Genomic DNA, 144,179 nt, shown 5'->3' on the forward strand with positions numbered 1-144,179 from the left:
TGAAAGCAGTGGGATATGGTATCACAGGCACTTGGGGCAATTCTAAGACTCAGGGGCCAGCAAGGCTTCCTGGCTTGGGCAGTGCAGCCGGCGATGCAGGTAACCGACGGAAGACAGTACGCCTGTGGGAAGGAGGAAAGACGTGAATCTGGTTTAAGACTTCTTGAGTTGGAAGAGCCTACCAAAGCTCCGGTTTAGAGGTCTGGAAAGAGAGGAGGAAATGTGGACCTGGAGCTCCCTCCTCTGTCCTCTTCCCGTACTTTGTACCGTCAGCTTCTAGAATGACTACATCCTGGTTCAGCTCGCTGCCACGCTTATCTCTAAGGGCAGATATCAGAGCTTACTTAGATTTGGAGGCTCTGCTCCCTTCCCCTCTGACCCCAGGACTCAAAAGGGGCCTTGTACAGGGTGGGCAGGTGTGCACTATGGGGGAACAGAGCAGTTTCAGAGGCCAAGCTCCCCCCAGGGGAGGCGTCCCGGGTGTGGAGGTGTAACAATGGTGGCTCCTGCCCACAAGGAGGTCCCAAGCGAACTTGGGACGTGAGACCCACAGACACGGAAGACGACAGCATCGAATAACCTACTGAGGCAGCACGGAGTCCACAGGTGCCACAGGAGGGGTACGGACTGCTGCAGAGACCACACCGGGTTAAGGCCGGCTGCGTGGAACAAGTGGCACTTGGCTTTGTCAACCGGGTAGGAGTCTGACTACTTGGAGACAAAGCCGTCTTCTCGGTCATCCCCTAGGAAGAGGGTGGGAATTCCCTGGGCCCTCCTTCCCTGTCCTTTGAAAACAGGACACGCTGAACCCAAGCCATAGAAAAGGCAACTGGTGGGCAGCTGATACTTTCAAAGGCTCCCCCACGTGACTCAAGGGTACTGCCAAGGCTGAGAATCTCTGGTTTACATGCACTGGATTTTTTCAAACCAGCAGCCCTAGCAGGACAGAGCTAACACTCAAAAGAGATGCGAACCCCTCAGATGCCTGGGGAGAGAGTCATCCAGTGAAGGATTTTAATTCACGATTTAACTCGATGCTGGAGGTGCTCGCTTCAGCAGCACATAGACTGAAACTCAATGCTGGAGAAGAGCATGAGGAAGTCCGGAAGCAGGGGGTCTCCACACAGCTCCCTCCACCCCCCACCAACCTGGGGGAGCGCAAGCGATCTTGGGGAGTTGGGGAAGCAAACCGAGTTGGCTCTGAATCCCTTTTAAACCATAAGCTGGCAACATGGCACTTTCGGATGGAGAAAAGGGACGGGCATCAAAGCAGCAGGAGCCTCCAGCTGCTGACCACTGCTTCGCCTAGCATGGCCTCGAAGGACACGGCCTTGTGAGAGGCTGCTCTGGAACCGCTGTGGTTTCTACTCTTTCCAATCCAATCTGGTTGAAGACTGGGTTTGAAGAGACCAGCTGTTGCTTCTTTTTTCCAAGTCAGAAGACACAACCTCACGTGACCCTGGCAGGATCCCTAGGAAGCACTCCCCTGTGGGCAGTGGATGCTCCAAGCTCAGTGGGATAATCTGCAACCTGTCTCTTGGCACTTTCCCTCCCCCCCAACCATTCCAAGTCCCGAACTCCACAACTGCCAGTGAGGGCAACTTGAAAAAAAATCCTAAATCATAAAACATCATAATATTCCGTGGCTCTCTGGATGTCAGATTGGAGGGTCTAAGAACAGGCAGAATGTTCTCCTTCCAAATGGTCAAGAATAGGGTATCCCACAGTGACCCCTTGTCAATGCAGCTGCTGAGAGATGAACAGAGCGACTTGCAGTGTCTCTTCCTCAGAGACAAGAAGTGAGGAGGCGGGGCTCTGAAACCATACAGCATAGCAAGCTGGAAACGGAGAGAGAGGTGAGCTCTATAAAAGCCAGGTGTTGGGTCCACTATGATTTCCGATCAACCAGGAGGCAGTCTGCTGAAGGAACAGTAAGGGAGAGAGGACATGGAAGAGGGTGCATCATGTGCTCGGTGACACGTCCCGACTGACCCTGAACCCTCTGCAGCTGGGCACTGTGGGACTCAGCAGGAGGCCCGCAGGGGTGTGCCTGACCCCAGGCCCCCTGGGGCAATGCCAGCCCAAGAGCAGCACCCTAGGCTCCTCAGATGCCCAACTCCCGTCCAGCTGCCTTTGGCCTGAACATTTGCTTTTGCATCTGTAGGATGTGGACGATGTCTAAGCTCTCTCTCAACCATCCTACTGAAACTGTAATTATCTGTCCATGTGTCTGTCTTCCACACTGGACTGTGTGCTGCTTTTATTTATTCTGGTGCCTTCAGAGAGACCCAAACGCTGAGCTTTAGCATCAGCAGCCCGAACGGCAGACCGGCCCCGCGAATGCAGACACTAACTCTGAGACACAACACTAAGAAAATCACCTCAAGAAACAAATGACCACCTGGAAATATAACATTCTGTACGAGCCCATCCATATAGCAGGCCACCTCTCCTAATGCTGAGCAGCTCTAGAATACAAGAGGGGATCATGAGAAAATAGCTGTGACGTGTCTCGAAACAAGGAGTGGAAACGATGACGTCTCAGGAGAGGTGAAACGCCGCCCCAACCAAACCAAAAAGTCACCATCTTGAAACAATCAGAGGCTGATAACAAAATCCTGAGTGCTTCTAGAAATACTATTGGCTTTCCTTATTTTTCCCCTGGAAACACAATTTTTAAAAAACCTCTGAGACCACTAAGAAATAACCCTTCTTTAGTTTTCTCCTTAGCTTTTAAAAGCAGAATATCATCTAAGAAAACAAATGTAACAGGTTACTGTAGCATAGGCACATTTCAAGAGTAAGAGTCTGCAGTGAAAAAATTTTAAAAACCATGTTTTTCCTTTATTTTTCCCAGAATGTCAGGGCTGCACAACAGAGTCGTCTTGAGAAAGAGGCAGAGAAGTGGTCTGCAGTGTGCTGAACCAGACGTGGCACCGGGGAAACAACCACTCAAGCACACAAGTGGCATTTTGTGATCAAATTTATTTTTTGTTTCAATTTCATTTACTTTGTTTTACTGTAATTTACACAAGAGACTGCCAAGTAAACTAGATATTTTACATTCACCACGCATTCCCTCAAATCTCCACAGTTGTTAGGAAAACATTAGAATCCGTGCACTAGGCATGGATTTCCATGTGCGCCCAAGCTCCCAACAATGCTACAGACGCCAGTGAGAGTTTAGTCCATTAAAAGGAGAGGGCGAGATTCTTTATTTCACAAAATTAGCAATAATCTTCCTTGCACCAAACACTTTGCAGACAATGATTATGCTTTGACAACACCTATCTTACAACAGTGCCCAGAGAGTAAACATCAGTCTTGATCCTGAGTACACCAGGGACATATGCGATGTGGGGCTCGGAGCCAAGGCTAACAGGGCATCACGGTGCGGGAGTGATCCTCAACACCCTCATCTGACTCGCGGCCACCACCACGGTGGGGACACAGGGCGTGTAGGAAAACGGGTAGCAGGGTGGGCAGCACTGTCAGCAAATCAGATTACAAATGTGATAGGACTACAGGGACCGGCATGTGGCAGGAGGGACGAGAGGTTGAAGAAGACAGTTTGTGACCAGAAGGCTTCAACAATATCATTCTAGTCAAGCTTCCACGACTGACAGGAGAAAAACTGGATCTGGACAGAGAAAGCTGATAAAAATCTTACCTAGCTATGGTTCCTTTCTTAAAGAAGGAAGAAGGACAAGGTGGCAGCAGCTGCTAACCTGCAAGTTCATGAAGCTTACTCTTGACAGGTTCCAATGGCATCCTAGTAGAGAGCACCTCCCCGTGGGCGGCAGAGCACGGCCCCCTCAGGGGGACCTCCCAGGCCAGGAGACCAGCCTGCGGCTGCCTCTGATCCTGCCTCTGATCCGCTTTCTCAAAGGCGAAATTCCACTACCCGCCATCTCAAAGGCAGTGCCTCCCCTCAGGGTGTATTTTCAATATGAAAAGAGCAAAAAAAAAACAAAAAACAAAAAACCCGTCATCATTATCTGTATTCTAGTGTGTCAGCTGTGAGGAATCTAGATCATTTGCATAGTTTCCAAGCTCTAATTTCAGAAAACAGTCATTTCAGAAATAAGACTCCATGGAAGTGCTCTACTTCCAAGTTTTCCTACAGCCTACGATGCTACTCATTTCTTCATCAATTTCTTTGTTTGCCTAACAGGAGCCTGAAAATTGTATAGTGTTTATTATAAATCACAAACTGTCAACTCCATTTTTGTTACATCTGATGTAGAAAAATACTTGAAATTTAAAATACAAAAATCCAATAAAAACCAGAATTTTTTTTTAAGGATTTTTTTCCCCTCAGGGCAAACAAGTAAAAATTGGCCGGTAACTATACTCCTTACTAATAGACACTGTCCAATTTGAATTTAAGATAATAACCATCCCGAAATAAATCGTTATAAATACATTCAAAGTTTACATTCCAGACTCATTGGAATACCAAAAGATTTTGAATACATTTTTCTGTGGGAGTCTGTTGCTCATGGAACTAAAATAAAAATTTGTAAGAGACTAATTTAAAAGAACAGAAAAGTAATAAAAGGCTGTATATATTGGTCCACAATTTGACATTTATGAAACATACCAGCTAGTATTACATTGCAGTCAATTTGTCCATTAATGGTATTACTCTGATAATTATTAAAATCTGTTCCAGGTATATATATTGAAAATATTTTCTTTTGCATTCTTGCTGAAGATAGGTACAGTACTTTGGAGAAATTGTACTAATCCTTTCAGTATGTTTGTATGTACATATATACACAAGTGTGTGTATCTTGATCTGTAGCTCTACATGCGTTTTATATACAGCTACAGATTTATACACACACAAACATATATACACACGTGGTTGGGAACCGGTGCAAGTGAGTCCATCATCACAAGCACACGGCTGGGAAACGTCAACACTGCAAGATACTGGTCAGATTCTTCTTCACTCATCACTGGCTGCACTTGTTCCCCTCACTTGACCTTGATTACGTAACTGTAAAAAAAAGCGAAAGACAGGGCAATATGTTAAAACACAGAGACACGCAAAAAATGTTACTGTGTCACATACATCTCCAGAAAAATAAAAAAAAAAAATCCTCAACGGGGCAAAACTTTTGGCAGAAAATGTACCTCAACTACTACTTTAAAAAATTGAATCTCTTGAAAATTTTGGTCTCACTGTGACATAACATTTTGTTTCATCAGGGAGAAAATACATTGGAAGTAGAAATAAGTCACAGAACTTAGAAGAACTTAACAAAAGTAACAATTTATTTTTTTTCTAAATGAACACTGTATTTAAAGACAGGGCTCTGGAGGAATCCTGGCAGAGTTCCTTTATTCTCATTTGTACAACTACTTGTGTTCACAACTGAACACTTCATTTCTCCCCTGTTCGATAATTCGATAACTAAAGAGCAGGTAGCACACGTAAGGAGCACCAAAGAACCACAGTGAGGGAGGAGAGTGTTTTTCTGTCTTGTGCTTTTCCTCAATAAACACTGCAGCTCAACAGTAACAACTGGTGGCAGTGGACTGTCCCTTTGTGTTTACTCGTGCTGCTTTCCTGTGTTTCCCCTCAAGGACTATCTCTTATCTGAGCATATAAATTTATGTTAGGGAAATGAAGCCAGAGAAATGTTTTATATTATTGTGAAAACCAAGGCATATTTATACATATTAAAGCTAACTGTAAAGGTAACTGAAGATTCAACATGAAGGAAGACGTTGAGATGTTCAGAAAAAATTTCAACTACAATGAATCACTAAGGTGATTCTGGTATGGGATCCCTTCTGGTATGGGATGAAGGAGTTCTGTTTGGTTTAGAATGCTTTTATGTATTTCCTTACTAACCATATATGGTCCTATTGAGAAATAGGTCAATTAACTGGCCATCAATGAAGAATCAGCTGGCTTCCAGGACAACACTACATGATGAACGAGTATGCCTGACAGTTGGTTTCTGGCCCTAACACTAAGCACTAACTGGAGATTACTATATTCAACCCGTTCCACAGAATAAAACTCTAACTTCAGTGTTCCATATCAATCTCTAAAATATGTTATCTCTTTAAATTCTAAAAATTAAACCACATTTAATACTTAGTCTCTGCTCAGCAAGTTAACTACCCATTACCAACAAGGTACTGGTTTTTAAACATTCTTTTTACCGGGTCTTCACTTACACAGTTTGATATTGTCTCTGACCCTACAGGGAACTCATCTAGACATCAGCAGCCGACGTGCCTCGGACGGAACCCTTCTTACGCATCTAAACGTAAAATAAAATCATGAGCTGCTGAAATCACAGACTCTAAATTGGGTTAGTAAGCGAAGGCAGAAGAAAGGATCTAGGAAAGATTGTGAATGACTGCTGCCTGTTCATAACACCACATCCACACTGAGAATGAAGTTCTGAGGCCCCTCTCGTAATGTTGGTTATCTAAATAACTGCAAAAGGCTTTTCTTAGAACAACACAAAAAAATGTGTATCTATTCTTGAATCCAGGAAACAAAAGCCTGCAGATGGTATGAAATTATCAAAGACAGCCAAGGGTAAATGAACTGTTGTTCACTAATACAATGTGAGAAAATGCCCTGACAGTCTGATTCAGATTCTCATAGTCCCTGGACCAGACAGGAAGACACGAGGTACAGCCACCTCTGCTGCTTCCGAGACTAGAGTCCCTGAGAGGAGTTCTTCATGGGAAGTTTATTTAAAAGATGGAGGACAAAAGGAAGAACAAGTGAGCACGGGAACAATGTACGAAAAAAACAAAGGATATAAGGATGCATCAGAAAGGACAGGCATTCGTATAGTAGACCACAGACAATTCCAAAAAACTCAATGAGAAAATCAGAAAAGAATGGACAGAAAAAGGATCAGATGTAATTAACACACTTCTAAACCTCAACACTTCTCCCCGCCCCGCAGAAGTGCCAGTTGTGAACAAACAGGCAGTAAGTTTACCCTCGGTACTTCTTTAGCAGCTGAGCCTTAAACCCATATTTCTCTTTAGGATTCCAGGCAGGGACATTCCTGTCATGCCTAAGGTCTCAAGATGCTGTTCCTTTTCTCCAGAGCCAAAACCCATATGAACGAAATCCAAGTCTTAAAATATTTGTGAATTAAGAAGAGAATACAATGTATCAAATCTCTCATCAGGTCTCAGAGAAACAGGACCTCAAGAAAAGGGGAAACCTCTGGTGGCGAAAACTTGGAAATGTTAAGACCCCATCATGAGGCAGGTGCTTTCTGGGTAGGGCGCTGTGGCCTGCAGGCGTGCTACTGGCCAGAGTCTGAAGACGCTCACAAACCAACTGTCAAGGCTCAAAGCAGCAGCAACGTGATGTGGAATAAAGCCTCCCCAATGACCCAGAGCAAAGTAACTTAAGTGGGATTTTACGTTACGATGATCAGCAAAGAATGCTGAAATTGCCTTAAAATGTTTTGGAAATACTTAACAAAGAAACTGACACGTACCCCCAAACCCTGAACCAACAAAAGATTTCTACGATTTTCATGTGGGAATCGGTCAGGCTGAGCCATGTAGGCACAACAACGGTATCTTCTAATAAACCGGGCTTCTGTGTAACTACTCGTCTACCTTACGGACCTGCATGACGAAGCAGGATGGAGCCTGCAGGCCCGCGGCAAGAGACGGACGCGAGCGTCCCCACCTCATCAGGGCACTTACTGTGTTCATACTGGGAATGCTCTGTGTCCTGAGACTGGGAACTCGGGAGGCAAGTAAGGACGCCCTTCTGAAGGAAGAGGTCTGTCTGAGAGGTCCAGAGGTAGGGAGGGCTCAGAGCTCTAACCGGGGAGGGTTTCATCCCTCACCCTCCAAACCATGACCTCTTTTCCTCATTTTATGGACAGTCCTCTCAGAGTAAAACTCAAAACCAGGGGCGCCTACATGGCTCAATCCATTGAGCGTCTGCCTCTGGCTCAGGTCATGAGTCCAGAGTCCTGGGATCAAGCTCCACGTTGGGCTCCCTTCTCAGCAGGAGTCTGCTTCTCCCTCTCCCTCTGAGCTCATGCTCACTCTCTCTCTCAAAATAAATAAAATATTAAAAAAAAAAAACCAAAACCAAAACCAAAACTCTTCTTTGAGAGTTCAAACCAAGAAAAATAAGTATGTTTTGTTTTATCTCAACACTGGCAAATCCTTTTTGAAGATACCAAGGCTATGCCGTGAATTTAGTAGGAATGAGCATGGTCACCATGTCCCTAGCTGCTCAGGGGGGCTGGGGACAGCTGACAGGTGTCTCTGGAGCCTGGAGCACCTAGAGGGAGCAGAATCAGGCAAGACAAGGGAAAAGGGACTAAAACTGGGTGGGAGAAGGGGTGCTTCTTAGGTAAGGGCACTGGACTCTTGAAAAAGGAGAGACAGAAGTGGGAGATGGACAAGGGGAAAAAGGAAGTATCCATGACTTACTCTTGCTGGCTTAAATATTAGGGGCCAGCCTAAAACTAAGGGGATGAGGGAGAGCCCTCCATGCTTGCCATTCTATCACTCTATTCCTGAGATCCAGAACTCAGAGTCATACTATTAGTATGAGAAATGGAGGTCAAAGAGGCTTCTATTGTCTGGCCTAGAAACTGAACTCCAATTTATAATGTTGTCTCCATGGTAAAACATATCCCAAATTCCAAAAAGTCAACTTAAAACTTTGGAACAAAATCCATTCATAAGTTGGAGACTGCTGAAAGTTTACTTTCTGTATAAGATAAGGTTAAAACATTTTATTGCCTTATAAAGAAAATATGTCCTAGTCCTCTCAGAAGGTTTGTATAAAGCTAATTAGAAGCAGATCTGCTGTAATCACCAAAAGTAAGCAATTTTAAACACAGATTCTTTATAATGCTGTGTGCCAGACAAATAGATTTCCTTTTGTGCCAAAGAACCTGATTTGCTGCCATTCTCCTGTGATTAAGTGGGGGTCCTGCCTCACACACAGGCGTTTGTCAAACACTCCCGTCTGCAGGGCTTCCAAAACTGGGACTGCTGGCGGGACTCTGGATGACTGCATGGAAACCACTAGCCTATCCCGGACATTCCTTGGGTTCACTTCCCCCCAGGAGGGCCTTACTTTCAACTGAAAAGCAGTGCAGCTCAGAGCAAAAACAAAACCAGACTCTTCTAAGATGAAGTGGGAAGAATCCAACCCTGGCAGAAAGGGGGCGCTCACAGGACGCAGGGCCTGCCCTGCTCACTGGTGGTGGGCCGGAGCTAGGGCAGGTTTTAACTATGAAACATGGCATGCTGACCTCCAGCCCAAGCATCACCTCAATTTCTGCCTAAAGCTTGTGAAGAGCTAAGGATTCAGTGCTAGCTGCAGGGAAGGAGACATTTCTGGCATCTGTGACAATATGGCCCCGCTTATCTTTTCTATAGAAGAGGGAAGTATGACTTACCTATAGAAGAGGGAAGTACGACTTACTGTGCTAACATCAGTAACTTTCAGTGATAAGAGCCAAAGGCAACTTGGTCTGATAAAGTGAGTGCCTAAAAGGACTATGAACCATAAGAGAGAGCTAATGCATGACAAAGAACACAGAACCACTGGGCACTTTACAGGTAACCAACTCTAGATCAATAAAGCTCTAGTCTACTTTCACGGAAGATGCTCAAGAAAAGAGAAATCAGAACATGCAAGGGATGTTAGTGTCTAAGAAAACAGACTTTGATGAGGGTAAATATTAAAAAACAGCTTTTAACGACATTCTTCTTAATCCTAAGTCTACACTTACTCAGCACGCACACAGTTTTAGAAAGGGGAAATGAGAGAATTTCCACAAACAGGGGAAGTCTTACTGTTTCTAGTTCTTTCTGAGTTTCATCCTCCATTCTCCTAATGTCTTCCATTGTCAGATCAATCCACTTGTCAATCCAACAAAAAAGCTGGCGATGAAAGTTTGTAAATATTCTTTTCTCTTGCTTTAAAAAAAAAGAAAAGTAGTGTAAGACAGCAAAAATCTAAGATCAATAACATACTTTCTACGTCCCAGTTAACCCATGCAACCTCCATACACCTGGTTTGAAAAGACCACTTTGTCGACTAGTAGAAATCTTAGTTCCATCCCATTACCATTTTGTAAAACAAATTAAAAAGAAAAATCTCCCTGTGAAATGTGAAACAATCCTTCCTTGCAAAGGCAGCACAATTTATCAAGAACTAAAAAAACCATGGTGCGCACATTCTGATCCCACATCAACTCCTGCTAAACCTGATCTATTTTTACCTTTATCTATATCTCAGTGACCAAAGGTCAACTCGACTCCTTCTACTGTAAGACTATACACGGTCATTCTTCTCTGCAATGCAAAAAAATACTATGAGGTAGACTATAATGTGTACTGAAACTAAAGAATCCTGGTTCTTTGGAATAGACATTTACCTAAATCAAGAATTATTACACACACAGGCACCTGGGTGGCTCAGTTGGTTCAGTGACTGCCCTCAGCTCAGGTCATGATCCTGGAGTTCCTGATCGAGCCCTGCATCAGGCTCCTTGCTCAGCAGGGGGTCTGCTTCGTCCTCTGCACCCTTCCACCTCTCATGCTTTCTCTCTCCCTCTCTCATTCTCTCTCAAATAAGTAAAATCTTAAAAAAAAGAATTATTACACACTCTCCATCAATTTTTATACTCCCATGTTACTGAACTATACACACACACACAACCATGTATATAATGAGTGGTTTTAATTGCTGCATTATTTAAATTTTACAAAATTTTCCCAAGAAGAGAAAAAAAATGCACTGAACAGGGAGTACTTTAATACTTTTGGACAATCTTCAACTCTATAATTTTTTTCCACGAACAGAAGGGACTTCATCAATTACACGTGTGATGAACTAGATTGTTAATCTATTACTGTGATCCAAGAGGAAGGACGGAAGCCAACATTTACAGAGTGCCTATCGTGGGCCAGCTGTAAGCAGGCCCAAGAGTAATCACAGTTTCCAGCACATTAGGACCCTTCTAAAAAAAAAATGTCAGAGCAGTTCCAGCTTAACAGTAGAAAAGTTATGGTGGAACAGGCATGAGCAGTTGTGGGTTCAGAGGTATACCAGGGGTTTCTTAATAATGATAACAGAAAAAATACACTACACTGCAGGAAAAGTAGACACCGAAGAAACTTTTCATATTCCCTATGTGTTTTCAACATGTGTACGTATTTACAGAGCTCCAATTCTCCCCGCTTTCTAGATCAAATTGTCCGTGTTACTCTCACTTTAATAAAGACGACACAAAAAAGAGGTAATCAGAATTTGGACCCTCAGATTCTGTCACCCTAGATTCAAAGGGGAACTATTCCCAGTAAGGACCTCTAAAGAAAACATCCCATGAGAAAGTGCCAAGTATGTAAAAAAGTGTGTCAAGAGAGAGATTCGGGTTGGGGTGTGAGTGGGGGGCCAGCTGAGCTAGGACAGAGGAGCCCCTCACCAGGGAAGGCCTGGCCTCTCCCTCCAGCCAATGCAAGGACAGTAGGTCCCTTTGGGGACATACTGTACGCAGAAAGCACTGTCTGCAGAACAGCTGGGCAAACCACTGGGAAAGCACTTGGAACAAAAAACTCCTATGCTCTTCCCCAAAGAAAGCCCCTTAAAACCTGCTGGCATCTGTCTTTGCTGTTTCTAGGGAGAATAAAAGAAACACGAGAGGAATTATACAGAGGCAATAATTTTTACCTCATAAGTGAGAAAAAGAGTGCTAACAGAAAATACCCCATTAAGAGCTACCTAATTTAAGTCACTGCATTTTGAACAACCCTTTACCTTCTGAATGAAGTTTTCTACTTTGCTTTGGAGTCCCCACCACTTGAATTTGATGGTCACCAGCTTATAAGCACACATCTGAGGACAGTCAGGGTTGTTTGCCAGCTCCTTCTAGATGAAGAAAATTGAAAAGGAGAAATCATGACTTAAATATTTATGTTTTGATGAAAATTGCTGCGTAACAACATCACAGACATACATGAAGAAAAGTACAATCTCTTACGTGTTTAATTCAGGTATTTGGAAATTCAAAATCATTTTAGCAAAAGCAGTGGTATTCCCCTGCTGCAAAACCCTCCTTCCACAGACGAAGTTACTTCCTGGCTCTGCAGTTTAATAGGTGCATTGTTCTGCCTCAAATTACCCTGTTCAGATTTCATATTAAATACCAAATCTATCCATATTGTGTCAACAGTGAACTCGGATATGGCAGGGTTCTCCTAACACCATTATCGCACTCCCGCCGTGGATGTGCTGAGGCACCATGAACAACGATCGCGAAGTGTAGCTGTCTTGTCTTCTAACACAGGCACAGGGAGTGGCACTGTTTGTTAACTGAGGTATCTTCCCTGCAAGGGCAATCTGAAAAGGGACACGGCAAGCAGCAGGAATGATCTCCAATGACCAAGTGTTTGAAGATAGTCCCATACAGCACGACTTGAATTTCTACAAATGATCACACCTTGTAGTTTAAATGGCAAATGGCAAAGTCAGGGAATAAAACCAAGAGTTGTTATGGTTAAAAAAAAGAAAGAAAGAAAGGAAAAAAAAGGGGGGGCTATTAAAAAAAAAAGGAACAAGGTAGAGAGGTGGGGGGTTATCTGGATTAAAAGAGACTAAAGAAGTAAAATATAATGTCTATACTGTACTTTCAGAAAAATATTAAAAAGCAATTAGAATTTGGAACTTCAGATTATGTCAACCTCGGTTCAGCCAAAAATCTTGGAAATATGCAATACATTTGTGTAGAGAGAGGAGGAGAGGGAAGGAGGAAAGAGAAGTAGAGAGGGGACGGTGAAGTGCTAACAACTGGTGAATCTAGGTGCAGGTGCTCATTGTTCTTTCCGGGTTTTTGGGCAAATTGTGACATTTCTATTGTAAAAACTCGGCAGGGGATTGCAATCTGTATTACCGCCCATTTCTGTGAAACTGAGTAAGGCTTCTGCTGTGGGAAGTTCAATGCACCAGCAAGTTTGAGGAAAGGGTTAAGGAGGGAGCTTCATGGGGGTCTTGCAAGGTGTGTGCAGGAGACCAAAAGCCTCCCGGGCTGAGCCAGAAGAGCACCTGGGACGGGCTCATGCCAGTGAGCAAAAGCAGACACGGTCCTGACGGTGTGCATGGAAAGGAGGTGCGTGTCAAAGGATCACAGAATGCAGGAGAGGACTGCAGGTATGGTCTGAGGAAAGAACTATTTGGTAAACTGGTAAAGCCCCAGGGCCGGTGTACTTACAGGACGAAAGCTATGTCTCAGGACCCTCTTGTGAAGACTAAGTAAAACAGTGTGAGCTCCAGGCTTAGCTGGGAGAACTCCAGAGCTTAATACATATTACTTCTCACTCTCTTTTATTCTTTCATAGAGTAGGAATAACCAGTTTGAGTTTGCAAAACAATTTTAAGTAAAACTTCTCAAAAGAGTACAAAGTCATGTGCAATACTATGGGGGCACTTTTTATAAACACTGAATTATTGAGTGAAAAGAGAAAGCAGTCTTTTTTATAAGGAAGGGCTTTTCCCCCTTCTTCACCACTGTTCTCAGCTTCACCCCACACTCAAGACACTGCAGTGCCAGCATTGGTCACACTGTGTGCCGCTGTCCCTTTTTGTTAGCTGCAACCCCTCTGCACATCCCACTTTCAGGCGGTTCATTGCTGTGGCAAATATTTGCTCCATTCAACTATACATACATACATACTCTCAAAAAAAAAATCATGAATTTCTAGGTCATGTCTAAACCTCAAAGTTATTCTTCATTTATGCAATCATAGCACCAGACCACATTTCCCCCCAAATCCTCAATAATGTCCCAGTTCCAAGTGAATTCTAAAGACCGGATAGATGTTCTTTCCTGGTATTATTATTAATATGACTCCATGTTCTATAGAGTCCTGCATGATTGATCAACTTTTTTCAGAGAATCTCTTCTGTCAAAACATTTCATCCTATTAATGAGCTGGTACATGGGTTAAATCAGTGAGGTAGCACCATTAGCATTTAAATGAAACCATGATATATACAGCAAACTGTCCTTGTACAGGTGAGTTCTATGTCAACAGAAGAATTTGGTTAGCTGAGCTCTATTTCCCCTGCCATAAAAGAGTACTAATGTTAAAATTCAGCACAGATGTGTATATATACACCCACACATATACAATCCCATACACTTTATGAACAAGTTTAATTCAGCAAGTATGAAGAGGGTGGCATTTACAACCCTATCCATGCTAGGTGTTGTAAGAGGTCACAAAAGTGGCCAGTAGAGTCGAGAATCATTACATGTGCATAAATAACAACAAAACCACTATCCTTGGTGCTAATGAGCTCTACCAGAAGAGATACCCTTCTGTTGCTGTTGCTGCGGCCCTGGCCTGAAACATATTTGCAATTCCCCCTCCCCGTCCCTGGCCTGCTGGTCCCATGCACTTCAGCTGGGCTTCTGTGTGTGGAAGTATCCAGCCAGCCTTCCACACAACTAGCTTCTGAATGCCCAGCCTCACTGAAATTATCACAAGACTGGTCTTTCACAGGTCATTTTTTCAATAAGCCATTAGCCAATGTTGAGGTACTCTCTAATCCAAAGAGTGTCACTGAAAACCTTCATATAGAACACAATTTTGGATATGAAGAATATAGTACTTAAATACCTATTAAATAGTAGCTAGGACTAGGGGGACATGGGTTGCAGTTCCCATTAAGCAAGGTAACTTCCAATGCAAGGCAGATAGGATCCTTAACCTCTCTGGGCCTTATTTCTCGGTCAGTAAAAGGAAAGGTTCAATTTTTCATCCTCCACTGATGGAATACTAAAAGGAAGGATGAGTGAACTTAGTTAGTCCAGGGTCAGGGGTAGCCCACTACTACAGGCAGTTAAGCACATGTCCTTGACATCTGATGGCCTGTCTTAAAATTTTCTTTAATTTTGCACTTTATTCTATAATGGGCTTAGTGCAATATCCTCCTGCCCATGCACTTGAGCTAAATTCCCTCTACGGCTGAGAACCTCTGATACACCACTCATTAGCCCTAAGATAACTTCCATATGGAACATTCCAAGGTCCTATTAATTACGGGCGGCTGACGGCTTCGTTCCGAAACTCCCAATCATTGTACACCTTGTGCTAACCAAAAGCCTTGGGTGTTTTCAGCAGAACACCAACTCCTCAGAATTCTCCTACCATTTTACAAAAGCAGTGGAATGAAGCATGGTTCTAATTAAAGAGTAAACTAAATTTAATACAAATATGTCCATACCACACTTGGGATCCAAGAGCAGGACACACAGGACTTCAACAATTACCTAAGTCTGTTTCTCACATTCTATCTAGTGACACTGGCAGTCTGTTCAAATCAATTAAGGTAATACTGGTAATTTACAAACTAACACTCATCTATAAAGTTTAGTTTAAGTGGTGGGACAAAAGGAACCTGTTCTCTGAACTATCTTCCCTAGATCTAAAATGTGTCTTCCAGTCTCACTGGCTTTTTGTTTTCCATGAAAGTTGTAAGTAGTTATTAAAGAGAAGAAAAATTGGAGGAATATGTACCAATTAAAGAACATACAAGCAAATGAAGAGCCTGCTGCCTTTATTTCTTGGCCTAATTCTCTGTAGTACCAACACCTTACAGCATGAGGCACAGAAACATAATCTCAAATAACCAGAAAAAAGAGCTGAGAACACAGAAGTTGTGTTTTTCTCATTATTAATATATATGACAGTCAAGGTCTCACTCAGCTCCTAAAATGACTCACGCAATTCTCCTCTTAATTTGAGCTATGTATGGCCTTAAGACTGATGGTTAAATTTAAAAATGACTTAAAAAGTCTCCGCACTTAGGGGCGCCTGGTGGGCTCTGTTGGAAGAGCACGTGACTCTTGGTCTTGGGGTCCTGAGTTCGAAACTCATGTTGGGTGTAGGGATCACTTAAATTAAAAAAAAAAAAAAAGTATCCATACTTAATGGTGAAACCAAAAATAGAGAAATTGCCTAGATGTAGTTAAGTAAAAGCTGAAATGATACTTTTGGCACCATCTTCTTGGGGTAAGATCTGACCCCACATCATTACAGAGCCTTAAAGCTGTTCATTTCCTATGTATACCACTTACCTTTTAACTCGGCAATTCCACTTTCAGAAATGTATCCCCGTTCATCAGGTAAGGAAAAACACTACAGATTTATTTATAATCACAAAAACCTGGACTTAACGATGGGTTACTGTGCAGCCAGCCACTAAAAACCATCTTTTTTATCCCCAGGGGTACAGGTCTGTGAATCGCCAGGTTTACACACTTCACAGCACTCACCACAGCACATACCCTCCCCAGTGTCCATAATCCCACCCCCCTCTCCTAACCCCCCTCCCCCCCAGCTATCCTCAGTTTGTTTTGTGAGATAAAAACCATCTTTTTAAAGAATGTTCATTTTTTTAAAAAGGCATAATCTGAACAGAAACAGGTTTATCTGTGCATGGCATAAACACTTATTAACAAAACTACATAAATCAGGAAATAAATAGCAATACTTAAATGGTGAAACACTAAGTGATTTTTACTTTCTTCTGTGTATAATTCTTTATTTTCAAAACTTAATATATATTATTTTGTAGTAAGAAAAAAAATTATGCTTCAAAAATACACTACAGAAGTTTTTGCCCTAAGCTGAGCATTTTAGGACAAAGAATTATTTTGCCCTAAATTGCCTTGGGTACTATTTCAAATCTTCATTCTTCTTTGACTATAAACAATCTAAATGTTTTCCTGCTTCTTTTCATTTTGATGTTTAATAAATAAAAGCTACACAAAATCAAGCTAAAAGCTAAATTAAGATTTAAATATCTAACTTTAGTCCAGTCCATACTACGTTTTTCCTAATCTTAAACTTCTAAAGTAAAAATGAGGTACACATGCAGCATAAAATATACTCTTCAAAGTTATTAGGAATATTCTTGTGAAAAAATGTGTTATTTTTAAAATGTAAACAATCTCAACAGGGCAAATATTTGGGCCTCCACATTCAGAGGAATGTTCTAGGATCCAGAGAACCCAAAGGAGTTCCAGTCTGTCTGCTCAGCTCTCAGGAGGCTCACTGGGGCCGAGCAGAGCTTCCTCTCTAGCCTTAAACAATACAAATGTTTTCTAACTCTTTCCTCTTCCATCAGGTTAAAAAAAAAACCAAAAACAAAAAAAACAAAACAAAACAAAAACCCAAGGCAAATAAAGCCAAATTCAAATTCAGATCATTCACAACATTCCAACATAACCCAAACTTAACATTTCCTAACTTAAAGCAAGACAGGATTCACTCTTTCCTAAATCTAGAAGTAAATACAATTATTTCACTGATAAATATGAGTTGTATATAGATTAAAGCATGAAAATTTAAAAGAGCAATTGAAAATAAAATGTATAGACTGGTTGGTCACCAAAAGACAAGAACAGTCACAAGTTTTAAATGAAAATCCTGAGCTAACTGAAGAACCCCAAATTATGACTCATCTTGACATAATTTAAATTTCATCTGTAAAACAGCAAGCACAAGCTAGCTGCGAAAATGTTTCCAAAATTGTATTTAGTTTGTGTATTCACTGAATTCCTTACATTTCATGTTTCTAACCATAAATGAAACCCCCAAACTCAAATTGTGTTTTTAATTTAACGACGTGTATTAGGTTACTCTGAGGTATGCGGACTGGGCCTGAGGGAGAGGAATGTATACTGGAGCCACGCAACAGAACTAAACAAAAACGCAGCGTGTGTGACTGGAATGGTGAGCAATCAGGCCACGTTATTCACAAGAACTAGTTTCTTATATCTGTGACAAACAAATATAAACAAATGTAAAAGACAATTAGAAAAAAACAAAACAAACCCAAAGGCATTCTGGGAACTCATTTTCTGAAAATGTGGTCCTCTTATAGTTCCATGCTACATGGCAACTCCACACACTTTTTCCAACCTAAAATGCGTTGGGATGAAGATGGAATTGGTATGTGCTACAGTTAATCAGAGTCAATACTTCGGAAGGACACAGGCGTTTCTGGTAGGCTCGCATTGCCTTCATATTTTAATTTTTCAATTTTAGACAATCTGAATGCTCAATTTCAATTGTTGATTTCATAATGTTAAGTTTCCAACCCAGATTTCACTTAGAAAGTTAAAAATAAATGCACTGCTGGGGCTGTTGCCAGTGCATGCATCAGTAAACACCAACAGAAGATTACAGAATATATGTGAAGTATGTGCAGCAAAATTTCAAGCAAAACCCAATTCCTCACTCAGCCATACCATTCCCTCAGTTTTGTTTAGATTTTGGTAGCCACTGGGACATACCTACAATGGGCATTATATTCTTTGTAAGTATACAGCAAGTCCAACATTTGATTGTGTTTTATTTGGTTTAAGGCAGTTAACTTGAATCCAGCAAATACTTACTAAGCCTCTCCCAGGAGCAAACCTCTGTGCTAGGCAGTGCACCATATTAAGTAGGTCAGAAGACACAGAGCCTATGGCTGAAAACTCAGTGTATACAAGGGGACAAAGGAGGTGGGGAAGGAAGACAGGGTGAGCACATAAACAGTACCCCATCATGAGACACAAAAAGTACCATGAGAAAGGTCACCAACAAAGGACTTCAGTAGGGTTCAGAAGTGGAAGATTCCTGTCTGACTGGGCAAATAGGAAATGTTAAATGGAGTAAGCAAATGAAAAGATGAAACTAATCACAGGTTAAACTAGTTTCATGAAAATAGGCAAAATGAAAATAAAAAGGAAAGCCTCCTTCCTGGGGCAGGACAATCAGTCACATTTTCCATGCCTCCAAACTTCGTATTTTTGTAGTCACTCACACCCATTTTACTAATCAGAACTCTGACATGTCCTTCATGCTTGTGGCCAATTACTCTAGGAGTGACACAATATACAAGCGAAACCACAAGTTCACCCTTCAGATAATACCCATGAAGAAAACATCGTCCCTGACAGCATCAGTAAGAACTCTGCAAGGGGCCCATCCTGTCAAGTCACCTCTCGAACTCAAGTAAGCCACTCCATCTGTCCAAGCCTGAATCCTTTGGTGCTACCTGAGAACAAAGGCATTCAGTGTCCAAGATAAGGTGAGAACTAATCATGTATCACTCCTGGGGCACTTAGCTTCTTGAAGACCTGGAACAGCATTTTTTGTGTCCTCTGTAGGTGTTAGATAATTCATACATACCAAGTGTTACTTATATTTTACGATGTATTAAAAACCTAGTTTCCGGGGTGCCTGGTTGGCTCAGTTGTTAAGCACCTGCCTTTGGCTCAGGTTGTGATCCCGAGGACCTGGGATCAAGCCTCGCATAGGCTCCCTGCTCAGCGGGAAGCCGGCGTCTCCCTCTCCCACTCCCCCTATTTGTGTTCCTCTCTCCCTGTGTCTCTGTCAAATAAATAAAATCTTAAAAAACAAAACAAAATAAAAATATCTATTTTCCAAACCAGATGCTCAACAAACAAAACAGCCATGTTTTAAGGTCTGCTTTATTATACATAATCCACATGTGGTCTAACCAGAAACTAATTATTAAGCATCTTTATGTCACCCACTATAGATTTTTGAAAGTGAGACTCTAGGGAGGGAACACGTTTTAAATGTCTTCACATCCTTCCTGGAACTCACAGTGATGTCTAGAAGAAGACCTCAGAAGAGCACCCTCAGTCTCTCTCCTTGGGGGGCTATCAGTGCTATCAGCCTCCTGAGGACTCTCTGGGCTATGTTCTCACCAACCTCTATCTCAAAGAGATTTCCACAACTGAACTGTAACTTCTCCCTTACCCCACTTCCATTCTTCCCATCCCTGGCCAACAGGACCTTGAGGTATCTTTACTTCAAACTACTGACAAGCAAGGTTCCCACTTCTTTCCACAGATGTGAGGCGGGAGGAGAAAGGAGTCTTGGTAGCAGGGCAGGGAACAAAGTAGCGTCCCTATAACCCACAAAGATGGCTACCCTCCAACTAGCTTGAAGGATCCAGAACAGGCTCTCTGGTAATTCTAAAATGAGTCTGAAGCAGGACTGAGCAGGTAAACAGCATGACATAATGCTGTGAAAGCTCCAACTGCCAGAGCTTCTGCTCCAGAGTGGAATTAGAACATTAACACGACATGTCTTTATGGTTAGATAGAGCACGTAATATACATATAAAGATAACATAAAAATCCCAATTTCTAGATCAATACCTTCATTTGACCTGATCCCCTGTACCTCAACGTTCAGACTCAAGATGACTCTTTTGAGACATGTCAAGTACTCTAAGGGCCAGATACCTTGGCAAAGCCTCCTATAGAGGCCTAATTATTAACTATCTTATATATGTAGACACAGAAACTTAAGTGTTCATGAGGAGTCTGGATTAAATGAAGAAAGAAATGAGGCCTTGCCATAGAATTAAAATGACACTATAATCTTCAAAGATGGTATTTCAATTTGCTAAAATGACAACTCTTCAGTTTGGAGGAGGTAAACTGGAAGGCTAAAGGAATCCACATGTATGTTGTTTTTGATAAGCCATTAGAATAGGCAGTCATACCCATGATTTAATACACACAAAGCCCTCAAAACCAAAAAGAAACCAAAGCATGTACACACACACACACGCATATGCATGCAGTGCTATAACAAAATAAACATTTAAATCCATAAGAAATGCACAAATCTACCTTGAAGTAAAAATCTTTATCAGGTTATAAATCATTCTATTACTAGGCACAGAATCACTTAAATGTTGAACACTACTTAACAAAACAGAATTCATGTACTCAGATTTTTAAAAAATTACCTTTTCAGAGGGAAAATGAATATATAACTAAGGCTGACATCTCTGGGTCTGAAGTTTTCAAAAAAATAAAAGGTATGTATCATACCACGGGGGGGGGAACCCTGGAAATTGGAAAATATGAATATCTATTGCCCAATTGGAAAATATGAAAATCTATTCCCTGGCATCCCCATGATCCCCTGCTAGCAAAGACTCCCTCGACTTTATGCAGCCTCTGCTTTATGGCTGACCCAAGCCAAGCACTCACTGAATACGCATAACCATAAAGGGTAAGGAAAGGTGAGTCAAGAAGAGCTTGACAACTCCCAGATACTAGAATGAGGGAAGCCCTAGAGACTAGACAGAGACAAGGAATAACTGTGTCATAAACAGGGTAGCTTATGCATAGATGTAATCAACCCCTGGGTATGATGAGGCTTTTCATTCCCAAAGACCAAAGCTTCCTCTCCACTGGGAATGTGACATTCCTTACTTCGTTCAGTACTGGCAACAACCTTCTGAGGCAGTTATAACATCCCTCCCATTTCAGAGATGTGGAAACCCAGACCCAGAGCTAGGACTGAGTTATTGAACTCACAACTTGTAACATATGGGATAAGGGAATGGATTTCACCACAGACTCCCTGACCACTGGAAACATGCAACTGATACCTGGCAAATGCCATGAATGCAGAGAGCCATACAAGTGCCTTGAGGCAACAGCGCATAAAAGATGCACTGGTGATTGGGGAGTCATGGGCTTCTCAGTCAGAAACTGCTATGTCTCTACACATTACACATCTCTGTGCCAAGCCCTGAATCAAATGCTATGGAAATGGGAGACATCCTGCTGTTTCTCCTACAGCTATTAACTGTGTTTCTCTGACCAAGTTTCTCATCTATATAATGAAGCAGTTGTACTTACCCCACAGGAAGGTCGTGAAGATTAAACACGACCTTGCATAGTGCCTGGCACCAAAGGAGAAGTTTCTTTTCCACTCTCCAGTCTGGTACAGACAAGCAGTAAATACTGCAGTAGGTCAGAAGAACACCCCAGCGTGGGATAAGTAAGGAAAAGTTTCAGAGAGATCACAGAGTTTGCACTTAGTGCTGAAGAGACTTATGAATATGTTCTTATAAGGGGAGTTTCTCCCGAGGGGCCGCAGGAAGGGAGACTGAAGAGTGAGGGTGGGATGGCACCTGGAAGGCCTCTCGAGCAGCTGCAGAGCTACTAAGCAGCTCTGCCACAGGAACATTCCGACACACACACACTGGGGTAAGTGGGTCCAGAACGGGATTTCTTCATCCTTTTTGCCCTAATTACCATGTATTCCTTGCCTTCTCTCCTATTTCAGAAGCACAGAAATCTGCAACTATCACCCAGTGCTGCCCTCAGTGCCATAAGGAGTATAGTTACTGACAAACTGGGCCTGCTGGAGACAGGAGCCGCTGAGAAGATCAAGATCAAGATCAAGTCAGTCCACAGTTTTCTACATGCTGAATTACCAGTTACCGTCATCCTTTCTACTCTTTATTTTCCTTGAGAGGAGTAAAGAGATGCTGTAATTTAGCAGGTCCCCCTTATCCGTGGGCGGTATGCTGCAAAATCCCCCAGGGGAGGCCTGAAACCACGGCTATTTCTAAACCCTATATATACTATGTTTTTTCCTACATGTACATACCTATGATCATGTTTGATTTACAAATCAGGCACAGTGAGACATCAACAACTAATCACAAAACAGAACAATTACAACAAAATACTGTAGTAAAAGTTACACGATGTGGTCTTTCTCTCTCTCAAAGTATCTTCTTGTACTGAGCTCACCCATCTCGTGATGGTGTGAGATGACAGAATGCCTACATAGTAAGACGAAGTGAGGTGAACAACGCAGGCACTGTGACACAGCGTCAGACTACCAATGACCTTCTGACCTCAGAAGGAACAACTAATTCCAGAATGCAGCTGGCCACGGATAAATGAAACCTCAAAAAGAGAAACTGCAGAGACGGGGGCGGGGAGCAGGGGGTGAGGTGAGGGCAGACAATAACAGACTACTGGTTATTTCTGGGATTGTGAAAATTCAGTGTAATTCAGTTAAGCAGTAACTCCACTTTTAAGAATAGCTACACAAACCATCATTTGGCTGAAGTTAATAACCTAGAGATAAATGGGTAGAAAGGGATCACTCAACCAGCATCCTCTCAGAGAAATAATAAGCAACTGTCTCATGTGCATACATACACACACACACACACACACAAAATGGGGAAGAATGCTATAATGTGACATAAAAAAATGTAAATTTCACATTTCTAAAAACTAAACCTATTCTAGAATTTTAATTAATCACTGATGATAAAAGACAAAGCAATGTTGGTTAAAAGAGTAAAAATCATAAATAAAAAAGGAATAAAAATCATATTCCAAGTTCTAAAAGGTTGGAAATTAGTCTCAACTTTGCTCTCTCTCTCTAGTCCCTGTAAAAGCATTGTTAGCTAGCATTAGGACTTAATGGAGCAAGACAGCCTTCTAGAAGATAGGGCTGCCTTTGAAGTGGCCACCCATCAACTGCTCCAACACGACCTGCTTTTTTGGAAGGCTAGGTTAAATCTCAAAGGGGAAAGACTTCTCCTCTGACTCAGTGTGAGTTCTAAAGTCCACAATTAGAAATCTGCAAAAGGGTGGGGAAATTCTTTAAATCCAGTCACTAAAATTTAGATCACACATACCAAATCTGTTCCTTAATTTGTCAGTAACATAGATCACTTCCTGAGACTTAAAGTTAAAAGTCTCTGGCCATGACCATTCAATTGGGACAATCTTGAACTAAACTCTACCCAGAGAACAAATGCAAAATTAAGGTAATTATGAATCATTTCTTATAGAACAAAGTCAGACCCACTCTTCATTTTAGCTGATGTGCAAGACAGTCTGCAAAACAGTCCAACACCCACGGAGAACCACTCAATGGGTTATTTGTGGGGCAATTATAGTAATCCTCTTTCTGCAAACAACAACTAGCACCCAGACATATTTTATCAATGACCAGTGACTGGCATCAACATGAAGAGATTAGTACCAAGTTAAAACATGTTGGTGGAAATCTGCTTTGGGCATGTTTAGGTTTTAATGTTCCTCTGCTCTTGTCAAATTAACTGTAATAACTTGCCATCACCACATTAAGGCTGTCTTTAAGGGTCTGTCATTTAGTTTAGTGGATATCTTTAAAATATATTATATTTCTATAGCAATTTAAATGAATATCTTGACATTGCTTTTCCTACTCCCATGAATAAAGTAAGGATGTGTTCTTTATTAGAAAATGACTACTTGCCATCAAAATTGTTCTCTGGTGTCCTGGTTTCCAGAATGTAACTATTAAAAGGCCAGGAACATGAGCTCAGGTGAAGGCAACTTGTTCAGTTTTTACTAAGACTAAATTTAAACTATAAACCTTCATTTAACATGGATTTTTGTACTGCTTCAAGTCTCAAAAGAGAACATTACAATCCCCAAAGACTAAATCACTTGTCTCTTTTAAGAATTATCAGAATAACATTATGCTGAAAGTGACAGTCTGGCTGTGTTCTGTTTGTTAATACAGCACAGACTTGCTGGCCAACTGCAACTGGCTGTAAGTCCTTATCACAAATAAAACTATTTTTGTGCCATTTCTATTTTTCACTTAAACATCACCAGCTCTTCCAGACTCAGGACCTGTCAAGTGGTCTGTTGCCAAGACTCTGCCTGTCAGAAAGGTCAGCAGCCAGTACCTTCCAGTTGGGTCCCAAAGGGCCTCTCTTGGTCTTGACTGACTGGAATAATGCTGGGTCTTCATCAGCTTTGTAGTCCTGCAAAGCAAAACAAAGTCAGAGGCAGAGAAGAAACCCAGAGAAAATTCTTTAACCTTGCCAGAACAGCTCTTTGCCGATACTAAAACATGGGACAGAAACTGATTACACCTGCTGTGCTTTTGTGTAAACGTAGCAAAATAGTTCATTACAACATTAAGTGATGGTTTGGTTCTCTTTGCTTTATACTTTCATGTTAAGGCCAGACAACTACATAATATTTAGTCAAAAAAGTCTTGATGAGCAAACCACTGGTTACTGAACAGCTATCTCCATGAACAAAGCTTCCCACATTTAACAGTTTCAACATTTTGATACATATATAGTCATATTTGAGAAATAAAAGGTACCCATCCCAGTCTTGACAATACCCAGAGGTGATGACCAAGAGCGACTACTGTGGCTGGGAACGCAGACTGAAAACTCCTGATCCTGCAACACCCCCATCTCTTTCATGGCTGGGTCTGTGCCTGATGCCTCACGACAAAGCCAGCCTCTCCAAACCCTTGTCCAGAGACCCATAAAGTGCAAATCCCTGGGCCTGCTCATGGAAGAGGGACTGCTCTCATGGCAACTCCTCACTGTCATAGAAGGTCAGAGAAAGGCTTATGACTCTGTAATGGGACTACCTCAGTTATATCATGTCACAGGGGAATGGCCCTAAGACTTAGGTTTTAAGCAAAGTTCTATAGCGTGTGTCAATTCTATTTCCCTAACATCCTCTTCCATATAGAATGGAGGAAATGAAAGAAGTAAATCTTTTTAAGCCTGTCTGCTTTACAAAAGTTCTTTTGTCATTGCACACATATACACACACAATCCAGCAATGGGAAAAAACTCCCTTTGAAGAGCGAAAGTCCAGATTCAGAAAAATAAATGAGTTTTAATGGTACAGTGAGCAGAGGTCAGTTGGTGAGTTGAAAATCCTACAAAAGGAGAGCCCCTGCCTTCTTGAGTAGAATTTCTCAGCCAGGGGTCCTTCATGGCATTCATGAAAGGACCACATATTTTGGGGGAAATGCCCATACAAGTCAAATATGAAAAGTCATTGTTCTAGAGAAAACAGCAAGCACTGAACAGACTCTAAAGTATATGACAAACTTTCACAAATCAAAGAAAACATGTTAAGAAGCAGCCGCTCAAGATTCAACACTTACTCAGGAAATGCACATGACATGCAAATAATTACTGACAAAGTTATAGGTAAATAGTGTGAAGAAGGAAAAATGTGAAGTTTGAGTAGAAAACAAACTTCAGAAAGGCCCCCAACAGCGTACCCTAATTATTAAACAAGCACACTTAGCTGGCTACACTGGGTCTTAGTGCTTTACAAGACGCAGTGTGGTGCAGCCACAGGCATTAGGTCAGTCAGCATTATCCAGGAACAGTGACCCAGGACAAGCTGTCTGCAAGGAGTTGGAGAATTGGAGTTACTCATGTGTCTGGGCACATCAGCAGGAAGTTCAATTACTGTCAAGTAACACAAGTTCTTAAATTCCAATTTAGAGCCGCACCCTCAAAATTAACAACTTCTCTGCTGAGAAAAGAACCAAGTGGACAGGTGGTCTCAAGACCTGGGTTCACAGTGCAGACTCCGCCATCCTGCAAACTAACGTAAATAATCACGTGGTGCCAGAAAACATTTTCTCTAGCTCTGACACCTAGAACTGAAACCTAGACACAAGCTCACTTTTCTCCAAAATTGAAAATATTTAACATTCTATCAAATAATCACTTTTGACACCATCTCCCTCCATCGAGGTCTATTTATTCCCGTAGCCACCACATGTGGAAGGCAGCAAGCAAGATACTATGAGGTAGTCCGAGGAGTCTGAGGATGTAAGGAGAACCAACACTTACTCGGGGCTAGCTCCTAGAAAGTCACAGTTGGGCTGAGGGAAAGAAAGAGAGGCAAACAAAGAAAAGATAACAGAAACCCCAGAGAGCACAGATTAACTCCCAACAGAGAATGGAGTGAATTATACTCAGAACTGAAATCAAGCGAAACGAGCCAAAGAAATGTATTCTTAAAATGAGTTTTAACATCATGTTTAAAGGTAGAAAAACCTTAACTACTAAAGTGTATGTTAAAAATTTTTATGATTAAGTTATAATTATCTCTATAATGCCCAGAGGCCTGACGAGTGTTTTATATTTCATCCCGTTTAAAGGGAAAATACTTTTTTTTTTTAAACTGTCTCAGGTGTGACCTCACTGTGGGTATGCCATTCAAAATATTCTTTTTAATGCAAAATCTGAGAGATCACGGAGCCTGGCACATGCTGAAGAGTAAATATCACATTTCTCAAATCTGAGAGGCTGGCAGTGAGAGGATGCTCCATCATTTTCTATGTGCCATTAAGAAGGAACACACTCAGCCAATAAAATATGCCACAACTGGAAGACAAACCCTAATTTCAAATGTATTAAAATGTGAGGAAAAGAGGGCAGGGGAACCTTAGAACTGATAAAATGGAGCCTGCAGAACTACCACACGATTATGGCCCTAGTGAGGGTGAAAACGAACGGGTGCATCAGGCAGACTTCACTGACAACACTCCTTAAGGCCCTTCCCAACCCCAGCTCCACACCAGGGTGACAACCTCAGGGCTTCTCAATGCCTATCTGACAGATTAATTAAATGAAGAACATGGAATAATGCTTCCAAAACTTCTCCACTCTGTGCCCAACACACCGCTGTACTCCACTTCCCAGCCCCCATCACTGGTACCAGTTATTCACAGCGATACTTTTCTGAACTAAGAACTCAGAGAATTATAAAGGAAAACCCAACCTTGGAGACCATCCCAGAAGCCTCTTTCTGTAGATGAGGAGGCCACAGTCCCAGCAAGGAAGTGGTATGGCTCTCTTAGCCTCCGTCCCCGGCTCACTCTAGTACACCACACAGGAGGTGGCAAAAGAGCCAGATAAGCAAAGCACATTCCAGCAACACCAAGCAGCAGCAGGGGTATCAAAGTAGATCTGCCTGGAAGGCGGGAGTATGTGCATATAAAATACCATACACACATACACAGATCTCCAAAGGTAAGTCTTCCTGGCTTTTTTCTCTTGACTAAAAGGCAGCAAATATTAAAGGTATTATACTGAAACTGTAACAGAACCCAATTATTAACAATAGCACCTTAACCCTGACAGATGAGGATAATGCATCTTGTCAAAACCTAGGAATTTTTGTGCCTTTTTTTTTAATGTTAGTTTGAATACGTAAATGTTTAATCAGTTGAATTAAGTAGCAAGGTATTAAAAAGCAGGAAGCAGGTGTCGCTTTAACAACCTCAGTTTTGTACCTTTATAACAAACATTTAATTTTTTTGAACAGAATTGTCTTTGCTACAATTTTATTGTTGGGTATCCAGTCTGGTCTTTCTGCATTTGAGAACTGGCCGACTTATATCCGTATCACAATGAACAAATATATTCCTTCATGTATGACAGTTTCAGCATACAGAATGCAACCTCAGCTACCAATTATAGCTGCAAATGAGCAATAGTGTGGAATGAGACAGCCTGCTGGCTTTGTTAGTATTCTGTCTCCTTTGGGATCCCATGGGGAAAGGGGAGGCTCTGATGAAGAGAAGCCCTTGGCTCATGGTTTATTGTGCTTGCCACCAGCTGCAGACTTCTCATCTCATTAGTTCTTTTAGAATACTGTGGGTGAAGACAGCTGTAGCCTACTTGAGTCTTCAGCTCCTGGGTATTCTGAAGGCTGAATTTGCTATGCACTTTCTGTAATCCTTGGGAAAAAAAGAAAGCAAATTCACTAGGCCAAGGAAATGTATTTTTAAAATGAGTTTTAAAATCATGTTTAAAAGTAGAAAAATCTTATTACTAAGGTGCACTGTGTTTAAAATTTTTTATGATCAAATTTTAATTATCTGTATTGCCCAGAGGCCTGGCCAGGATAAGGGCTTAGTAAAACCATCATTATCAAGTTAGGTGTAATGTCCCTAGACACTGCTCGCTCCACCAATACTAGTGCCCGAACAACAGGGAAACACAATGGTATCAGCACAAGGTAGATTCGGATTAGTTTTAATACAACTCTATTTAATTGAAAACTCTTATTTAAGTAAAAAAAAAGGAGGCAAGTGAAAGTCAAGACACCCTTTGGAGAACAAATAAAATATAATATGGTAAATAAATGGCTTACTGAATCTCCACGCTGAAGCCACAGAATACATTCATTAAATTCTTATAAATAGCCGTTTTCTGTCACTGGAATACAAAAGTTGTGCTACCTCTTGGGTGTACATCTGTTACTCACTACAGCTCTCAACAGAAACTCTCAACAGAAACCAGATTCATTTTGAAGACAAAGAATATTAGTTTTATGAATCTTTTAGCATAGTGGCTGTGCCCCAAAATGCAAGTACAAAATCTGTGCTGAGCCAACCTAAATGTCCTTGAGCCCAGATTTAACTCATGATTATGAATGGGGAAGTGAGTAGGAGGTGGGGGACTGGTAGGAGTTTCTTGACAGCTTGTGGAAAAATCGAGATGAGCTCCAGATACAAGAAACTGCTTAAAGAACCATGCATGGGTTACCACAGGTGAGGCTAAATGTAAGCTGAGGAAAACAGGGCCCAAACCACAAGCATTAGCAACTCCTCCACACCTGCTTATAAAAGGGCATTTCCCCTGCCTCTCACTCCCACAAAAAAACAATTCTACAGGGTAAAAATAAAAACTTGAGAGAGATATTAGGATCCTGCAGCCTGCTGTAAAATGCTTTCCTTTAGCACAAGATGATTAATTAGGTGTCTATTCAAATAGCTCAAAGGTAATCACGAAGTTTAGAATGCATGGGTATTGCTGCTCAACCTAGCAAAGCTTATTTCCTCTAATCACATCCTAAAAGTAAAGACCAGGATGAGTGGGAACAGACCAAATTAAATACGAAGATCAGTAACAAACCTCATCTATTATCAATGTCCTTCATTTTTCAGTACACACTGTGGCACGTGGAACACAAGGAGTTCCTGGATCCGATCACTGCTGACCCTAGTGCATAACTAATTGGACCTGACAAAATTCAAGCCAAACTCCAGAGGGGAAGCCCATTAAAAAAAAAATGTTTGCATTAAATTTTGCAAAAGCAAGTAACAGAGGTGTAAAGACAAATAACATTTACGAACTTGTTTAAGAAACTCATTTCAACAGTTATTTGCAATAAGCAGCTTTCTTTCTTATTTTTAATTACATCTCCCCAAGGACTCCTCACCCTTTCAGGTTCCCACAGAGCACCATTAATATAGTATAAGTAAATCTCATTAATTCAGGTCCTACCACCTTGGAATTCATAATAATTCGGACAGGGGCTGGACTGAAGTTTATCTTTGCGTGATCTATGAAAAAAAGATTTGCTACACAAATTAATAGAGTAACAAGATCTCAGGAGGGCTGTTTAAACAGTTCAGAAGTGTTTTAGAGCAATTCAGAAGCATTCATTTGCATATAATTATTATGCTAATTACAAATCATTCTTATCTATTCATTAAAGCAGATTCCCAAAGGACCACTAATTGTCAATAACTTGTTGGCCTAGTTTCTGTTACTGAATGTACCTCAGAGGAACAAAACTGCATTAAAAAATATTCTCTAATTCAGCCCTCTCATTAATCCTTACCGGCTTCCCACCAATGAATCCTAAAAGGAGAATTTTTAAACAACTGCACTGAGAAAAGAAATGCAGTCAAACCTACAGGGCCGAAGAGAACACTTGTTTTGTGATCATTTTAATCTCATAGAGACCCTGCACAGAGATCTGGGGTAGGGGTGAGGATGGCATTGAGCTTAGGAAGCAGGCAGAGGCTGTCAACAGAGCTCTATGTTAAAAGGTGGCCGCAGCCCAGAACACAGTCTGGCTACAGACAGCGAGGTTAGAGAACAGTCAGGCTGGGGCACAGCCAGGCTGGAACAGAGTCTGGCTAGAGCACAGTCAGGGTAGGGCACAGCCAAGCTGGGGTACAGTCAGTCTAAGCACCTCTTCCATTCTTTCTCATCTTATCAGTATCTTAGAGACAGTCGACACTGTCATGCTTATGAAGGCAGATCCCCAAAGCCTCTGGAAGGTTACCATAAACAGAAAGAAATCAGAATTCCAGCCCTGAAAATAAGTTACAACCAAAAGCCTAATATGACAGGGCACCTGGCTGGCTCAGATCCTAGAGCATGTGACTCTTAACCTACGGGTCATGGGTTCGAGCCCCATGCTGGGGCTCCAAATGAATTTTTTTTTTTTTTTAAAGCCTGATGTGACAAATCCATCTACAACCCAACAGGGAAACCAAATAGTTGTGCTCTGAGATGTGGGCAGGTGGGAAAGGGGGTTCCTGGATAGCCCAAGGCAGGGGGGGCTACTCCTTAGCCCTGCCTTCAGAGTAGGTGGGCTACTACTGGTTTGGGTAAGCTTGCATTTCATACACAAATAGACAGTATATTTGTTACTACAACATATTCATTATTATGTTTATATATTTATTAAAGCATTTTAAAATGAAGATATTTTAAACTCTTGACACCAATAAGTTTTAACACATTAACAAGTCAATTTGGTTAAAGGTGCTTGTTAAATGTTACATATTTTAAGATTAAATTGCAAATGCCTGAAATGCAGTATGTTTAAGAAAGTCTTAACACAAAATGTATTTACTTCCTTAAATGACAATGGATAAATATAAACAATATAAACCTACCATATCTAATTCCTTCAACTAAAACAAGGGAGAAAGTTGTAATGAATATTCAGGTGAGCCCTTTCCAGCAAAATGTTCATGTTGGTTTATGAGGTGACCTTCAGACACAGCTGTTCCTAAGACCCATGACCCCAGTTAACCCATCAGAACTAATTTAACAAATACTAAATAGGAAATAATTACAGAAAAAAAAATATACTTTTTTTTTTTTTTAACAGCAAGAGCAAAACCCAATAAATAGCATCATTCTTGCTACTATATCTGAACTTACTTATGTGCCAGGCACACACATTCTCTCAGTAACCCTCACAATCTTGGAACAAAGGTAATACCACCACTTCTGGGCGTGGGGAAATGAAATCCTTTGCCCTTATGGAGCAAAAGAACCAAGACTCAGATGCTGTTCTGTCAATACCCAGGCCAAACACCATACTTTAACTGCTAATATGATGTGATTTACATTTTATCATTTGAGAAGACTCAAGTACCTAAAGGGATCTTGGCTCCCACTCTGCCTGGAGAACTTTCCCTAAGAAAGAGTAACAATGATTTATTAAAAAAAAAAAAAAAAGCATGGGGTAAGGGGCTTTTGTAAGGAATGCACACTTTAAAAACTCGATTTTGGAGCCACTTAACGCTAATTTCTTTCAGCTGCTCAAAAATGCATTTTTCCCCCCACCCAGAAACTGGAGCAATTCTACTTCACACCTCACCACCTCCACCACCCTCCCTACTTTTTTATTTTTAAAATATGGAAGAGATCAAAAATAAACATTAAGTTAATAGGTTCTAGTTGAAAAAATATTTTGTGCAAAATATACTGGTTCATGCAGATTTTTTAAGATTTATTTATTTGCGAGAAAGAAGGCACATAAGCACTCTTAAGATTTAAGCAAGCATGAAATAAGGTCATCTCAGGGAGGTTAGGGGCACAGGGAGAGAGACAATCTCAAGCCAACTCCAAGTGCTGAGCAGAGCCCAACGCAGGGCTCGATTCCCCCTACCCTGAGATCATGACCTGAACCAAAACCAAGAGTCAGATGCTTAACCAACTGAGCCACCCAGGCATTCTTCGTACGTGCAGATTTTTAAGAGAAATCTAAAAATCTCTAAAAACTAACCAAGCATGCAATAAGCAATATGTTATTCTCCCACAAGAGGGCACTGCCATCCAACTATGCCTTCAAATACACTAGAGCACATTCTCTAAATACATGACAGGATGTGAATCTTCCAAGAGTTCCAAAAGGTGACCGTGTAAGGCAACAGAATAAAGTGAGAAACATTTTTACATTTCTTTTTAATAGAAACTACGCTTATGTTTATTCATATGTCCTTTAAGGAGGGGGGAACCCCTATAACTTATTATAGAAAGGATTTCAACAGCAGTATGCTTCATGGCACAGAAAAGGCAAGACGAGACGAGCATCTGACCAGGGGAAATTTCGTAAGCAAATGCAAAATCACTGCTATCTGAAAACCCATGTTTTGTTTTGCTTTGCTTTTTTCTGCATTCAAGGGGGCTACTATTACAATTAGGAGCTGGGTCAGACGTCTCACCTCTTCATTATGCACACACTTTAACAAAGAGCTTTTGGAGCTCTCGCACATATATTAGAGATATGTTACAAACTTTTAAGATAGAAATTGAGTGTCTAGGTTCATTTATGGTAAAAGGAAGAGGTACTTTACTAGATCAAGTGTCTGCTCATGCCAAAGAGAACAACGGAAGCAGCGCTGGCAAACACAGGCTCTCCTCGGACTTGCTGGATCTCAGCCATGGACTTCTAATGAACAAAAGCTCTCTTCAGGGCTAAAGAATTGGGTTGCCACTGCACAGCTCTGAGAAGCAGGAAGGCCTTCTTAGGAAGTAAGCAGCAAGAGTTGGAATGAAAGCAACATCTACAACTGTGAAGCTTTTTGAAAGCTGTGAGAGATAATGAACCAGTGTTGACTGGTAGCGTTATCATCCATCAAAGATTAATTTGGAAGGTCTACTAGGTTGATCCCCAAAAATGTCATTTATGTGCTCAAAAGCTGACAAATACTAACAATTTCACAAAGTCTGATCTAATATTTAGCTTTTTCCAGCCAGATTTCATGTTTTTAATTTTAAAGAAAAAAATTAATCTTAAAAAGATTTAGAAAGTGCATTTTATGATTCTTGCATTTCTTTAAAATTATGACGTTTTTTCTAAAGGCAATACAGTAAAGCATATGTTGCCAAGAATATACTCAAATGTGTAACATCTGGGCACTGTCTCACGGAATGTCTGATCAAAGGAAAAGATATGCCTGAATCCTTCCTTGAGCACCAGAAACAAGCATTGCTGAAGGTGTGACCAAACGTACATGCCTAAATAAATTAAACCAAGTTTCATCAGCATTCCAAGGCTGACATTCAAGAAGTCTCTTTTAAAAAAAGCAATAACTAAAACCAATATACCCTCACAGTTTAAAACAATTAAAAAGTGTCAGACTATACAACAGTCAAACAAGTGAATGGTGTGTTCAAAGTAAAAATGGCTAAATGCAAGGAAAAGCAGGCCTTTATATATTCATTTACAAAGGTAAATGGGATTTCAGAAAATGAGGTGTTGCTTAGCATTATTTCTGCTCTCAACTAAAATGGGGCATTGTTCCGCCTACCAAAACATACCAACAAATCGTTCATAAACAAAGAACAAATGGGCGATTCTAGAAAGAACAAAGAAAAAGCACAAATTTTAAGAACAAACTCAAAACATGACAATCCTTAAACAGATTACCAAGGGAGCGCCTGAGTGGCTCAGTTGGTTGAGCAACTGCCTTCGGCTAAGGTCATGATACTAGAGTCCCAGGACGGGGTCCCGAATCAGGCTCCCTGCTCAGAATGGAGTCTGCTTCCCCCTCTGACCCTCCTCCCTCTCATGCTCTCTCAAATAAATAAATAAATAAATAAAATCTTTCTAAAAATTTTAAAAGATTATCAAGGGATTTCTACAAATGGCTTAAGTGAGCAGTTTAGAAGAGCCCAACAATTCCATTATTATCTTTCAATGTACAATGAAAATGGGCCACAGTCTTCTTTTAGTATAAAGTACAAAAACTCCAAGCTTCCAGGTTCTAGTCAGCCCTCGAACTCTCACTCTGGCTGCAGCCTGGAGCCCAGCACTGGTTTGTATCAGTTGTGAGGGAAAAGGGAAAAAATCCCAAGGTACAGGGGAACTTAGCACCACCACGCTAAACAAGCAACCAACTACAAGTCACTTAGAAATACTTTAAAGTGTTCCCTGATTAAGAATCTTGCACTCCCTTAGACGGATACAATTATTCTTCTATCTGGAAAAATATTTACCATACACACACAGATCAAACAGCAAGTTCCAATAGATTATTTGCCAAGTGAACATATGAGAAAACACATGAGCGGTGTTCTCTATTAAGCACCCAAACCAAAAGACATCTTAGGGGCTCTAATCCTTTTACTATTCTATTGCACATCTGCAAATTTCAAACTATCCCAGAGTCTATAGTGGTCATGGGAGGAGGTGACCAAGGCCACTGATGAAACTGCTTTTTCCAGGAACCAGGGGAGATGGAGAGAGTCCCCAACTTCCCTTTCTAGCACTTACGTGGTTTAGAGAAGTTATAGCACCTCCCCTGGGCTCAAACTCCTTAACAGTAAAAATAAAGGCTGGGGTGAATATTTTGGATCCTGGCCTCCAAGTGAGATTCCTTCCGTTTTTAAAATCTTTGAAGAGTGCACACTGTACAATCTTCACCAGGTATATAGTGTACTGGAGGCATGTCCCAAGTGAGCATGCGCAGAAATTGCCCAGAGAGCTGGATGGAGCCCAGAGGCCACCCAGAGACTGACCAGGGAGGGAGCTAAAAATCTGCATTTCCAACAAGCTGTCTCTGGGCAGCTGGAAAGAAAAGGGCCTCAAGCATTTTGGCCAGAGTCCTAGTTTTAAGGCTCTGAGAGGCAAGCTTGGGAATTAGTCACAATGCTCCACAGAGGGCCTCAGGAACCCTAAAAAGAACCTCTTCACTTCCAAACAAATTCAGAGAACTGGACCTGTGGGCAGATTCAGCCACAACTGGGATTCCCACATGTACAGACCTGACTTCTAGCCACCGTGGGGAGTGTTCTCCAAAAGAAAATAAACAAGAGGAGTGAGGCCAAGTGGGCTGGACTGAGGGAGGCAATTCCAGGTACAGGAAGGAAAGGCAAACTTTATCAGCAGCAACACCCCCTCAGCTGGGAATGCCTGTGTTCTGTGAGGTATCAAGGAAAGAACTGTGACTAGGGAGTGGAGCCACACAGTGGTCCAGAAGCTCATGCTGAAAAACTGCTTGGGAGAAGGGTTGTACTGCCAAGAGGTGGCACAGAGGGTGGTCCAGAGTTTAGCAGTGTGAGGACCCAAGGACCACAGCTCAGGAAGTCTGGTTCTGCAGAGCAGGCATCAGGGCTGCAGGGTGGCTGTAACACTCGGGACCACACTGCAGGACACACCTGTCCCAACTCTCCCCGGGGAGGGGGGGTATCTGCAAAGGAGAGGGACTGAGAGAAAGAATGGAGACTTGGGTTAAATATGACTGAGAAACAACAAGAGGGTAACAAGAGGGGCTAAAAAGAACAAAAGAAGGAAGAGGTAGGAATGAAATCTGAGCTTTATCTTAAAAACATAAGCTTACTGGGTCAGTCACAGTCAAAGAGACCCTTCAAGCTCTTCGGGGAAGTCCCTAAGAAGGACCCTATCAGTCACAGCACACCCTACACATCCTTTCTGTAACCCAGAAACGACTGGCAGGAATATCATCTTCAGTGAAACATCACCACAGTTTAATATCATTAGTATTTCCTTCTTACTGATGTTTAAAAAACAGCTGGATATGAAACTATATCACTTTTGGACTTATGAGCCTTAAAAGCATCAATTAAACATTATTTCTATGAAAATAAATTCTTGGAAATGATGAAGTCGCACAGCATACACTGCAGAGGAAATATACACTATAGAGGAAGACTGATACAGTCCTTTCTGGTTACACATAACTTAAAAATGTGGTTCCAATTTCTTTCTTTTTTCAAACCATGCTCATTTTCTTTCAAATTACTTCCAAAAACGAAGGTCTCTCTCATGTTAATCGTGTGTATATTTCAGCTTACACTTTAAAGAGTCTTCCTCTCCTGGGAAGTGACTTTTGTATACAAATCATGAAAGGCTACTTAGACAAAGTGCTGGAGATGATTAAAAGGAGTCAGATTCACATTTATACCTTAAAAAAAAAAAAAGCAGAAGCAGATGTCAACTGACTCATTTGTGTAAGTTTTGGAAATGAGTTGAAGATATACATGCGCATTTCATCAGGACATTTAAAGAATTCTCAACTTTTTTATTGCGGTTCTGTATCAAAAACTTTAGAAATTAAAAAAAAATATATTCTGGTATCTTTTGTATGCTAGATAAAACCTTGACTCATTACAGTTTGGTCTAATGAAAACACTTTTTAATATGACAGAAAGATACTTGCTCATTTAGAAATGAATTTTTAGAATTAAAGGCATATCACATGTGCTTCATCACTCAGGATTAGTAAAGAAGGAAATAGAGTAGCATTTTGTCCATTTAATATCTGAATGATAAAAACCTCAATTCCTCCAAATGGTCTTTTCCCCACTCCGCCTTTTTAAAAACACAACAAAGGAAAAATCTGCAAATTCTTTTTGATTCACCAAATCTTTATTGAAAAGTTCACTTGATGTCTTGTATTGAGCATCTTGCTAGATCCTGGAAACACAGAGATGATGAGGTACCGTATAGTCTGGACCCCCAAAGGGTACCCAATTTACCCTTTGGTAAGGGTAGCAGGAAAAAAGGAAGGCTTTTCAGGAGCATTTCCTGGGTTAGATTTGAAATGCAGGAGGGGCCAGGAGGGTGTGGGGGCTTAAGGGACGTGTTCTTCTAGAACAGCATACCAAGTAGAAGTAGGCTTCCTTCTTAAGGGATATAATACCTTAACCCTTGACTACAATGCTTGCTGCTTTCCCCCAAAATAGGAAATCTGTTTTGTATAGTGGCCAAAGGAAAATGAGTGGGGACATTTGGGCAGAAATCTTAGACTCCTCAGCTTGTTTCACTAGGCAATCACTCATCTTCTAGAAAATTACAGAGAATGGTGGCTATAGTAACAGCTCTATACAGACTTTCCAAAGTTAACCAACAACAAAAAAATGAATAACCCACACATTTAAACATACGTATGATTTCTGAAGCAAATTACTGTGACCCTGGGGCACACTGACAAACTTTTACTACAAATCCTTGAGTTCTAGAGTTAATGTGACAATGTCACCCTTCGATTACATAAATATGTCAAAGCATCCACTGAAATATTTAGTTACTCTGTAGGTTCAATCACATCCATTCTATGCATGGTTAAGTACAGTTCATAAGCATGATCAAAAAAACAGCAAGTCTACAACGAGAGTGACATACAATCTGTCTGAAACCAGCAACCCAGCAAAGAGAGTAAATCCTAAAAGTAATCAACAGTCACTCTGAATTAAAACGTTTAGGGCTGTATTTGAATTAAATCCGCCTGCAGTGACAGAAAACCCCCACCAGGTGGAGGTAAAAGATGCAAGCTTCACTTCCAAATTCTTGGGTTTAATGAACTCCCACTATTTCATATTTCTCCTGATTGAGAAGGAGATTTGGCTATTTATCCTCTCAAAATTACTAATTAACTGCTTTTACTTTTTTTAAAGTAATAGGCAGGACAGAAATTCAATCATTTAAGAAGTTCTGGAAAAATTAGCTCATTCAGGATAAACCAGAGTTTATTAACAACCAAATGAAAATCAATGGATTCAGACAGACTGACTGAGACAGACAGACCAAAACCTCTGGGGGTTAAGGTACCACAGTCTGAACTTTGAGAGATCACCACACCTTCACAAGGTCTTCCTACCAAAAATCCACCTTGTTGGTCTTGTCAGAATTACCAAGCTGTCAATTCTAATGTCCCTTTAATCCCTGGAAAGCAAGTTTTAGTTCCTAAAAATTGATCAATGGCATGGAGGACATCCCCTAAGATGACTCCCACAATGAATCATTTTCCTGTATAAGCTTCCTCCTGGAGCACAGGTGGAACCTGTGACTTGCTTCTCACCAAGAGACTATATATGTAGAAGGGCTGTCACTCCTTTGATTAAGTTGCATTACATGGCCATTAAATTTGTGATTTGTCAGGTAGCAACAGGAAACCAATACACTAAGCGAGAAGAGGACACTCCCAATTCATTGCACACATTTCTGAAAGACCTCAACTCTTCTATCCTGTTCCCCAGACATCTAGCTCCCTCACCACCGTTCATGAAGGAATCACGCTTCCTACCATCTTACATTGTTCTCAACCATCTATACATGAGCAATCAAATAAATGCATAGATATATTTTACCCCTTTTACAATATTACAAACGGAAGTATCCTATAATATTCTTTTTTATCTTTCTCCAGCCACATTACCTTGTGAAGGATTCCCAAACAGTACAAGTAGCGCTCACTCCCTTAATTCTTCTGGAGGGAGACATTTAGACTCCAGAATGTTTCCAGTCTTATTTTATACATGTCACTTAACAAATAGATCAATTCTTTTTTTTTTAAAGGTTTTATTTATTTATTTGACAGAGAGAGAGAGAGACAGAGAGAGGGAACACAGCAAGGGGACTGTGAAAGGGAAAAGCTGGCTTCCCGCTGAGCAGGGAGCCTGATGCGGGGCTCAATCCCAGGACCCCGGGATCATGCTCTGAGCCGAAGGCAGACACTTAACTGACTGAGCCACCCAGGCACCCCTGAGTAGATCAATTCTTAGAAACAGGATTCTGCTGGGTCAAAAAGCATGTACATTTCTAATTCTGCAGAACAGGTTATGCTGATTTACACTACCAGGGACAATGTATATGAGTGTCTGTTTCCACACCCCTTACCAACCCAGGTGTTACAAACTGACATCAAATTGATTTTATACAAATTCTTGATTCAAAAAAGTTAGTTTCATCATGATCCTCAAGCTCATTAGGTTCACTCTACAAATACTCATGAAGTACTCACTCCGAAAAGGGGATGGGTTTCTGACCATGGAGAACAAAATACATCAATGAAATGAGCAAAAGCAGAGCGGTAGATGATTCTAACATGGGCAAAATCTCCCTGGAGAAAATGAAATCTGTCTTACAGGACACATGGGCCTCAGATAGAGAGAAAGTCCCAGAAGGCATGCCAGAACAAACAGCGAGGAGAGGAAGACAGCAGCTTGAAGAGCAACAAAGCAGGGCCTTGGCGCCAAAGGAACCAAGAGTGAGAAGAACGAACACTGGATTGAAGAATTAGAATTTCTACTTCTGGCACTGGTTAAACAACCTTGAGAGAAACTAGTTTATCTGGGCTTCAGTTTCCTCACTTGTAAAACAGGGTGGTTAGCCCTGAAATCAAACTTTCTGTATCTGCAGAACTGTGTGTTCAAAGTAAATTGCATAGTGAAGACTAATGTCAGATAGACAGAACTGTGCTGGGAGAGGGGGACAGAGGGAACTCCTCAGCCCCAGTTCTAGTTGCTCCATCCTGACAGCCTGAGAAACTGGTGGGCTCCAAGAAATTCTTAGGATTATGCAAAGCACTGTTCAAAAGCAATGTGGCCTGAGTAGCTCAGGTCCCCTTCAACTCTAAAAACTATTCCAACTTTCCCTTCAGTGTCAGATAACACAGCCGCACCCCTGCTTCCCTACACCACATTCGTTCACTGAGAATCTACTATGTATAGCTCAGGCACTCTTCTAGGAGCTGGGGAGACAAGTTAAAAATACAAAGATTCTTCCCTCTGAGTTTCAATCTCTACTCAGGGAGAAGAGAAAAATAAGTAAACAAATTTATAGTATGTCAGAGTAATGAGGGTAAGAGAGAAAAGTGTAATGAGGGTGGGGGTGGACTGTTAAATCCACCTGCAGTGACAGAAAAAATTTGTCACCCATCAAATCCTACTCTCCCTCCTGGTACGACTCTTCGATTCAGTCTGTCCAGATTTTTGTCCTCACATCTGTGATTTACTCTTTCCTCCAAAATCCTTTAGCACTTTGGACCATGAATAAGCCTCTGCCATTTGTTCACTGTTTCACTGTGGTGGGCTTGTCTCCCCCAGACTGCAAGCCTCTCAAAGGTTCTATCCCAATCTTGGACAGCTACTACAGAATACCCCAGGAGCACAGACTGAACAGGCACTCAATGCCTGTTAACTGCTATGGAAAGACTGTCATTTGAGAATTGCAAATAGGTGCTTAACTTCCCTTTCCCAACACCACAGCCCAAAATTTTCAAGGAACATGAAAGTGCAGAATCAAGGGTTGCCTGGGTGGCTTGGTCAGTTAAGTGTCAGTTAAGTGTCTGACTCTTGATTTCAGCTCAGGTCATGCTCTCAGGGTCATGAAACCAAGCCCCACGTTTGGGCTCTGAGCTCAGAGAGAAGTCTGCTTGAGATTCTTTCTCTCTCTCCCTCTCAGTCTGCCCCTGCTCCTGAGCTTCCTCTCTCAGTCTTGCAAATAAATAAAAACCTAAAAAAAAAGGGGGGGGCAGAATCAAAAGAACAAATAAATGCAACAGAAAACAAACTGGATCCAGTAAGCAGTAAGGATGGCCAGGTGGCCCAACTGTTCACATTAGAAGCTAATTCCTAGGATAAACATTATACTCGGGGTGTCTGGGTGGCTCAGTGGGTTGAGCCTCTGCCTTCAGCTCAGGTCATGGTCTTCAGGGTCCTGGCATAGAGCCCCGCATTGGGCTCCCTGCTCAGCAGGGAGCCTGCTTCCCCCTGTCTCTCTCTGCCTGCTTCTCTGCCTGCTTGTGATCTCTGTCAAATAAATAAATACAATCTTAAAAAAAAAATTAAAAAAAAAAACAACAAAACCATTATACTCAAGGCCAAAAATAGATGGGGTAGAACCAAAAGGGCGAGTGTCAGGGTGAATGTCCCAAACTTCCCAAAGTATGGGAAGAAGAGGAGGAGCAGAAGAAAAGGGCAGACCCAAGGTCCCTGCCCCCCTCCTTCCCCACCTCCTTGCCAGAATGGGCACTGGCCCCACAACCCATCCCCACCCCACACCCCCTCAGCCTTCACATATCCTCAGGCAGCTCAATGCTCTTGTTCCTCATCCCCAGGCTTCACACTGCCCAGGGTACCCTTGCACACAGAGTTCCCTTCTGCACCAAATATGCATGTCAGGGTTCCTTTTTTACATCCAAAGGTCTAAGAATCCCTACATGGTATCAGTTTTACTTCCAGGATTCACAATTGAGAAAATAGATGATCACTGTGACACAGTTTTTCACAGCAGCACTAGTTACAATAGCCAAAAAGTAGAAACAACCCAAACCTTCCTCCCCAGATGAATACATACACAAAGGGTGGTGTATTCATACACTGGACTGTTATCAGCCATAAAGAGAAATGAAGTAATGACACACACCACAGTGGGGATAAAAACAGCCTAAAGTACAAGAAGCCAACAATGAAAGTCACATATTGCTATGATTCCACTTCTATGAATTATCCAGCATAGCTTAAGTCCACAAAAACAGCTTAGTGGTAGCCAAAGGCTGGGGGGAGGGAGGAGGAGAGAGTGACTGTTAATAGGTACATGGTGTCCTTTTGGAGTGATGAAATGTTCTGGAACTGGACAGTGATGGAATGAAGGTACTTACACTAAATGCCATTGAACTGTACATTTTAAAATGGTTAAAATGGTAAATGCTATGTGTAGTTCATCAATAAAATAAAGTACTGAGAATTCAGTCAACTTTAAAATAAGTTTGTATCTTACTAATCTCTACAATGTAATTGGCAAACAGGAGATGCGAACACTGAAAAACAAAACCACACATACCTATTGATTTACTCCCCAAATAATGCTTGGTGTGAGGAGAGTTCTTAGAACCCCTGCACAACCGTGGCCAATCACAATGCCAACGATGGTGAACACTGGGTAAACTAGGCACTGCTCCAGTGCACACACTTAATGCTGTGAGATAATTAGCCCCATTTTACACAAGATAAAACAGGCACAGAGAGAGGAAGCAACCCATCCAAGACTGAACAGCAAGCAGGTAGAAGAACCTCAGAATCTGAACCCAAAGCCAATCTAGTTTCAGAACATATGCTTTTAGTCACAGCTCTATGGACTCAGAATACAGACCCTTCTCATTCGGGCCCAATCACTTCTCTTTCCCCATGTATCCATCCAAGACAACATCCCACACAGGGAAGCACCCGCTTTGGCCTCTGCTCATGTACAGTGCTTTCCACCTGGAGCACCAATCTCAAGTGCCCTTGTCATACCCCTCAAGGCCAGCAGCACCTTCTCTCTTCACTGGTCTAGGCTGGGGTGGAAGGAATGACACCTGGAAGGAATGAGACCAGGGGCCTTCAGGGCTCTTACACAATCAGCCTTAACTGTTCTATCTACTTGCATTCATGCCTGCAAACACTGACTGAGCATCCATTTTAGCCTGAGAACAAGAACAAAGAACTCTTATGACCCCAGCAAAACCAAAGGTGCCTTGTATTCTGCTGGAGAACAACCTAGAATGCAAACCCATGAACCACAAGATCAGGTCGTTTTGTCTGGCTGACATGACTTTTTCAAACACCAACAATATAACCTGAATGCCTTCCCCGGGGCACCCATACTGCCACTCGCCATTATCCTGTGACCTGCTCCAAGCACGCAGGCTACCCTGACCTAGCCCATTAACCAACTCACTCATTGCTCACTACCAAGGATTTTTCCTCCTACCATCATTCTTTCACATGCAGTAAACATGGCTGGAAAAGACAAGAGAAATAAAAGGACAAAACAGACATCTGAATACTGTTTCTAAAACAGAACATACGTTCACTTCTGAGGATTAAAAAAAAAAGTCCTATATAATTTCAAAGTCCTATATAATTTCAATATATAATTATCCTTAAAATTGAAATCATGTCAAATCATAGCACAACTAAAATTTAAGAAGTTCTACAAACAAGGATCCCTCATTAGTGCTCACATTTCTAATCAGGGGAGTCCTACCAGAATAGAACCCAGCCTAGCAGAGGGTCAAAGCTGGAATTCTCAAACCCAGCAATTTCAGAGAAAAGGTGGGAGACCTTGGTTTTAGAAGGGTAATCTTCATTTATTTTTTTAAAGATTTTTTTTTATTTATTTGACAGAGAGAGCACAAGTAGGCAGAGCAGCAGGCAGAGGGACAGGGAGAAGTAGGCTCTTCACTGAGCAGGGAGCCCAATGCAGGGCTCAATCCCCAGACCCCAGGATCATGACCTGAGATGAAGGCAGACATTAACCCAGTGAGCCAGCCAGGTGCCCCTAGAAGATTTACCTTTAAATTTCAACAGCAAAAACAGACATGTTGTGTTTGGGTTATTTCTATTTCTGTACAGCCTACAACACTGCTCGTGTTCAGACAATGAGCACTAAAAATGAAATGGAAAAGTCATGAAATAAAAATGCTAACTCAACATGCTGGGCTTTACCATGAGAGAAGAAATCTTGTCTCAAAGCTTCTGCTCTCTACACTAGCATAAAGAGGGTCAATGGTTGTCTTAACATAGGAAAAGTCCACAACTGTGCCCTGCAAAAGCAAGCAGCACCAGCATACTCTAAGAACTGAGTTAGTATTTTCAAACTGTGGCAAAGTAATAAAAGGGTCTTACTTTGGGAGAATGCAGGTCTTCACTTCTAGGGGGTGGGTATTAAGTCAAAAGCCTAGACTATGAATATTTACATCTAGTAAAAATCAGGATTAGAAAGCTACACAACTGTTCAGGTTTCTCAATCACACTTTAAAAGTATAAGGGACCCACATTATTTATAGAAGCCCAAAGGAGAATTCATTTATAAAAAAATGTTAGTCTCCACCCCACCCCCGCCAATGAAAAGAAACCTCTATATATCTCAGATATACCGGGATTTCTCAAAGGGATCATTTGTGCAAAGGTGAAATCCACACAAGCAAACAAATAACCCTCTCTCCTACTCTCTGTTCTTTTTGCTGCACAGACCCATACCCAAACTCCAGGCTCCCTGCAATGTAGAAACGCAGGCCATACAAGAAAGTAAGATGATCATTTTTAAATGTAAGAGGAAACAGGTTAAAATGTCATTGGGGAGTATGCAGTACTTACTGCTGGTTCAACTTGACTTCGATCTGCAATATCTATGTGGACAATTTCAACAGTTTTCCACGTGTTTGGATCTAAACCGTGTACCTATAAATGACAAAGAGAAATGAAACACAACAAACCATAGACTATTCTTACTAGACAAATGACTACACTTACATATGTAATCTTTATCTGAGTCTTTTAGACCACAATACAAAGAATTTTAAAAAGCCAGATTGCTATTTCATTAAATTAGCAATCTGAAGGCTTAAGGGATCTAGAAATCTTGTGTTACCCTTGTATACCTAAAAAATAAGCATGTGGAGGGGGTGGTGTGAGAGGATGCAGCCCAATTAACAGAAATCTGTCATCATTATTCTCTGGTAGTCCTTAGAGAAGAATTATATAACAAAATGTACCTAACCTATGTTTAACCCAGTAATACACGACCAAGTCCTTGTAACCTTTAAGTCCTAGAGAAACATAAGGTGACATTATAATTAGATTTCAAGAAGCTGCACTGGGAGGTTTAAAACCTATTCTGAATTTGATTATCCCAAAGCTTTTCAGTTTTGATAGGAAAGCAATTCCTCCATTCCTCATGTTAATTAATCATTTATTTCTAAAACTCCCTCTTTGAACCAATTAAGAACTGTTTACACACTGCCAAAGTTTGTCCATGTGGAAGTTGGAGAACACAGATCAACTCATACACAGACTAAAGCACATCCAATCATCTCATTTAGATTTGAAATTTTAGAATTACTGTGAAAAAAAGACATGAAATGTCAAATGATCACCCAGAAGAAAAACTCAAGTCAAATACTACCAATTATAAATAAAAAGTCTATTAACTGGCACCAATCACATAAAAGCATCATCTACCACAACATGAACTTACTCTCCCTTAACAGCGTAGGGTGAGATTGGAACAGTAGTTCTCAAACTGGAGTGTTCACCACAACGCACAGCATACTGGGCCCCACCACCAGGGATTTTAATTCAGTAAGTATGGGGTGAGGGCTGAGAATGCGCGTATCTAACAAGTTCCCAGATGTTGCTGCAGAGATCACACTTTGGACAGCCACTGGGCCAAAGGCACCGATCAATACCAGATGCCTTCCCCTAAGTCTCTGATACATCTTATCAAAAGTTAATGATTACAATGAGTCTTAAGTGATTTTCTTGACATTTGAGGAATAAATGTGCTCCAACTTGTAAAAATAAGAAGCTTGTCAATATTTTTATAAAATATTCAAAGTTGCTCCTCCCATTCACCTTTTGGCCATTTTTCTGACATCAACCCTGCAAAGCAGAGTGGAGGTGAAAATTAAGGCATCAATTTTGCTTTGTAGAGTAGCTCTGACAAACATACAGAGATGAAAAGATGAAAGATATCTAAAGTTAACGGCTAAAATAGGCTTGTGAATTTTATCTCTGCTCTCCCTGTCCCAGGTAAAGAGTGCTGATAAAAAACACGAACTCTCCCCACCGTCCACTCTCGCATGAAGGCAAGGAGACTGAGAGGGAAAGCCCCATTTGTTGCTGGTTGCTGGCCTGCCTCACTGCAATCGGACATGCCCTGGTGTGTCCAGGTACTGGTCTCCTACAGGTGGCATCACTCTGGTGATGACAGAAAGGACTACAATATTCCCATTTCCAGGGTCTTCTGCACTGAAAGCCCAGAGTTGAAACTTACATTTTCTAATGTTCCCAAGTCTGGTTTGTGCCATGTTTCAATTTTAATGAAGAAATCATCTTTCATATATTCATTCTGCAGAAAACACAACAGCAAAATGACAGTGATCCTTTACCGGTTCTTTGGGGCTTTTGTCTGCAGGAGCCTTCCCCAGCATAAGCATCCGTGCTTTGACTCTATAAGACTAATCCTCAAGTGACAAAGAATCATTAGCTACCTGTTTTTATGGACTTGTCAGGCAAACCAAATGCTGCATGCTTTTAAATAATTTAAACAACCCCACTTGTCATGCAGCATACAGGGCTAATATTAAAGAAGCTGGGAGGTTTGGTGAGCAAATACAGCATTCAAAGGAAGTAGCAGAAGCAAAACAAAGTCAATAGGGAGATTTTGAGACAAGGCTGGAAAAAACCCATTAACACTGGGAACATGTGGTGGAGTGTAGGCTGGTGGAAAGAGCACAGAGGAGGGCCATGCAGCAGTGGGCAGTCTGAATTTAAAAAGCAAGACTGAAAATAATTACTATGTAAAACAAAATTTAAAGACAAAGAGTAAGTGACACAAAAATAGTTTTACTCACCGTTACAACTGAGGCATAATGGACAGGTGGGCAATAAAAGGGGAAAAATTTCAGAATATTAATCCAAGTCAAAACAATGTCATATTATTTAATGTCACAATGATTAAACTACCTGAAAACACAGAGCATTTAATAGTTTATGTTTGCAAAAGTTTCTACACAAGGGACACTACAGTCTGCCTTAGAGTGAATAATCTAATTTTAAAACAATAGTAGAATAATGTCGCAAAAGCATTATATCACTTTAAGGCCAATTTAGCAAACAACAGGGAACTGTTCCAGAAGTCTGACATATTCCTACTCTACTATATGTGGCAATATGAGAAAAAAACTATTAAAACTAAACCAAAGGACACTTCTGAGTGTGGATGACTTTCGGGTCTCACCCCTGGAGCCAGTACAGTCAGCAAAGACCTCTGGGAATGAACCAATGCCCTCACAAAGGTCTGGAGGAGGAACACAGAAATCTCTCCTCTGCCACAGCTGGGCGCCACTCTTCTGAAAGGCATCGGCACCAAGAGTCCCTCTCCTCATCAGCAGTGGGACAGCGGGGTGGAATGACTGCCAGCACCCAGGCTTACTTGTTCTACAGTAGGGATATGCGTTCCAGGCTTTCTCATGAAACACCAAGGAGCCCTCTGGAGCAATCATCCTGACGAATCCAGGAACTTTGCTGTGAAGAAAGGAACAGTGAATATATTTTCAACAGTACTATCACTTCTTTGTTGGCATCTATTGGGCTACCTCAAAGAGTGCTGTCATCAAAGGTGATTATGTTCTAAGTTCCATGAACCCATGTTCAAGATTGTTATCAGTAGGTTTCATTGTCAATCCCAAAGTAATCAAGTGGAAAATTAATGTAAAAACAACATGACTAAAAACATTTAGCTGTATACAAGATGTAACGAGGAAAAAAAAAAACAATTTTGTGTTTGGCTTCTGCTCTATTCCCCGAAAGTGAAATCTGAGAGTTAACTGAGGCTATTCAGAGGCTATGCATGTGGTTAGATCACACTCATTGTTTAACATGAAAGAGTCGCTAGAATATGGGAGTATCTCTGAATAAAAGTCTTCAAATACATTTTGCAGAATAAACTTAAAAGTGACAATCTGAGGAACCCAGATGGAAAGGAGATCTTAAAATATATCCAAGTATAAAATTCGGTATGTTTGGAAAGTGAATGCCTCCTCTATAGTGGGAGAAGGGTTAAGTATATAATACATGAGGAGTTTATGCCAATTCCTCAGGTAATCAGCAAAGATCCCAACAGGTAAGTGGGCAAAAGACATCCACAGACACGCTACAAATAGAAAACAAAACTGGTTAACAAATGGAAAAATCAGTCTTTTCAGTCTTCAGAGAAATGCAAATGGAATGACCATATCTAATGATTTTAAAGAAAGCAGTTTGACATGCACAGGCTTTTCATACTGATCAGATTCAAATCCCAACATCAGCATTTAGAAGCTGTGTGATCTTGGACACATCACTTGGCTCTCTCAACTTCCCCATGAGTTGAACACTGTTCCTATTACCTCCTCTGCAAGGTTATTGGGAGGATTCAATCAAATAATACCTATAATGTGTTTATTAGCACATTATGTAATAGAGGAAGAGCTCAATAAACAGTAGGTACCGCTCTTTAATTATAAGTTGACATAAAGCTGAGTACTTTCACATGCCCTTCTTCACTTAAATCTTCCAACAGCACTGCAAGGTACACATTCATTTATTATTCCATATAACCAGCATTTAAGTGGCTAAATAACCACATATCAAAACTACCTCCTCCAACCTGAAGCCCTATATACTTTTTCTGTATCAGAACTGCTTCTCTGAGAACCGTCACACACAACTTCATTTCCTAAGTTAGGAAAAAGAACAAACTAAGGAGACTTGGGGCCTAGGAAGGACTTCTGCCTCTGTACTAAGATGGAGCAGGTAGCCAGAAGCATCCCTATGAATTCTGGAAGCTAAGTGAGGTGAATGTAAGGAACCTCCACCAGCCAGAGGGCTGTGCAACTATAGAAAAGGTAGTCTGGGGGCACCTGCGTGGCTCAGTGGGTTAAAGCCTCTGCCTTCGGCTCAGGTCATGATCTCAGGGTCCTGGGATCGAGCCCCGCATCGGAGACTCTGCTCCGCGGGGAGCCTGCTTCCTCCTCTCTCTCTGCCTGCCTCTCTGCCTACTTGTGATCTCTGTCTGTCAAATAAATAAATAAAATCTTTAAAAAAAAAGAAAAGAAAAGAAAAGAAAAGGTAGTCTGGACAGCCCTTTCGTTGCCTCCTCAGTACACAAAATCATGTGCCTGTCTTGGAGCTTCCACTACTGTGGCAAATTAAACCACTGGCAAAGAAAAGCTGAAGCACTGTTACATGACATTATAAATAAGAGTCCAATGGCATAAAGAGATTTACCTATGCCTTTACACCCTAAAAAGATAACAATAAAGGAGAACTAATTCTTCGAGCACCTATTCTTTTCAAATCTAGGGAAGATTTATGCAAAGGGGCACAACCTCCCAAAAATAAAGCCAAGCTACCTGAAAATACTTCCACATTCAAAGTCAATGAATACCTGAAATCCTAATTGTTTCTTCCATCCCTCAAGTACTGAAACCAAAATCCCTTTAACTGGGAGAGGTCTCATCTGGGTATAATGTAACACGTTTGGGTGATTTTTAAAATATACCTACAAGATTACCAATCAATCTCAAAGTATGACCAAGAGCTCTATCAGTGGTTCATGTGGTTAATGTAGAAAAAGGCAGGAAAGGGGTGCCTGTGTGGCTCAGTTGGTTAAACATTCTACTCTTGGTTTCAGCTTAGATCAGGCTCTGACGGTCCTGGGATTCCCGCTCTGCGCTCAGTGGGGAGTCTGCTAAAGATTCTTCCCCCTTCTCTCTTCCTCCCCCTAACAGGCAAATGCATGCTCTAAAACAAATAAGTAAATTCTTTCAAAAAAAAAAAAAAAAGGGGGATGCTTGGGTGGCTCAGTCAGTTAAGCTTTTGCCTTAGACTCAGGTCATGATCCCAGGGTCCTCAGCAGGAAGACTGCTTCTCCCTCTGCCTGCTGCACCCCCTGCTTGTGTGTCCATCTGCTCTCTCTCTCTCTGACAAATAAAACTTCTAAAAAACATTTTTTAAAAAGAAAAAAAAAGGCAGGTAAAAAAAGTTACATACCAGCTCAGAAACCTATTTTAATTATCCTATTTATTCCCATAGTACTCAATAGTCTAAAAACCTTAAACATTCATCAAAAGCTCTAAAATTTACTGACCCAAACAGAAAACTGGCAGTCACTAAAGGCCAGAAAGAACCAAATCTAAAAGAAAGTTTTAACATGTCTTCATTTTGCTCCCAGATGCCTATTGTCTTACTTCCACCAGGATACTTTTCCACTATGTGAACTCCAAGAGTCAACTTTTTGACTTAATTGAGAATGACCAAACCTCTGAAACAGTTATTTCAAATTGACTCGCTTTCTACATTTAACATGAAAACACTAACAAACCTCTCCCCTCAGTGAATCCCATTATGGGCTAAACATAGGGAAAATGCATACATGGAGTAAATAAAACTAAATTTCAATTCTGCTTTAAAGGAGATAAATTTTCATTAGTGGCAAGTTTAAAATATTCCTAACAAGGCGCTGCAAATGTGCCATTTATATAATTGACAGCACACACATTGGTTTTCTATCACCTACTTACCAAGGAAATTCTGTTTTGGAAGCTTAGAGTCTCAGAAAAAGAACAAATATTAAGTGGATTAATAAAAGGGAGACAGGCCTTCAAAAACAGATGAAAAAGGACACTCCTCTTCTTGTTCTCCCAACAATCATGAAATAGTCTCTCATGACAAACCAAACTCATGACAGAACTTAACTCAAGCTAAACACTTCTAGATTTGTCTAAGAGTCAGGCATAAAATAATGTCCAAGAGCACAAAACGTTCTTTGCCATACATAGTCCTTTTCCCATCCCAACTCTAAATGTATATAAAGAACATTTAACTTCAGGGTAAAATTCAACCAAAATGTTCCATCAACTGTGTTGACAGGAGATAACATGAAGATCTAACTTCTACAACAATGGCTGTGAACCTGTTAAGTGTAAGACAACTCTGTCATGGTGGCAGAGTAAAACAAAGAGCTTATATGGTTTCAAAGATACATAATAAATGACCACAATGTACACTGAACCTCTGACCTAATAGCATTCTTTTTTTTTTAAATCTGTTCCTGAGACATAACATCTTGGCAAATCATTTCAAACTGCATTTTTCCTGTGAAAATTTTACATCCACTTATAAACAAAATGAGCAAAGTGTACAGTTCTATTTTTTCATCCTACAACCTACTGTAAACATCAAAATGTAGAAAAACATGTGAAAGAATATGAAGATGAGATTAATTTGCCATAAATAATCTTTCATTTTATAATCAAATGAAATATACCTTAAATACATGGCCACCTCACTCATTCATTCACTTAAGTATTTATTTACTGAGTGTCCAGTGTGCCAGGGGCTACATAAATAACAGTGTGCAAATGGACAACTCCTACTCTGAGCTCACCTTTCAGGGAAAGAAGCAGGAAACAGAGCAGGAAATAACAAAAGGAGTGAATTACCTCTCCTGAAGTGCAGTAAAGTCAAGGAAGAGAGCACAGGACATTGTGAATACCGTGTTTAAGAGTGCCCAAGAAGGCCTCCCTGAGGAAGTGATAATACAGTGATGATCTGAGGGTGCAAAGGGCCAGCCACATGAAGACACAGGCCCCAAAGTCCTAAAATAGCTAAACGCTTGGTCTGCCTGGGTCACTCTGAGGCCTCCAGCATGGCTAGACTGTAGTGAAGGCGGAACAGAGGGATGGACATAAGATGAGGATGGTGAGGAGACAGATCACAATGAGGCCCATTTTATAAGCCAAAGGGTTTGGGTTTTAGTCTTTGTATGACAAGAAGCTACTAAAGGCTTTAAGGAGAAGAATGACACAACTAGATTTAAGTTTTAAGAACATTCTTTGTCAATTTAGTAGAGTTGTGTTAGTAAATGAAAATTAACTGGAGAGGGCGAGAGTGGATGGAGGCAAAAATTAACTCAAAATGGACTGAAGATCTACATTTAAGAGCTAAAACTGTAAAATTCTTTGTTGTTGTTGTTGTTTGAGAGAGATCCAGCTCGAGTGGGAAGAAGGGCAGAGGGAGGAGGAGAGAGAGAATCTCAAGCAGAATCCCTGCTGAGCATGAAGCCCAGTGTGGGGCCGATCTCATGACCCTGAGATCATGACCTGAGCTGAAATCAAGAACTGGATGCTTAACTGACTGAGCCACCCAGGCACCCCTAAAACTATAAAATTCTTATAAGTAAATGTGGATATAAATCTTTGGGACCATGGACTGAACAATGGTTTCTCAGATAGGACACCAGAAGCATAAATGATGAATGAAAAAGAAGTAAATTGGGCTTAATCAAAATTATAAACTTTTTAATGCCTCAAAGGGCACTGTCAAGAAAGTGAGGAGAAAACTCAGAACGGGAAAAACTGCAAATCATGTACCTGATAAGGGGTTATTATCTAGAATATGTAAAGATCTCTTAAAATAGACAACCCAATTAAAAAAACAGAAGATTTGACCGGATAGTTCTCTGAAGATCTACAAATTACCAGTAAACACGTGAAAATATGCTCAACATCATGCATCGACAAAGAAATGCAAATCCAAACCTTGACATACCACCTCTCACCCATTAAAATGGCTATTACAAAAACAAAACAAATCCTGATAATAACGAGTGTTGGCAACGATACGGAGACACTGGAGCCTTCCCATGTGGTTGGGGGGAATGTAAAATGGTTCGGTCACTTTGGAAACAGTCTGGGAGTTCAAAAAGTGAGGAGTTACCATTTGACCCAATAATTCCAACTAGGAGAGAGATTGAGTGAGTGTGTGTGTGCGTATGCACATGTGCACACACCCAAGAAAAATAAAAACTTGTCTACACAGAAACTTGTACACAAGTTTTCACAGCAGCATTATTTATAAGAGTCAAAAGAATGGGTGGCAAGAGATCAGTCTGGAAACAAGTGGAAAAGCTCAAAAGAAAGAGATAATGGTAACCTGCATTAACGTGGTGGGTATGGAGATGGAAAAAAATGGGTAGAACAACAGGAAAAAATTACAAAATGACTTCAAATCCTGATTTGTAGGAAAGGAGTAAAATAACCAGACACAAATTGGCTAACTTTCAGGATAAAACAAGGCTTTAAAGTTTTGGAGAAATAACAAAAAGAGGGAGGGAAAGAAGTATTCTCCACATAACGAAACAGAATACCAATGAGAAACATACCATAAAAAGGAAACAATGCATTACAGAAGTATTTCTGATATTCCCCTGGAATAGGGTCACTATTTAGAAAACTCTGAACTGTGTAAAACTGAAGACTTAGAACTATACACAAAGAAAAACCTTTCCGTTGGTGACTAATTCTCGACTTAAGAATGAATTACTATATTGGGCTGGTATTTATAAATTTCTTATGTATACTTATGCAAAGATGCTCTGTTGTGAATCATCAGATATAATTGATCTTTGCATTCTCAGGTGATTTAAACTTCTCATTTTTAAACATGAATGTAACTTTAGTTCCTGGCAAATAACTCTTTTGCTTACAAAAATGAGCTCTTAATTGGAACTACATGAAATTTTTAAATGAGTTTCAATTAAACCTCTGCTGTTTCAGTCTTTGGGGAACAAGACCATTCAGGGGCATGGTTTTATGACTTCTCTGTCATTCAGGACTGACTGGAGATGGTGAAGATATAATGCTTATAAAGAATAAAACAATAAAGCTGATTTTCCCCAAGAAGGGAGAAAAAACAACAAAAGGACTGGTCAGTGTATTCCTTCCTACAAAGTCTCAGGAGAGCTACAAGTTTTTCTCCGAAATAACCATCTCAAAGGTTGCAACACATTTCCTTGCCTTGCTTCAAATTTTTTTGCCCGACAGTCTGTCCTCTCTCCCCACCATCCATTAAGTGAATACTGAACACCATAAAGAAACATACTCAAACTTTTATGCTAAATAGGGTATAAGACAAATACATAGACATGAAGTACACATGATCAGGTGTTAAAATGAGTAGATGTGACAAAAAGTGACAAAGTTTAGGGAAGAATAAAAGTAGTCTAGGAATGCTTCTACACAGGACAGAGCTGAGCTATGCTCAGGAAAACAGGTTACGGGCAACCCCACATCACAAGAAGAAAAGAACCTTAGGGGCTGAACAGGGCACTTCTAGAAGACAATGAAGAGTCAGGCTTGCTAAGAGCTAATAGTTTTTATTCTGGACAGTTATAACAACTGGAGCGACATGGATAATCTCGAGTAGCTTATTAAACTTAACTTTATTCTGGAAGATGACTTGAGACTTTAAAGACTATGGGAACATGGGAATCAGTGAAAACTATCGCCTTGGAAGAATTTCTCTGCAAACCTCTTTGGCATTTACTTCAGAAAATGGAAAATATTCTAACCCTCCCACAGGGCTCAGCAGTAGAGCAAAAACGATTAAGAGGGCAAGTTCTAGAGTCACAATGCCTGCCTGGGTTCATTGCCCATGTTTGCTACCAACAGCTGTGACAGAGGGGCCAGTTACTTACACCTTTCTGGACCTTCATTTCCTCACTAGAAACAGCTGCTATGGGGAATCACTGAGCTCTGACCTAGAGCACATTGTACAGTAACCAGCACATAGTAAGAACACAATAAGGACTAGATCCTCTGCTTAGAATTACCATGGGCAACTACTTATTGTAAATTATCAAAGGATATGGAGAGAATCTCATTATCCTCTAAGATTATTATTTGAGATTCAAGGGGGGCGGGGAAGTCAATGGTCACTAAACTATGGTCTTTTTTTTAATACCTTCCCAAGATGTTTCTCAATCTTCTGGTTAAGATGAAGTGTGTGTATCTTACTCCAAGAAGTGTTTTGCCAAAATGGTAAAGCATACTGGCCAGAGAATCCAGAGATGTTGATTCCACTGGGTAGAGTGGATCTCAGAATTTCAAGTATTTCAAACATACAATAAAGTGTGGGTAGCTTCAGGCAACAGATTTAGCCAGTCAAGTCTGCAATTCTATTGCTGCTATACAGTGATAGTGCACACAGCACTAGAAGTTACCCAAGGAGCACATGCTGAAAAAGGAAATATATATTACAGGACACAAACTTAACTTCCTCAGGAAGAGAGCTCTAAAACTCTCTAGGAACTGTGGGGAGGTCTACCGCATGCTGAACTTGTAGGATGCGCTTGCAGGACACTGAGGTCTGACAGGCTATGCAGCCAGCCCTATGTCATGATTGCTATCTTCCCTATGGCACAGTGAAGGCCTCAGCACTCACTGCTAAATGATTCTTTGCCCTTCCATAATCTAGTTATCCCATAGCTACTGGGCCTTCAGCACAACACGGATGCCTTTGAGCATGTGGACATGTGACTGCCTTCCACTCCCTCCCCCAGACCACAGCAACAGTTGGTCCTGGTTTTGTTTGCACTACCGGACAGGTTTTTGGTTGTTCTTCACCGCTGTCAGAGAGGCTACTACCCACCACACTGACTGAGATCCATTAATGCCATCCTCTTTCCTTTATTCCTTTCCTGTCTCAGGCCTCTCCACGCTCGGTCCCCAGCTGCCATCTTTCTTTGTGTGACAAAGCCAGCCTTCTATGGGCATCAAACAGCCCTTCCCATCCAATTAGACCCCCTCCCCTCCTTCTCATGGGACACCTATGTTCATCAGGTCCTGAGTGCTTATTGTCAGGGAGTTAGGACTGCCTAACTGTGACCACAAGAGCATGGGATTAGAACCCAGAGAATCCAGATCACAGTTATCATTCTGCCACTTACTAGCTGTGTGACTTTGAGCAAACATGCATTTTGGTATCCTCTTAGGTACAACAGGCATATCCCCTATTTTTCAATAGGAGTAATGAGGAGTAAATGAGGGCATGACAGGGTAAAACCAAAGGATACTGGGAATAACTTCAGCTCCTTCTAGGAATGAAGAAGTCAAGAGAGTACTGGGAGGATGGCCTCCAGAGAGCCATGGCTTTCCTTTATTTAATCTATTAAAAGCCTGAGAGGAATTCTGAACCTTGTCCCCAAATTACACTCTTCAGAACAATAACATCTCTTGAACTAACTGTATTTATACAGCCCTCTTCAAATTAAGAGATTTATTATTTATGGCTGGAATGTCATCTGAATCAGATGCCTCAAAATATTTATCGTTTTTCTAATTAAAAATACAGAAAAGTAAAGAAAAGATTTAAACCACCCATAATCCCACCACCAAGAGAAAAACATTAACATTTTAATGAATCTCTTTCTAGGCCTTTCTCCGATTAGTTTTTTAAAAATACATGTAATGCAGTGCATATTTATATTTATGCACATATTTAGCAATTAATCTTTTCCATTTAATGATACATCAAACATTTCTTCAATTTCCAACTCTCAGTTTTCAAATGAAGGGTATTTTGAATCTATTTCACGATTATTCACATATGGACATCATACACCAACAGAAAGTTTTATATATTGAACTTTCTGGTTAATTTTAGAATCCCCCAAAAAAGTTAAATGCTTACAATAAAAAAGTTTTATGTGTTGGTAAAATCCAATTAATGAGTAAATGTAAAATACTAAAAAATAAAACTAAGTATACACAAACAAATTCAATACTATAAATACTCTGCAGATCATACTATCTAGAATGCCACACTTTTCTCCAAATAACACATTTTTATTTTTAGATATACTTAGGGAACTAACAAATTAACAGGAATAAATAAGAGTCTCTATGGATAATTGATTGATCAGAATTACTGCCTTCATTCAAACCTGCATCAGAAACAAAGAAACACTGCATTCTAGGAGAATAAATAAATAAATAAATAAAATTTAAGAGTCTATAAAGTGATAACCTACTTTATATTCATGTGTCAGTATAAACCAAGCGATGGTTTTAAACTGAGAAAACAGAAAAGACTGATTATCACACAGCTCACCTACAACTTTAAGGAGCACTACAAAAAAAAAAAAATCTACAAAAATGGGTGTTACTCATTTCATTATGAAGAAGTAAAGCCAAGAAAAGACCAAAGATTTCTCCTACTTTTTAAAAAATTTTATTTGTCAGAGAGAAGGAGAGCGAGCACAGGAGCATGAGCAGAGGTGGGTGGGCAAAGGGAGAGGGAGAAGCAGACTCCCCTCTGAGCAGGGAATCCAAAGCAGGTCTCAATCCCAGGACTCTGGGATCATGACCTGAACCAAAGGCACAAACTTAACTGACTGAGCCACCTAGATGTCCCGATCCCTCCTACTTTTAGTAAATTAGGGAGACCACTGACAAAATAGACTCTTAAAAACCATTACTGATCTTTTGCCCATGGACAAATACTGGCATGCATATTCTATTCTAAAATATTTATGCTAGCTAGGGGTATCTGGGTGGCTCAGGTCAAGATGTCAGTGTTGTAGGATCAAGCTCCATGTCAGGCTCCAAGTTCAGTGCAGAATCTGCTTGAATATGCTTGAGTCTTTCTCTTTCTCTCCCCCTACCCCATCCCTCCTCCCACTCACTCACTTTCTCTGAGATAAAAAAAATATTTTTCAAAAAATATTTGTGCCAAACTCAGGAGAACTTCTATAAACCAAAGAGATAAAAACAATGAATGGAAGATTTCAACAGTCAAGTTGCACAAGAAATTCAAATGGTCTACTAATAGGAAAATACATTCAACTTCACTAATAAAGCATGCAAATTTGAACCAGAGACTACTCTGTGTATCAGATTGGCAAATAAATAAGTGGAGAAAAATACGGAAAATGAACACTACCAAACTCTTGGAAGGCAATCTGGCAGTAATATCAAAATTTTAAATAAGCATATCCTTGCAGCAAAATTCACTTTTATACATTTCTCCTGGAGAAACAGTAACCGTAACCTAAGGCATGAAGACATGTGCAACCATGTTCGCAGAAATATTATTTGTAACATGCAAAAAGGAAAATACCTAAAACACCTAAATTGACTTATCATTTAGAGAATGGTTAAATCACCTATGCTTTGTTCACAGCAAGAAAGGTCACTCAGCCTTCAAAACAAGGACATGGACATTAAATAACACCACAGGGTGTTCACAATGTGTCACTCCATGAAAAACAAAGCCAACTGCAAAAGCATATGTATGACAGGATCCCGTTTGCCATAGAAAACAAAAAATAACGCAAGTAATAGAGCTCTCTGTATGTCTATTTTTAAAAACTTATTTGAATATCTATAGAAAATGATCCAGAAGGAGGAACTGTTACTAGTGGTTCTCCCTGGGGTTATGCATATGTGATGGCAAGAGGCGGGACTAAGTTTTTATTTTATAACCTTCCCTGTTGTTTGAATTTTTTTTATAATCAATTATATCACTTTTATAATTTAAAAACAATCAATGGGGGGTCTCTCAAAAAATTAAAATGCAACATATTGTCAGAGTAAAATTTAAAAAGTATCTCAGCATACAGCCCAGGAAGTTAGGGAATAACCCGCTCAATAAATAAGCTAGAGAATTAAAGCATCCTCTTCAACAGAATGACTAAGCATCTGATGTGAACAATCAGCTTACCTCTTTAGGTGATAGATTTTGTGTGTATACTGTCCCTTTTCTCCATCCTTCTCATAAGGTTCATTTTTTAAGACTTCAATTCCTTCTCCACCACCAGTTTCATTCTTACTAGCTTCTGCAACAGAGTAAAGCTGCCCAACCTGATACTGGAATTTCAGAGCACAGAATTTCATTAAGCCAATAGTACCTGCAGAAATTTCCTATACTAAAATCTTACCACATATGATATAGAAAAGCTTATCCAAACCATTCAGCACATCTGTTCCATATGAAAAGGATTCAAATTAAAAATTAATATGCTTAGGAAGATTAAACACTAGATGATCATACAACCTCAAGAAACTATTTTACGAGATTTCCATGATTTGGGAAAACTGCTAGTTACAAATACTCTGGGGTGCCCTTATATGTCCTATCCACTTATCAAGAAAACATCTTGATGCTTGGCCCAACTTTTTGTATAACGTACATTTGTATTTTCCAAAGCACTTTCAGCTCTATTCCATCTCATTTAATTTCACAGAATTCTGGGGGGAAAAAAAGCATGAAGGAATATAATTGTTACTCTGCTAATTAAGAAAGCTGAGCGACCAGAATACCATCATCAATGATAAAGAGAAAGTATATGAAGTATAATAAAAAAAGCCTGGAAATATAAAGAACTATTACAGTCCAAATTTCAGTAGAGCTCTGGGGTCTTTTTTCCCATGACTTATGCCTGACATGCCCAATTTCACCGTTCTCCACCTCAATAGAAGCAGTACTGGGTATCCAGGATCCAAACTGTTAATTGTAAAGTTCTCCAGTAAACAGAAACTGTTTTTAAAGTATTACAAATACACAAGAATTACTATAAAAGGCAAGAAATTGCTGACAGTGGTTTCTATTTCATTTTAAATTGAACCAGAGTTCTCAACGGCCTGAACCAATACCTGTGAGTGGGCAGTATTGTTCTGTGCCAATCTGGAGCTGCTAACAGTTACAACAAATAATAAAAAGCAAAGTTCTCATGTTCTAATTTGTTCTAGTGACTCAACCATGGCACTGTCTCCAATCTCTTCAAATTTGGCTAAGTTTCTTCCTCCCGGCAAGGACAGCCTGAAGAAATACTTTTGTTTTAAAGCACATTTTCAAAGAAAAGCTCTCTCTAAAAACTAATCATTCGATTAGTCATTCAATGAACATTTTATGTGAGACAAAAAATAGGAGTAGCTGTAAGCTCAGTAAATATTTATATCTAAAAAGTCCATGAGAATATGACACTATCTTGAAGGTTAATTTAAATACACACTAACTCAATCACTCAGTTTGGGTTTAGGAGGGTAGAACCAAGCACATTTCTTAAAAGCAACAGAAATAATTTCTGTAGGGATTTTAGACAGCAGGGAGGGTGTATTTCTTTGGTTTTTGTGATATAATACCAGGTTAATCCAATAATGCTACAATCCTTAAGTCCTTTAAAATGTACTTTGCAACACTGTCATATTTTTAAAGTATAATTAAAATGTCTCAATCAAAAGGTATATTTAATCTTGGTCAGAAACAGAGTAACAGAACTTTACAAAGAAACAACTAAACAACAGTATCCAAAAAAGTTATTAATGAACTGCTATTTTGTGACATGCCAGTAGCCTGTCATTCTCATTTTTAAAGACTAATTCAAATAGAGACAGAAGGCATGGTTAGTAAGCCTGAAAAGAAGAAAAAACTGAGCTTATTTTCAGTGACAACACCAAGACTCAGAAAGATTTCGACAAGTTGATCCAACTAACTGAAACAAAAGAAAAAAATTAACAAAAACGAATGTCAATTTCTACATTCAAGTTCAAACAATCAATTGCCCAAGCAAAGCACAGGGGTGCCTGGTTTGCCTTGAGTGTTTAAATATGGGGAAACCTTGGGCACTATTGAGATATGTATAGCTATGTTCAAGTCTACTTTAAGCTGTGCCAGAGAGCTACTCATTTTTAGTTCCTGCATTTTACTTTGTTTTCGTTTTTTTCTGTCTTCTGTCAGCTGTCACTTCTTAGGTTATCAGTTTGTTTTGTTCCACTTCCAATTCACTGCTTCTAATCTACTGTCAGCTCCAGGAAAACGAGATAACTGAGCAAGTGCAAACTGCGTGCAAGTTATCCAACAACCCAGCGGGCTTTGTGGGGTTTGCTACATATATCTCAGTTTCTCTGCTTTTATCCTCTTCCTGGCTCTACCACAAATAGCTACAACTGAAGGATATGCAAGTTCTGAACAGGTAGCATATTTCTCTATTATGTGCAGATCAAGGAGAACAATAATCTCTCACAGTTACATGGTGGTCAGACCACATCTGGAATACTGTTTGCAGTTAAGAGCAACAACTACAATGCAAGAAGTAGTGACACCAGCTGGTGAGGAAATCTAGAGGTCATGTTATACTAGGCCAAATGACCGTGCTGAGAATGTTTAACCTGTGACCTCATGCAGAGAAGATGGAACAAAAGAACTTGAGGGGAGCAGAGAGAATGGCCAGGAGAAAACCTGATGGGCTACCATATGCCAGACAGAACAGGCTTATTTCCCACTGCACAAGTGGAAGGAATTGTAAAGAACAAACATTACAGGAAAGCAAATTTTGGCTTAAAGACAAATGTTTAAAATATCCAACAGTAAAAAATTTCTCTAAGCTGCAAGTTACTTAGCCTTAAAGTGCTTATGCTGAGGCTGGAACCTCCTTTCTCTGGGATACTGTAGCCAGAATTTCTGAACTGGCAGAAGATTAAACCACAGTCTTTAGAGCTTTCCGAAACAAGGCAGTGTATCAGAATTCGTTTACAATGAATTACCTGTAATATACTACAATTCATTTTGTCACACAAACTGGAATGTAAAGGTAAGGAAATACAACAAAAATATTACTTTAGATTAACATATTGAAATAAGCTATATCAGCAAAATAATACAGAAAAAAAGGAAGACTTACCTCCTGAACAGAACATGGCAAAACCACACGGCTAAAACAACAAAAGAAAAAAAAAATATGTCACATATGAAATATTTGGCTTTAAAACACAGATCTCTACACTTAGAAGAACTTTTGCTTAAATCCAATGATAGCATAATACAAGGATGTTATTGTCTTTGCAATGCCTCGGGCTCTAAATAAGAATTTTTAAATTGGGGAAGTAAAACTACCACTTGTGGCTCTCAATGATCACTCCCATTTAGTGACCTCTTTGTATCAGGACCCCAAAAACACAGCTGTAGAGATTCTTGTGAGGAGAAAAGAAACAAGAGTAAACTCATCACTGAAAATTACAGGGTACTGAATATTATTTTTAGAATGTCTGGTCAGGTTGCCCTCATGAAATTTTTAGTATGGTTTCATTCTCTATGTACTACATATTTTGTTTTTATGTTATTTCTCATAGAATGTATATCTTGAATCTCATGAATGAATGCTTCCTAAAATTTTTCCCCAGTACCTGATTACTCCTCAGTTCTATTAAGAGAAAAACAAGTAAAAATTCCTTTAGATGTAACAAGAAAAGACTTTACCAAGGGAAATACTCTGAACCTTAGAAACAGAACCCCTTCCAGGGCAAGCACAATGTAAGGTTGACTGGTGTGTGATTCTGTCCAAGAGTTTGTTACTAGACCAACAAAAGGACTGAAATGAAGGCATAATGCCCCTAAAGATATAATCCAAAAAAAAGAATATTATGGTAAATTATATCAGAATATTGCATTTATCACCAGATTTTTATAGGGAAGTACCTTCACTTATCTCCAGCATAAACTGTGAAAATCCCTAGCAATTATCTCATGATAATAGCTGGTGTCCAAGACATCAACTTCTTTTTTTGGCCTGGTCTTTCTCAGACTTTTCCCTACTAACTATTAGGGTACCATAGCAGTGTTACGTAAAATTTTCATTTTAACTTTCTATTATAAGAAAACGGAAAAAAATCCCACAATGGTCACCTTGATTTTCATTTTATAGAAAACTCCCAGTAGTTTTTCCTCATTCCAACTTCTCTTCGGCTGCATGTCCACCCATACCTCTCTCCCTATTCTCCTCAAATATCTATGCCTGAGTCTTCACATCACCTTGACCTCCAGCATGTATAAAACATGCCTCCTGTTATTCTCCTCTGTCACTATCTGGGGTCACTCATCACTCTCTGTCTCTCTGATAACTGTCACCTAAAGACAATGAACATTCTCAAACACCATGATTACTAACTCCTATTCTCATCAAAAATAAACTTGTTATACAAAAAATCCTTGCATACCTAATCCTCTTAACTGTCTCCTCAGAATACACACAGATTTGCTCACTGCTTCAGTAACAGAAAATAAACTGGGGCCAAGAGGGTGTGGTGGGGCGGGGAGAGGCAGACTAAGATATAGGTTGAGAGCATAGTCTTTTTTTTTTTAATCTTTACTTTTTTATTTTTTTTTTAAGATTTTATTTATTTATTCCACAGATAGAGATCACAAGTAGGCAAAGAGGCAGGCAGAGAGAGGGGGGGAAGCAGGCTCCCTGCCAAGGAGAGAGCCTGTACCCAGGACCCTGGGATCATGACCTGAGCCAAAGGCAGAGGCTTTAACCCACTGAGCCACCCAGGTGCCCCTTGAGAGCATATTCTGAAAGATAAAGAAAGATCTAGACAGAGATACATGTTGGGAGCATATTTTTAGGACCTGGAATACAATGAAAAGAAATCTATTACATTTTTAGGCAACAAGGGATCCAGGAAGGTTGTTCCAAAAGGGAAGTGACATGACTATAGCTAATCTAAAGAAGTCATCTGTAGCTGTTTAAAAAACATTGAGAGGCAGGAGTGTGGGGAAAAAACCATCTTTGGGGAGGCTGGGCAAAGATTCACAAAGGCCTGAACCAAGAAGACAGACTGCAGAAGAAATGGAAGGAATAGAGAGGGAAGAGCTAAAGACTTCCTGGAACTTTCACAAAACCAAAGAATCACTGTTGAGTAATTTTAACAACTACTCACTAGTGGGAAGATCCCTATTTTAATATAACAACACTTAGAGTAAAACCCATTTCACAAAATCAAAGTGACTGATTAAGACATTCTGGATAAATGATGAGTCAAATTCTTCACTATCTGCTTACGAAAAGTAAAAGGAATAGACAGGGTTTGATTTTCTCTTTTTCTCAAAGCCTCATTCATCTTTTACAACAATTTGAAAATTTTCAAAATTCTCTGAAAATCCTCAGGAAAATAATTTTCCAAATGGAACTAGCAACTAGTTCTTTAAAACTAGGACTCTACACTAATGGCAACTTCATCTATTGCTTAAGTAACAACTTAAGGGAACTCCCCACCCTGAAAAGTCATTTCTAACCTTTTTATTTATGTCAAAAATAGATAACGTTTTTTAAGACAACAAACATTTGCCAAAGTATTTTACAGTTTACCAACATCTTCACATAGGAATGACCTATTCAGTGCTCCTGACCAAAAATGATTTTAGAAAGTTGACTCACAAATAGGAAGAATTCTGTTTTTCATTCAACAACACTGAGCACTTAACAGTATGCTGGCCTAGATGCTACGCCGGGTACTAGAAACAAAATAAAAACAGACTCTGCTTTTAAAAAGTCTAAAAGGAGAAAGAAAAAAAAAAAAAACAAGTCTAGGGAGACACACATGAAGCGTGAACATCAAGAAATGTAATTTATAACTGTTTAGGAAAAAAATTACGTTTGGGCACATTTCAGCATTTGTTACCTTGGCACATTTAAATTTTTATAATGAAAGTAATGGTTTCACAAAAAGCATATTGTGCAAATTCCCAATGGGAACTGCTTTCCATGAGTTAGCTTGATACTCCTCACTAACTGTCAAAGGGATCTACTGAACACTTAATTCACATTTTAGAAGGGAGGAAATAACTCTAATAAAAATGAACGAGATCTATGAGGTAAGATCAGTTCTGCAACTCACTTGCTATGTGACTTGGGCCAAGTCAATTTCCTTCTGTCTTGTTTCCTCCATCTGTCTTAGTATCTGCCACCTACCTACATTACAAAGATGTCAGAGTATTAAATAAAACTTTCACGATACATTGCATAAAAGACTTGGAAGAAAAGCTTTATCCAGAGTTCAATACTATAAATAAACTTTATCCAAAAACGTGTCTTTTCTCAGGATCCCTGTGACTGACTAAAGTTGTGATTTTTCATTAACTTAACAAGTACTTACTGAGCCCTTACTATGCTCCAAGAACTATTCTAAGAGTTGGGAATATGGAAGTGAGCAAAAGAGACAAATTCGTGGAGCTTGCATGTAGCAAGAGAATACATGTGGTAAAACAGAAAAAAAAAAGTGACTGTATTGCATGTTAGACAGTAATAATTGCTACTGACAACAATGCAGGAAAGGCAAATACCAAACGGTGGGGGTTGCAATTAGGTCTTCAAAGAGGGACTCCCTAAGGTGATACTTAAGTAAAGACCTGCAGGAGGCAGCATAGCGACAGCACTTCAGGCAGAGGGAACAGCAAGCAGAAAGGTCTTGAACTGAGCTTTTTTCCTGAAGTAATGAAAGAACTATTAGGAAGCTTGAGCTTGAAATGGACCCGGGAACGTGCAGGGTAGTAAATGCGATCAGACCAGAACAGAAAATAATGTTAAGACCTCGTGGGCTACTGTAAGGACTTTTTTATTCACAGTGAGATTGTGTGTGGGAGGGGGGGTGTCTTTGGAGAGTTTTAAGCAGAGAAGTGACAGAAGTGACTTTCTAAAGGAAATCTGAGAACACTAAAGATAAGTCATCTTAAGATAACTAAATTAAACCAAAATGTACGTTTAAGAATTTAAAGTGAGAGGAGCTTTTGAAAAAACCTACCAGGCCATACGAGAAATCCCTAGTTGCCCACAGGATGCTGAGGATACGAATCAGCTGTGACAGCTCAACAATCATGGCTAACAGATTTCCTGTGATAGCTACAATGCTTGCCGGTGGGAAATGCCTTAACCTTTCAGTAAAAGCACTCCGCCGGTCTAACGCACCTGAAAGCCCTTCCATCTGACAGGCCACGTGTTAACAATTCCTGACCTCAACCTCGTGAAGGAGGTGGAACCCAGCGACACCCCATCTTAAAGACGTGAAAACTGAGACTCAAAGCAGAGAGACGGCTCTCCCGATTAAGACAACTGCGCTGCCTCGGGGAGCGCAGTTCTCCGAACTCCCAGCTCCTGCTTGAACTTCAGGGCGCCTACGTCCCACCTCGAGTCGCGACACGGGGACTGTCTTCACCTGGCAAGCCCATCTTCCGCGGGCTACAGGTAGGCTCCACCCCACACGACAAATCACTGTCAGACCCACCGCGCCTCCCCACCCTCGGGCTCCGACTCGGTCCCGGGCTCGGTTCCCCAGCGACCGGCCTGCGAGTGGGCCCAGGCTGGGACTGGAGCGGGGGGTGGGGGGTATACGGGGAGAAGGCGGGTCCCAGCGGAAACTCCCGGCCTCGCCTTCCCGAGCCACGCGCTCCGGCCGGGACCCAGGCGCCTCAGTCCCAGGGGAGTGGGCGGTGGTGTTACCACGGCAACGCCAGGGGAGAGGGTCTGAGAACGCGCCGTGGTGAGGCCTTCGGTGGGCCGGGGGCACGGGCCGGGGGGAGGGGGCGCGCGCAGGGAGCGGCCAGACAGAGGATCGCTCCTTTCTAGAAATATTCCGCTTCCACCACTTCTCAATCAGTGAGTCTCCCACCACCGCCGTCGCGTAGCCTCGCTCGCGCCCACCGACCCACTCACAATTCCTTAATCAGCACCATCTTCCCGGAACCCCCTCACAGCTGCCGCCGCTACCACCACCGCCGCCGCCGCCGCTACCGCCCCTCACGGCGCCTGCGCGGCCCCGCCTCCTCACTCCCCCCGAACCACCGCGGCGCCTGCGCGTCCACACCCTTCCGCCGCGACTCGTCGCGTCAGCGCGCGCGAGTAGCTAGCTCCGCCCTAGTCCGCGCCCCACCCTGGGCTCGCGGAGCTTCCATTGCGGCTGCGCAGCTGGTTGAGAGGAGGCTGTGCGGCTTTTACTGCCGCTGCGCACTTGAGGCGCGCGCTCTCTGGTCCCCTTCTTGCGGCTCCTCTTTCCGATCGAGTTTGGCCGGGGCGTGTGGGGAGCCTACGCTCTTTGGTGAGTTTTTCCAGTCAGTTCTTTGGAAGTCGTTTCCTAGTGGCCAGCGTTAAACTTTCTCCCACCGCTTTTGAAAGGAGGTCCTCTCCCTGAGCTTTCACTCCGGGTTGGGGAGGCCGACGCCACCGCGTTCGCCCGTGGCGTTCTCCGTCGGATTCCGCGGGACCGAAAAAGGTTACCTGGCTCGTGGCTCACGTGCATATTCCGGCAGCCTCGTGAGTGCAGCCGTGTGACCGTTGCTCACTGGCTAGGGCCAGCAGCTGTGGCCACACGACCTCCCCAGCGCCGGAATCCACCCCAGAATCCAGTGGCTCGACGGGAGGAGCACCGGCCACTGGCGACGACGTCCCCTGTGAGGGCGAGGGGTGCTCGCCTAGAAGACCCAGGAAGGGGAGCTGGGTGGGAGGGCGGTCGCTCGGTCACAGTCTCCTACCCACACCCAGGCTCCAACCTGCCTGAAAGCCAAAAAGGACCTTTGGATGAATGGTGACCCGGGGGTCACTCGCTTACTCTGTGCCACGCACAGTTCCAGACACTGGGGATACATCTGAAAACAAAATCCGCACGGTCTCTGACCTCCCTTGGGAACAAATCAGTAAGAGAGGATTCGGTTTAGCGGGAAGCGCTCTTCCGTAAATGAATGAAGCAGGGTAACTGCCCAGGACGCAGAATCATCAAGACAAGGACTCTCAAGAAGCGAAGGTTGGAATAGCCCAGCCTGTGAAGATGGTGGGGGAGGCACTCCAGTTAGAGGGAGATGGCCCCTGAGCCTGGAAAAAGTTCGGAGTATTTGAGGGGCCGGTAGAGGGTAGGTGTGGCATTTTAAATGAGGGGGGAAGATAAGCTGCCACTACATAGGTCACTAGGCCATAGTAAAGAACTTGAATTGTATTCTGAGAACCATGGGAAGCTGTTAGAAAGTTATTAGAAGAATGAAAGGAACATTAAAAATGTTGGCTATAAACCTGTGTGGTGTATCTGGTACTAGAAGACATCCAGTGGAATTAGGGCTGCCTCAAAAGTAATAGAAGTGAAATATTTACTAAAAAGCTGGAGATTTCCTCCCAAGGCACTATCTGGGGGATCATCTCTGTGATGTGTGAAGCACTTTGCTAGGTATGATGGCCACGAGTCAAGGAAACATTTTCTTTCAAGAGGTTAGAAGCTGGGAGTAGCTTTCATTGACTGAGCACCTATCTCTATGTTAGGTACTGTGCTAGGTAATGGAGATGCTTTATCTCATTTCTTCCTGAGAAGAAGGCAATGATATAAGTATTTTAGCATGCTTTAGAAAGGAAAGAAAACGAAGTTCAGGGAAGCCAAATTAAGTGACCTGTGCAGACGTCATTCAGCCAGCTTGTTCACAGAACCAGGTTTCATATCTGGGTTTTGAAAACTCAAAGTCTGGTTTTTCCACTACACTGAGTTTTGTTTAGAAAAAAAATGAGTAAGAAGTTGGGGCATGCAGACAACTTTTGACAAATAATTGTTCTCAGTTATAGGAAGAAAAAGGTTATGGTTAAAAATCTAGAAGTTACTTAGCAGTAAGAGAAAGTACAAATTGGAATAGTATGCCTATGTGTGCGGGTGTAATATTTTCTAAGATCCAAGGAGGTAATATTGTCAAACTTGTAAATAGCCATTTTATGTCACAGTTTGTCCCTAAATGTTAAGCAGGGTGAAAATACAGCTTTAAAAACTTCATGGATGAATTTGTGGTTGACATCCTTTATCATTAAGAAAAATTAGGATGTTGTATAACTTAATTGAAGTTTTCCCACAAGTGTTTGTTGATTCCATTGTCTGCATAGCACAGTTGCTGCTCATAGTTAACACTCAAATGTTTGTAAAATAAAGAGACCGTGTGCTAGATGGAGCATAACTCTGAACCATTATACGGTATGGATGTTTCTCTTTGCCATCCAAAGATTCAGATTAAATAAAACATTCAGGGGCGCCTGGGTGGCTCAGCCGGTTAAGTGTCAGACTCTAGATTTCACTCAGGTCATGATGTTGGGGTCGGGAGCTGAGTGTGACGTCTGCTTGGGATTCTCCCTCCCTCTCTTCTCCCCTTTTATGCTCTCTACTAAAAAAAAAAAAAAGTATAAAACATTCAATACAAACTACAAAGATAAATTAAGAAAGTAACCAGTTTAGATGTATTTATTGAGGGGAAAAAATACTAATTCAAAATTAACTAGGTTGGTAGAAAACATGAAATCTAGATACTGTGCTTTCTGTCTGACTGGGAAATAGAAATGGCAGAATGAGGGAATATTGAAGAGGACTAGGAGCAGCAAAGACATGCACCATTACCCCAAAATGAGAAAGGAGGACTTATAAAGAAAAAGATCATTACACATAAAAAATAAAGATTGTGTGGCATATTCTTATTTTAAAACTGAAGATGTTAGATCTTGTGCATTTTGTAAATATGGACATAATATGGGATATAACTTACTTGTTTTTGGATATAGAAAAAATCCAACATCTTTTAAGCCTGGTGTCCCTTGTTCTTTGTTCTAACTTTCAGCCCTCAACAAAGGTAACTTTACACACAAGATGTACAATTGAATTTAACTAATTCTACATGCCTCGTATAATCACCAATCTCCTTTGTATCATTCTGGAGCAAAGAGCTCACTATAGTAAGAATAGTCATAGATTTATTGAGGCAGATCAAAAGATTTCTGACAATGAGCTATATTTGGAACATATATATACTAGTTGTAAAGTACGACTCTCAAACAGTCAAATATTATAATTCAATTTTTCCCCTTTTTCTTTTTTTCCCAAAGGAGATGTTTTTAACCAGGACTTTTTGGTGTATATTAGGGAATTTGTGAGCCACTGAAATTATATAATTTTATGTCCGTTTTTCCTGGGGAGAAGTCTTTAGCTTACATTGCCTTGCTTAGTCTGCATTTTGCCATCCTATTTTTACCTTCTTCCCATTCGAGGATTATCTTAGTTGAGACTATTTCTATGAAAACTAGAAATATTTCCAAGAACGCTCTAATTTTATCAAACCTTAAGGCATCGGTCATGGTATTGTGCCACTTTGGGGACGTAGGATGGGGTTTTGAAGTAGAAAACCCTTGGCCTGAATCCAGGCTCTGCCACTTGCTGCCTATGTACCTTGAGTAAATTATTTAATCTCTCAGAGACACTGTCTCTATAAAGAATACCTATAACATAGAATTATTGTGAGGAATAAGTTATGAAGTGTGTAAAGAACCTGTTACTACCGGATACATAATAGATGTTCGATGAATGGGAATCATTTAAAGCATATAGCTTTCAGAAAGCAGAACAGTAAATATATAATTAAGTTCCTCCCATCCATCTCCCTTCATTCCTAGAGGTAGCTACTATCATTAATCACTGTTCATCCTAATCAATGAATAAGAATGCACGTATGTATGCATATATTCATATACGTACCTTACCCCTTCACCTACAGAGCATGATACAGATTTCTGTTCTGTATCATCACCAACATTGGGTATTGTCAGAATTTTTCATTTTTGCGGCTTTTATTGGTTTTAGAATGCTATCTCATGTATTCAGTTGACATTTCCCTGCTGTGTCATGATCTCCATGTTTACTGTTTGCGTCCTTATATGCTTGTTTCCCTATTGGTTTTGTTTTCCTCTTTTTGATTTATAGAATATATACATAGCCATTTTGGATTCTATCTGTGGGTGGTTTTATCACTGAGTTTGTAGCAGGGTGTCTTGATCTCTATAGTATTGACATTTTGGGTCTGATGATGCTTTGTTGTGGAGACTATTCTGTGCCTCGTAGGATGTTTAGCAGCATCCCTGGCCTCTATCCACTAGATGCCAGTAGCACCTGTCCAGTCATGACAGTCAAAAATTTCTGCAGACATGGGCACCTGGGTGGCTCAGTTGGTTAAGCAACTGCCTTCAGCTCAGGTCTTGATCCTGGAGTCCCATATCAAGACCTGCATCAGGCTCCTAGCTCTGCCGGGAGTCTGCTTCTCCCTCTGACCTTCTCCCCTCCCATGTTCTCTCTCACTCTTTCTCTGTTTCTCAAATAAATAAATAAAATCTTAAAAAAAAAAAAAAAATTCTCCAGGCAGTGCTCACTGTCCCCTGGGGGGCAAAATTACCCCTGTTTGAAAGTCACTGGTTTATAGTCTCTGTTATGCAGTTATTTATCTTTAAGAAAATCTTATCCCACTAGCATTTTTTTGAGTACATATTATATTCCAATCCCTAAGTGTTTCACATAACCTAACCCTAACCTATTTACTCATCACAGCACATATAAAATAGGTACTATTGTTATCCCTATTTTATAAAGAGAAGTCAGGTTTATGTCTTATAATGTGCAGAAAATGTTAACCAACTATATACAAGCTATAATTTGCATACAATAAAATGCACTATTTTAAATATACCGTTTTAAGAGTTATGTCAAATAGATACTCTGATAATACAGCAATCAAGGTGCAAGACCTCTCCATCTCTATAAAAGTTTTCCTTGTGCCCCTGTCCTGTCAGTGACCCTGCACTCCCAGCCCCAGGTATGCATGGAACTGCTTTCAGTAACTATAAATTAGACTTTTTTTTTTTTTTTAACAGTATATCATCAAATCGTATAGTGTGCACTTTTTTGTATCGGGCTTATTTCATTCAGCATAACATTTTTGAGATTCATCAGTGTTGTGTGTAGTTAACTCCTTTGCACAGCTGAGTGATACTCCTCTGTATAGGTCTATCAGATTTTTTTAACATTTTCCTTAAGATTTTATTTATTTATTTGATCACAAGTAGGCAGAGAAGCAGGCAGAGTGTGGGGGAAGCCGGCTCCCTGCCGAGTAGAGAGCCCAATGCGGGGCTTAGTCCCGGGACCCTGGAATCATGACCTGAGCCCAAGGCAGAGGCTTTAACCCAGTGAGCCACGCAGGCACCCTGATCTATCAGATTTATCAAAAAATATTTATGAGAGAGAGAGCGCGAGAGACTGCATAAGCAGCAGGGAGGGGCACAGAGAAAGGGAAAAGCTGACTCCCCACTGAGCAGGGAGCCTGACACTGGGCGTAATCCCAGGACCCTGAGATCATGACCCTGAGATCATAACCTGAGCCGAAGGCAGACATGACTGAGCAAGCCACCCAGGTGCCCTGATATATCAGATTTTGTTTGTCCATTAATTCGTTGATAGGCTTTTGAGTTCTTCCTTGTAGCTGGCCATTATAAATAAAGTTGCTGTATTTGTGCAGAAGTCTTTCTGTAGGGGTGCCTGGGTGGCTCAGTTGGTTAAGTATCTGCCTTCAGCTCAAGTCATGATCCCAGAATCATGGGATCAAGTCCCACATCAGGCTCCCTGCTCAGGGAGTCTGCTTCTCCCTCTGCCCTTCACCGCACTTGTATTCTCTCTTGCTCATTCTCAAATAAATAAAATCTTAAAAAAAAAAAACTTTCTGTAAGTATGTTTTCATTTCTTGGGGGAAAATTTACTTAGATGATAAGGGAAGTATATGTTTAACTCTAGGAGAAACTGCCAAATTGATTTGCCAAGTGGTTGTGCTATTTTACATTCCCACCAGCAATATATCAGTCTAGTTCCTCTACATCCCCGCTAACACATTTTAGCCATTCTAGTGGATGGATATGTTGTGATATCTCATTGTTTAATTTGCATTCCCTTAAAGACTAATGTGAGTGAGCACTTTTCATGTGCTTATTGATCATTCATATATCTTTTGTGAAGTATCTGTTCAAATCTTTTGCCTATTTTTAAGGGAGCTTGGGTGGTTCAGTTGGTTAAGCATCTGCCTTCAGCTCAGGTGATCCTAGGGGCTTGATCCAGGACCCCAGGTTGGGCTTCCTGCTCAATGGGGAGTCTCCCTCACCCTCCTCCCCTGACTTGTGCATGCTTTCTCTCCCTCTCTCTCTCTCAAAGAAATAAAAACTTTTGCCTATTTTTAAATTGGTTTATCTTTTCAGTATCGAGTCATGATAGTTCTTTATACATTCTAGGTGTGAGTCCTTTCTCAGACGTAGATGTTACAAATATTTTGACCCGGCCAGCTGCTTGCCTTTTCATTTTCTTGTTGCTGTATTTTAAACAACAGATTTTAAATTCTGATGAAGTCTAGGTTATCAAGTTTTTATTTTATGATTCATACTTTCTGTGTCCTGCTGAAGAAATCTTTACCTACCCTATCCCAAAGTCCCAAAGACTTTGTTAATTATGTTTTCTTCTAGAAGTTTAAAAGTTTGACCTTTTACATTTAGGTCTACACTCCATGTCAAGTAAGTTTTTATTTTTTATTGTAAAATACACATAACAAAATTTATTATGTTAACCACTTTTAAGTGAACGGTTCAGTAATGATAAATACGTTCATAATGTCATACATTCATTTCCTTAGCTCTTTTCATCCTGTAAACCTGAACTTACATTCCCATTAAACAGTAAATTCATCCTCCCTGCTAGCCCCTGGCAACTATCATTCTACTTGTGTCTCTATGATTTTGACTATTATAAATATATAAACAGAATCATTCAGTATTTGTCCTTTTGTGACTCATTTGTTTCACTTAGCATAATGTCCTCCAGGTTCATAGTATAGCATGCATCAGAATTTCCTTTCAAGGGCTGAATAATATTCCTTGTATATGTGTATAGACCATGTTTTGCTTATTTATCTTCCTGTTGATGGATACTTGGGTTGCTTACAACTTTTGGCTGAATAATGTGAGAACGCTGCTGTGAACATGAGTGTACAAACATCTCTTCGATACCCTGTTTCCAGTTCTTTTGGGTTATATATCCAGAAGTGAAACTGCTGAACCATATGGTAATTCTATTTTTAATTTTTTGAAGAACCACTGTACTGTTTTTCACAACTGCTGTACTATTCTATGTTCCCACCAATAGTGCATAAGGATTCCAGTTTCTTCACATCCTCTCTAGCTCTTGTTATTTTCATATTTTTTGATAGTAGCCATCATAATGGGTATGAGGTGCTATCTAATTGTAATTTTGATTGACATTTCTCTAATGATCAGTGATGTTGAGCATCTTTCCATGTGCATATTGGCCATTGGAATATCTTGAGAAATTCTACTCAAGTCCTTTATTTTCAAATTGTTCTTTTGTTGTTACTGTTGAGTTTTAGGAGTCCTCTGTATATTCTGTATATTAATTTCTTATCAGAAGATTTGCAGATATTTTTCCCAGTCCATGGGCTGTTTTTTTACTTTATTGATACTGTCTTGTTTTGCACAAAATTTTTTAATTTTCATGATGTCGAATTAATTTTTTTTCTTTTATTCCCTGTGCCTTTGGTGTCATATCTAAGAAATCATTACTAAATCCAAGATCACGAGGCTTTTGCCCTGTTTTCTTCTAAGAGTTTCTAAGTTTTAACTCTTACATTTAGGTATTTGGTCCACTTTGGGTTAATTATTGTATGTGATGTTAGGTAGGGTCCAACTTCATTCCTTTGCACGTAGACATCCAGTTTTCCCAGCAACATTTGTTGTAAAGACTTCCTTTTCCCATTGAATGGCTGTGTAACCTTGTCAAAAATCATTTCGCTATATATGCAAGGGTTTATTTCTGGGCTGTCTATTCCTCTATTTATCTGCCTTCATACTAGTACTACACCGTTTTGATTACTGTAGCTTTGTGGTAAGTTTTGGAATTAGGAAGTGTGAGTATTCCAGCTTTGTTCTTTTTCAAGATAGTTTCAGCTATTTGGGATCCCTCTTTATGGATTTTAGGATAGGTTTTTCTATTTCTGCATTGGTATCTTGTAGAGATTGTATCAAATGTGTAGATCACCTTGGGCTGCTTCATTTTTTTTTTTTATAGGTACATGATGATTCCACTGTATAGTGCACTATAATTTCCTACTGGTCTCTTACCAGTAGCCACTTAGGTTGTACCCAGTAGTTTGCTATTATAGGAGTCTTGCAGTAAATAGCCTTTTACGTTTCATATGTGTGGAATGGTAATCGTAAGGTAAATTCTTCAAACTGGAATTATTAAGTCAACGGTATGTGCATTTGTAATTCTTACAGGGTTTGCCTTAGGGTCCTCCATAAAGACTATCAGTTTATGCTCCCATCAGCAATGTATAGGAGAGTACCCATTATCCCAAACTATTTGAACGTATTTTCAAACATTTTTTTAAAACTTTTAATTGTAAAATATAGATACAAAATCTTACATAAACATTGCCAATTAATTATAAACAACACTTGTTATCTCTGCCAGATCAAGAAAGAGAACATTGCCAGTCTCTTTGTAAGTTTTCCATGTACCTATTCTAGCTACAACTCCCTCTTCCCTTCTTGACTTTTACATGAATCACATCTTTGCCTTTGTTTATAGTTTTGATCACAGTTTATCTTTTTGTAGTGATGGTAGCCATTACCATTATTGCTAAATGCTTAGATCCATTAATTTATTAGGGATTGCAAAGTCATGATATTTTTTTTTTATTCAATCATTTCTTGATGTGTTGGCTAGAATGCTTTTATAAAGAGAAACTGGCCATCTAGTGGCACAATTTATATAGGAAAGGAAGAATAAACCTTTGATTTTTATCCATTTTTTTAAAACCAGTTTTCAAAATGAGAATTTGTTTTCTGTCATCCTCTAAAAGTAATCAATTACGATTTTTTTAGTGTAGCTTTAAACAAATTTGAAGTGCTGTTTTCTATACTATTTGTATTGTTGTCCACACTCTCCTATCTGTGGCCAGTCGAGCCTCTTCAAGTTGTCTCTGAGTACTTTTGAGTGTTCCTGATAGTCTTTGATAACTTCCTTTGTATCTGGTATGATAGTATCTAGCATGCAAAGACTGATCTTGGGGTGCCTGGGTAGCTCAGATGGTTAAGTATCTGCCTTCAGCTCAGTTTGTGGTCTCCGGATCCTGGGATCAAGCCTCAGAACTATGCTAGGTTGAATAACCTCCAAAGTCTTTTGAATATTTGATTGAGGCTGGTTGTGTAACAAGATCCCAGTGAGGCAACTAACACTACTGTGCTCAAAGACCTATAATTCTTATTGTATGCAAATATCTTTAAAAAAAGATACGTGTGTGTGTATATCATTTATTTATTTATTTATTTATTTATTTATTTATTTATTTATTTATTTTGAAAGAGAACATGAACATAGGGAAGGGGGAGAGGGAGAGAATCCCAAGCAGGCTCCAAGCTCAGCAGCATGGAGCCTGAGGCAGGCTCCATCTCACCACCCTGAGATCATGACCTGAGTTGAACCAAGAGTTGGACGCTTAGCCAGCTGAGCCACCCAGAAGCCCCTGCAAACATCTTTTTAAGACTAGTTGGTAATCATTCATGTATGTGCATTTGTGCTAGCTTTCCCTCTGGGCCATTTCTCTTTATGAAAGCATGTTGTAATGGAAGAAAGTACTGGCTTTGGGGGAGCCGAGAAAACTCTGGCTGTACCATTTATAATATCTGAGTCCTATTTGTAATATAGTAACGTAGTAATATATAATTTGTTACATCAGATTAACACTACTCAGAGACTTGGTTTCCACTCATTTTCTTAATCTCCATATCTGAAGATATGTTCCTTTTTTTTTTTTTAATTTTTAATTTTTTTTAAAGATTTTATTTTAGAGCATGTTTGATCATGGGGTGGGGAAGTGCAGGGAGGAGCAGAGGGAGAGAGAATCTTAAGCAGGCTCCACACTCAGGACAGAGCCCCACACAGGGCTTAGTCTTTCAACCCTGAGATCATGACCTGAGCCAAAAATCAAGAGTCAGATGCTTAACTGACTGAGCAACCCAGGCACCCCTGAAAAGATGTTCTCAACTACTCCCACTTCTTATATCTTCTCTCTCTCTCTTTTTTAAGATTTTATTTATTTTTTTGAGAGAGAGAGCGAGTGAGAGAGAATATGAGAGGGGAAAAGGTCAGAGGGAGAAGTGGACTCCCCACGGAGCTGGGAGCCCACTACGGGACTCAATCTGGGGACTCCGGGATCATGACCTGAGCTGAGGCAGTGATTTAACTAACTGAGTCACCCAGGTGCCCTGCCACTTCTTCCATCTTCTAACTATGATTTCCTTTGGTAAGTTTTTTTTCCACGTTGTTTTCTTTTCCATTTACATAGGTACTATCTAATCCATTTCACCTTAACCTCATGATTGAACTGTTGTTATAGTGTGTATTGCATAGTGTAGACAAGTGTTTGTTTTCTCTTAAGAATTCCTTATAAAACACTTCTGATGTGAAGAATAATATAGAATAATATACTGAATATCTTTGTGCCTACCAGCTAATGAAGAAATCATTGCCAGTAAAGTTGAAGCCCTCATGTATACCTGTATGATTGCATCTCCCTCCTACCTCTTGCCTTCTATTCAAAGAATCACCATCTTGAATTATTGTAGATTAAGCTAATAGTACATTATTTCAAAAATAATAAGCTTCTCTATCCAGAGATGATAAAGATATTCTAAAATTTAAAGTTTCACGTTTTATATTTAGGTTGTTAATCTACCTGGAATTACTTTTTGTGTATGGTGTGAGCTATAGGGATCCAATGTTTTTTGCCCTCACATGGATAAGTCTTGCCATAGTTTATTTGAACAGTCTTTCCTCTGATATATATGCTGATATGTCAGAATTTTTCCAAGATCTCTCTACATGTGACAGTTTTGTAAAATGTGTGACTATTCTTGAAAACTCCATTTTCTCCTGTATTTGGACTATTAGGTCAAATTTATTCTTTGTGTGGTTCAAATTTCCTGAGTGGCGTGTGTGTGTGTGTGTGTGTGTGTGTGTGTGTGTTTATACAATTACTGGAAGAGACATGTTAAAATTTCCCAATGTAGTGATTGATATTTTTTTTTCTCTTCATTTTTAGTTCTTTCCATTTTTTTCCATACTATTTTTGAGGATATACATTTAGGTACATAAAAAGTAGAACTTTTACATCCTTCACAGGAATTGATGCTCTTATTCTGTATAATATCCTTCTAGCAATGCTTTCACCTTTCTTCTGATACTCCTATAGCTATAGGAAGTTGCTTTGGGTTAGTATTGTCCTGGGATGTCTTTTTCTGTGTCTTTTTAAACCTGTTTATTATTAGAAAAGCAATTTTGTAATATCTAAGTTGGAAGAGTATAATGAATTCTCATATGTCCATCACCCACCTTCAACAGTGATCAATTTGGCATTTTTGTTTCATCCACTCTCCCTTCCTAGGTTACTTATTTTGGGGTATATTCTAAAGCAAATTCAAGATACCATATAATTTTTCCTACAAGTGTTATTGTTGTTTTCCATTCCCTGACTTTCAACCTTCTGTTTTAAGTGTGGCTCTTGTTAATAGATTAAGGCCAGATTGTTTGTTTAGCCTTCATTTTCTGATTTTTAAAATACATTTTGAAACTCTTACATGGTGACATTTCATTTTCATTTCATTTTCAGAATGCAGGTCTTTCACCTCCTTGGTTAAATTTATTACTGGGTATTTCAATCTTCTTGATAAATTGTCTATTTTTCTTAGTTGCTCTTTCTGATAGTTCATTATTAGTGTATAGAAACACAACAGCTTTTTTGCATATTGATTTTATATCCTGCAGCTTTACTGAATTTATTTGTCCTAACAGTTTTTTGATGGAGTCTTTTGGGTTTTCTATATATGTCATGTCCTCTGTAAATAGTGACAGTTTTACTTCTTTTTTACCAATTTGGATGCTTTTTATTTCTTGTCTGATTGCTGTGGGCCAGGACTACCAGTACTATGTTGAATTAAAGTGGTGATTAACTGTTGAATGAAAAGCGGTCATCCTTGTTCCTCATCTTAGAAGAAAAGCTTTCAGCTTTTTACTGTCAAGTTTGATGTTAGCTTTGGGCTTGTCATGTATGGCTTTTACTACCTTGAGATATATTTCCTCTATACACACCTTGTTGAGAGTTTTTGTCATAAGCGAATGTTAAATTTTGTCATATACCTTTTTTTTTTTTTGGCATCTGTTGATGTGATCATATAATTTTTATTCTTCATTTTGTTTTTGTTTTTTTTAAGATTTTATTTGACTGAGAGCAAGACAGCAAGAGAGGGAATACAAGCAGGGGGCAGTGGGAGAGGGAGAAGCAGGCTTCCTGCCGAGCAGGGAGCCCAATTTGGGCCTCAATCCCAGGACGCTGGGATCGTGACCTGAGCCCAAGGCAAACACTTAATGACCGAGCCCCCCAGGCACCCCATTCCTCATTTTACTGTGGTGTGTCATGTTGATAGATTTATGAATATTGAACCATTCTTGCATCCCTGGAATAAACGCCACTTGGATCATGGTATATGATCCTTTAAGTATATTGTTGGATTCCTTTAGTATTTTCTTGAGGATTTTGTATCTATCTATACTAATCAAGGATATTGGCCTGTAATTTCTTTTTTTGTATTTTCTTTGTCTGATTTTGGTGTCAGAGTAATGCCGGCCTTGTAGAATAAATTTGGAAATGTCCTTCCTCTTCAGCTATTTGGAGTAGTTTGAGAAGAATAGGTATAAAGTTTTTAAATGCTACACAGAATTCACCTGAAGCTCTATAATCCTGGACTTTTTTTTTTTGTTGGGAGTTTTTTGATTATCAGTTCAATTTCATTGCTAGTAATCAATCTGTTCAGATTTTCTATTTATTCCTGATTCAGTTGTAGAAGATTACTTGTTTCTAGGAATTAAGCCATTTCTTCTAGGCTATCCAATTTGTTGGCATATAATTATTCATAGTAAACTCCTAATCCTTTGTGTTTTTGTAGTGTCATTTGTAACTTTTCTTTCATTTTTTTTAATTTTATTTGGGTTCTTTGTGAGGGAGGGAAGTGGGGGAAGGAGCAGATTCTGGCCAGAGATTTATCAAATTTGTTTATCTTTTCAAAGAAGCAGTCCTTAGTTTGACTGATTTTTTTTTTTTTCTTTTAAGTTTTTGGTTTTTTTTTCAGTCTCTATTTCATTTATTTCCACTCTGATCTTTATTATTTTCTTCCTTCTAGTAACTTTGGGCTTTGTTTCTTTTTCTCATCCCTTTGCTTTAAAATTAGATTATTTGATATTTTTCTTTTTTCTTGAGTTAGATCTTTATAGCTTTAAAATTCCCTCTTAAAACTACTTCTGCCACATCTCCTAGATTTTGGAAGTTATGTCCATTTTTATTTGTTTCAGGGTTTGTTTTTTCATTTTTTTTTTCTTGTAATTGATTTCTAAGCTTCACACTGTTGTGGTTAAAAGAGATGATTAATACTAAGTCAATCTTCTTAAACTTATTGAGACTTTTTTCTGTGGTATAACCTGATCTGTCCTGGAGAATGTTCCATATACAATTGAAAAGAATGTGTGTTCTGCTGTTGGGAGTGGATTATTCTGTGTATATCAATAAAATTTGGTCTAATGTATTGTTTAAGGCCATTGTTTCCCTACTGACTTTCTGTTTGGATGATCTATCCATTGATGTAAGTGGGATGTTAAAGTCCCATGCTGTTGTATTACTGTCAGGTTGTTTTTTTATAAGTGTTAATACTTTATGTATTCAGGTGCTCCTGTTTTGGTGCATAGATACAGTTATTATATCGGCTTATTGAATTTATCTTTTTATCATAATGCACTTCTTTTTCTTTTGTTACAGTCTTTGTGTTAAAGTCTATTTAGTATAATACAAGTATTGCTACTGCAGCTTTTTTTTTTTTTTTTTTCATTTCCGTTTGCATAGAATATCTCTTTCAATCTCTTCACTTTCAGTTTGTATGTATCTTTAGGTCTGAAGTGAAGCTCTGCAGGGAGCATATGGATGAATCTTGGTTTTTAATCCGTTTGATTACCATGTCTTTTGATTGAAGCGTTTAGTCCTTTTACATTTAAAGTAATTTTTAAAAATATTTATTTATTTGACAGAGATCACAAGTAAGCAGAGAGGCAGGCAGAGAGAGGTGGAAGCAGGCTCCCTGCTGAGCAGAGATCCCAATGCGGGGCTCAATCCCAGGACCCTGGGATCATGCCTCGAGCCAAAGGCAGAGGCTTAACCCACTGAGCCACCCAGGAGCCCCTACATTTAAAGTAATTTTTGATAGGTATGTACTTATTGACATTTTGTTGCTTTCTGGCTGTGTTTGTAGCTTTTCTTTGGTCCTTTCTTCTCTTGCTCTTTCCTTGTGATTTGGTGACTTTAGTGTTATGTTTGGATTCTTTTCTGTGTGTGTGTGTGTGTGTGTGTGTGTGTGTGTGTTGTGTGTAAGTATTCTAGGTTTTTGGTTTGTGGTTACCATAAGGTTCATCTCTAACACCCTCTGTATATAGCAGTCTATTCTTTGATGGTTGCTTAAGTTCAACTACATTCTAAAAGTGCTACATTTTTAACCAACCATTTTATGCTTTTGATATCCTATTTTACATCTTTTTATTTGTATATATGTTAACTAATTATTATAGTTGTTTTTATTACTTTGGTTTTTAAGTACTGTTATTATGTTTGCTTTTACCAGCGAGATTTTTTTCTTCCACAGTTTTCTTACTTCAAGTTATGACCTTTTCGGCTTAAAGAAGTCCCTGTAACATTTCATATAAGGCCGTTTAAAGTTCATAACTCCTTTAACTTTTTTCCCATCTAGGAAACTCTATCTCTCCTTCAATTCTGAAAGATAATCTTGCTGGGTAGATTATTCTTGGTTTTAGATTTTTTCCTTTCAGTACATTGAGTGTATCCTGCCACTCCCTTCTGGCTTTCAGAGTTTCTGCTGAAAAGTCATCTGATAGCCTTCTGGGTGTGCCCTTGTGTGTAACTAATTGCTTTTCTCTTGCTGCTTTTAAGATTCTCTCCCTTTAATTTTTGACACTTAATTTCTGTGTGTCTCAGTGTGGGCCTCTTTACATTTATCTTGTTTGGGGCTCTCTTTGTTATCTTGTTTGGACCAGGTACCTGTTTCCTTCCTGAGTTTAGGGAAGTTTTCAGCTTTTTCTTCAAATAAGTTTTCTGTCTTTATCTCTCACTTCTTCTGTGAGAAATTAATAATGTGAATTTTAGTACACTTGATCTAGTAGTCCCAGAAGTCCCTTAAACTATCCTTAGTTTTTGAAATTCTTTCTTTTTGCTGCTCAGCTTGATTTTTACTACCCTGTGTTCCAGACTGCTGATCAGTTCTTCTCTATCATCTAATCTGCATTTGAGTCTCTATGTGTTTTTTATTTCAGTTATTGTATTATTTAGTTCTGATTGGTTCATTTCCATGTTTTCTTTTTCTGGAAATTCTCACTGTATTCATCCAGTCTTCTCCTGAGTTTGGTAACCATCTTTACAACTGATACTTTGAACTCCTTATCAGGTAGACAGCTTATCTCTGTTCTTGTAGTTTCCTGTTTTTTGTTTTGTTTTAATCTTTTTTTGTTTGTTTGGAACATCTTCCTTTGTCTCCTCATCTGTCTGACTCTGTGTGTGTGTTTGTCTGTTAGGTAGATCAGTTTCATCTCCAGGTTTTGAAGGAGTGACCCTATAGAGAAGGTGTCCTTTGGGGCCCAAAAGGATAATTCCCTCTGGTCACCAGAACCAGGTGCTCCAGGGGTAGCCCTTGTGTGGGCTGTGTGCACCATCCTGTTGGCTGGTCTGTGACTGTCACAGGCATGCTGGTGGGCAAGACGGTGCCCCGGCCTGCTGGCTGCAATGCCCAGCAGCAACTGCTGCACACACACACGCACACACACAGGTGCGTGGGGCTGGCTCCTGGCACAGCTGGCTGAGAGGCCCAGACTCAGCTGCTGCAGGTGTGCTGGTGTGCTGGTATGCAGGGCTAGCCCCTGGTGGGCTGGTGTGCTGCTGGGCGGAAGCCACTTTGGGGGTGAGGAGTTCCAGCCAAGGCTCCCTGCTGTGTCCAGTAGGGTGGGAACCACATTGGAGGGTTACCTGCTAGGGCGAGTGGGTTATAGGGATGGATCCAAGGTGAACACCAGGGCGGGAAAGCAGTTCTAGTAAGGTAGATGGAAAATGTCAGAAATGGCACCCACCAGTGCTAGAACAGCTAGGTAGAAGGAGGGTAAAAAATCACTCAGTTGGTTGAGCATCTGCCTACAGCTCAGGTCATAATCTCTGGGTCCTGGAATCAGGCCCCATGCTCCACTCTGCTTTTCCCTCTCCCTCTGGCCCACTACCCCCCACTCATTCTCTCTCTCTCAAATAAATTAAAAAAAAATTTTTTTTTAAATGGCTTTAACCAGCACTTCTGTTTCCAGAGAAGGTTCCTACAGATCTCTGTACTATTTGCACATTTCCTAAGTCACATATGACTTAAGTGCTTTACAGTCTGTTGGCTCTGTGCTAAGTCTAGAAGCTAGTGAATTTGCGCAGGACACTTTGAGAGCAGAGTTTTAGTTTCCTGTAGCCATCTAGCACCCCCACAGTTAAGACCCACAGATTTTCAAAGCGGAAGTTATGAGGCTTGTCTTCCCGGTACCAGGGTCCCCAATGTGGGGCTTGAACCCTTCACTCTTCGGGGAAGACTTTTGTATCTGTGGTATCCCTCCCACTATGGGTTGTTGCACCCGGGGTGTCCGTTCTGAGCAGACCATGTTCTGCCCTCCTACCTGTTTCAATGTGTCATTCACTTTATATCTCTGGCTATGGGAGAGCCACCTCAGAGTTGCTCTGTAAAGAGTTGTAGTCATAGTGTCTAGGGGAGGAGGGGAGCTCAAGATTCTCCTACTCTTCCATCTTGATCCTCTCCCTACCTTTATTTTTTCTGATTAAAAAATCACTCATTTAGAATCCTGAATTCTTCCTTTATGTGTGGTGTGGTGTTTTCCTCTGGAAAGTATTCAAGATTTTCCTGTTTAATTTTGGTTTGGGTTTTTTATTTGGTTATTTGTTTTTTTTATTTTGATTATGGCTGTGCCTATGCATATTCTTTGTATTTATCTTTCTTAGGGTTTTCTGAATTTCTTAAAAGTTAATGTCTTTTACCCTATAGAGTGAGTTTTTGACCATTATTCATTCATTCAGATTTTTTCCTCTCTTTTAGGAATCCAGTTTTACCTTTTCATTTTGTCCCAAGTCCCCAAAACTCCATTAATTTTTTAAAATATTTTTTCTCTATTTATTTTCTAGTTTCTGTTGATGTCTCTTCAAGTTCATATATCCTTCTGTTATATTCAAATTGATATTAACCCATCCAGGGAATTTTTTCTATGTTATATACTATAATTTCAAATCTAAAATGTCCCTTTAGTCCTTTTATATAGTGTCCACTTCTCTTGCTGATTTTTTTATTCATTTCTTACAAGTGTTTTCTCCTTGTGTCCTTGAACGTGATTGTAATAGCTACTTTAAATTCCTTGTTTGTTAATTTCAACATGTGGCTTCCTGTCAGGGTCAGACTCCATTGAATGTTTCCAAGTATGGCTTGTATTTTCCTGTCTCTAGTTATGTGAAGTACATTTGGATTTTATCCTAGACATTGTGAATGGTGCAGTATAAAGACTTTGGATTCTGTTATATTCCTCAAAGTATTGGGATTTTATCTTATTTATTTATTTATTTATTGTAATCAGTCCATTTGGTTGGCTGAACTGGAACTGGAAATTCATCTTCTCCATAGTGGGAAGCAGCTCAAAATTTTGTTCGGTTCTTTTAACCTTATTTGGGCTACTTGGAATTCATGTGTGTGCTTCAGGGGTTAGCCAGAGATTTGGACAGTGTTTATGACACGATTTGGGGGTACTCCTCTCTTGTTCTCTCCTTTGTAGCATTTTCTTCCTCACCAGCTGCTGCATTTGCCCTGAAATCTTTCCTCTTGGACAAGGAACACTATAGATTTTTAAAAACTGCATTTTTGGCTCTTGACATGGTGTGGATTAGGGCCTGCCCATAGTAGAAAATGCAAAACCCACCACAGTGCTCAACACTCCACTATAGAATTTTCCTTCTTTTGATTCCTCTCCAGTGCTTTTAGGTAATTTGTAAAAATTTTGTCCAGAGTTTTTAATTGTTATATGTGGAACTGTTATTCCTGTAGGTGTTACTTGGCCATGATTAGAAGCGAAATCTCTGGGCTCTTTTTAATGCCTTAGTTTTGTAGACATTTGAGGAGAGCAGTTCCACATGGACTCTCATGAGTCCCTATCTTAAGACCTGAATTACATGATAGGCAACAGTATTAGACATCACTTTACCATAAACTTTGGCTGTGAGATTTGGCAGTAGTAATTGGACCAGGAACCCTTTATTAGCCATTAGATCAAGTTAAGTTATTTCTCTGAACTGTATGTCACGAGGACGCTGCAACACTATAGGGCCAGGAGTTTCAACAGGTCTTGAGTTTTGTATTCATGTAGAGTCCAGGGAGAGAAAAGTCCATTCCCTGTGGTCAGTAAATGTTAAATCATTATGAGAAACCGCTTCAGTCTTATAAATGATTCAAAATACTACATAATTTAGAGCAGTGATGGATTTGGGTGTACCCAAGGAAAAGAAAATTGCCTGGTATATGAGGAAGTTTCAGATACAAAACCATCTGTGACTTGATGGAGGGGGGTGTAACATAAAGACGTATGATGCCATTTGTAAAACTAATTTCTCTTTCCATTTAATCTCTTGTTGCCTAAGAAAATGCAGCTAGTAATTAAGATACCATTTTGGTCTTGCTTGTAAGTGCAGTTGCCTTCATTAAATTTCACACTTGTGAAAAGGAGCTATTAAGAGACAGCCTAAGGTAACACTTTTGAATAGCTAACTTTGTTAAAAATACGTTTTCCAAATTTCTTGCAATAAAATGTAATTGCATTTTCTGTTTTCACTCATGTAGAATCTTCTCACATATTATCTATTAGAGATAAGACTTGGTGCTGGAGGGAATATTCTGCTAAACTGGAGGAGTACAGTGACTTCTGAGTTCTCCTTTCCTTGCCATTTATAATAAGTAAAGTTTTCTGGTTTCTCTAATTTTTCCTACAGTTCACTTCTCATAAGGTTAAGTGGTGGCAAGAGAGAGATTCCAGAAAACATAGTTTTTTAAGTGTCAAGTTTTTTAAATATTTGTTATTAAACTGGTTAGGAAGCAATCAATAAATAATCACTGAGCCAGCATTGCAGCACTGGAGTACCTTGATGGCAAACCTATAAAGTGAAAAACAAACAGGGTGCCGGAAGAAAAAAATGAAAAACCATGCAATTTTTACCCTTCATAATAATACCAAATCCTAGCCAATGAAAACATGTTCTACTTTATAAAAATGGATACATAGTAAATTATTGCTATTGTGTACATCAACAGTGAACAACTTCTATGACATGCCTTTACCATTTAACGTGTTGATTTTTCCATGGAATTAAGTCCTCGTTTCTGTGGCTGGTTGATAGTTTAATATAATGCATGAAAATGTTTTTGCATTAAATGTTAGTATAAAGTCTATATGCTCTGTGTCAGCTTAAGACAGATATTAATTCAAATATTTTTATTAGTATCTCTGTCATACAGGAGAAACACCAACTGCTTCTTTCTCTCTACTAATTGAAGTCCATCGCATGTTTTTAAAAGTGACAATATTGGGGCGCCTGGGTGGCTCAGTGGGTTAAAGCCTCTGCCTTTGGCTCGAGTCATGATCCCAGGGTCCTGGGATCGATCCCCGCATCGGGCTCTCTGCTTAGCAGGGAGCCTGCTCCCTCCTCTCTCTCTGCCTGCCTCTCCACCTACTTGTGATCTCTGCCTTTCAAATAAATAAATAAAATCTTTTAAAAAAAAAAAAAAAGTGACAATATTAACATGATTACTTCTAAAGTTCCTAACCCACACAGGTGATAATATAAGCATTCTTCTCTATTTGTATTAATTTGAATCTCAAAAGGCCATCTTAAAGAAAAGATGTCTAGTTTTCTTTCAGGTTTATTTTGTCCTTAGCTGCTTCTTAGGATTATTAATAGAATGTGTAGTTGTTATGGATGCTTTTTCTGATGTAAATGCTTTTCTACAGAGAACAAGATGAAAACTCTAAATTTGCTGACTTCAAGTGTAAAATGCTTTTGATTCAACAATTTTTAATTTGAAATCAAATTGCTGTAAGTTATATAGCTCAGAGTATGTTTTCTTCAAATTAATGCACAAAAATCTGTAACCTTCTCATATATATAAGGACCACCTAGACCAGTGAAAGAGAAATTCTCATTTTCAGAGACTACTTAGGAATGAAGTTAATGAAATGTTTAAAAGTTACATGAAGACAACTTTATGACATTCTTGAAATACACAAATGTAGACTTGAACAAATGGAAAGATAGTATGTGTTCTTTAGAAGGATGTTTCAGTATCACAAAGATGTCAGTTTCTCTCCATGTTAAAAAAAAAAAAAACCACAATCCTAAAAAATAACAAGTTTTTTTTTTCAAGGAAACAAAAATTATTTATAAAATACATATAAGCAATAATAAGCAAAAATAATGAGGAAATCCCTGAAAAAGGTAGTGATTGGATTGTGGATTAGCCCTACCAAAAAGCCTTACCATAAAGCCTTTACAATTCAAAAAGAGATGGTAACGGTATAGATGTATTGGTGGGACAAAAGAGAAACTCCAAAAATAGACCCATAAACTTGGAGACTTGGTATATGGATTTGCCATCTCAAATCAAAGATGGTGTTTTTAGTAAGTGATGTTGAGATCACTGGATCACAATTTGAGAAAAAGGTATTGGATCTAAACCTCACACTGCACACCAAAATAAGTTCAAATAGGTCGGAGATAAATGTAAAAAATGAAACCATACAAGAGCTGGAAGAAGGAAAAACAGGTGACTTTCCTTTATAACCTGGTGATGTCAAAAAAACTTTCTAACTCTGGCTCAATCTAGCTATAAAAGAAAAGATTGATAACTGTGACTCTATAAAAATTAAAGAGCATTTGCATACCAAAAATACTGTAAGTAAAGTCAATAGTAAATTGGGAAATGGTATTTGTAACCTATGTTACAGGGGCTGATCTCACTAAACTACAAGAGCTCTCAAAAAATGAGATCAGAAACCCACTAAAAGACTGGGCAGAAGCTTGAACATCCAGCTCACAGGAAAGAGAGTCAAAATGGCTTTTGATAGTATTTAAAGATGTTCAGCCCCACTCAGAGTAACTGGAGTTCAAATGGACACCACAATCTGAGATACCACTTGGCATTGAAAAGGAACAAGCTATTGATACCGATATTATGCTAAGTGAGAGAGGCCTGCCACAAAGGCTACCTGCTGTGATTCCGTTTCTGTGACATTCTGGAAAAGCAAAAATTTAGAAAATCAGATCTGTGGTTGTCAGGGGCTGGGGGTGGTGGAATGGGACAGGAGGGAAATGTTTGGGGTGATGAAAATATTCTGCAGTTTGGTTATGTTGGTAGTCATGTGAACATGTTTAACAAAACCGATCCAACTACACCAAAGAAGGTGAATGTTATGGTTTGTAAATTCTACCTCAAAAAAACCTTGAATTTTAAAACCATCAAAACCACACTATAATGTCACTTCTTTCTTATTAGCTTAGCAAAAAATTAGACTGTTGGAGATGCTGTGGAGAAACAGGCACCTCACCCATAACTGGTGGTAGTACATAATGGCACAACCCTTATGTAGGGGAATTTGGTACTCTCTAAAAAAATTACACATGCATTTATTTTATCCACTGGCCTAGAAGTTCTATTAACAGCTTCAGAGTATATTCCACTGAGTACATAAGTTATTATGTAACTGGTCCCCTTCTGGTGGACATTAAGATTTTTAACTTTGTTACTCTTACAATGCTGCAAGGCAAAACCACTTCATGTGTGTGGAGGGTATCTAGGGAAAATTCCAAGAAATAGAATTGTAGGGTAAAATGAAAGGTACATGTTTAGTTTTGAAGAGTAGTGTTAGCAAATTGCCACAGTACAGATTGTACCAATTTACACTCTTAACCACTGTTGAGTGAGTAGGACTATTTCCCCTCACCCTTGCCAACAAAATGTGTTATCAAGTTTCTGGATTTTTACCAAAATTATCTTATTTTAGTTTTATCCTTTGGTTAGTTTTCTCTTAAGTTGCCGGTCTCCTGTATTAGCCTTTTGCAATGTGAATTATAACTATTTTTCCCACTTTGTCTATTGTATTTTGAGTTTGCTTTTGTGACTTTTTTTTCTGTATAGTTTTTTTGTTTTGTTTTTATAAGGTTAAATATCTTCCACAGTTTATGGATTTTGAATCTAGTTAAAAGATTCACCCAAGATCATCTGGGTGGCTCACTTGGTTGGGCATCTGCCTTCTTCTCTGGTCATGATCTCCGGGTCCTGGGATCCAGACCCCCACTGGGCTCCCTGTTCAGGAGGGAGTCTGCTTCTCTCTCTCTCTCTCCCTCCCCACTACTCATTCTCTCTCTCTCTCTCTCTCAAATAAATAAAATCTTTTTTTTAAAAAATGGCCCTTCCCAGTCTAAAGTTATTACAGAACTTTGCCATATTTTTTCTAGTGTCTTTAGTAAAGCATTTTTCCATTTTTTACATTTAACTCTGATTCCATATGGAATCCTGGTGTATAGTTTTTTAAGTATGCATTATCCTAATATGGTTTACTGAATTGCCTATTTCTGCCCTAGTGACTTGCAATGCTACCTCCACTATGTATTAACTTTCCATGTAGTAGAGTCCAATTCCATTCTTTCAGCTTTGTTTCATTTGTCTGCCTATTAGGTGCTGGAACCACACTTTCTTAATTAAGGCTTTTACTGTTTGGTATAGCCAGTGCCCTGTTCCTTCATTCTTTCTTTCCTTCCTCAGCAGAGTTTTTCTAGATATTTCTACCTTTTTTATTTCCAAATGAACATTTGAGTTGTCCCATCTAGTTGAACAATGACAAAGCCCTCCAAAATAGTGCCCAGTACTAATCAGAAACTTTTTAAATTAAATTTGTCCTTTTTTTTTTTTAAGATTTTATTTATTTATTTGACAGAGAGATCACAAGCAGGCAGAGAGGCAGGCAGAGAGAGCGGAGGAAGCAGGCTCCCCGCTGAGCAGAGAGCCCAATGCGGGGCTCGATCCCAGGATTCTGAGATCATGACCTGAGCTGAAGGCAGCAGCTTAACCCACTGAGCCACCCAGGCACCCCAAATTTGTCCTTTTTTAAAGGTTTTTATTGAGAGAGAGAGAAAGCATGAGCCAGGGGGAGGAGCAGAGGGAGACGGAGAAGCAGATTCCCCGCCAAGTAGGGAGTCCAGTGCAGGACTCAATCCCAGGACCCTGGGATCATGACCTGAGCCTAAGCAGACATTTAACTGACTGAGCCACCCAGGCATCCTAAGTTAAAATTGTCTTAAATGTATAAATTAGCGACAGGAGAACATCTGTTTTCTTCCTAAGTAAACACAAAGCATACTTTACACTTCGAATACTAGAATTTTTGGCTTTAGATTTGAAGGATTAAAATACTGAAAATAACATTGTGTAGTAAAACAGCAATAGCTATAATACAGTTATTACTAATGTAATAGCATCTCACAGTGTCTATAAAAGCATTCGCAATTATTCATTAAAGTGCTTTTAGCGATGTGTCCCTTTCTGTGTATAACTATTTACTTCTCTGACTAGTCTTCCATATGTTCTAATGAAGCAAAGCTTCTGGTCCTAAACATTAAGTATTAGCTTGATACTATGATATAACTCTTAACTTCCTCCTCCTGTTGTCTGTCTCTATTGCCTGTCACTTGTTTAGATCCAATTGCATCATTAAAACACAAATATTTTATGGGTACTTTGAAAATCCGAAAGAATCAACTCGAAGAGCACTAACACAGCCAAATATAAGCAGATTAAAAAAAAAAAAAGTAGCGGTTATTCTACACACCAGAACTAACAGTGTAAGAAATATAATACAAGGAAAGACCCCACTTTCTATAGCAACAGAACTATAATAACCTAGGAAAAATAAATTTAATAAAGGTACAAATATTAGAAGAAAATTATGGAATTTTAATAAAAGAAATGAGAAGATTTTTAATAGCACAACAGTATTATAACACTTTCCTAAAATATTTGTACATAATCCCATTTTGATTTGTTTGGAATTGCATTATGTGGAAGTTTCAGTTTATTTTAAGAAAAAACAAGGTATTTTAGTTTAATAAGTTTATTTTAAAGTTCATCCAGAAGAGGGGCACCTTGGTGGCTCAGTGGGTTAAGCATCCAACTCTTGATCTCAGGGTCATGAGTTCGAGCCCCATGTTGGCTCTGCACTGGGTATGGAGCCTGCATGAGAGTCTCTTTCCCTCTCTCCTCTGCTCCACCACCCCCCGCCCCCGCCACACGTCTGTCTCTCTCTCTCCCATTCTCTCTTGAAAAAAGTTCATCAAGAAGAGAAGAGCCTAGAAATTTTTGAAGATGAGGCAGGCAAAAGACTTTCTCTGTAAGATACTAGAGTGTACTGCAGTACATAAAACTGTGGATCTCTGGCAGGAGCATCGAATTAAAAAGCCACTAAAATGCCAGAAGCATATGTAGGTTTTTCCCCACCATTTTCTTTTTAAGGTTTTGTTTGTTTATTCATCAGAGACCAAGAAAGGGGCAGAGGGAGAAGCAGGCTCTCCGTGGAGTGGGGAGCCCAAGGCAGGACTTGATCCCAGGATCCAAGGATCACAATCTGAGCCAAAGGCAGATCCTTAACCAACTGAGCCACCCATGTGCCCCCCGACCATTTTATTATGAAAGATTTTTTTTTTTAAGATTTTATTTATTTATTTGACAGAGATCACAAGTAGGCAGAGAGGCAGGCAGAGAGAGAGAGGAAGGGAAACAGGCTCCCTGCTGAGCAGAGAGCCCGATGCGGGGCTCGATCGCAGGACCCTGAGATCATGACCTGAGCTGAAGGCAGAGGCTTAACCCACTGAGCCACCCAGGTGCCCCATTTTGAAAGATTCTTAAGCATGCAGAAAAGTTGGAGAAATTTTAGAGTAAACATTCATATGCCTAGACCTAGACTCTACCAGTAACCTTCAGTGTTCTTGCTGTATCACATGTAGTCCTCCTTCAATCTAGGTTTTTTAATTCAAAGTAAACTTCAGATATCCGTGTTCTTTCCCCTTTAAACACCTCAGCATGTGTATTATTAACTGGGGTGTTTTGTTTTGTTTTGTTTTGTTTAATGAGGCTTTTATGTTTACAATTTTGGAATAGATTAGACCCTTAGAAGCATACTGGAAATTTTTAAAGAGAAAAATCAGGTACATTAATAAAGAGGTAGAAATTAATAAAATATTATCAGATTGCCAAGATAAAGATTTAAAACCTAGACGGGGTGCCTGGGTGGGTCAGTTGGTTAAGCATCCACCTTGTGATTTTGGCTCAGGTCATGATCTCATGGGTCGTGAAATTGACCCTCACGATGGGCTCTGCACTCAGTGGGGAGTCTGCTTGAGATTCCCTCCCTCTGCCCCTCCCCCCACCAGAGCTCGTGTGCTTGCTCAGTTGCTCTCTCAAATCTTAAGGGGGGAAAAAAAAACTTTAAAAAGAAAGAACGCAGACAATCCAATTTGGGCAAAAGATTGATGAACTAAGCTCCCTCAATAGTTATTTGTAGCAGTATTAGTGAATCGGCTTCTTTGGAAAGCAGTTTACTAAAATATTTCCATATGTAATATGTACGAAACCTTTAACCTAGGAATTCCATTTAAATTTGTTTCAAGGAAATATATATTAGGTTATTTAATATCTCAACATTTATAAGAGTGAAAAACTGAAAACCCAAATTAAAATAGGGAATTTAATTAAGTAAATCATGGTTATTTATACTGTTGGGTCTGTGTATCTATTAATAATCATAATGTTGAGTCATAGAAAACAAATAACAAATTGGTACATGTAAACCTAGCCATATCAGTAATTACATTCAGTATGAATGGAGTAAGTATTCCAACCAAAAGCAAAGTGTGTCAAACTACAAGATCCAAAATATATACTATATAGAAAAGGCTTTAAATTCAAAAATACAAATAGCTCGAATATACGAGGATAGAAAAATATGTACCATGAGGACAGTAACCACAAAGGAGCTGGAAGAACTACATTAATATCAGACAAGTAGACTTTTTAAAAAGCTGCTAGAAACAATGGAGAGATGTTTCATAATGATGGACAAAACTTCAGATTTAAAAACCATAAATGCATCCAATAACAGCACTAAAATATATGGAGCAAAAATAATTCAAAGGAAGAAGAGACAAATTCAGCCATTACAGATGGAGATTTCAATACTCTAATACTCTAATAAAAAAAGGTAGACAGAAAGTAAGGATATAGAAAACTTGAGTAATGTCCCAACTCTGTTTAACTGAAAAATATAGAACTCTCCACCTAGCAACAGCAGAATATACGTGCTTTGAAGGTACATATAGAGCTTTGTCAACAAGCTTAAAGGTTTGAGATTATTTAAATCCTATATTAGGTGCAAGAGAATCAGAAAACAAAGTTACATTCTTCAATCACATGTAAAGATTAACAATAGATACTTGGGCAATCCTTGAACACTTGGATTTTTTTTTAAGATTTTATTTATTCATTTGAGAGAGAAAGAGCATAAGCAGGGGGAGGAGCAGAGAGAGAGGGAGAAGCAGACTCCCCACTGAGCAGGGAACCCAATACAGGGCTCAATATCAGGACCCTGGGATCAGGACCCCAGCTGAATGCAGACGCCCAACCAACTGAGCCACCCAGGAACCGAACTTGGATTTTAAACTTTACACTTAAATCCATGAGTTGAAGAAATCACAAGGGCTATAAAACATCTTGAACTGAATTGAAAATGAATGCACAACATGAAAATAGTTTATGAGATGCAGCAGAAGCAGTGCTTGGAAGGTCATAGCTTCATATGCTATGAAATTCATATGCTCAACTTCCACTTGAAGCTAGACACAGAAGACCAAATCAATCTCCTGTAACTGAAAGGAAGGAAATAATAAAATTCAGAACAGAAGTAGATAAAATAGAAAACATAACAAAAGACTATCAATGGAACCAAAAATTAGTTCTCTGAAAAGATTTTTAAATATATTCTTTAACTAGACTAAGCAAGAAAAAAGACCCAAATTGCCAAAGTGAAAACTGAAAGAGGAGACATGATTATGAACCCTAAAAGGAACTGAAAAAGAATATTATGAATTTCTTTAAGTTCATAATGGACATTGGACAACTTAAACATCAGAAATTAGATAATTTCAATGGAATAAATAAATCCTTAAATAAACAAAACTTGACTAAAGAAGAAATAGGAACTCTGCATATATGTATATCAAGTTAAGAAATCGAATTAGTATTTAAATGTCATCCAACAAAGAAAAGCCTCAGCCCAGATGGTTTTGCTGATGAATTCTGCCACTTAAAAAAAGGATTAAGGGGCTCCCGGGTAGCTCAATCATTAAGTGTCTGCCTTCATCTCAGGTCATGATCCCAGGGTCCTCGGATCAAGCCCCGCATCAGGCTCTCTGCTCGTCGGGAAGCCTGCTTCTCCCTCTCCCACTCCCTCTGCTAGTGTTCCCTCTCCTGCTGTCATTCTCTGTCAAATAAAGACATAAAATCTTATAAAAAAAAAAGAAGAAAAAAGTCTATTTCCCTTCACTCAAAGTTCCATCTTTAGTGGAAAATGAAACCTGGTTTCATGACTTCCAGTTTGATAAGATAGAAGCTTAGTGAAATTTTTCCTACCTGAAGATGTTTTTGTTTTTCTTCTTTAATGGGTCTGGATGTTTATAACTCAAAACTTGGAAGGTTTGAAGATAATATCTTCTTCAGAATGAGAAACAATTTTTGTTAGGTGTTGGTAGAGGGTACCAATTCTATGGGTCAGTTTACTGTGTTAAAAACAACCTAGAAATAATTCGAAATTTAGTTTCTCATTCTTTACCCTTAGGGAATATTGAGGGAAATGCCAAATTTATTTCATCTCATTATGATAAATCCAACCTCTGGAACCACAACTTTGTGCTTGGTTGTGCAGAAAAATACTTCCCTGTTGTCAATTTTTAGACATTATTACAGATACAGAATTAGTTGACAAAAATAAGACTTGAGATAACCTCTTGATTTGGTTATATTTTATCTTTCTACATATGCATTTATCAATGTAATTTGACAAAAAATCACTTATTATTTCAAAGAGCAGTGTTATTTCTCTTTCATGATCAACTGAGGAAAAATTTCTCAATTATACTTAAATGTATAAGTAGCATTTCTGCTTTATGTCACCTGTGGACCAGCAAATCCAAGGTGATTCTCACATTAAGAAATTTAGAATATATTGATGTTTCTGTAAGTCATGATAAATATTGTTGGCAAATTATTCTGATATGCTGTGTTGAAAGGGGAATTCTAAGTGAATCTGGAAAATAATAGTAAGAAAATGTTTATGTGTTAACCATACTCTAATCTGATGAGTTAAACATTTTACTTTTGTGATATCATTTTAAGGTTCAGCTTAATTTTCAGAAAATGGAAAGTAGAGATACTTTTCATTGGCATTTTGCCCTTTAAAAAAACTTAATACAAGATTAGCAAGATATTAGAGCCGTGGTAATTGGATGTCTTTCAGGATAATAAACCATTAAAGTTTATGAGTCACGTTAACAAAGTCCTCCCAGTTCCACCATTTCCCTTTATCGGTTCATTCTACAATAAACATAAAATCCTCTGCCTGGAGTTCAGAGCACAGCAAGGGAGAGAGGAAAAAGTCAGAACAGAAACTCCAGAAAGTAATAAGCGGGAAATGTTCAGTAACCTTTTGATCCTCAAGCTCATGACAAATGTCCAGTGCTTAGTGCCCTGCCGGGACCAGCAAAGCTTGGCTATGGCAAGACTTCCTCTCAATGACTTAGCAACTTGTCTGTGGTCTCAAGGATGTAGGGACTCCCCAGACACATTTTCTAGAAGTCCTCCCAAGGCCAACTTAGTCATGGAGGGAAATTGAAGAAAAGGTAACAGAGAGCAACGTTAAGAGCTCTGGCCTTTTGGGTAGAGGAGTCACCTGATCATCCCTTGTTGGGGCTGCTGGTGGAAGCCTTGAGAAGCAGCAGGGTGTGGGCCACAAGCCAAGTCTCTGAGCATGGAGAGTATTGCCAGTTTCTTCCAGTGTTGACTCAGTGTCTCAGTGAGAAGAGCGCCATGCTGTGTCTGCTGCTCTATACCATCCCAACTTAGGGGAGCCCTTGGGAGCTTCGTGTGTCTGATCACAGACCACCACCTGATAAAACCCTCTAGTGTAACTCGTTTTCTTCCTTCACCTTCCTCATTACTTGACTCTTACTTTTGTGTGGATGGATTTGATTCTGTGCTTTTATTTACAGCTTCACAAAATTCTTCTCGGAAGTAGAAGAGTATGTGTATGTATATGTGTTTGTGCACATGTGATTTAACAAGAACATCCAAATTAACATACACATAAAAACAGATCTTTCAAGATTTATGGACGGCATTATGCAAATCTTATTGCATGTGGGTTTTCTTTCAAAAGAATTCTTTGATGGCAAATTTTCAAAGAAAAAAGCCATTGTTTGCAACTTATTTTTCAAACAGAATATGGTAAATGCCAGGTGCTGTTTTGTGGCCAGGATGATGTATCCAAAACCTATCCTTCTATAGAAATGGCAACATCCTTCTGTGAATTCTGAAAGTTTGAAAAACTTTCTGAGAGATTGAAATTCTGAAAGTTTGGAAAGCTACAGAGGAGTTCTCTGTGTGTTAGGATCTGGGTAAGAATGGCGTACGGAGGGTTGGGGATTGAGATGACCTTAGAAAGCAATCTGCTGTCTATTCAGTTGTGAAGTCATTGGCATTTTCAGAACTTGTACATATAACCACTTTTACTGGGTCTTTTTTCTTTTTTTAAAGATTACAGTGAAAATAACCATTCTGAAGCCTATATGGCCAGCCCAGAGGAATTTTTCACTTCTCACTCAGTTGTTTTTGCCCAAAGAGTAGGAAAAAAACAACCCTACCATGTTACCTCTGACAGGAAACTTTAAACTCCAGAATGTTCTCTTATCCTGTATACTCATCTGCTGTGTGTTCATGACTCCTGATTAAAAATAAAGCTTTTGGTTGGTAAGTTAATGTTTTTTGATGAAGTAGCCACATGGCAATGTCCTATATTCTATTACTCTTCAGTGTCATTTGATAACGGCCATCCCACTCAGCCTTTTAAGTTATAATAAAGCTTTGTCATATATTAAAATCTGGACAGTTATCAACTTGGGCGGGTTCCAAATTAAACTGATAACCTTGCTGTCAAAATTAGCCAGGTGTTTGGAAATTATTTTTAATCCGATGAAAGTTATCTGAGAACACCTGCATTGAACTTCCTTGTGTGAGTACATTTTCCAGAAAACCCATGATAAATGGAACCATTTTAGCAATGTTTTATTTTAACTTCTTTGGATGGAAATGTTTCCAACTTAGATTAGCAACAATTTTCCATAAAAAAGTTTCAGTCTTAAAGAGAATAACCTAATGAAAATCCATGTGTACCCTCTATCCTAGGAAATGAAATATTATAAATACAATCGAAACTGCTGGCATGTTCCAGATCATATTTCCTCCTCCGTACCCACCCTATAAATCTGTCATAATTCCCACGCATTGTCTGTAATAGATTATTTTTACTCATCATTGTTGGTGGGGGTTTACCCATGTTGGTATGTGTGGCTCTAGTTTATTCTTTTCCAGTGCTATGCATTTCATCATTCTCTTGGTACTTAAGTTGATTTTCACGTTCTGCTGTAATAATACCAAATGCATGTTCTGGTAGGTCTCTTTTGTGCACATGTATCAGTTTCTATAGAATATATACTTAGGGATCAAATTGTGGAGTCATAGGCTATAAACATCTTTCATAGTTGTTACCAGTTAATTCCTAAAATGTTTACACAGTTCACAGGTCAGTTGTGTTGTAGAATGTCTTTCAGTTTGGGTTTGGCTGATGTTGCCTTGTGATTAGATTTGAGTTTGGAAAGAATATCACAGAAGTAAAGATGCGATCTTCTCAGCACATCCAGTTAAGGACCATTGTTATAAAATGATTCCATTTTCTCCCATTTTTGATGATGTTTGTTTTGGTCACTTCATTACAATGATGTCTGCCAGGCTTCTCTATGTAAAGTTACTCTTTTTCTCTTTGTAATTGGGAAATATTTTGTGGAGAGTTCCTTTGAAACAAAGTAAATACCCCATTCTCCACATCCACTTCCTAGCCGTGACCGAATAACAGGGTCCAAACTTACCCGGAAGTCTTAAAAAATAACAGAAATCTAACAGACTATGTGGGACAGTTGGATATTGACCCCTCAGATCAGGGGAGCCCCATGATTGCCCTAAGTGCTTGCCTAGAGAGAGTTTCCAGACCTCATCACAGGGAAGGGGACTCATACAAGCTTCGTGGTCTCTGTGAGTTGAGGTTGAAAATGTGGGGAGGTCAGTGTGGCTAGAATTCCCAGAACAGAGTAGCAGAGAGGAGAGAGCAAAACAGTTCTGGAGAAAGGCAAAGAGTTCTCCTCAAGACTCTGACAAGTCTGTGAGAAACTACAAGAGGCTGGGGAGAGCCCCACCATAATGAACAGGCAGTACAATTTGTAGAGCTCACAAGGATGGGAATAGGAATAGTTCACATTCCCAACAGCCAGAGTGGAGACACCTCATGATACACACATTGGATAGAGTTCCCAAGATGGTTACCTCAGTGGTGTTGCTGAATTAGCCTTGGACTACAGGCTGCCCTGGTCCTAACTTAATGGAGATTAAAAGCAAGCCCTGATAAGATAAAACTGTTTCCAAGTAATGTAATGATGTCCCAGGACAAAGTGCAAGAATATTTACAGGGAAAATCCTCCCCCCAAAACCCCAGCAACTACAGTGTAGAAATTACAATGTCCAGCATCTAACTGATAATCACCAAGGATGCAAAGGAGGAAAATACAACCCTTAATGAGGAGAAGGCTCGTTCAAAACTGACAAGAAATGGCACAGATGATAGAATTAAACAAGGACATTGAAACAGCAATTATATTTCTTATGTTCCAAGGTAGAGGAGAGCACAAACATGGTAAGGAGTAATAACGAAAATCTTACGAAAAAAAAAACAAGAAAGCCCCAAAACTCCCAAATATTTCTACAGATAGAAACTATCTTATTCTTCATTAACTTTCAGTTTATTCATTTTTTGTGCTTTTTGTATGGAGTCAGTTTTCCATTTTATTTAATGGATTATGACTTACTATTATTATTTATTTTGATACCCAAATTGTACTTGATCTGGCCAGTGGAAGCCCCTAAAGTTGTCATCTGTGTCATCTGAAAATCAACCTGAAATCAACCGTTTTCCAAGGAGCTCTGGTTTCTTTGAGAGAAGAATAGTATTAAGGAAGCCAGGATATGAATGTTAGGTGTTTTCATTCCTATGAGGGTATTGCTGCTGCCAGTCAGAGCTAGGGAATATATATGTCTTTCAATTGATTGATTCATCAGTTGATAGATACATCACTAAGTAGATGTAAACCATGAGTTTACATCAGTGGTTTCAGTTTCCATCCAGCACCATAGAGGGTTTATTCTAGTTTCTGATATTTGTAACTCCAACAGTGAGATACCAGACAATGATCTAATTATCATTTGTTATCTAATATATTAACTAATTATCATTTAATATATTACCTTGTAGTAGGAAGAACGATGATGAAAACTAAAGCTGCAGTAAAGGGGATTGAACACGATGGCAAGGGAGGTTTAAAACATTGCCAGGGAATCGTAAATGATGCTGCTGTAAACGTGGGGGTGCATGTACCCCTTCAAATTAGTGTTGTTGTATTTTTTGGGTGAATACCCAGTAGTGTGATTGCTGGATCGTAAGGTAGCTCTATTTTTTTTTTAAAGATTTTATTTATTTATTTGACACAGATCACAAGCAGGCAGAGAGGCAGGCAGAGAGAGAGAGGAGGAAGCAGGTTCCCTGCTGAGCAGAGCGCCGATGCAGGGCTCGATCCCAGGACCCTGGGATCATGACCTGAGCCGAAGGCAGAGGCTTTAACCCGCTGAGCCACCCAGGCACCCCAAGGTAGCTCTATATTTAACTTTCTATGGACCCTCCACACTGTTTTTTTTCCCCTTTTTAAAGATTTTATCTATTTATTTGACAGATCGCAAGTAGGCAGAGAGGCAGGCAGAGAGAGGGGGAAGCAGGCTTCCCGCTGAGCAGAGAACCCGATGCGGGAATTGATCCCAGGACCCTGAGATCATGACCTGAGCTGAAGGCAGAGGCTTAACCCACTGAGCCACCCAGGCGCCCCACACTGTTTTCCAGAGTAGCTGCACCAGTTTGCATTCCCACCAACAGCCTAAGAGGGTTCCCCTTTATCCGCATGCTTGCCTTGCAGCATTATCTGCAATGGCCAAATATGGAAGCAGCCCAAGTGTGCATCGACTGATGAATGGGTAAAGTTGTGATATGTGTGTGGTTCTGTGTAATGGAATATTGTTCATCCGTAAAAAAGAATGGTGTATTAACTAATTGGAATTAAAAACTTAAAGTTGTCAGGGAAGGCCCCGAGGAGTGACACCAGAGCAGAAAGCTGAAGGGGGTGGTGAGTCAGCCATGTACATATCAGAGAAGGTGACCAGTGCAAAGGCTCTGGGGTAGGAATGTGTTTGGCACATGCAAGAAGCAGCAAGAAGGTCTCTGGCTGGAGTGATGTGGGCAGGGAGGAGAGTGTTGGGGCCAGATCCCAGAGCAGTTCGTGGGCATTCTAGAAGGCCTTTGGCTTTGGAGGCTTTGGAACACACAGGTGAGGTGAGCCAACATCTGCTTTACAGTGGTTGCTGTGGCTGCATGTGTAGATCAGCTTGAAGGGAAGAAGGCCGGTGGGCCTGGGAGAGACCAGTGAGGAGACCATTACAGGAGTCCAGGCAATCGATGATGGGGGCCGTCAGTGGGGGGGCAAGGATGTCGGGCCCAGCAGTTTGCAGGGGACTGTGTGTGATGAGTGTGAGAAAGGGAAAAGCTGAGCACAGCCTCGTTGATTTTGTCCTAACAACTGGACAGGGTTGCCATTTTACTAAAATGTAGAAGATTCCAAAGGGAAGAAGACTGGGGAGAAAATCAGGTGTTTTTGTTTTGTTTTTAACTTTATACGTGTTGATGTATAACACAGAAAAATACACAAATCAGCATTGTACACCGTGATGAATTCTTACCAAGCGAGTAAGCAAGCCCACTCCCACCATAAGTGTAAACGATATCCTAAATTTTAACACCATCCATTTGCTATCTTTTGAACTTTATAGAAATGGAAATGTACAGTATGTATTCTGTCTGGCTTATTTGTATTTGGGAGAGTCGCCCGCTCTGGCCACTGTGTGGTGTGCCGTTGGGTGAATGCACCACTGTTGAATCCGTGCGTTCTCTCGTTGATGGTCCAACTTACCAAACATTTCCTTTGCACTTATTACTTTTTCTATCCTGTGTGAGAAACACATGCCTACCTTCAGATTGTGGGGAGTCTCTTGTGTTTTCTTTCTTTCTTTTTTTTGACACAGATCACAAGTAGGCAGAGCAGCACACAGAGAGAGCGAGGGGGGAGCAGACTCCCCGCTGAGCAGAGAGCACAACGTGGGGCTCGATCCCAGGACCCTGAGATTATGACCCGAGCCAAAGGCAGAGGCTTAACCCACTGAGCCACCCAGGCACCCCTCTTGTGTTTTCTTCTAAATGTTTTCCCTGGATTTTCTGCCTTTTACTTTGACCTCTTAAATTTGGTGGCACAGTCCACCAAGAACTGGTATTGGTGTGTGGTATGTAGAGGTCAAGATGGAATTTTTGCAAATATTTATACCAGTTGACCCAGCTCCATTTACTGAAAAGTCCATCCTCTCTCCACCAATTTATGGTGTCATTTTTGTCATAAATCAGGCGTGTGGGTCTGTTTCTGGACTTCCTGTGGTGTTTCACTTATCTGTCTGTATTTGCACCGATCCCACATTGTCTTCATTGTTACAGCTTTATAATAGTGCTTCATTTCTGGCAGCAGAACTTCTTCAGTCTTGTTCTTTTCCTAGACTGCCTTGGATATTCTTGGCCCCTTTGGATTTCCATATAAAATTTAGAATCAGCCTGTTAATTTCTACCCAAACTCCTTCTGGGGCTTTTTATGTAATTTACACACAATAAAATGTATACATTTTGAGGGCATAGTTTGACGAGTTTTGACAAACGTATACAATCATGTAATCCATACTGCGTCGAGACATGAGAGTTTCATCAGTAGAGAAAGTTCTGTCTTGCCCTTTTCAAGTCAATCCCCCTTTCCTCCCAGACAACCAGTCTTTCGATTTGTCATCACCATAAGTTGGTTTTGACTATCCTAGGACTTCATATAAATGGAATCGAAGTATGACCTCATTTGTGCTTGACTATTTTTTTTAAGATTTTATTTATTTGACACACAGAGATCACAAGTAGGCAGAGAGGCAGGCAGAGAGCAGGGGGAAGCAGGCTCCCCGCTGAGCAGAGAGCCCGATGTGGGGCTCGATCCCAGGACCCTGAGATCATGACCTGAGCCTAAGGCAGAAGCTTAACCCACTGAGCCATGCAGGCACCCTGTGCTTGACTACTTTTGCTCAAGTTAATGCTTCTGATAATACCTCATGGTTTGTGCCTCATTTCAGTCCTCCTTATTTTTATAGAGCATTCCGTTGTATGACTGTATCACAAGTGGTTTATCCATGCAGCTGCTGATAGCCACTTGGGTTTCTTCCATGTGGGGGCAGCTATGATTAAAGCAACCGTGAGCATTCTTGTATGAGTTTCTTTGTGGGCATCTCTTTTCATTTCTCATGGGCAAATACCTAGACATGGGGTTGGGTGGGTGTACATTACGTCCTATGAGAAACTGCTGAAAAATTTCCCGAAGTGGTTGTATCATTCTACACTCCCACGAACAAGGTATGAGAGTTCTGCTTGTCCTGTAGATCACCAGTATTTGGTGTGACCGATCTTTTTAATGGAGCCATTCTAAACGTGGGAAGAATTTCTTCATTTTGGTTGCAGTTTGCATTCCCAGAGGACTAATGGTTGAGCACATTTTCATGTGCTTTTGGCCATTTGTCTATCTTCCTTTGTGAAGTGCTGTTGACATCTTTTGCCTTCATTGCTCGAGGCAAAGGATCCCAGATAAAGGTCTTTTGTCAGGTCAATTTACCACAAAAAATTATGAATATCTTCTTCTAGGCTGCACTTGCCTTTTCATTTTCTTAGTGGTATCTTAAAGAGAAGAAAGCTTTAATTTTGATAGATTCTAATTTATTAACTTTTTTTCTCTTATGGTTAGTGCTTTTTGTGTTTTAGGAAATGTTTGCCTGACTCAGGATCAAAGATATTCTCCTGTGTACAAAGTTGTATCACTTTACATCTAGGTTTATGATCCATTTTGAATTAATTTTTGAGTATGGTTTGAGGTAGTTGTTTGTTTTTCTAGATGATATGCATTTGTTTCAGTACCATATTTTGAAAATACTGTTCTTTCCCGGTTGGATTACTTTGACACTCTACTGTAAACTAGTTGACCGTGTATGTCTGGGCTCTTTTCTCTTCATGTATTTCTGACTCTGTCCACTAATCTACTAGTTTATATGACAAAACCACACAGTCTTATTTACTATAGCTTTAAAGTAAATTTTGAAGTCAGCATCTTCAAGTTTGTTTTGACTTTTCTAGATTCTTAGCATTGCCAATAAGTTTTAGATGTAACTTGTCAGTTTCTGATAAAAAGTCTGCTACGATTTTTTTCCTGCCAATGCTTTGGTTTCAATTATGTAGACTCTATTAAATATCTCATCCATGAACATAGTATCTCTCTCAATTTATGCCATGAACATAGTATCTCTCTCAGTTTATACTCTTTCTCAGTGATGTTTTGTTGTTTTCAATGTAGATGTCTTCTCTTTTGTTACATTTTATCTATTTTTTCATCAACTTTACTGAGGTATAATTTACATATTCTAAACTATGCCTCTTATACCTAGACAGTGCAGTGTGCTTTAATTGATTATTTTATCTTGATTGATGTAATGGTAAGCAGAACAAGTTTTATTTTCTGATGTTTTTTGCTGGTTTACAGAGCTATGATTGTATTTACACTCAGTTGTGATGTCTCTTAAAATTCTTTTATTCTTGAAGGCTCCCTAGCCTCTATTTTTTTCTTTATAATATTGGTTTGTTTATGCGTACATATAAATTATTATATTAAGATGAAAATTCAGATTCTCAGTCACACCATGTTTTGGTTGCTCAAGAGCTACACGTGTCTAGTGGCTGCTGTATCAGATACCACAGGTTTCCTCACTGCAGGGAGTTGTAGCGAAAAGCTCTCAGGTGGCCCCACCTTCTGGAGTCACCTCATCATTTTCTCATGATGTTGTGTAACACATTCTAATAATCTCTGTATTTAACAGTCAATTGAAAGTGGTATATATTTAAAAGCTTAATGAAATGCAGATTTGACTTTTAAGACTACCTGTAAGTGATGCTCTATCCTTTGTACTGCATTACAAAGGACTAAGAATTGACCACAGATTTTGCAACATGGTTGTAGCTGTTGATCTTGTCCTGAGAGCAAAGTCTTGATTCAAGGGGGTGGTTCAAGAGAGAAGAGGAGGAGTGGAATTGGCCACACCAACAATGACGAAAAGGAGGAAGTTTTTGGTTCTGAAAGAGACGCAGGAAATGGTGTGTTCACTGGATGGGGATACAGAGCTAAACTGGAGAGATTACAGCATGTTAACATGCTGATAGGAGTGATTCATCTGGGAGGAGAAGTCTGACGGTGCAGGAGAGCAGGGGTCACTGACACGCTCGTTGCTGGTAGGCAAGTGAGAGTGGGTCTGGCTAGTGGAGCTGTTGGCCCAGGAGAGCGGCCCCGTGGCTCTCCCCCGACAAGAACTGGGGGCAGGTGAGCATGAGTCATAGGAAGGTACACGGACTTCTCTTCTGATTGATTCTGTTATTTACTTCTATCCACGTGTCCAGAACCGAGAAGTACCGGATGGACTCAGGCTTCCATATTTTGTGTGTTCTTCTGTTTGGTGCACATCTTACCTCCTTTACTGTCACCTCGGTCTTCGGTTTGTCAGTTCGTCTGACTCTACAGCCTCCCTCCCTGTTCCACTTCCTACTTTTATTCTGCCATAAGTTCAAACATCTACAGATATGGCCATTAAATCAAAAGAAAAAGACTCCCATTCAGGCTGCCCCAAATGGGAAGGAACTGAACGTGGAAGTGTAGAGTGGCCTGGAACACGGCTCCCTCAGGGACTTCCTGTGCTTCCAAAATGCCTTTGCTTCTGTTCCTTTCTCCTTTCTCTACCACCGGCTTCCTCTGCTCACTCAGTTTTGGCACCTCCGTGACTCTGGCTGTGCGCACACGGCTCTCTTGGCCCCATGGACCACAGTTTACATCCTCTGCTTGCAGCCGCAAAGACCTGATCTCGGCCTGGACTGAATTCCTGAGAAAAGGAGTCTGATTGCATGGATTTTCTCCTGAAGCTCTGCGTATGATCCCGGAGAGAGCGGTATCTAATTAAGTGACATACACAAGCTTTATTTTACGGACTTGTAAACATATCTTTTAACTTTTTGTTTATTTTTTATTGGCTACATTCTGTTTATCACAACAGACCCTCAGCAAATACTTGTAGAATGAATGACTTTTGAAATGATCGATAAGAATTGTCTTTCCTGTGTGGTTGGGTTATGGACATCACGCAGGTATGTGCCATGGTGAGTGCTGTGAAATGTGTAAGCCCGATGATTCACAGACCTGTACCCCGGGGCTAATAATACATTATATGTTAATAAAAATTTTTTTAAAAAATCGCCTTTCCTGAATTACATATCAGTTTTCATTTCCTTTTGTGCTTTTGGTTCAAAAAGAAAATGCTGGGGGGGCGCCTGGGTGGCTCAGTGGGTTAAGCCCCTGCCTTCAGCTCAGGTCATGATCCCAGGGTCCTGGGATCGAGCCCCACATCAGGCTCTCTGCTCAGCATGGATCCTGCTTCCCCCTCTTTCTCTGCCTGCCTTTCTGCCTACTTGTGATTTCTCTCTGTCAAATAAATAAATAAAATCTTAAAAAAAAATACTGTACTTCAGAAAGCTCATGAAGAAAATTCGACTTCTGGCAAAATGCTGCCAACGCAAATCAGAATTCAAATTCATTGACCTGTCCCAATTAGAGAAGAAGGTAGACTTTTGAGTTCTGCCACAGGGATTTAAAGTTATTTTAGAATTTTAAAACGTTTTATTTCATATAAATATATTGAGAATATTTATATATTTAAGAATATTATTATTCTCTGAAGCCCAAATGCACAGTTGCTACAAATTTAATAAATATCTTGAGATTGGATGCAAATTCAGTTGAGAGGCAAAATGTTTCCTTAATGCTAACTTGTCCCTTTAATGCGTTTGGATCCAGATGTTTCGACCTCATTTGCTGGAGTGGATGCAGCATTAGCCTGTCAGTTCCCTGCTGTTTACCATTATTTAGTGTTATTAGACACCGTGAGTGTGCATGTAAGGAAGGCTTTAAACTGAGAAAGGTACCAAGCTGCACTCCATGCCCAGAAATTCTGAGGTTAAAAACAACAAAACAAAGTGACAATAAATGTTTAGAATACGAATATTGAGAAGCAGCTACAGTGGCCACAAGCAGCCCTGCTTGTCCCCATCTTTGGATTAGCTGTCAGCCGAGGTCCCCGAGCACATCACCACATCCTCATGAAGGGCCATTCTCCCGGTCCAGGAATCATCTAATCTTATATTCCACAGCTGGGTGTGCAGACTTTGTAGCAGGAACAGAAAACATAAACTGTGTTTCCTAAGGTAGTAGGGACCACACTGTCCTGCTCATAAATCCTTGTGTGGTGCTCAGATTCACTCTGTGGATGATCATACTGAAATCGGTTTCTACTTCAGCAGTAATACAGGATATATAGTTCTTAAGAAATGGTCGAACTGCTTCGAATCCCTTCACACTGGGGCGGCTAGCTGGTTCATTCGGTTAAGCGTCCGAGTCTTGGTTTCAGCTCAGGTCGTGACCTCAGGGTCATGAGATTGAACCCTATGTTAGGCGCATTGGAGCGTGAGTATGGAGTCTGCTTAAGAGTCTCTTTGGTGGGGCGCCCGGGCGGCTGAGTGGGTTCAGCCTTTGTCTTCGGCGCAGGTCATGATATTGGGGTCCTGGGATTGAGCCCCACATCGGGCTCTCTGCTCAGCTGTGAGCCTGCTTCCGCCCCCCCCCGCCTGCTTGTGATCTCTCTCTCTGTCAAATAAACAAATAAAATATTTAAAAAAAAAGAGTCTCTCTCTTGCCCTTAACTTCTGCCCCCTCCCCGCAGCTAAAAAAAAAAAAAAAAAAAAGGAATTTCCTTTCCATTGACATACATATTTCATTGTTCTTGTGGGAGGAGTATAACAGATTTGCTTCTTGTCCAATTACAGTGTGAACCATAGACTCCAGCCTCCCCAGTTCTCAGAACTCTCAAGCTCTCTGGCGTCTAATGGTTGTCGGTCGTCCATATCTGAGTGAGTTTGTAGATGCCCTTGGGCTCAGAGCTCTGGCACCTCGGGAACACCGTATGTGTGTTCATCAGGCAGCAAAGCCTCATGCTCCAGGAACTCATGCAAAGATCCACTTTCAGTTTGTTTTCCTACTTTTAAAAACACAGGGACTAATGGTCGGTATTTTGTTTAGGGTGTTTATGTCTGGATTCACAAATGAAATGGCCCTTCGTTTCCTTTTCTTATATGATCTGTTGTTGATCTGAGAACTAAGAATACCATCATGAAATGATTTGAGTATCTTTTCTTATTTTTATATTTTCTTAAATAATTTGAAAAGATAAGGGATGTTCTGGCTCTCAGAGAGTTGCTGGGACACGGGTGAGCCGTCTGGGCCTGTGTGATTTTGAAGAGTTGGGTGAAAGGCACGGGGGTACGATTGCCATTTTAGCTTCCCAGCCTTTGGGTGTTTGTTTTTTTCTTTTCCTTCTTTATTCATGTTTTCCCTAAAAGTTGAGAGAATCTGATTTCCTATTGTACCATTGGTAATAGTACTTTTCACTCCTCCTGAAATTCCTCACGGAGGAGCGTGTGCTTCGGAAACAGCAGAGCTGTGTGGTGCCCGCCGCGCAGCCGGAGCTCCCTTGGCTCCTGTCCCCAGTGAGGCGCCACCGTCTTGCAGTCCCCGTCCGTCGGTCCCCACATTTCTAGACACCTCAGCCACATGTGCGTGCCTGAACCGTGTTAGGTGCCACTTCGCATTTTCACATATATTGCCACATTTTTCCTAGTGTTTTGTAATCTCTGCTGCACTTCTAGCCATGTCCACTTTTTCTTTTTTCCTTTTTCTGTCTCTCCCACAGATACATGTTGCCATAAGACGATCAGTCCCTAGAAATGAGCATATTGTATCTTTTTTGCAAGCTTTGCCTTCTCAATCTTCTGCATTGCTTTTCAGTTTCTTACTCTTCTTACACCCTTCTTTTCTTTCTGGATTTACTCTTCTGATCGCTTCCGGGCGGGTCACGGAGCTCGCAGTGGCTGCTCTTCCCTAACATTCACCCACGCACATCACCACTGGGGCTGCCTAGCCTGACGCCCCTCCTTATCAGCTGGGGCTCCGGCAGGGACGCATTTTGAATGCCACCTGTGAATATCAACATTTAGGGCTACAAGTTTTTCTTTTCCATGCTACTGTAACTGCATCTCACTAGTTTTTTATGGGATGTTAGATTCCTTTTATTCTTAAGCTATGCTATAATTTACATATTCCTGAAAGCATGGGAGCAGAAATAAAATTATCTATTGTACTTTATTGGGTGAAAATGTGATTATTTGTGGACTGCTGCTTGGATTTCTGGGCTTAAATAAGAAACATTTTTATTTTTAATAAAGGAAAACCCACAAACACCCAGGGTGGCTCTGGATGCATCTACCAGTTTGGATTTGTAGTATTTTCTCATTTCTCTTAGGAGCACTTTTACGGTTCATGTGTTGTGTCATGCATTTTAAAATATCTAAGTGACTGGAAACTTCCATTATCACCTTGTTATTCATGCTAACTGAATTGTACTGTTTTGTGATAACGGATTCCTCAGGATTTGCCGAGGATTGCTCCGTGGCCTGTACAGGGTTGGTTTCCATCATATGTCCCACGTGTGCTTGGGAAGAACGTAGATTCCCGTCAGGGGCCGGGTTCTCTGCGGCTCCATTTCTCAAGCCTGTTGGCTGAGCTGCTGAGATCTACTGTATGCTCACTGCGTGGCATCTTTCATCTGGCAATTACTGAGAGTGGAAGGTGAGCTCTCCCATTAGAATAGTATAGTCTTGGGGTGCCTGCGTGGCTCAGTCGGTTAAGTGGCCAACTCTTGATCTTGGCTCAGGTCATGATCTCAGTGTCCTGGGATGGAGCCCCAGGTTGGGCTCTGCACTCAGCAGGAAGCCTGCATTAGAATTGTCTGCCCCTCCCCCATCTGCTCACGCTCTAAAATAAGTAAGTAAATCGTTAAATAATAATAGTAATAATAATAGTATAGTCTTCCAAACCCATAGTTCTGTCAATTTTTACTTTATCAATTTTGAAATTATATGATTAGCTGCATACAAAATTTAGAATTTTGCCCTTCTGCTAAGGTTTTTTAACATTAGAAAATGGGTCTTCTTGGTTTTTATTAGTGCCTTTTACTTTCTATCTATTTTGTTGATCCTTTGGTAGTCAACCATTGGGCCTTATGCTTGGTAAGTTTGTTTGTTTGTTTGTCCCCCCCACCCCCGGAGAGGCATATCGTTTTTTAAGGAGCATGTGGCGTAGTGCCATCATCATTCTCTTTTGTTTAGTTCATTCAATTACATTTATAACTGGGGCGCCTGGGTGGCTTAGTTGGTTAAGCATCTGCCTTTGGCTCAGGTCATGATCCCAGGGTCCTGGGATCAAGCCCCGCATCAGGCTCCCTGCTTGGCAGGAAGCCTGCTTCTCCCTCTCCCACTCCCCCCTCTTGTGTTCCCTCTATTGCTCTGTCTTTGTTAAATAAATAATCTTTTTTAAAAAATTACATTTATATGGGGGCGTCTGGGTGGCTCAGTGGGTTAAGCCTCTACCTTCAGCTCAGGTCATGGTCTCAGGGTTCTGGGATCGAGCCCCGAATCGGGCTCTCTGCTCAGCAGGGAGTCTGCTTCCCCTCTCTCTCTGCCTGCCTCTCTGCCTACTTGTGATCTTTCTGTGTCAAATAAATAAAATCTTTAAAAATTTTTTTAAAATTACATTTATAATTACTAGTAATCTTTCTTTTATGCCATTTAATATTTGTCCTGCTTTTAAAAAATGGTTTCTGTTGCTCTTTTTTCTATTCCTTTAGATCAACCAAACTTTTAAAACGACTTTTTTCCCCTCCACTAGCTAGTTTGGTATAACCCTCTATTTCTATTTGTGTGTTTTCATGTATTTAACTTTCACAACAAATAATCTACTCTTTGTTCTCTTCCTAAACAGCCTATAACAATTTAACTTCCTAGTTTTACATTTTATTGTCCAGTATTTTAATTTTTTATTACTACTCCAATGAGATGTTAGGTGTTTTTAAAGATTTTATTTATTTGAGAGAGAAAGAGAGAGCCCAGGTGGGGGTAGGGGTAGAGGGTGAGGGAGAAGCAGCTTCTCACTGAGAGCAGAGACAGACATGGGCTCAATCCAAGGACCTTCAGACCATGACCTGAGCCGAAGTCAGATGCTTAACCGACTGAGCCACCCAGGTGCCCTGAGATGTTTGTTTTTATACAATCAGTATATTTTCTTAATTTAGTCACATTTACTCAGTCATCTGTCCACTAGTCCTTCATGCCTCTCAGATTTTACACGGAGGATTGTTTTCCTTCTTCCTGGAATACTTCTTTTGGAAGCTTCTTTAGTTACAGGGATCTGGTGGTAATGAACTCTGGTTTTGTTTATCAGCACACTTACACAACTGTGGAATTTTCTGGTCCTCCAACTGTGATCACAGATCAGAAGCATTCAGTCCTGTCATTCACCACCGACCCCAGGGCCCCATGCCTCAGAGGTGCCGAAGCCCGTGTGCACCCCCAGCTTTCCTCCCAGCAAACATGAGGTTAGGGTGTATGTCTCAGGAGACTTCAGACTGACATACTGCTTGTTAATGACACACAACCGTTCCGTGTGCTCGAAGAAACCCAGAAAGTGTGGGATGTGTACAGGAAGCGATTCAGATAACGGCACTTAAAACCGAGGGAACTCATGCTTTAATAGACACTGAAATCACAAAGGAAGGCCAAGTGCCTTAACAATTTCAATAAAAATATGAAGTTCTTTTTACATGGTAGATTTTGTAATATAAAAAGTTTAATGCCATCTGGAAACTGTAATTTACAAAAAAAAGTCCACATAGGCCAAAGATGGCTAACACTGCATACAAGGGGGGGGTGAGTGCCAAGTGGGGGAGGTGTCTGAGGAGGGGAGAGGTGAGCGCCTGTGTCCTTACATGGACCATCTTTGAAAGATCTGTCGCAAACAAGGGCCTGGTCCACAAACCACACGTACAATCCTTGTAGGTAAAACAACAACGTGTGTGATGAAAACTGGGCAATTTTCACCCTCTGCCTGCTTACTAAAAGCAACCAGAGTATTGCATGGTATTTTCTCTAAACTGAATTGAAACTAAGAAAGTGACCGTGGGAGGCGGTGGGACAGGAGCCTCACAGGGGACTTGCTACAGTGACCCCCCCCCCACCGACACCCACGGGGACAGCACGAGCAGGGGAAGGACAGTGTGCGCAGCCTCTCCTCCCCTGCCGAGACCCAGGGAGTATCCGCGTGGACCACGATGGTTTCAAACGGGACGCAGGTGAGGACTTTGTTTCACTACACACTAACGTGGATCAAAATGTGAGTTTTGGAGTTTGTCTTGGTACTTTTGACTTAACTGAAGTCAGTGAAGGAGCTGAGTGGTTTGCTGGTGCGGATTCAGACAGGATCTGCCTGGCTCTGTGGTCCTACCAGGGTTCCTAGGAGAGGGACGTCTTATTGCTCGTGTTGAGTGTATTCGCCTCTGGTGGAGTGGAACAGGGGCAGGACAGTCGTTTCCTGAGCTGAGAAAGCAATCTGGCCAGTGCTCTCCGCATATAGTGAGGAAAAGATCTTTTTGTAAATTTTACCCATGTCCACTGGCTCATTCCAGACGGGCCGGAGAGCCATGGGCTGTGCGGGAGGCCTCCGCTTCTCCTCACGTGGCTCAGGTGCCCACGCATAACAAGTTTAACCACAACTTGCCACTTAGAAACAAAACATTCTAATTATGTTGTCTGTCCCCTACACCAGGAGTCAGCAAACCTTTTCGTATTAGGTATTCTAGGTTTTGTCGGCCACGAGGCAAAATCAGGAATATGACGCCGGTGCTGACAGAACGATTTAAACACGTCCGATCCAGTCCTTTCTCGTGGCTCTAACAACCCCGGCCTCTGAGCCGACTTAGCCTGTGGGTCATCGTCTGCCTGCCCCTGATCTGCACAAAGAAGTCTGTGAATTAAACAGTCTCACGTCATTTTTAGGTGCACGTGTTTTTCAGGGGAGGAGCCTGAAAAAGGAACTTTGATGTGACGTCCGTCTCACTCACAAGGAAAACACCGACACTGACAGTAAACATAAAGAAGTGGCAACTCTACGGTGATTTTCAGATTGTTCCTACCATTTTTATCACGTTTGCTTTCCTTCATCAAAACTTCTATCTAGGACCAAAAAAAAAAAAAAAAATCACACCAGTTGGTTTTCCAACATGAAACCTAAAACAACAACATAGTTAGGACTAAAAACAGGTTGGGGTCCACGAGTCCTCCTCGCTGGCTTGGTAACCATGGGAAGTAGTCAGGGGGGGCGGAGGGTGCGCAGAGGTGGGCAAACCGGTGCGCTCACAGGGGGCACAGACCCTAGGCCTGTCCTCCAGGGCTCCTTGGCACTTGGGAAAGAGGCTGAGAAAGGAACAGCCCAACTATCTACGCGGGTTCAGAAACTGACTGAGGTTTCGTTTTTGTTGCGGAGGACCTGATTTTGCTATCTAAATGCACAGTGCTATAAACTTGCTTCCACTGGCTACTCTGGTACTTTATTACCGTTTATTTGTTCCCTACTGCACACAAGTACTTGCTTCTTTATAAAGGATTTGTCTTCCAGTGTTGGGGTCAGGGCTAGAACGGGACATCCTTAGTGTCTTTTGCCAACATGGCTACGGGGTAAAGGCAAAGACCGCTGTGACATAGCTGAGTAAATATTCTTTCCTCTTTTCAGGGTACACAGAGGAATGGTATGTTTAGAAAGTGAGATCCTACCCAAGGTTAAAATCTCTCCTTGGAGGTCTCCTGCCAGGCCTTGCCTGTCTACTCCATGTGGTGTGGGACACCGCCTCGTGGGGAGAGTGGTCAGGTTTTCGTTTCAGAATTATGTAAAAAGAGTTTAAATTCTCCCACTAAAATTAGTACTAATAGGACTTTTAGCATTTCATTTCTTTATAAGTTAATGCTCACTGGCCCCCCCACCCAGACTACCGCTCGTCTCAGCCGGCTTCAACTTCCCTGTACTGTCACAGCCGGAGGACCGTCCGCCCGTTTGTCCAGGACACATGTTTCCTTGCTCAGCCGTAACTCGGACGGCATCCCCCTCCTCCCGTAAGAGCCCCCTGCTTCCAGGCCGTGGACGTGAACGTGAACGTACTGTGGGAAGGGAGGGGGCTGGTCCCGGCTAAGGGGAGGGTGCCCGGCTGCTAGCAGATGTGGGGTGCCGGAGCATGGGAGCTGGGGCAGACTTAGAGGAGAGAGGTGTTCGAGGCCTAGAGTTGGGAGAAGAGAATAAAATGAAGCAGCTGCTGAGGGATGGGAGCTGGAAGTTCCATTCTGGTTAAGTCGAGTTAGCTGTGGAAGTTTTGGGGTTTTTTTTTGTTTTGTGTTTTTTTATGTTTACTAGGAAACTGACTATTTCAACCTTTCCCCCCCAAACTTGACAGTTACTTATTGATGACTATTCAAAATTGGACATTTTAAAAAATTTGAGCTTTTAAAAATAATAGCTATAAATGCAAAGTACTATTGATAATAAAACCGAGTTGTTTATCCACGTACAAAAAAGGTCAATAATGTTTTAAAAGCACAAAGTTGCATTTTAAATCGCAATTGCATAGTTCTAAAATGCCTGGAGAAAAGTTACATAAAATTTTTAAGAAAATTCAAGTTTGGCTGACAGTGGGGCCCCATGGACGTCTCAGAGCTCGCCGGAGCAGAGCCGGGCTGAGGAAGGAAGCGCTGCGGAAACGTGAGTTATTGCATTGCTACTGTGATGGGGCCCGGATCAGGGGATGCTACAGTTTCATGACACATCATTGGCATTTTAAAAACCACTGTTTTTGGCTAATATCACACTTTCATGTAGAATTCGACTTAGATTTTATATATCCCACCCCCAACGAGCACCTGAAAGCCTTAAGAAAAAAAGCTCTATTTGTATTTCTGTGTATAAAAGGTACTGCGTATCTACCTCTTAGCAAAATATGTGCTCCCTTTCCTCTCCCCACCCCAGAACCATGACCGTTTGCGTACAAAAATCCTGTTGAAGAATCACATCAAAGATGAGAAGCAGGGAGTTCAAGGTAAACATCGGGTGAAGTGGGTAGGAAACTGCCTGGGCCTCCCGTGCCAACCCCACAGGAGACCCGGCTCCCGGTGAGCGGGGCCCAGAGTCGCCCGCGGCCCTGCGCGTGGGGCCCGCACCCCGAGGGCGCGCCCAGCGTGAGGTGGCGGCGGTTGCGTGGGGTGACCGCGCTCACCCGAGGGGGAGGGCCCCCGCAGCTGCTGCACCCTGAGTCCGCGGGTACAGAAGAAGCTTCAGCATTTGGAGGAAGGAAAGAATCTTCCCGGGGACAGAAACTTGTAGCCGTTTCCAGAAGGCAGTCTGAGCGGGCGGGCGGGCGCCGGGGGCCCGGCGGGCGGGGGCAGCGCGCCCAGCGCCGCGGTCTCCGTGCGCCAGTGGCCGTTCGGAGGGGCCTTCTGGGGCGCTTCTCCGGGCGGCTGCAGGGACAGCTCCTTCAGCTCCAGCTTGTCCACGCCTTCCTCCTCCTTCTTGTGCCGCGGGGACAGGTTGAGCAGGCTGAGCACGTCCCTCTTGGAAGTCATCGTGCCGGGGGCGCCCCGGAATAGTTTCACGGGTCCCGTGGGATGCTGGGGCGCGCTCTGCCAGAACATCTTGAGATTGTGGACGGCCTGCACCTTCTCGTCGATGGCCGCCATCTTCAGCCTGTCCACGTCGGGGGCGTCGGCGGGGCTGGAGCGCGCCGAGCCGGCCGAGGAGTAGGAGAGCGCTGGGGACGGCGCGCTCCCGGCCGGAGACTGGTGGCCCGAGCTCGGGGACGCGTTCCGGGGGGACTTGGAGATGTGGGCGCTGTACGGAGAGCTGGGGTACTTCAGTTTGAAGAGCGGCTGGTCGGGGAGAGAAGTCTGGGAGTCGGAGCCGGGCGACGGGCGGCCGCTGTGCTGGCTCAGGCCGCCCTTGACGGACGCCTCGGAGGCCGTGGGGCTGCTGTATCCTGAACTCACCTTGGGGAGGGACGAGCTCCTGGCGGGGGGCTTTGGTTTCACGGGGACCGGCGACGGCTGGCTCTTGGGGTGGGAGAGGGCCGGCCTGCTGAACGCGCTGGTTTCCGACGCTCGGAAGACAGCCGCGCCGTTGGGCGCCGCGAGGCCCTCCTCGGGGCTGCTGCTCTTGCTGGCCTGGCCGCCGCCCCTCTGCAGACGCTCCACCGCGATGAGATGACTCTGTGTCTCCTCTAGAATTTTCTGCGCCAACTCCTGCGGATCAAGCTTTGGGTTGCTTTCTTCTTGGGATTTCACGGTGCTGTCCGTTTCTGTGCTAGACTGGTCGGATTCTCCCGTGTCGGAACTGGCCAGCTTTCCCACCTTTTGGAAGGGGGAGTTTGGGCTGGGAATCAGAGTCATTTTAACTGGAGAATTGGGTGTGCTGACGCTCCCCTTGGAGCTTACGGAAACTTTCACGCCTCCGGCTGGCCCCACGTGGCACTGTTTGTGATCTGGTGAGAAGCGCGTCTTTCTGGTTTCCTGGTAGGCCGCCAAGGGCTCCGTGCTGATGATGGAAAAGCCCTCGTATTCTTCTTCTTCTTTGCTGCCGGCAGGGCGGGTCTGGGGGGACAGCTGGCCCCGTGGCAGGGTGCATCGCTGTGGGTAGGCGTTCTTGGAGCGGTCGTAGTCCTGCCGGCCGCGGGGACCCCCCGCTTCCGACCCAGCCTCGGGCTTGGAGACGAAGCTCATGGAGGAGGCGATGGAGCTCAGACTGTACACAGAGATGGCGTCGGAGGCGATGCTGTCCGCGCCGGTGGGGGAGAAGGGGGGATGCTGGTAGCTCAAGGGCAGGGCGTTGGAGACTGACTGGGCCGAGGCCAGAGACTCCAGGGAGGACGAGCTATCAAGGCTGAGGCGCTTGGGCAGCTCAGTAGAATCTAAGACAAAACACAGGTGCCCAGAGGGCAGTTAGAACTCCCTGTGGTTTACTCTCAAAATCGCAAGCATCCTCACGTGCAGAGAAGCTCGCAGGGAACCGTGCGGGTGCTGCTCTCGCGCGATCAGAATTTATGTCCTGCTCCCGAAGCACACGGTCCCGTTGCAGACAGTAAACTTAACTCTGAGCCAAGAACACTCGGAGAGCGCCAGGCCCAGCCGGCCCCAGCCCCCTTCCGTACCGCCTCCACCATGCTCCCATCTCCCAGGACCCCACGTCGGCCTGGGCCTCTGGGGTCAGGCGGGCAGTCTGTGGGGACCCCCATCCTAAACCCTAAACCACCCTCCATGCTTCAGCAGCTCCTCAGGGGCATTTACGTTCACTGTCCGCATGGCCTTTCCTCCCACCTTCTCTTAAACACTCCACTCGAGTCTGTGTCCTCCCCAGTTCTCGTAAAGGTCACCAGGGGCGTCTGTGCTGCCAAACCCAGCGTTCACTGCTCAGTTGTGCAGTCGGTCCCCACTGCCCTCGCTGACCACTCCTTTCCGGGCCCCCCATCCCTGGGACCTGTGAGGCCCACTGCATACCCCACGCCGCCCTCCCCTGCGGGGCCTGCAGGCCCTTCTCTGCCCCCGAGCTGGCCTCTCCCTGAACTTGGGCCTCAGGTACCCAGCTGTCAGGGCGGCTTGTCTAATGGAGATTTCAAAATGGAACATGTTCAAGAGGGAACTCAAACCCCCCTCCTCCTGCCACTTTCAAGGTCTCAGCAAAAGGCAGTCCCATTCTGGCCTTTGTTCCCAAAAACAAGGTATCACCTTTGACCCCACCCCCCAACTTTATGTCTGACCGACATCCTTCAGCTGATCCGTTAGTTCTGCCTTTGAACCGCGGCCACGGGTCTGTCTCCACGTGGCAGCCGGCTCGGCCCTCCGAGAAGTGCAATGAGGTGGCCGTGTCCCCTGCGCCCTGAAAACTACCTGTGGCCTAAGCCCCGGGGCACCGCTCCTCCCTCATTCGCACCCCGCTGCCCCCCCTGCCCCCCCCCCGCCCCCCGCGCGCATCTTCACAGGCCTTGGCAGCTCCCGACTCTATACCGCACGTGTTGGCTAAGCTCGTGAGAGCGGGGCTTTGCTCACTGCTCCTCCCTGTCCTGACCACATCCACACAAAGGACTTCTCCGCTTTTCTCCCCCTTCCCCAAATGCAGCCAGGCTGGTCCCCGGGGCGCGTGGCGGGGCGCGGGGAGGCCACTTACCGAAGAGCGCGAGCAGGGACTGCAGGGCAAAGTGCATGGTTCGCCGATTGGCTTGTTTCCCGGTTTTCAGGATGACTTCCTCCTGACCCACTTCACAGAGATCGAACCCTAGAGGAACGAAGACCATGAGTCTCTGCTTCCGTGTCCCCGAGAGGAGGAGAGCCACAGCCCCATGTCCCCGGAATCCCCGCAGGCCCCTCGGCCAGCGCCCGGCCTGGGCTGCCCTGGGCCTGGGAGCTGCGCACACCCTCGCCCCGATACCCGCGAGGCCCGGCTCCCTCCTGCCCCTTCCCGGAGCAGCCGCTGCTCTCCGGCCCTGAGCTCCGTTCTCCGCAGCGCCGGTCCCAGCTCGTAGGGCTGGGGAGTATGAGCTGCTCTCTCCGTCCTTTCCCAGAACAGTCCACTGGAAGAAGACTTTAAGGAGGACCACACTGGGCCACTCCACTCCGCACAGCGGCCGATATGTAAAGGTGCTGCCTGGGAAGGTGGGCGCTTCTCAAGGACCCAGACCTGTGCGTGTGCCACCGAGGGCTTTGAAACCAGCCGGCTCTGACAAGGGAGAATCCGCCCTGCGGGGACCGCACCCCGTTCTGCTAAAGCCCAGGGGGCCGCCCTGACACTAACAGTTCCCCTGAGACTCTGCGCGGGCACAGCAGAGGGTAGGAGCCTCCGGGCAGGAGGCCGGCTCCCCAGCTGCCGCGGCACTGAGACTTCGGAGACCCCGCAGGCGCGGGCCCCAGCTCCCTGGGAAGAGCACAGGCGGAAGAAGCCCAGCACAGACGCCAGGGCCAAGGGCTCTGTCCGCAGACCAATGTACGGCTGGGGCGGGGCGGGGCGGGGGAGCCCTCAGCCCTGCACATGTGGCTCCGCCCACTCGGCGGGTCACTGAGCTCGGCCGGAACCGTGGAAGCGCTTGGTGCTGACTGCCGGGGGACAGGGCCCCCTCCCTCCTATGGTGTGCGCTCCGGTGACCGGGTCTGTGACACACAAGGCCGCCGTGTTCTGCATGCTGTGCGGTTCCTGACACAGTAGTCCCCAACGGAGAAATGGGTCTTTTTAGTCCCAGGCCGGGATTCCGAGATCAGCCTGACACTGTCGTTCCTCTGAGTTTGTTCACTCGATGACCTACTTCAGCCTTCTGGTTGCTGTGGGGTATTTTCCCCTCAAACAGAATCACTCCCTGAACCAACAGGAAGGTCTCGGAGAATCCAGCATTTAAATACAAATGACTAATTAATATAAAGGTTTTAGTTAGAGATCTCTCCTTTACCGGGATGACGGACTTCGTTACTGCTCCAGCAGCACGGAGGTAATAACCGCCGGCCCTGGGCCGGGTGCGCTGGTGCCGACTGAGGGCTGGAAAGAGGAGCCTCAGAGCGTGCGGGAGTGAGGGAGCCCCTTCTCCGAATGCTGGGCCTGCAGAGACTTTTCCTCCCCCGGGTCTCAGGCCACGGATTCAAGGATAACTATGTGCGCACTGACTCATCCCTTGAGTATCGGTGGTTTGGAAAACCCAGAGAAGTAGAGGCCATCGATGAAAATAACCCACTGTCCCAACACCAAGAAGAGCCAGTGACACACCTGGAAATACTCAGTTTGCAGGCAAGGGGGCCTGCCTCTGTCACCCCCACACCGAGGGGAGGGGGGGGCCCTGCCCGGGGAAGACCGCTTTTCCTTTAATAAAAAAGCCCTCGGCTCCGTCTTCCCTCACCTGTGCTCTGTGTCACTGTCCCAACGCCAGGCCTACAGCCCGTCCTGGAAGGGATGAGATCCCTGCCGGGCGTGGACCTGGCCTTTCTCGCTCTTGGTCCAGTTGCTACTGTCCACCTTTATCTAGATATAAATGTACTATGTGCATGGCAAGAAGACTGCATTAAGCCCGCAGAAAGCAGCACACAGCACAGATCCCAAAGGGTGGGAGAACATCTACTTAGAGGGATTCAGAGTGACTGTGGGGGCTGGGGGTTCCCCCATCAAAGGCAACTGAAGCCAGCCCTAAGCGGACTTGGGCTGGGAAAAGGCTCTGCAAAATGGGTTAAAAGAAAGGCCTAATGCTGTGAAATCCAGATTTCATGAGAAGAAAAACTGCTTGTGAGGGACTGGCTGGCCTGCCATGTAAGATGGTGGCTGGTCCCCGTCACTATGGATTTAGGCTGTGTCATCCTCCAAAGAGTCCTCACTCCCTGAGGTTAAGAACCAAAGGTCACGGCCCACAGGATTTGCCCCGCCTCTGCCTCATCTGTCCCCGCCGTGCCCTGCACCAGCATGTGGGCCTGACACTTGTGCTCACCACTGGCTCTTCCCTCGTCCTGGAGTTTCCTCCTGATGACCCCCTCACGCTCTCCAGGTCTGCCCCGGCTCCCTGCCTTCCGCCCCGCCTGCAATCACGGGGACGCCGGTGCTCCTGTCTGGGACGCTGCCCCGGCACCTGAGGGGCTCCCTCCGCTTGGATTAAGTGTTTGCTAGGTCTGCTCCTCTTCCCCACTAGAATGAAAACTCTGAGGGCTTGTCCCCCGTCCTGGCACACTACCCGACACATCCCAGGTGCTCAGAGGAAAGCTTGGGAAGTGACTGGAAGTGACCCGGGAATCTCACCAGCACTTAAGTGGGACGGGAGAGCAGCTCACAGCCTCTTGTGTGGTATTTTATCAAAAATGCATCTATTAAAGCAGCAGTTTTGGCAGGAGCTGCCTCAGCCGTGTTACATTGTCCAAAAAGGAAAAGTAAGTGTCGCAGATGAACACGGATCCTGGTGCTGGTGGTTCTAGGTCCCTGGCATCAAATCCGACCTGGTTTCAATGGCACAGTAGAGACCGACCTTGAAACCGTTATTTTATGACTTTGTTTTCTTTAGCTTTTAATCATGGCTTGACTCCCAACGGTGCTGACGTCTAGCAGCTTTCTATCAAGGCGAGGACAAGAGCGCTGAAACCAAAATGTCGGGCGCTGGGACAAGGCAGGAGGGCGTTTGCCAAGTGTGCTCAAGGGCTGGGATCGCCGAGGCCGCCGTCTGTGGGGTGGCATATGCGTAAGAAAACACCGAGGCCCCGAGACTCTGCCAGCTTCACCCCACAGAAAGGCGGAGAGATGGCGATTTCAAAAGGGAACTGCAGGAGGCAGGGTAGGACGCTCTGGCCTACCTAGAGCCGCCAGGAACTCGTGGCAGCCGGGGAGGCGCCACAGCTGCACGCTGATGGAGACCTGGATGGGGGCCGAGGCGAAGTCCTGCTCCTTCTCGCCGGCCTGCAGCTGAACCAGCACCTGGTGGAGCTGAGCGAGGAGACGAGTGTGAGCGCGCCGCCTTCCCAGCGCCGCCTTCCCTCCGGCCCGCCTAGGATGTGTCCCCGCGTTACTCCTGTGTCACCTGCTACCATCCTCCCTGGTGACCTTAATGTGCATCGCATTGCAAATTCCTGTTAAACGGTGCCTCAGGCCTGCTGTCCTGTCTCCTCTCTGGAGGCTGGGGATGAGGGGGTGTCACAGGGCGGGGGTGGCCTCGCCTCTTCCCTGGCGCACCCGGGAGGCAGGGCTCAGGGACCAGAGGAGGGGTGGGGTGTAGGACCGGTCGTCTCCATCTCTTTTTCTCTATTTAAGCTCCCCTGATGCTCTTGAGTTACATGGCGAAGAAGAGCCCAGCATCCCGTCCCAGAGCCGCAGCGCTCAGGGAGGAGCCCGCACACCCCCTTCGAGGGCCTGGGGCACTCCGGGACCCCCGGTCTACTCTGGGGCCCTGTGTGGTGGCTTCACAGTGTCACTCGCTCAAAGTCGCTTCTGCCCCTGCTGTTCTGGTGGAACGTGAGAGGTCCAATTGAGAACACGAGAAGGGTGCAGCAGGAAAGGGGGAGCCAGAGCAGAGGAAGGGGTCACCGCGGCCCGGAGCATGTGGGGCACGTGCACACAGCTCTGAGTGACAGCACATGCGCCCGGGCTCAGAGCAGGTGCAGGGGACGCAGGGGCTGGGCAGGTTGAGGGGCTCACCTGACAACAGTTGCTACTTAAAGTCGTACTCACCATTCCCACCATATTTTTAACAGCCTTCGGCCAGCAGATTATAAGAAGAGAAAGAGAGAGAGAAGAGAGTTTAGACTCAAGCACAGGTTGTTATGCCACGAGCTGATCACTGCTTTAGGAAGCGCCACAGCAGGTCCGCGGTGGCTCCGACCGGGAGGGGAGAGGAGCAAGAGTCAGCAGGGACACACAGGAGAACAAACAGCCACACCAGGCCAGACGCGGGCAGGGGCAGCCAGGCCCTCCCTTCCTTGCCAGGAGAGGAGCAGGGCAGGCAGGGCTCGAGTGGGGAGGGGACACAGAGGGCATGGAGAGGCCGCTCTAGACGCCAAGGGCCATGGTTCCGGAGTGACTCGAGAAATAGCCCACCACAGGCCGGCCCCTGGGGGAAGCCAGACATCTGCCCGCGACCCGCTGGAAGAGTCGGCAGAAAGTCCCCGTGATGCCACCAAACGCAAGAAGTTAAGCAGCTGGCTTTCTGGACTCCGCCTTGCCCTGCAAAGGTAACTCTAACATCCTCTGTCGCCAGAGCCCAGGCTTCCAGCCCTCTTGGGCTCAGGATGTCTTGATATGCCATGTTCTAGAAGTGCCTTCCTGATTCTCTTCAACAAGGAGATGGAACACGCTCATTGCCAAATGAGCAGGAACTCAAGAAGGGGCATGTCATTGGGCTGGGCTCCAAATCCGGGCTGGAAACCACCCTGGGTAGGTGGGAGGCTCCAGGCACCACTCTTGGATTTTCAGAGGCTAATCCCAGACAGAGCAGCTTTGTTCCATTTACAATAAAATCTGATCAATAATAATGAGGTATGTCATTTTTTTTCAAGTTCTTACACTATGAGACGACCAGAGAGAATTGCTCCGTGACCTTCAGGGCTGCTATTCCAGCCAGAAACCCTCCCCCACACAGCAGTCACCCCCGGGTTCACTGTGTCCCTCCTTCCCCTTGTTTCAGACCCTCACTGGCTGGTAGGAAGATCGGGAGCTCCGAGGCCAAGCTGGGAAAGGCCTACGTGAGGCTGAGAGTTCGAATCCTCCTGATTCCTGAATAAGACCTCCATTCCCCTGAAAGAAAGTCCATGTGTAGAACCTGCTAAGCGGTAGCTTGCGTTAGAGCTGACCTTGTGTTCACTGCTGTGCCTCCCTCGGTGGCTACTCAGTTTCAGGTGGGGTTCATCCCCTGATCTGGGCATAAGCATCAGGGACCCTGCAGGGGATCTGGTAGGTTGGCCCCACACCTGCCGGCTGAGGGAGTGTAGCTGTGACACTTGTCAGTCAGCAGAAAAAGTGGGCGGGGGACGACGAGGTGCAGGCAGCCGCAGAATATAGAGTTCAGGAAATGCCCCGACACTGCAAGTGACAGGGGCCTCAGGAGGCCCTACTGCTCTCCGAACCCAGTGCCCTGAACCCAGTGTCCCCTGGACGTGTGTGTGCCTGTGGGGGTTCTTTCGCCCCCAGCCCTCGTCTTTCCCATCTAGTCACAGGGGTTGAAAAAGGCAACCAGACCATGGCAATTACAGATTCCTGTGTAGGCCCAGCTCACCCTGGCACCCGGGCCCGGGCTCAGCCGCGCCGGCCCAACTCACCCGGCTGACGAGCTGCTCGCCCGTCTCCGAGGCGGTGATGAGCTTGCAGAGGGCTTGGAGTGCAGGGTTGGGCAGACCTAAACCAAGAAGAAGGCGCTGTCACCCAAAGGGGCACCTGCACCCACAGCCCTGCTGCCTCCCCAAGCAAAGAGCCTGAGACACTCCACATCGGGGGCATTTCCAGAAGCTGGGGACAGCCAGGCGAATGGAGAATGAAGAATGGAGAATGAAGACAAGGGTCCCAGAGAAAGGCCCGTCCTTGAGGTGTGTGGTCACATCCCAGGACCCCTGCCCGGAGCGAGGCCCAGAAAGCAGCCGGCAGCACCCGCAGCCTGCCTGAGCCCAGATTCGCCCCCCCCGCCCCCCGGCTCTGGCACACCCGGAGCTGCCAATGAGACACCAAGGCAGCTGCTGTGTGCCCAGAGCGCGTCCGTGCCAGCCCCGGAGGAGGCAGAGTGGGGCCCGCGCCCTGCTTCCCGGATCGCCTCCAGGTCAGGAGAGCTCTGTGTCTGCCACTCCTTGCTCCTTTCCCACTGTGAGATCTGGCCTCCCCGCCACCAACCACCATGCCCATGCGGCAGCCCGGCCCCGCCCGGCGCTCACCCAGCAGGGACTGGATGGTGCTGCTGCACTGCTGGAGCCGGTCACCGGGGTCGGAGGTTGGGAAGAAGACGGCTGCCGGCAGGCCGCTGGCCGGGGGGTCCAGCCGGAAGCCCACGGCAGTGAGCAGGGCCTGCCAGCCGGGGATGCCGCCCACTTTGTTCTCCACGCTCTGCTGGGACGTGTACATGGCGTTGCGCTGCCCGTTCTGAATGCGCTGCAGGGACTTCTCCACCTGCAGGGGAAGGGGCGGTGGAGCGCCACTGCGGTCACCGGCGTCTCTGCCGGCGGTTCCGCAGACAGGCAACACCTCGGGTGTGAAGCCGGGGCTGCCTCCTGCCACCCGGGCGCCCCGGCCTCAGGACCACGGCCCAGTAGCAACGGCCCAGCTTGTGAGGGAGGGGGCGAAGGGAAAGGCTGTCCCTGTCCCAGCGCCAGCGAGTCTGGGAGACTCAGAGGAGTTCTGTCCCTTTCCTGGCCCACTCCTCCCGCCCCAGGCTCTCCTCCTCAGACACTAAAACCCACTCTCAGGCCAGGGCCTGCCCCAAACCATGGGATGGTTCCCCATCACTAGGATTAACTCCAGGCCCTCCAGAAGCCCTTCACAGCCCGCAGCCCTCCCATACACCAAGCAGTACCCGTCCCAGGGCTGTGGCTGGCCATGCCCTTCTTCCCCGGGCCTCTGACGCACGCTCCGTCCCACAGCAGTGGCCTCTGGAACGTAGGCCTCCCCCTCCACCTCAGGTACCTCTCCCACCTGCCAGGGCCTAAACCCATGCCTGGCACCTGCGGGCTGAATTTGTCCAAGAAACTGGTAAGTCCGCTCCCCCCAGCGAGCCCACTCCGGCAGCCTCGGGCCTTCCCCATTTCTCTCTCCAGGAGAAATCTCAGGTTGACCTGTGAGACTGCGCGCCCTGGGGGACATCTCTCATCACTAGAGAGGCAGAAGAGTCTTCCAAGGTGTCACCTGAGACTTTTCTTACAGTATAACCCTGGGATGCAGGGGGCTGACCTCCCGGCAGGAGAAAACGAGTGGTCCTGGGCAGGACGACCAGCCAGGGGGCTTGCCATCGGGGCTGCAGCTCCTCCGAGACACACTGCCCAGGGTCAAGGGGTCCCACAGTTAGTCAGAAGGAGGTAAAGGCAAGGTAAAGCCCAGGGCCCCTGTACTTGCCCCGAGAAATGAAGCCAAGAAAGAAGTGACAACCTTTAAATGTGCCTGAGGGGCTCGAGAGGCCTGGCTCTTGCCCTGCGGCCTGCTCTTTTCTAAGAAAAGCAGCCTGGGAGCTCCAGCCAGGAAGGAGGGAACTCTGGGTTGACAGGGACCAGAACAGGTCCGAATACTGAGCAGCTGAATTGCTCTATGCAGTTTCCAGACACAGGTTAAAATCAGTTAAGAGAGTCTCCACAGATTCTCAAAGTGCGTGAGCACAGCTACCCCAGAGCACGTGGCAGGGGCCACATCAGGTGTGGCCTGAGAGCTGCCCGGGCTTCTCAGGTGACATCATTCCTGCCCAGTCACATGCTGATTTCAGGCAGACCCCAAGCCTAAGAGATGGACAGGACGTACCTACCACCTGGAGCGCATGGAGCCCCAGGCCCAGGGAGCAGGAAGTTTGCCCCGCTGCAGGGACGTGCCCCCTGGAACCCAGCGCCCAAACTGAACTGCCCAGCCGGAGCCTCCAGCCCGCGCCCCAGGGCCTGTGCAGGACTCTTCCCCACGTCCTTCCTCTTGAGCTCTGACACAGCCATGCGCGTGCCCCTCTGTGCCTCCAGGGGGCAGCGGTTTGCCTCAGCTCTGGAAGGAGTCGGGGTGCGGCATGGGCTGTCCAGCCACACCCCGCGGACCCCCAGCTGGGGCTGGGAGGGTCTGTCTTGCAGAACCCCACCGAGACTAATAACTCTCAGGTGTCAGAGGCTGCCTTCCCGGTTAGCAAAGTAGAAGGGCGGAACACGTTTTCTTTCGCTGCCTCTGGGCTGGATTTGTAACTTCGGACGTGTGTACCCTCACCCCCGGCCCCACCAAGCTTGGGACTGGCCACATACTGGGTTAACTTCGGATTCTTCCTCCAACCCAAAGTTAGGAGAAGGCCAGAGCCATTTGCCTTTAAAATATCCTTTCCCAGCCTCTAGAACCCTCCCGTGTGCCAGCTACTTGCCTGTTCTCTAAGTCTCACTATAGCCTGGAAAAATGAGAAGTTTTATCCTTGCTTCCAGAGGAGCAAACTGAAGCTCAGAGAGCCAGGAGACTTGCCCAAAGCTTCATGGCCCAGAAACAGTGGCAGCGTGGGCCCCAGGACCTTGGCAAGGAGGCCACATCCATCCCCGTGACACATGTGCCCGCCACTCAACAGGCCGGCTCCACCTGTGGGTCCCCTCTGCCTGCTCGTGTCCCCTGGGGATATGGACAGGCCACAGCTCCCCTCCTTGTGCTGTGGACAGGCTTACCAGGTGCAGCAACACTCGCAGGGCGTCGCGGGCACGCTCCGGATGCTGGAGGATCTCTGTGAGGGCTTGGCCGATGAGCGACGAGGGACTGTTCAGCTTCACGTCACTCCCAATGAGCATGAACCCTGCGAGAACACAGAAGGGCATCTCGGAGCCTGCCCTCCGCTCGAGGGAGCAGCTCTGGCTGGCCCCCTCACTCCCTGGGGCCTCACAGCCACCCTGCCCCCAAGGGGGCCTGTGCAGCAAAGCTGCTCCACGGAAAGGACCGCGGGAGGGCTCTCTCACCGGGGCCGCCCGTGCGCTTCTGTCCCCTCCTCTTTAAGAATCAGTGCTTTTCAGGGCTCATGAGTGGTTTTGCAGGAAAGTTCCTCAGGAAAAGTGCCTCTGCGCTCTGCTGCACAGTGGGGGAGGAAGCAAGTGGCCGGGTGGTCCCCGGGTGAGGGGGCTGAGGGATTCCCGGGGCGCTCCCCAGGCTTGGCCACCATCCCAAGGAATGACCTGCCCTGTTTCCCCTGAGATGTGTCTCGGTCCGTCTGGAACCTGCCTGGGGACAGCACCATGGGATGCAGGCAGGACGACGACCTGCACGTCTACGCAGATCCTGTCCCGCTCCCAGATGCAGGGTCAGGGGGGCAGGCACATGGAGCAGTCTCCTCAAGCCACCAAGCCACCTAGAACCACCCTGCCCCTAAATAATGGAGGAAGGGGTTTCCCAAGAGCAGGAGTGCGCCACAGCTGTTTTTAAGGTGAGCAGCGCAGCAGGACTTAAACACCATCTTCCCGCACTAAGCCGCGACTTGTATGCTGTCTGTCACTCAGACAAGGACAAACACACCTCATCCCTGAACATGTTGAGAAGACAGGGCAGGGGCCCCGCAGAGAGGGGCCAGTGTCCCTTGGGGAGGAAGGATCAAGCTCAGAGGCCAGGCTCCCCCCAGGCCAGCACTAGGGCCTTGGGGCGCACCGGGAACAGACAGTGCTGGGGCCACGATCACTGAGCCTCCGCCCCCACTTCCGAATCCTGTGTCTTGTCTCGTGGCAGCGGGAGCAGTTCAGTGATGGGGCAACAGGGCTGGGCCACAGGCCTCCACGCCCGCCCGCCCTACCCTCCCTTCGCAGCCATGTGCCGCCCCCCCAGCCAGATTCTGTTGTTTTGCTCAAACATGTGTCTGGCAAACACCACAGCTGTGCTGTGTTTGTGAAGCAAACACGTTTCCATGGCCCAACGGGGCGAAATGGTGCCGGCACAGTGCACCTGCCCACCGGGTTCATTTTGAGAGGAAGGGGAAGGTGGAAGCCATTTTGTCCCCAGTTTTTAAATGATATGTGGCTCATAACAAAATATAAATGTTTTGAATATAGTGCTTTGGGCATTCCTCCGTTGCTGGAGGTTCAAGAGACTGTGTTTGTGGGTCAGTCCCATGGCCACAGCATTGGTGGGATTTCACCTCTGCTCTGGAGCGTCCTGGGGAGGGACAGGAGCCAGTCCTGAGGGACAGCATGGACAGAAGGAGCGTGGGCTGTGTCAACAGGGCCCCGGCTGGAGTCTGGGTTGGCGGCCTGGTGGGACGGCTTCCGCCATGGGAAGCTCCACAGGTCACGCCTTGCTCCACCTCCCATGACCAGACGTCACAGAGAACATTCTCTCTTCACCTCCCTTCAGAAAGGGTAAGTAACTGGTCTCAGGTCACAGAGCCTGGACATGGAACTAGGTCAAACCCGTGTTCCAATGACCAAACCTGGGGACTTTCTACCACATGGCTCTTTGCCACCTTCCTGGGACTTCACAGGAGGGCACCATAAAATGCATCAACCAGCACACCCTTGTCCCCGAAGTCTATGCTCACACCCCGATGGCAGGCTGTTCTGTTCCCTAGTCAAAAAAAAAGATGACTTTAGGGGCGCCTGGGTGGCGTAGTCAGTTGAGCGTCCAACTCTTGATTTCAGCTCAGCTCATGATCTCAGGGTCCTGAGATCGAGCCCTGTGTCAGGCTCCGCATTCAGTGGGGAATCTGAGATTCTTTCTCCCTCTGCCCCTCCCCCTGCTCATATTCTTTCTCTCTCAAATAAATAAAATCTTAAAAAAAAAAAAAAGGACTAATACCTCAGTGACAAATGACTGGTTTGGCAGAAGGTGAGAGTCTCAGCAAACAAGGCCCTCTGCCGGCACCGCCCCACACCGCCTCTCCCCAGTGCCCCGTCCTCCCCTCCCCCACCTGGGAGGCTGTGAGTACCCAGCCCTGGGCACCCCTGACAGGCACCAGCCAGCGGTCCGTGCTCCTACCTGCCCAGTTGGAGGGGTGTGAGAAGGCCTTGCTGCTCTGCACCACCTTCATGGCCTCCCCCAGGGCGGCGCTGGCTTTCAGGCCATTGAGCAGGGATGAGTAGAAGGCATGGAGAAACATCTTGGAAGCCGCCACGGGCACAGGCCACAGAGACACAAGAACACACTGTGCGCCGGCAGCCAGGAAGGCCCGTGTCAGTGCGATGACCCCGTCAGCCGTGACCTTGCTGTTGGACTCCTGTGAGGAGCCGAGGACCACCAGCTTCACGGGAAGCCGCAGGTCCAGGACGTCGGCGGCCGTGAGCAGCAGCTCCTGCAGGGGCGGGCAGTCCGAGATGCTCTCCCCGTCGCTGGCGTCGTCCTGCACCCGCAGGGACTCGGGGATCGTGTAGGGGTGGCCAAAGGAGCTCTTGCTGCCGCCAGGGTTACCGTCGGCGCTGGGAGTGAGGACCAAGGCCGACAGTTTCCACGAGATGTGGGTGGCAAAGTGGACACACTCGGCCTGGGTCAGGGCACTCATGACCCGTTCTTTGGTGGCCACGTTGCCCACCAGAGGCTGACAGCCCAGCAGCTCTGACACCATGTAAGCCTCCTCCTCGGCCGATGGCATGGGCCCCCACAGCCACCTGTCCATCACCGCCGACGGCAGCTTGGGGTTGCCGACAACAGCCGCCATGGACGTGGAGCTGGAGTACATGGGCGGGTTCTTCCTCAGGTGAGACTAGGAGGGGAAGACAGAGAAGCAGACCAGCCCGCCCGTCAGACAGGGGCCGGGCTAGCCGGCCGAGCCGCAGGCTTCCCGTGAGCACCGGGCTCCATCCCCTCGGAGCTACACCTGTGCTCCCAATAACCTCGTTCACTCCAACCCTCAACACCGTTGGCGCCCGGGTGCTCATCCTACTGAGAATCACAGCTGCACTGCCGAGCTCTGGAAAATCAGGACTGGATCTCAGGAAGGGCCCCTCCCATCTGTCAAGTCCTGAGGGGCGCTGCTGCCGGAGGCGAGGGTGGAGGGTGTCGGCCTGCCCCACGCGCCTCACTCCCACAGACCTCCCTCTGGACACCAAAACGGGGGAGACCTACTGCTGATGAGCCAGGGCTCTGAAGGCTGACAAAAAGCAAGTCAGTCTCAGTGGAGACAGGGCTAACCTCCGCCCTGTACAGCCACCATGTGCTGAAAAGATTATACTTGTCATCTCCTTATGTGCTGCCAAAGAAAGAAAACATTGAATTATAAAATCTGCATAGAGGAGTCCAGGAAAGTTCTGATTTTCCCCCAACGAGGTCTTTTGATGCTTCTTGGGAAATATTAAGGATCAAATTATTTCAAAATAACCTGATGGCTCCATAGTGGTGATGCCTCAACTGCGGGTAGGAGAAGCGCCGGCTGGGCGTCTGTCAAGAGACGGGGCTCTTCCACTCCCTGGCCAGCCTGGCAAACAGCCAGCTTACTGTTGTCACCATGAAGCGCCCGAAACACGGGCCATCTCTGACCTCCTGGGTGCTTCTGGCAGCAGGTGCAACAAGCGGCGCTCTGAGCCAGACAGCGTCCGACGAGGCCATTCAGTGAGCCACTGACACGCCAAAAACTCGAGAAAAGCCTTTCTTTCACTTTGAACTGGTTCTGTCCCATGAGAAAGTTACTGTTCAGTTACAGAAAACAGATCTAAGATTTCCAAACCCCCGTGAGACAGATGCGGACCGGGTTTGAGCCATGTCAATGATCATGGTCAACAGAAGCCACCGCAGGTCCCATGGGGACCGCCCAGGGCCCAGGGTTTGCGTTCCTGAATGAGCCACTTTCTCCCACTGGGAGGAGCTCTGTCTGACCCAGCTCTCCTCGTGGTCTGCTGGTCTCTGAGGGCAGGTTCAAGTTCGAAGACGGAGCAGGACGGCCGAGGCAGCTACAAGTGCATGCCCGGCAGATCGGGGTCCATGAGGGTCTGAAGGAGTTTGGAGAAGGTTGGAAGGCTCTCTGATTGAGTGGGCACGCCAAGGGGGGTCATGGGGTGAGACCTCTGATTCTATGGACGGCCCACTGTCGCCCTCCTGATTTTCACAGACATTTCTGCTCACACTGACGCTTTTGCTGAATGAGACCCAAAAATCTGTCCCCTGAAAGCCCCCTCATCTGTGTTCAGTTCCTTCGTTGGCCCGTGGGACCCTTTTCTCATGTGTCTGCCATCCTTGCCTGCGGCCCCTCTGCTGGGCACAGCCGGCGCCCAGTCAGTGGACAGCGCGAGGGCGGTGGGCACCGGGGGAAAGCAGCTTCCTCAGAGACCCGGACTGGCCTGGAGCCTGACCCAGTCCCCTGAGGAGCTCACAGTCCTGATGTCACGGCAAAGACATTTTGAGAGAAAGGACAGAGACTGTGGCTTTCGGAGATAGCAGAGATGAGTCTGGAGGCCAGGGGGCTCTCCTCCCACCTTCAGACAGACAGACAGACAGACAGATCTACTCCAAAGACAGCCTCCCTGGCCGCAAACTGCAGAGGGAACCTTGGGAAGAGACCACATGCTGGCCCCCTGCAGCCCAGTCTGGCCGGGAAGGCCGTCTTCCAGAACCCCACAGCTAGGCACCCGCCACCAGCACGAGGCTTACCTTGGACTGTGGGCTGAGGGAGCGGATGGAGGGGACGGCGATGAGGGCGAAGCGCTCGTACAGGTACTCGTTGGAGGAGCTTCCCTTCAGGAGGGCGAAGGGGATGAGGTAGAGCTCCCCCTCCAGAACCAGGACCAGCTGCCGGTGCCGGCCCACGGGGCCGCTGGAGTGCATCAGGCCCTGCGGGGGGCACGGGGCGCCTGAGTCGGGGCCCAGCAGGCGATGGCCTGCCCGCATGGGGCCTACTGGGCCACAAACCACATGCGCCCGAGAAGCACCTGGCAGGCCCACAGCGCCCACGCGGGGAGGGTGGGTGGTGGCTTGGGGCGCTGCCCAGGGGAGCATCACCGAGTGGGGGCTTCCTCCCGTCTCACGGACCTTGCAGTAAAGGAGGTTGGGGGCCAGTCTAAGTCTGCAGGGCAAGGGGAGAGACCGGGTCACCTGTCAAGGACAGGGATGTCCCACAAAGACAAGGACTGGCCCCAGCAGGTCTAGAGGAGGCAAGGAGTTGTCCCAGAAAGAGCCCTGTGTGTCATGGTGACTCCCAGAGGGCCAGGCCAGGGGATGCTACATTGGTCCAGAAACCCTAAGAGCAATGTAGGTGTGACTCTTCTCACGAGAGGCAGTGACACTGTGACCCCCAGACTGGGCTCAGGCCGAACAGGAAAGATCAAGCAGATGTTGCTGCTGCATGAGGAGATGCCGCCCAGAGCCTGCTGTGGAGCACGGGCCCAGCTCTGGCTCCGGGCTCCTGTCCCCCCAGCCCCTGCTGGCTGACTGGGCGCAGTGCCCACCAGGGCGCCACTGTGCTCCGCGGGAGTGAGGATGCATGCCTGATCCGCCTGACTGCTGCCCCGGGTGCTGGGCTGAGGCTGGCACATGGCACTCTGCTAACCCAAAGTGACACGTGCCTGGCGGGCCCCGTCAGTCTCTACAACCCCCCTGTGGCTTTTTCTTAAAAAAAAAAAAAAATTGTAGATGCATCTAAAGAAAGCAGAAATAAAAACAGGCCAATTTGCTGGTTGTTTGCTTTAAGAGCTATCTACCGAGAAGGGGTAAAAGAATCATTGTACGACCCAGGAAGGAGGAAGTGGGGTATGGCACACTGCTTGCTGTGGACCGAAGCCCTCCCCGTCCCCGGCCCTGGGGAGCCACTCTGGTCTGTGCCAAGCAGACCTGGAAGGTGGGCCAAAGGAGCTGGGCGATGGGGCCCTGACCTCGGTGGTGGGTCACAGCTGGAACAGTGACGACCACTCCCAGCTCAGCGAGGGTTGTCCCCCCCACGTGCGGGCAATGCAGGGACTCAGGCCACCTGCCGTGTGCAATACCAGACCCACCCCCGGCTGATCCAGGGTCACCAGGCATTTGTGGGACAAGAGGCCAGCCCCACCCTCACAGGCCTCCCCTGGACCTCCCTGCCAGGGCCCAAACCCCGGTAAGTCTCTGTCAGGTGCCATCCCACAGGTCACTGATTTCCCTGGGACACACTCGGGCAAGTCCCCAGTCACAAGAGCATCCATGCATGTGAACTGAAGGCCAGCAGGGCAGTGTCAGGCAGGGTAGGGTTGTGACTGGGAGGCTGGAAGCCGTTCATAGAGGTGTTACTGGTAGGGTCTTTGTAGGCACTCTGCACACTCTGCCTGCGAGACCCTATCTGGGACATCAGCCTAAAGACGGGTGAGGTCCTGTCCCTGCAGGCCACACGGTGTCTTCTCTGACAAGGAATTCTGACCTCTCTGAGGGGCAGTCCATGTGGCGCTGGCCTGGGCAGAAGAGGCCCAGGGCAGTGCGGGGAGGGGGTAGTAAACAGAGCAAGTCTGGAGAGAGACCCGGACGCCACTGTGGAGGACCCTGCCCAAGTTCAGACAGGGGAGCGTGGCTCCCCCGGGCTCTAAGCACCTGCTATGCACATTCTCCATGGACAAACCTCCAGGGAAGTGTCCGGAGGCAGAGCCTGCACCACGGCGGATGGGGCGGTGCGTGCTGGGGCTGTGCACGCTGATTCAGACAGCGAGAGACCCAGGGAGAGAAGGGAGACTTGCCGGGACTTGGTAAAGAGTGACCTCAGTGGTGAGGGGAGGGAAGGCTCTTGGAATTCTAGCCTGGAGATGGGGAGAGTTTGCTCTGAATGAACAGAGTACCCCAATTCAGAGGTCTGGGTCCTCCCGGAATGGAGGCTCGTGGCTGGGGCTGGGCTGGCTCCCGCACATGGCCCTGGGTGAGAGCCCCACATGGGACCCCTGTCCGGGCAGGAAGGAGGCGAGCACCAGCAGCCCTGGCCTGCGGGCAGACGGGCGGCACAACAGACTGACAGCTTCAGTTAAAAGACGGCAGGAAAACGGATTGAACCTGTTGGAAAAGATGGCCCGGGAACGGTCTTCTGAATTCTGCCTACAGGATACGTGAGCATCGCCCTTGTTCTTGAAAGATCAGCTATAACCCAATGTGGACTTGAAAACGGAAAATAAAGTGATGTCTCTATCCAAATTACATATCATCCATTAGATAGAAAAGGAAAGACAATTCAGGGAAAGGCTTCTCTGCGTCTCCATCTGTCAGTCTAGAAAGGGTATTTGCTGGCTTCTTAAGTCCTGGGTTTGAGAGATAAAAGGGCTCAGCATCAGCCCCACACCAGCAACTAACAGAGCCCAACAAATTCCAGCAAAGACTCAGACTTTCTGACCTCTGAAGTTTCTAGAAATGGATCTTTTGAAGGAGACCAAGACAACAAGGGCAGGGGTGCTGAAACCTGTCTATTCCCCCGGTGACCCTGCCCGTCCCAGGGTGTTCCAGGCCCAGGATGGAAATGGGGACACGGAGTGCCCCAGCAGGGAGGCCTGGGAGCGAGGGGACTCAGGCTAAGCCCAGTCTTCACAGAGGGGGAGGGCTATTCCTTTAGCCAGGGCAGGCGGTAGGCACCTGCTGGTGGGTGTGGGCGGCTATTGTCACTTTACAGACCCTCAGCACCCTCCTGCTGCCCCATCTGCACCTGCCCAGTGACTAGATTCCTGCAGCGGGGTCTCCTGTAGAGGGAGCTCGGTGCTGAGCTTCCTCGGTGGAGGGCGCAGAGGGGCGATGCCAAGGGAAGAGGATTTCCTGCTGGCCCAAGTCAGCGGTGTGTGTGCATGGAGACACACAGCAGAGCCCAGACTGTGCCCATCTGTGACCCTGCTGATACCCTTCCCTCGGTCCTTTCCACACGACAACCCTAGCCCGCGCCACCCATGCTCTCGGCAGGCCTCCTGCCCAGCAGGTGCCTGGACTCTCTGCACACCCTTGCCACTGGAAACAGATCCTCTGTCCTCCTGTACCCTGAGGAGGGCGGCCTTTGCTCGCCAGCAACTCGAGACCAGCTCCTGCCCGGCCAAACCAGCCAACATCTCTGCTATCCAGTGGGCCGAACCACATACCTTTCCCGGGGTCCATCCTTTCCTGGGTAAACTTCCTCAGCCTGAGAAAACCACAGTTTCCTTCAAGCTGACTACTACACTTTGGCCACAGGGAATAAGTCTCTCTGTCAAACGTCCCCTGGTTGATCTACTGGGCTTTTGGTCTCCCACCTGAGCACTACGGCATGCACATCCATGACCTCACATGGGTCAAAGCGGGCCACGGTGGCATGGAGCCTGGCAGCCAGTGGGCAGTTGGGACATACTAGTCAAACGTGAACTCACGACTGTCTGCAGGTTCTTGAAATACGGTCAACATAGGCCCTATAATTTTTATAGTTGACCCTTGAGCATCACGGATGTGAATGGCGTGGGTCCCCTTACACGTGGGCTCTTTTCAACACACACAGGACAGGGCTGTAAATGTATTTTCTCTTCCTGAGATTTTCTTAATGCCATTTTCTTTTCTCTAGCTTCTTTGTTGTAGTATTATAGTATATAACGCACGTGACCTATAAAATCTATGTTAATCGACTCCTTGCTACTGATAAGCCTTCCAAGCAACAGTAAGCTATTAGTCGTTAAGTTTTGAGGGAGTCAGTAGTTCCATTTGAATATTTCACTGCACCAAAGACGGGCGTCCCACACTACATAGGACCCATGGTGTTCAAAGCTCAACCACACTGTTATTTTTTCCTGAGCTTCAATTTCCAGTATAACTCACCCCGTCTCTCTCTGGTGTTTATAAACATGCACGGAGCTAAAACATGTAAGGGGCCCCTCTGGAGCATCCAGCTCCAAACTTTGACCCAGGGACCTCGACAGACCAATGTCACCACCATCCATCCCTTCCTCGTGTCACCATCACCATCATCCACCAGCTATTCACTGAGTGCCCATGACGCCTAACACCTGTGGGGTCAGCCACCCGACAGTGACCCTGAAGTCCACTTTCTGAGTCTGCAGTTCTCTGAGGCAACTGCCACAGATCCTGAATATATGGCTGGTGGAAATTTTGGATGCGATCACCATTTCTTCAGCGGGGCCCTATCAGATGCATGGTGACCAGCAACACTGATCTGTTCAAAAGCACTGATACCAGCACTTGACGTTGCACGTGTCCTGGCTTCTGGTTTAAGAGCTACGTGCTCCACGCAGGTCACCATGGTTCAAGGGATCAGTCTGCATCCTCCCCGTGCAATGAGCTTCGTTTTCACTGGAGGACATGGGAGGCCACTCGCTGTGTCACAGCATCACAGGCCAGGGGAATAAACATCCTGGAGCATGATGGGGGAGCGACAGAAAACTCCTGGGTTCAGGAGTTTCCAGGCAGATTAGATTTGGGATCAAATAGACCCCACAAAGATTCCAGAAGCAAGAACTAGCAGGCATCTGGCTACTGCAGAGCTGGCTTACAGGCCTGGGTTTTTTTCTGGACTCACATTTTTGATTGAGTGAACTGGTCAAACAGAACTTTTTTAAGATAGAGAAACCTTTCCTGTGATGTTTCTGGGAGATCTTGGCATCACAGGTGGATGTAGAGAGCTGCAGCAAGTGTCACCGTGGGGAGAAACCCTCAAACCACAACTAAAACCCACAAAGACCACAGACCCTGTAATCCAACCAGAAATGCAAGAGTCAAGGTCAATGCACTCGACGAGATTCTTTGGCTACCCCAACAACAAATCACTGGTTTGCCGGAAGAACCAATGGGGGGGAGGGGTTTGGAATTCGGGAACTGGAGGAACGTGACCAATGGCCAGCCGGAGCCAGAGGGGTCTGCCTGCCACCAGCGTCCAACTCCAGGCACACCAGCCACACCAGCCAGAGGGTCTGCCCATGGACCTCCGGGCAACAGCGGGCCTCTCATTCTTGGCTGCCCTGGGGAAATGAGCCCGCGCACCCCCATGGGCAGGCGTCTTCAGGGTGGGGCTGAGACGGCCGCTGTTGCACAGCCACCGGAGCAGAGCCACAGCCCAACAGCGCTCACCCAGAGAGGAATGTTCCCCTCCCTGGAGGCTGCTTGCCCATCGGGCCGCTCTCACCACCAGTTTCACGGTTCCAGGCAGCTTCTCGCCTCCATATTTCCTTGTCCTAATTGGTTGTGGAAATGCTTGCTGTTCTTGGGTGATGTGGGTCCTTATTTGAATATCACAACAGATGTCTCACTCAGAAATCAGTTAGACGGGCTGGTGGCAGGGCTGCCAGCCCCGAGCATGCCCCAAGCCCTGAGCAGGCCAGTCTCAAGGGCCTTGGCCTCCGCTCCATAGTCTGGAGTGCAGGGCAGATTGTTTCTGGGGACAACTATTCCCTGACTCTCTCCAAACGTTCCATCCATTTGGAAAACGGGCACCTAGATGGGCTGTCTTGTCTCTGGAGGCATCTGTTCTGGGGTGAGCTGGTTTATCAGGCTACTTGATTTTGCAAGAATCCTTTCCCCCAGAGCTGAAATTAAGGGCAGGCCCCAGTCAGAGCTGAGCTCTGCCCCTGCCTTGCACGTGTAGATGAGAGGTCTGGGGCGAATTCCCAGAGCCCCAGTGTTTAGGAAGGCATATTACCAACCTAACCAACTTGAACAGCAAGTTTTAAGTAAGTTTCTGGGGGTCCTGAAAGAGACGCATCCACATAAACAAGCAGCGACCTTAATCCAGAGCAGAGGTGGCCGAGAAATACTCCTCCTCATGATCAAGGTCATTCACTCTTGCTACCTGTCCTGCAACTACGGTTTTATGACTATAGATGTGGGAAACAGGGAATTTCAATAAATGGAAATAATGGCAAAGATGGGACTATAACTAGAATGAGACCAAACTCCAGTCATGCTGAAAGGTTCCAAAATCTGGACCTCTGGAGAACGAGTCACCTAAATCCAAGGCAATTTCCTACTCTCCATCTGGCTTCTTGATCAGAGCAGCTTCTGGCTTTGGTGAAGCCCTGTCTGCAAACTGAGGGGGTGATTTTGGACCTGAGTGAGCGAGCGGCTTCCCCTAGAGCAGCCCTGGGGGACCTCGTCACATCAGATGCATCTTCTGGAACATGGCTGCTGGCGCATACTTCTGTGTGATACTGATCCCGCCGTGGGACAGGATTGGTCCAGGTCTGTCCCTTCACCACAGACAGGGCCCAGAGGCATGGCTTACTGTGTTTTACTCTATTAAAATGATGAAAATTGAATGCCAGGGATGCACACAGGGTTCCAGTCTCTTTCACACGAAACCCTTGCAACTTTTCTTTGGTGACATTTTCTCCTGTGGGTATTGGACAGGGCTTGACTTAATGTCTGCTGACGGGTTACATGCAGGGCCCACCTCGCAGACAGCTGGACAGGCTCGCCCCATCCTGACAGCAAAGGACGGCATGCTTCCAGGAAAGAGGCAAGACCGTGTTTCCCTGAAGCCAAATTAAATCAAATACTGGTGCAAGCCGACGGTAAAATATTCTTCTGTTCCACTTTTCATACTGTCTGACCTACTCCCTTAGCCACAGGACTGGGGCTACACAAAGGCACTTGTTCAAACAATTATAAGCCCCATGTGAAGAGGCTAATCCTTTTAGTCTTGAAGTGTCAGAGACTTGTAAGGTTGGACTTTCGGTTTTGATTTGTATTTTCACTGAAGATATGGAAAAGGGTCTGGCTGGGCCTGGCAGCTGACAGCGCTGGGAAGGGGCAAGTGGACGGTGTCGTGTCGCCCTCTAGTGGCCTCCAGAGCAGGTGAGGGTGCTGGCCTCCGGCAGCAGGAGGAAGGCCCAGGCGGCCTCCTCCTCCTCTCTGCAGCCCACCCAACCTGAGCACGGCCTGTGAGCCTCAGACACGGGACAGCCACATACCCAGCCGCCTCCTCCGCCTCCAGGACGGTGTCGACCCAACACACGCCAACAACTGCTTGTGGAACGAACGGATGAAACTGTCAGTCGGGTGTCTTTACTGAAACACAGCGGATGGCAACCGCTTGCCAAGGACAAGCTCTTCCTCTGACCGTTTGCTTTAACAGCCTTTGCAGGGTTTCACTCTGCGGCTCATGCGAGGCAGCCACACTCGTTCACAATATTTGGACACCTAGGTCACAAGAGAGAACACTTTCTCTCTCCGGAAGTCAGGATACGCTTCCCAACTGCACGGCTCCCTCCATGATGAGACTGTAACCCCAAAGGCGGACGCCTGGGGCCCCGTACATCTGTCCCGAACTGCAGGCTTTGGGGCACCGGCACCGTCTGGTGGCCGGGCCCTTCCCTTCCCTGGGCAGCTCCCCCTAGGAAGCCCGACTCCGTTCCCTGCTCTAACTTGTTTAGGGCTTTAACTCTTCCCCTTCCCAGCAGCCCTGGAGAGACACAGATGTCTAGGCATGAGCTGCACTATTCCCACAGGCACATTTTTATTCTTTAAGTCACAGGGGCAAGTCCTCAGGAAGGAAAAGCACAGCACAGCTTTTATAACCCCACAGGCTCCCCGACAAGGACAACTCGAGGCTACAGTAGCTTCTCTCCTCGGAGGAAGTACTGGATGGCGAGAGGGAGAGCTGCCTCTCCCCACCCCCCAGCTTTGGACCATTCCATAAACTTCACTGAGTGCCAGCATGTACCAGGCCCTGGGCCAGCTGCTGGGGACACAGAGATGAGGGACCATCCTTGCTTTCAGGGAGTGTGGGGTGGGCAGCAAGGGGGAGGAGGGGAGGCATGCCACCACCAGCTAAGTTCTGAGTCCAGTGAGGTAGTGGGTGCCATGAAAGACATGGGGCATAGAGGGGACCCAGTAGCAGGGAGGTGGAGGAAGGCTACAGGGCGGTGGGAGAAGAGGGCAAGGAAGGCTCCTAAGAGGAGGAGACACTCGATCTGGGCCAGAGAGGTGAGGAGCTTGCCAACTCCACATGACCTGAGCCTCCAAGGACACGCTGGTCCCAGCCAGTCTCCAGCCTGGCCCCCTGTTCCCTGCCCCGCTCGCCAGCCCCACCAGCCCATTCCATATTCGTGGGACAAATCATCTGGGACCTGGACACCAAAGGGAAGTGCCAAGGACCCCAGAAGGCCCAAGTGAGTGAAAGAATGGAGGGTCCAAAGAGCCTTCAGAGGACCTGAAGGGGGATCAGTGCAAAATGGAGCTCAGGGCGAGCAGAGCGTGGGAGTAAGTCACCAAAATGGTCTGCTTGGCCATCTGAAGACAAATCAGCCCAAGGGTGTAGATGTGTATTTCTCCCCAGGATGCAGCACATAAATCATGCTAAGTTAGCGTGACCTCTGAGATGCTCTGAGCCAGGGCACTCTCAGCAGCCTTGGCCCTTGGTTAAAAAGAGGACAGCAAGGGGACAACAGTCCTAAGAAGGACAGGACAGGGTGTGTTGCAGGGAAGGAGAAGACAGGCCTGGGCCTCTGTGCTGACGGGACCAGAGGCCCTGAGGTGCTGGAAGGGGCAGCGACGTGGGCGCGGTGGCCCGCTCTCGCCAGGGCCCTCTTGCCGCTGCAGCTGTCCCGTGCATTCCTCACACGCCTCGAAGCCCAGCCCTGCTAGGACCTGACACGCTCTGTGGCATCGTCTCATTTTCTAATGAGGACACAGGGACTTGAGAAGGAGAAACTGCTTGGCCAAGGTCACCAATCCAGGGAAGGGCAGTGTCAGACTTGAGTCCTGACTGCCAGCCCCCAAAGTTCTGGGCTCCTCACCACCCCCGGGTCCCTGAGTGAGGGAAGTCTGCAGGGCCTGGCAGGCAGGCAGCCTCCTGAAAAATACTGGGCTGGCTGACACACATCCTTGGCCGGCCGGCCAGGGAAATGCATAAGCAAATATTTCCAGGGGATGAAGGCGTCGCTGTCAAGGTAGGGTTTTCTGAGGACACACTTCATCTCTGCCAGCTGGCTGAAACGGAAGAGCGAGCCGCCGAGGGGCCACCCCAATGTCCGTGAGACAAAACTCCCACCCGGTTGCAGACAGCTGCTAGGACGCACAGGCCTGCAGCCTGCTCTCCAAGGCCTGTCAATCACACCCCACCCCCCGACAGCCAGGCCCCCATGACTGCCGGCACTCTGGGCTTTCCTTGGGGTGGGTTATGGGCTGAATGCTGGTGTCCCCTCAAATCCATATGTTGAAACCCTAATCCCCAGTGGGATGGTATTTGGAGGTGGGACCTTTGGGAGTAATTTGGTTTAGATGAGGTCACAAGGACAGTCCCCTCAGGATGGAGTTAGTGCCCTTACAAGAAAGGGGAAAGGCCAGAACGACCATGTGAGGACACGGTGAGAAGGGGGCTGTCTGCAGCCAGAAGTAGGGCCTTTGCCCCACAACTGAAGCTGCTGGCACCCTCACCCCGGACTTCAAGCTTCCGGAACCATGAGAAATAAACGTCTATTGTCTAAACCGCCCAGTTCACGGTGTTTTGTTAACAGCAGCCAGAGCTAATACACAGTCATACACGAAGCCATCTGATAGGCTCACCATTCAGATTCATAAAACCCCCAAGCCCTTTGGTCTCCCCCACCCAGTGAGAGCGCCATATCCGGACTGAAGGATGGTATCCAAAGTCCAGAGCCATCGAAACCCATCAGGAGCCATTCTCAACCTTCTCAAGAAATCCCAGCTGGAAAGGGTGTCTTTGACGTCAGACTCTGAAATGGAGTCCATGGCTCCTGACAGTGGCAGAGGCCAAGGGATCTGTTCTCAGCAGAAAGCAAAGCCCTGCTGAGAGCCTCGAATAAGAGGTGGAGATGGGGAGGCCTTCCCAGCAGGATGAGGTAGGGCTGTGGCACACCCCTCTTGCCATCTGCTCGGGGCTCGCACGGATAGCGTGGTTCCTCCTGACAACTATGGAGATGGGCCCAGCCCTGCGCCTCCCTTGGCCCCAAAGTCTGATGAGAAGATAGGAGGGCATCACCTCTTGGGGTCCCTGATGCAGCCGAGGCCAGATTTGTCTGGCTGGAAAGGAGCAACGCTAGGCTTTAACCTGGCAGCCTAAACCTGGGGCGTCTCCCCCTTATAAGCAGCCAGCCAAGAATGCGCTTCCAGACACTGACTGGAAAGCTGGAGAGAGAGGTGTGTCCCTGGTTGTCTCAGGAGCCCATTTTATATCTAAGGGGCACATGTGGGCACTGAATAGGAAACAATGCGTCCTGACGCCTTGAAGCCCCTGGGCCCCAGGGCTGGGGGACACTTACCCCTTCCATGGGCGCTATGAGCAGGTCGTACAGAGCACGGAGCGGGGGCCTGGCGAACGAGCTCTGCCTCCTGGGGAGAGAGGAGGTCCCGTCCTTGATCGGCGACATGGTGTTGCTGACCAAGCTTGTCATGCTCTGGCAGCTCCTGGGGAGAGAAGGGCCGGGGGAGTCAGCAGGGCCCACGTGGGGCCGGCGGGGCTGCGCTGCTTACTCCGCAGCGATCCGGGTCCTGGAAAAGGCAGGTCAGAGGCTGCACAGCAGGGCCCAGCCCGGCCTCCCTCCCGGCTTCGCCTTCTTCACCTTCCCTTCAGGTAATTTTCACAGAACAGTGAGCACTGACAGAAACCGCAGGGTAAACCAGCTGCACACAACAGCTTACATTTCTATGGAGTTTTTCTGCATAATCAGATGTCCCAAAGTGCTGTTCAAAGGATTTAATTACATCCTCGTGTGAAGCGATTGTGTGCAGGCAAACGTGAGGACCATTAGAATCAGTGGCAGCCACCGAGCGGACGGGGAGGACAGTGCTCCCAGGCCAACTGCTCTCTCGGCAGGAGCCGTGGACAAGACCAGGGGTGAGCCAGCCCCAACCCGGGGCTCGGGTCAGCAGCCGGGAAACTGCCTGGGCCCCGGCGAGCACCAGGCCCTACAGGCCCTGGCCCTGCAGCTCCCGCATGGTGGGTCTGCTCGAGGGTACTTGCAGACTTGGGCTTTGCTTTTGGCTTCTGTGCGGGGGTTGCCAGGCAGTTTAATCAGTGCAGATGGCACTCTCAATCCCAAGAGCTCTGAGTTTCACACTCCTGAAACAGGACAAGACCATTCATTCCCTTAGAAAGTGGTTCCTGGGGTGCCTGGGGGGCTCAGTTGGTTGCACGTCCCACTCTTGGTTTCAGCTCAGGTAATAATGGCAGGGTGGTGGGATAGAGCCCCACGTCGGGCTCCCTGCTCACGACGAATTTGCTTGGGATTCTCCCCCTCCCCCTCCCCCTGCTTGCCCTCACTAAAATAAATAACTAAATAAAATCTTAAAAAAAAAAAGAGAGAGGAAAAAGTAAAAGAAAGAAGGTTTCCTGACCATCGGTTACCTGCCAGACCCTGCTGTCAGCCCTGGGGGCCTCCAGAGGCCACATGGCACAGGTGGGCACAAGAGACAGCAGGCGGGAGACATGTGGGTTTCCACTGAAGAGACCAGGCTGCCCCCCACCCGTCCTGTGGCCTCAGCACAGCCTTGGGGGACATTCTCTGCATCATTGCTGGACAGTCAGTGGTATCTTAACCTTGATTTAGACACCATGTACATTTTTGGAGTCTCTGCTATGTCCTCAAGGACCCTTAAGGAGAAAAAAAATGGATATTCTATGAGATACACCTCCAAGTTTTGGTAAATACTCTGGGTCACTGGTGGTGGCAGCTTGAGTATTTCCTGAGAAAAGACCAGAAGGCAGCTTTCCCTCCAGGGACTGGCCAGGATCCATGACCATTTGTTTCAAGGTATGGTTTCTGCCCCTGGCTTCCCCCCACTCTTTTCAGCATTCTCAACAATGTCCCCCTTGACCTCAATTCCAGGGCCATGCCGCGCCAAGCCGGGAGCGCCCTCAGCAGCCACCGCCCCCGCAAGAGAAGAGCAGAGGACTTGGAGGCCTGGGAGCCTGCTCACGTCTGTGCCTCTGTCTCACCCACTCAGGAAACGTGTCATTACAAGTGACTGGGGCTGCGGCGCATCTTTGCCATTGGCGCCAGTGAAGCAGAGATCGCCCTGCAGTGACACTGAGAGGCGCACTTAATTCCACAGAACACGCCACAAAGAGCAATGGTCCCCTGAAGGAGAGAACCAAATTGCTCTCCAGAGGAGGTGCTCTGGTGGAACACACAGTGTCTGTCACGGGCCTGTGTGCACCCTCATCCTCGGCAGACAGAGCTCACAGCCCCCAAAGCCCACACCGTCAGCAGGACGAGGCGGAGACAGGACCACTCAGTGCCCCCTCCCCACGCGCCTCCCTTTCCACCCCCAGACAGGTGCCTGCCCAGATGGCGGGCTTGTAACCTCGGGGGGGGGGGGGCACCTGAGTCTGATTAATCCAGCTGCAGGTGTCCAGGGGGAGTGCCACATCCCCAGACAATGCTTTGGCCACAGGTGCTCACCATGACTGGCGGGGTACTCCCTGGAGGCCTGAGCAGGGCATAATGCTGGCAGGGGGTGGTACCCAAACATGGTTTCTGGAAGTGGCCAAGGAAGTGCCTGGGAAGGAACATGTCTGGAGGGACCTAGGGAGCTGGGGAGGTATCTGGGGGTAGACCTGGGTGCAAATCCCAGCCTGGGGCTCCAGACCTTGCTTTCTGCACCTGCACAAAAGGAGAAATGCTATCCATAGGCATGAAGCGTCAGGATTGGAGAAAACATGCAGCATGGAAAGTTGTCGGGAGTCTCAGCTGATGGGTCAGTGAGTGAGATAAAGACCTGGCAGGAGGGAGGGGAACACGGGCAGGATTCCAGAGCACAAGCACAGATGACCATGGTGTCTTTTGATTGAAATCCATGAAGTTCCAGAGGCATCTAAAGGGCGCAACAACACTAACCTATTCCATAT

General features: G+C 44.1%; 2 protein-coding genes and 1 long non-coding RNA gene across 8 annotated transcripts in view; all 3 read right to left on the reverse strand.

The window, feature by feature from the left end:
* Positions 1-2,965: 2,965 nt before the first annotated feature.
* Positions 2,966-66,393, reverse strand: PITPNB (phosphatidylinositol transfer protein beta). Of its 2 annotated transcripts, XM_032883284.1 has the most exons (12): positions 66,312-66,393; positions 61,509-61,539; positions 58,550-58,695; positions 47,439-47,530; positions 46,858-46,865; positions 46,278-46,352; positions 44,600-44,683; positions 24,584-24,661; positions 11,801-11,911; positions 9,835-9,957; positions 6,199-6,284; positions 2,966-5,005 (listed from the first exon to the last, which is right to left on the reverse strand). In XM_032883284.1, the coding sequence occupies exons 1-11, from the start codon at positions 66,329-66,331 to the stop codon at positions 6,237-6,239; spliced, it is 816 nt and encodes a 271-aa protein (XP_032739175.1). In that variant the 5' UTR covers positions 66,332-66,393; the 3' UTR covers positions 2,966-5,005; positions 6,199-6,236. The 2 variants fall into 2 exon arrangements, with proteins under 2 accessions (XP_032739175.1, XP_032739174.1); XM_032883283.1 differs by lacking the exon at positions 6,199-6,284.
* Positions 66,394-90,955: 24,562 nt separating this feature from the next.
* LOC116882761 lies at positions 90,956-112,129 on the reverse strand. The gene is made up of 3 exons (XR_004385694.1): positions 112,064-112,129; positions 105,397-105,401; positions 90,956-90,966 (listed from the first exon to the last, which is right to left on the reverse strand). It is a non-coding gene; the product is annotated as an uncharacterized LOC116882761 (long non-coding RNA).
* Positions 112,130-113,490: 1,361 nt separating this feature from the next.
* TTC28 (tetratricopeptide repeat domain 28) overlaps positions 113,491-144,179 on the reverse strand; it is a 621,084-nt gene continuing 590,395 nt past the window's right edge. For 4 of the 5 annotated variants that reach the window (XM_032883285.1, XM_032883287.1, XM_032883288.1 and 1 more), the window contains 10 exons: positions 141,592-141,736; positions 131,063-131,242; positions 128,462-129,182; positions 126,178-126,302; positions 123,733-123,964; positions 123,130-123,206; positions 121,547-121,570; positions 120,676-120,805; positions 117,536-117,643; positions 113,491-116,282 (listed from right to left, as the gene is read on the reverse strand). In XM_032883285.1, coding sequence (XP_032739176.1) covers positions 114,658-116,282; positions 117,536-117,643; positions 120,676-120,805; positions 121,547-121,570; positions 123,130-123,206; positions 123,733-123,964; positions 126,178-126,302; positions 128,462-129,182; positions 131,063-131,242; positions 141,592-141,736 — 3,367 coding nt within the window. In that variant the 3' untranslated portion in view covers positions 113,491-114,657. The remainder of the gene's footprint in view (positions 116,283-117,535; positions 117,644-120,675; positions 120,806-121,546; positions 121,571-123,129; positions 123,207-123,732; positions 123,965-126,177; positions 126,303-128,461; positions 129,183-131,062; positions 131,243-141,591; positions 141,737-144,179) is intronic. The other variant, XM_032883286.1, reaches the window with a different exon arrangement.

This window comes from Lontra canadensis, unplaced genomic scaffold (genome assembly GCF_010015895.1).
Source record: "Lontra canadensis isolate GAN:19392208 unplaced genomic scaffold, GSC_riverotter_1.0 scaffold87, whole genome shotgun sequence".
In the NCBI taxonomy this organism is placed as follows: Eukaryota; Metazoa; Chordata; class Mammalia; order Carnivora; family Mustelidae; genus Lontra; species Lontra canadensis.

Bases quoted from the DNA above. Each gene is read 5' to 3' on its own strand.
- PITPNB (XM_032883283.1), bottom strand. From the start codon at position 66,331: ATGGTGCTGATTAAGGAATT. The intron at 61,540-66,311 runs GTGAGTGGGTCG...TTGTTGTTTTAG, and splicing joins ATGGTGCTGATTAAGGAATT to CCGTGTGGTTTTGCCATGTT. The intron at 11,912-24,583 runs GTACTGGCTGCT...TTCTTCATCTAG, and splicing joins CTTTGGGACCCAACTGGAAG to AAGGAGCTGGCAAACAACCC.